The sequence below is a fragment of the Hydra viridissima genome, unplaced genomic scaffold, assembly GCF_058129835.1.
Source record: "Hydra viridissima isolate aposymbiotic clone 2 unplaced genomic scaffold, HvirCarnegie_v1 scaffold_9, whole genome shotgun sequence".
In the NCBI taxonomy this organism is placed as follows: Eukaryota; Metazoa; Cnidaria; class Hydrozoa; order Anthoathecata; family Hydridae; genus Hydra; species Hydra viridissima.
In genome coordinates, this window is record NW_028324308.1 from 4,153,791 (window position 1) to 4,297,969 (window position 144,179).

Here is a 144,179-nt window from a genome sequence, read left to right on the forward strand (position 1 = left end):
TTGCCTTGTCATTATTTTCTAATGTTTCAGTTAGCAATGTTGATGCAAGTTGAATATAGTTATTTAGCTATCAGCAGAGTTTATAAAAGACGGAAAAATTCTCAACTACACTTTTCTTTCGCAGCCATCGGCGTCCGCCTCCCCAAAATACGGAAATCTTGAAAATCGTTTTATAACATTAATTGCCAAATTTTGAGTATTTTAACAAAATTATGACTTTGTCAGAGATTGGTTTTTATTAAAAGTTATCGAATAAAATATTTTGGTACTTTTTTCTATTACGTAAACTTAAATAAAAATTGATTTAATCATCGAAACAAAAGTCAATTTTACTGAGTGTTCAAAGACAAGAATTAAAGTTTGGGTTATGTTTTATATTCCATTTTAAAACAAGTAACATAAAATAGAATCTTTTTTTATATATGATTAACGTAATAAAGAGAATTTAACTTTGTCAAGCAAATCCAAATTTTGTCTAACTACTAAAATCGCGTTTAATGTTTCATCCGAAAGCCGATTTCTCAAATGGGTGTAGACCATTGCAAAGCTACTAAAATCTCGTTCAACTTTGACCTGAGAAAATGCAGCACCAAAAACAACTTGAGAAATATTGTAAAGTTCCTTCCAGTTAGGATCATCACGTTTTAAGTGCCAATATTCAAGAATATTAAAATTCTCATTCACACCAATACGTGGCTCACTATATACAATATTTGTTATTTGCTGATGAATTCTTGTGTTTTGTATAAAATCTATGCTTTGACGTTGACCTCCTCCTGAAAGAAGAGATACCAATTATTTGTTTATCAAACAACAAGTATTGTCTAATCGAACTGATTATCGAATCATTAAAAGTTTCAAAGTTTTTCAAACACTTAAAAGATAAAAACTTTTATTTAAAATTTGACTTTTTGACCTTAAATCAATAAAAGGTTAAACTACTTTTGTTTGGTTTGTGAAGAAAAAAAAAAAAAAAAAAAAAAGGAAGAAACGAATAATACTCTACGATGACGAAAATCATTAATATCAAGTTATTGAGTAGTATTGAACTTTTATTGACACACAGTGTGGAAATTCTTGATTTTTTAATGTAATTGAATAAAATTTGTTTAATGAACCGCTTGATATCAAATACTGGTTAAATATCAGTTACTGAATGATAGTAAAATCTCTACCTGAAAGTTGAGTCAAACGTTCTTCATCTTCATCTCGTAAGTTTTCAGGCTGTCGAGCAATTTCAGCAAGTTGTCTTTGTGAGTTTGCAAAGTGATGAATCTTCAGTAAATGATCTACTCCACGGCTTCTCAATAAGTCGTTGAAAACTTCATGACAAGCACTATTCCATGCAAAACGAGGATCCAGTAAGAGAGCAGCGATGAAAGCAACACATTCAAAAACCTTTGTGAACGTAAATTTAAAGCTTCTAGAAGTTTAGATGTTAAATTATTTTGTCCATCGGCAATCTTTTCTAAATTCATCACCATTCTCATCCATCGTAAAAAGAAGTCCGACATGGTATAGTCTGATCTTTGAAAATCCTTCATTGCATAAAATATCGGCTCGAATGTTCTTGCATATTCCTCAATAAATTTCCAGGTTTCATCATTTAATCTTAGCTCGCGGTTATTTCGATTAGTCCCGATTTGTTCATATATCGCGAGTTTTTCAAACATGTCTGATACCATGATGTAAGTACTACTCCATCTCGGAGCAATATCTTTGCGTGGTCTCTTGAGATCAGCAAAAATTGCATCATATTTAGGCGCTTGTGTATTTCTTATAAATTTTCTTATTTCAGCAAGAGTGGCTTCAAACGGCTCTGTTACGTCTTTTGCAGCTAATTGGCAAACATGCGCTCCACAAAACATTTTGGTACAGATTGCACCAATATTATTTTCTAACACATTTACTTTTCTCTCTTGTTCTTGAGTATGTGATAGCCTTTCGATCCCATCGTCTGTATCTTCAGAATTTCTTACAAGTTCTTCTTCAAAATTGACTCGGTCAAGCAGATCGAAATCTTCAAAATCAAACTGTTGTGCTTCCTCAACAAATTCATTACAATTGATTTTGCATTTCTCTGATAGCATCAGAAGCTTTGATCATGTTTTTACCTTGATCCGAACAAGTTGAGTAAATATCATCTGCCCCTTTCCCTACTTTCGCAATCAGAGTAATTAGCTGATCAGCTAAAACCACTCCAAGTTGCCGTCCGTGCTGTGTGAGCATTCCCAAAGTTCGATCGTGCAACATTCCCAAAGTTCAATCGTGCAATCTTTTGTATACCGAATACTTGCAGAAAAAACGTTTGTATTGAAACGAGACGCTGAGTCAAACATTAATGACGGATATACATTTTCTATATCCTTTGCAATAATTTCATAAATTTGGTCAGCAGCTTTAAGAATAAATTCTTTTGCTTTTTGACGATTCCATCTCACACCAAAAGCTTGAAGAGCCTTTCTAATCATCTCATTCTTCCCCATGTCATCAGCGACTGTCATAGGCAAATTTCTCATCAGAATCGATTTTATGAAGTCTCTTACTGTATCGTTGATATCGAAGTCAAATTTAACTTTTTTACGCGAAACGAAAATAGCATTTTCTTCACCGCTACCCTCATAATGATTACTATTTCGAACTCTTCTCCTTTCCGAAATTCCTAGTTCTATAGCAATATCCTTGTGTTTTGAATGCAAATGGTTTTTGAGATGAGAAACATTTCCGGCTGGCTTTTGTTCTGCGCACACTTTGCATTTCCATCTGTTATTTTCAGTCAAAAAATATTCTTTTACTCGTGTGTTTTGCATTCTTATCTTAATCAATCTCTCAGAAAAAAAGGTTAACTAAAAAAAAATAAAAAATACTATTGCTTATTACTCGAACCTTAATGAATAAGAAATTCGAACAATCAAAATTCCATCGTTTAGAGACGCTTTTCAAAAAAACTTTATCGTACCGGTAAAGTGCGAGATTTTGACTCCCACTTTTTTTTTACTTAGTAAAAATCTCATACTAAGTTTTTACTGTATTTTTATGTACAAATTTATTTTGCAACCACATATTTTGCCAATACTTTTAAACGTTGCAACGTGTGGGGAAACCTATAGGGTAAATAATTAGTAAGAAAGCGACAAGGTAAACAGTTTATATATTTATAGTTGTTTAAAATAATTGCATTGAGTTTTCAATTGTGTTTTGTAGTGGTGCGATACTAGCTTAGTTTGGATGTACTTTTGTATGGTGCAGTTTTCAACTAAAAAAAAATTCAAAATTTTTAAAGAATCTTTTTTTAAATTTTTGTTTAGAGGAAAGTTATTTGGTGTAAAGAAGAGCAACACCACATAATTAAGTTTTTGAATGATGCTTATGATATTTCCAATGAGGCAAATGCATTATCTGGCCGCATAGGCATCAATTCAACCACAGAAAATATTCAAAAAATTTTTGTTAAAGAATGGTAAAGTACAATGCCACTTTTGTTTCAAGATGTAATAACTTTCAAAAAGCTGAAAAAAAGAACCTTCAAGTGAAACCATTGTTACAAATCGTTTCAGTTTAAAAAGTTAACATAAAAAAAGTTATGATTGATTTGACTCGATTGCCATTAGTAATATATTATTTTCAAAAATTTTGAATTTTTTTAAGTTAAAAACTGCACCACACGACAAAAGTTCAAGCCAAATTAAGCTAGTATCACACAATTGGTAACATAAAATGAATATAAGTAGTATAAACAACTATAAATATATAAACTGTTTACCTTATCGCCAGATTTACCTAAATGACACAACTCATTATTATCAACTATGAATAACTTTGTTTTTCTTCGAAAATTCTATTTATCAACACCATTTACTAATAGCTGTCTTTGGATTATTTTGTCTTTTAAAAAAATACAAACGTTAACTAATTCAGTATGCGGCGTTTAATTTTTAATAATAAAATGCATTTAAAAATCTAAAAGAGAAAATTTTAGTTTTATTCGTACGAAATGGAATCGCTTCTTTATTGCTTTTTAAGAAACCACAATCTTTAAAGCGATTAAAAGTAATGACAAAATACAACGCGGTCGCAAATTACATGTTGCCGCAAAATACATGTTGCCGCTAAATGCACGTTAGCCACAAAATACGTGTTTGCTGCAAAATATTCTAACTAGGGGATAAATACCTGATGATGACCGTAAGTTTTATGAGATTTTTACTACTTACTATTTTACTAAAACGTAGTAGTAAAAATTTTATTGCAAACTGGAAATTTCAACAAGTAAAAAAAATCTCCTTAATATAATATTTGATTCGACGATTGCGCATTTTCCATTTTCAAAAAAAAAAAAAAAGAAAAAATCAATCTTCATAAAAATTTTGATTATTGGAAAAAATTCAATTAAAACCGATATTAATTTCTAAAATTTAAAAATGACCATTTAAGAATATTGGGTTTGTCAAGAATTTTTAACAATATCTAATGAGTAAAATTAAGAATTTAATGTTATGGTTGAAAAATGACAGTTTTAATTCAACCGATGAACGACTTGTTCAAAAGTTCAAACTTTGATCCCATCAAAAAACTAACAATTTACTTTCTATTAAGTTTCGTCGAAAAGATTTTTTAGCCTATGGCATGGATTTAATATTTCCAACTTTTAACTCTTGTTTTAAATATATAACTTCAAATTTTGTTAATAGCTATAAAAAAACAAAAAACCACTCTGACAAAATCATAATTTTTTAATAGTCAAAGTTTGGCAATAAATTTCATATAAAACACAATTTTGATGTCAATTTTACAATATTTGAATCCAATTAGTCTTTAAATTGGTTGTTAATTTAAAAACAAACGTTTTTAAATTAACAAGCAATTTAAAGATTTAATTTTTTTAAATGAAAATTTTGTCCCTTTGTTTTCAACTTCAGGCGGCGGGAGGCAAAAATTTCGCTTCCAGTTTAGCGGCTGCAGCCAACTGGGAGGTCGAAGCCACTGGAGGCGGTCTCCAAATCATCTTACTTTCAAAAAATTTTCTTACGGCTGCCGCCAGTGGCATCCGCCTCCCGATTGGCGGCGGCCTCCAAAACATTCTGCCTCTATAAAAAAATTCTAGCGGCAGCAGTTAATTGGGAGGCCGAAGCCACAGGAGGCGGCCACCAAATCAACTTACTTCCGAAATATCTTCTGACGGTGGCCGCCAGTGGCTTCCGTCTCCCGATTGGCGGCGGCCTTCAAAACATTCTGTCTCCAAAAATAAGTTCTGGCTGCTGCTGCCAATCGGGAGGCGAAAGCCACTGAAGGCGATCTCCAAATCAACTTGCCTCCAAAATATCTTCTGACGGCGGTCCCCAGTGGCTTTCGCCTCCCGATTGGCGGTGGCATCCAAAAAATTCTGCCTCCAAAACAAAGTTCTAACGGCGGCCTCCAATTGGGAGGCGGAAGCATCTGGAGGTGGAAGCCAGAACATTCTGCAAGCAAAAAAAGCTTTGGGAAGCGGCCGCCAATAGCTGCGGAAGAAACGCGGAGGCGAGAAGATTTTTGCCGTTTATCATCTCTGGTGCAAAAGTCATTAAAAGTCATTTTCTAGTAGGTCATTATCGTCATCTAAGGATGATGACACTTGTTCAACTCTTGCCCTTTTCTTGTTATTCTTGGTGTTACTGTTATTCTTTGATGTGGTAGGAGTTGTGTTATTCACCAGATCTTGCGGTGTTATCGCTTTGCCAGGTGTGATCTTTTTCCCTCTGGTGCGATTTGTTTTCCCATCCTGTCCACAATGTTTCACTAATAGACCTTCTATATCTTCATTGAATACTTCCTTAACAGTACTACCGGTACCTCCTCCAATGTCTTTGTTAACCTGTGGCAAACGCTTCATGACCATTTCTTTATCGAAGGGAAATATTCCACTAGCCTTGAAGTCAGATCTCAAATTATCGCTTTTCAATTGACGTTGCAGTAGAGCGAGAAGACCGAGGTACTGATTTTTTGGTATTGATTCTTTGATGCGCGTTTCTATCTTTAGCGGACGGAAAACAGCAACGTCCAGTGGTTGAAGCAAATGGGAAGCGTATATTCCGAACTGTCGACTAGCCTTTCTCACGCTTATTCTTCCAGTTAAACATTCTTTTATAGCATTAGACAACGTGTCTTGACTGTATGAAAATCCATATGCTCTTGAACCACGCTTTCGCTTATATTTCCTCGGCATTTTCACCGGCTAACAATTCAAATGGTTCAATAAATGTATCAGAAGTGTCAAAAAATGCCAAAATAAACTCAATGTAGTCTACGAAGTAACTGTGCTATATTCACAAAAACTGTTGATATACCAAAATTGTTGATATAATAGTCGATATATATTGTTGGTATCTCTAACAAAATTAAAACGTTATCTTTGTTAAATTTTAGGAATTTAAAAAAAATCAACAATTACCAAATTTACCCCGGCGACCAAAGTTACCCCGGTTCAATGATACATTATATATACTAGATGTCTAACTTCGATCCGAAATGTGAAGCCGTGAGAGCCATTTCTATTTCGGGCAAAAACGTGCATTTTTAACTTTTATTTCGCACGTCGGATATAGTTTTTGCCCTTATTACAAATGGCGGATTCAATTTGTAAACAAAAAAAGCGGCTTCACTTTTCGTCCAATAGAATCCCGCAAGTTAGACATCTAGTATATATAATATATCATTGAACCGGGGTAACTTTGGTCGCCGGGGTAACTTTGGTCGCCGGGGTAACTTTGGTCGCCGGGGGGACTTTGTTGACCGGTGTCAATTGTTGATTTTTTTTAAATTCCTAAAATTTAACAAAGATAACGTTTTAATTTTGTTAGAGATACCAACAATATATATCGACTATTATATCAACAATTTTGGTATATCAACAGTTTTTGTGAATATAGCACAGTTACTTCGTAGACTACATTGAGTTTATTTTGGCATTTTTTGGTACGGTTGATGGTACCATTTTGAATACTTTTTTAACGGGCAAACTTTTTTAACGCCGTAAGGCGTTAAAAAAGTTTTAAAGATTTTGCGCATGCGCAGATTTCACATTCAATAAACTTTTTTAACGACTAACTTTTTTAACGCAACACCACCATCTATGCCTAACTTTTACCGGAAATCTTGCATGATTGAACCACTTTGAACAACCACACGGGGAAGTGTTTGAGTCTCTTTTAGTATCTATGATTTTTATATCACTGTAGGTGAAATCACTCAAATGCTGACCTGATTTTGGAAATTTGTATAGAAGTTTCACACAATCATCTTGTTGCCAAGTGTTTGTTTAAGAGTTTTGACCAACTTTTTCATCCTATTATTTAAAAGGCCAGTTTTAATTTGGACATCAATGAGATCTTTGGTTGACAGTTTCATAAATGTGTATGGCACCTTGAAACCACTAAGACCTTAAGAAAAATTCATTAAATTTAATGAAGAATATCAAACGAGTAGAAAATGTGTGTTGCAAATGTATGAAATAATTAAGGCAATCTAGGTTAAAAACCATTCCAAACTCCAACAAAAAGTAAAATTTATCACATTCTATCAAATCTGCTCTCCTTAAAATTTAAAATAACCAGTGAAAATATATAAGGGTAATATACTAAAACGTTGTACTTACCTGGAGTATATGGAAGTGGATGTCCATCTGCTGCTATGGTAAGGCAATTTGTACCTTGAAGAGATGGTTCTTTGTTGGCAATAACAGAAGTTGCAATTTGTTCTGCTCCTTTTGCACCTTTTTTTTGCCAAAGATTTCTACGGAGTTTTAATTGAGATCACTGATCAGGTAATCTTCCACCTAAAGAACAAATGCAAGTGCTGCGTCTAACACTAGATTTTTTTCTCTCAACTTTGCGCAAGTAAGCAAGTCAAACAGTTACACGCATGACCACTTGTTTCAGCTCTTAAATGGAAGGTCTTGAGGTCAAACAAAGCGGGCACTTGTTTGCCTTCTTTTCTTCACAGTACAGTTCTGCATGACTCACATATTCCTAATGGTATCTTAGAATCACAGGTTTGTATTATACAATTGGCAAATTCTTTCTGTCCAGGAAAGGCAACTGCCAAAAACCTTTTTTTGAGACACAAAAAGGAAACACTTTCGGTTTTCTAAATGGCTTTTTGCTGTTTTGGCATTTTGATGATTCTGATTTGGCATTTTGATGATCTATTCACCGATGTTAAAAAAAAACTTTGTTGCACAACCATCCTTTTGGCCTTAATACATTTTTATTACACAATAAACAGCTGTAGGCAAAAGATAAACTTTTTTGGTCTGAAAGTTTAAATGGATGAAAGAAACATACTTGAAAGAAAGTCATTGCTTGCAGTTTTGTTACAAATTGAGCAAAACTTAAACGCAGATTACGACACTGAGGGTCCTGAGCTTACTTATTTTTTGCAAACGTTTTAAGGGTTTTAACTTTAAAAACGTGTGTAATTTTGCAGCGGGTGAAAAACTTCCTTAATTCTATATTTCAATTTTAGGTATGGTGGAAGGCTTGATCCTATGTACCATTCACTGCCAAAACCCAACACCTTTAAAGTTCATTCATGTGATACTTTTCTGTATGGAAAATTAATTTTTTGTTGTGGGTTTGTGAGGAGGATATGTAAGAGAAAAAAATGAAGTGATAACCAAAAGAAATTGAAATAACCTTCTTTCTCTACATTTTAGAAAATATCGCTTTAGAATCTTTATACTTTTGATCAGTTTTTCATAAAATATTAATATAAAACCAGATATTTTAATTTTCGCACTTCACTAACGCTTTCATATCTGCGTATGCAGTTTAAAACAACTTGCCCCAAACGCTTAAACAAACAATAGGTTTTAAATTTAAGGAAAAGTCTTGTTAAATTTAGTTTTAACAGCAGCATTAGATTTAGCCCTTTAGATTGAAAATGGTAGCTGTTGCAGAAAAATCTATTTAATAATACTTGTTGGTATGACCCTGCAGAACTCGTGTCACCCTCACTGTGACTATTACACAATAGTAGTTAATAATATTTCATATTGGAATTGACAAAAAATGAAAACAATTAGCATTGAAGCTACCATAAATTTTTAAATATCTAAGTGATTTGGCTGAAATTTTATACAGAAGTTGGCATAGCCAAGGACTACATTCTCACCAATTTTCAATGATTTTTAAATCTAGCGGTTTTGATTTTGGAACCGCTTTTCTTCACTTAACAAAGAGAGCAATTTTTCACTCATTACAAATATTCAAATTCGATTTTTCTCCGGTAATGAAAAATTTGCCACAAAACAACACTGTGAATATCTTACCACTTTTTTGTCTTTTATAACTGTTTTTTTAATAATTGCAATAATTCAATGACCACCTAAACTTCATCTAGATTAAGGTTTGCAACAAAGCATCGATGAAATTTAGTTGCAAATAGAAATTCGTCGTTTCTAAATCAGTTCTGCATGATGAAAATATAAGCATATAAGCTATCTTAGTGATTTGCTTAGCGACATTTTATTTAACTACTTTATGCCGGAGGCAATTCATTTAAAAAGACGATGCAAATTACAGTTCTCGCGTAGCCCAGCATGTTTTAATCGAGTTCAAAATAATCAAAGTTAAAATGCAATGTTATATAATATACGCACGGTGGCTAATTATGCGAACATAGTAGCTGAAAAATATTTACAAGTTTTTAAACAACAGCGGTTAATTCAACGGTTGAATTTTTACTAAGTCACTTCAGTTGTTGCTAGGTAACAAAAACACATTTGATCTTTACTCATTAGCAATAGAGAGTCGCCATGATGATACCAACATAAATTTGATACCAAGAAAGCATCTAAAAAATGTGTATTCTCACGGCAATAAATAATGGGAAAAATTTTTTTTTTTAAATCAAAGCTTAACTTTTGTAGCGTTACCAAAAAATGTGTTTCTCAACTAAAATATTTCGGAACATTTGGAAAGTTGCAGTTTTAAAAACTTAACTTACCTTGGCCAGGTACTTCTACAGATAGGCAACCTGCAGGCGACCACATGTACACTTTATTAGTACCACTACAAAAAGCCAAACGAATTTCTCTAGGATCCCAAGACAACGCTACAACATTTGAATTTAAATTGTAATGACAAATTTTGGGGAGTTTAGAAGTTTCATATTTACATTTATACCTTAGAATCTACTATTAAGACAGTTTATAAACATACCTTTAATCGGATGAGATTGTACAACGAGAGCACAGAGTTTTAATTTCACTAAGTCCCATATCCAAAGAACATTCGGTTGATTATCTAAAGTTCTTAAAATCTAAAACACTTTTCTGTAATATCAACATAAAGATTAAATAATTGAACGAAATACACTAACCGTTCTTTGTAGCTATGAACTTGTTGTCATGGCTAAACAAAACTGTACTGACACCAAGTTTTGGATTGGGTTTTTCTGGATCTGCTCGAACAGAAGGTACGTTGAATGGGACTTCTTGAATAGTATCTAGTGTAAATAAAGTTCCTTTAAAGCGTAAATTTCTTATGCCTAAATTTCTTAAGTTTACAAGATGATTCATCATTTAAAATTTCAATTAACTTTTTAAAATTAGTGCTAGTTTCATGATCTAAGAAAACCAAAACGTGAAAAACAGGTAAAGTTGAGGTACAGATGTACATGATGAATATGCTAACTACATGTTACCTAGCTACAACTATTTGCAAAGACAGTAAACATCTATGTCTGGAGACTTTTTTAAGAACAGAACTACTAGCAGCAATAGTAGTGAGGGTATGAAGCTTAACTTATATAAATTGAAAAAAAATTTTCTCCTTTATTTATTAATAATAAATTGATAAGAAATTACATTGACTGGGTCCAAAGTGATGACCAGGTGTTGTTTCCCATGGTAACGTAACAGTTTTTCGCTCAACTTCCTGGTAAACAATCTGGGAAAGAAAAGAATTAAAAAAATGGAAAGTAATGGAAAATAATGGAAATAGAAATATTTTTAAATATTTCTATTACTCTGGAAATATTAAAAAATAATGGAAATATTAAAAAATAATGGAAATATTAAAAAATTAGTAATAAAAATTATCATATTTCAAGATCATAGCTAGCAGCAAAAACAAGTGATCGAAATAAATTTAAAGTTACTTTAACTTAGCCAGGAGCCTTCCTAACATCCATGTTCTATGAACATTTTAAACTGACAAATTCATAGAATTTGAAAAAAAAAAAAAAACAAACCACATTTCCATTATTGATTTTAGATACATGCTTTAACTCTGTAATTGGCTTCCATGTAATGTTATTCAATAAACGCACCTAACAAGAAATTTAAAAATTGTTAACTCCATTACCAATAAAAAAATCAATAGGTGTTACAATTTACATTATCCGGTTTGCTTCTGCATTCAATTTCTATTTCAGATAACAGTAGTTTTCTAAAATATATTTCTAACTTTTATAAACACACGTTAACATACCTAACTTTGTACAAATGTTTCAATACTCTATCAATATCTATCAAGATTTAAATTGAATAATATATCAATTTCTATCAATATTTAAATTGAAAGGTAAATAAGTTTTCTTACTTAAACAGAGGAGTGATAGATGAATGTAAGTTCTTCTAAAAAGGAACCGTTAAAATACAGATTTTCCTCAAACCAAATCAAATCTTATAAAAAACTCACTGATTGATCATAGCTTCCAATAGCTAAAAATTGATTTGATGGTGTCCATGCAACACATTTAACTCCCAATGCACCATCATATGCAGAATAAGATGTAATCAAACGTCCATCCAAGGAGTAGACAACAACTTTGTACTAAAAAAAATTATTTTCCAGAAAACATTTTCTTTTAACATGTAATGTAATTCTGCAGTAAAAAGCAGTCTGAAGTCCAAAAAAGTACTTAATACCTCTATTTTTGTGTCCCAAGCAGCAATCATGCAGCTGTTAGGTGACCAAGAAATATCAAACAAGTCTTTTGTATCTGTTTCAAAATGCTAAAAAGAATCATTTTTATGACCTGTAACCAAAAGAAATCAATGAATAAAAATATTTTGAGAATTTCTCGAATAGTGATAGTAAAAGTCTAATTGGAAGCAAACTTTTTAGCATTTTTTAAAAGAAGCTTGGTTTTGTTCATTTTACCATTGAGTTTATAAAAAAAATTTCATAAAACTCAATTGGACATCTTTACATACTTGCTACTACTCTATTAAAGACCAATCCATTTAGCATATTTGATCAAGGAAACAAAGACAAAACTTATATCAACTGCAAACTTATAGTTTATTACTGAAAACTTTTTGCTTGGATTTTATCTAGTGAATAAAATTCATAAAATATACTGTATTTGATAAACATGTTTTCTTCTCCATCAATTTAAAAAACAAAACTAACTTGAATCATTTCCCATGTATCGCAAACAAATATACTGATAAAATCTTTAAAATTGCGTCGCTCAGCTACAGCCAGATATTTTCCATCTTTTGAAAACTCTAAGCCTTCAAAAAAAAAAAAAAAGAAAGTGTTTTAACATTGTAGATAAATGATAAAATTATTGTATCATACACCAACTTCAAAAAGAAAGTTTACATCATCAATGTGATGTTATTTTTGACAAGAATGAATTTAGCATCTGTAAAGTTCCTGATAACCTGAAGCTATTTTATAGTAATTATTCTATTCAAAAAATAAGAAAATCTTGTCAAAAAATGATACCCTTTATATCCTGCAAATTATAAAATTTTACTTTACTTACACTGGTAAAAAAAATAATTTCACTTTTGTTGATGTGTTTGTATGTATTATGTGGAGTATCAAAAAATTTTTGATTCCAAATGAAATAAAAACTATTTCAAAAAAAAAAAAAATTAGAAACAAATTTCTGTTTGAATAAGAAAAACAGGTTTTAAAAACTTTAAATTCTTTTAACAAGTTTTCTTGTTAAATTTATAAAAATTATCTATGTAGATTGAGATTGTAAGTTGAATAGACTTTATACTTTAGTGATTAATCTTTTAAATCATTCTGAATGATGATAGCAATTATGTTTGTATGTGTCTACTAAGTAGATATAGTAATAGCAACAATGTCTTAGCTAACTCTAAAAGATGTTAAGATAGTAAAGTAAAAGAGAAATATATCAAGTTTTGACTTATAAAGAGAAAACTGATGGTCTCTTAGTTTTAAAAATTCTTACCAATACATTTATGGAAATGCTAAAATCTTTGTAAATTAACCAATATATTTTGTTTCTGGTCTGCTTAAGCACAAACCTTTTAATAGCAAACTTTATGCTGGCCACACTTTGACTTAGAAATCTCAACTGATGATAAACTGCTTACATGAACAAACACTAATAGTAACTGCAAAAATATTTTTAAAGTTTGACATGATGCATGAATATAGATGCATTTTTTTTACTTTCCAAAATGTCAAAAACTTTTAAAATATTTCCTCATACAGCATATTTCCACATACAGTATATTAGGAAAATATAATGTAACTGAACCAAAAGTTTTTTATTGTAATCATTAAGTAAAATTGATTTAGCAAAATGAAATGAAATGGACCTAAGGATTAGTTAGACTGGTTACAAAGTCACTTAGTGCATTAAATGGAACGCAGGTTTTGATTTATTACAAAATATTGGATTTTTAAGCATGGTTAAATTAATTGACCTTTAATTTAAAAATGAAAGCTATGGAAGCAGCGAAAAGCAATAAGTAAAGATCACCAACTCTATTTTAATACAAATTGATCATTGATATAAAGGAAAATAAAGTGATAGTAAAAAGTAAAACAATTATTTTTGATCTCCAAAACTCTACTGCACACAACCTCCATTAGTTGTCTGTTAACAACATGTCTCCTAACTTAACAAATAATACCTTTATTGGCATGTTTAGGGTACTTGATGTAAGAAACAGATTTGCTAATTAATGACCATACTGATATACGAAGCTACAAAAAAGTACATAGTACAAACAATATAGCACAACAGCATTATTATCAAACATAATGAAAAGATATTAGAAACATAAATAGTTGAAGTATAATAATATAGAATAGAATAAAGCTATTTAAAAAATTACTTTGTCAATGATCAAAACAGGAAAAAAAAAATGATAGGACTTTCCCTTTTTTCTCTCTTTTTTGCAATCTTTATTGGTAATTTTTCTCAGAGTAAAAATTAAATTTCTTAATCAAAACAGAAAAAAATAAAGAAATTTTTTCTCTGTCTTTTTAATAATACATTTCCAGTGTTTCAGTTTTACATAAAGGAAATCATATGGAAAGATGAAAGTACCTTGAAATCTGAAGTTGATAGAATGTGTCTACCATCAGGTGCCCATTGAGCAGCTACAAGTCCCATTGAACCATGATCAATCTTACAAGTCCAACTCGGGTTCTCCAAAGACCAAACCTTTTTTAAAAGTTATAGGGAGTAAACAAAAAATTAGCAAGCATTCAATAAACTTTTTTTAATCAAAATTATTTTCATTAATACACAATAAAAATTTATTTATTTTTTCAATTTTACTTAAACTATATCAATCTATGAAAAAAATCAAATGAACCAAAGGACAAACCTGAATATACCCCCTCTTGAAAAGAGCACACAGCACATATATAGAATCTGAAGCCCACTAAATATAGGTATAACTATAACACATTTCTGTTCCACTAAGTAAATAAAACTTTATATATATGTATGCATGTATGTATGTATGTATGTATGTATGTATGTATGTATGTATGTATGTATGTATGTATGTATGTATGTATGTATGTATGTATGTATGTATGTATGTATGTATGTATGTATGTATATATGTATGTATGTATGTATGTATGTATGTATGTATGTATGTATGTATGTATGTATGTATGTATGTATGTATGTATGTATGTATGTATGTATGTATGTATGTATGAATGAATGTATATGTATGCATACTTCAACATAGTTGATATTATCAAGACATGTGAAAAGTGCTTTAATCTGAAGTGATTTTACATCACGAATAACAAGTCGATATAGTGCTGCATTTGCCTGAAAAATATAACAAAAATTATTTTTAATAGAATGAAAATGCATAAAAATGAGCATCAACTAAAAATGCCTTCATCAGTTTTCAATTGAAAACCAATTAAGAAAATAACAAGAAAAACATCAGTTTTATAACTACCTAGCAACCTAGACACAAAATAATTCTTTTCTTACAATAAAGTTGTTGTCTGGAGAGAACTTGCATAAATAGCTTGATTGATTAAAACTATCTGAAAAGTTCATTACCGCATTTTATATAGTGTGCTATAAAAATACAAGTAGGATATACTTTTTTTAAAAATTCTATTGACAACATTTTAAAGCAAGTTTTATTTCAAATAAACAACAGTTAAGCATGTTTCTAATCTTAAATTTTAACAATTATAAGTAAAAGTGAGGTGAAATGTGCAATATTGAAATGAAACAATATGGCATAGTTTAATGCATGCAAAAAATAAATTTGAACTGGAAAATGTACTTTGAAAAAACTACAAATATATTAAGAATTACATAAAGAAACACAATACTTATGATAAAAGATCATCATTTTTTAATACTACTTTAGCGAAGATGTTAATACTTGTAAACAATTTTGTAAGAATTATTAATCTTGATTAAGAAAAGAGATTAACATGCTTAACAAAAAAAACTTTTTCATTTACATGCATATTAACATTAATTCATATATCACAATTTATTCGGAAGAACAACAGAATCCCAAAAACTAGGCACATCAAAATCTCTGCATAAACCATCTACTTCTGCTTTCAACTTTTCTGAAATTGGGGTGCATGCTTTATCTAAAATATCTTTGTTTATATGACGGCTGGTGAATGGTGTACCTCTTTGAGAATCATGTTTTAAAACTGAACTAGCGTCTGGCAAAAGATCTGTTGAGATACCAGCATATTTTAATAATTTTAAAACCACAGTATCTGTGTCTGACAGTAAATCCTCATAAGCAAATGATTTTATTTCAATTTTTTGAAGAAGACGTTTAAATGCAGCAGCACCAGATATCCAGATAAGACTTAATCTTGAAAAAGACGTTAAATTTTGAACAAAAAAATTGGGATAAACAGGAAAACCTGATAAAATTGAGTTATGACCTATGCCACTGAGCAATTTTGTTGCAGATACAGACATCACATAATTGCTAGCATGTAGCTTTTCATAAGACCTTACAAAAGATATTGGTTGTCTGTACATGTAAACATGTTTTATACTTGGTACAGAAGCAGCCATCAAATCAGTAATATACACAGCCACACTTTGACACTTAATAAAAACTAATTTAGATTGACGAGTGTTAGCATGTTTAAGAGTGCACATTATTGCACTTAAGCACAATTTCTTTAGATTCTGATTATTAACTCGACCATGGCGTGACAATTCTGCAAGATCAAAAAACGCATTGGTTTCAGATATTGACAAAGCTTGCGGAATGGCTTCAAATATCTGTGCCAATATTGTAGAACCGCAACGTCCATGATTAGCTACATGGAGGATGGGGATTTTAGGCAAAGAAATCTCTGAGGCAATCTTGTGGAAAGACTCTATAGGAACAATGATAAATTGCTTAGCAAGTAAGAACTGCGTGTGATAAGCAAATGCACTATATTTTGAGTTGAAAACATCTAAACCACCACAATCAACAAAAACAGCAACATCTTCAGTTACAGAGTATAATGAAACACTATCAGATAGAATTAAACTTGGATGAAAGTACCCTTTTATTATTCCACAAAAATCAGTTTGGGATGAAAACTCCCATGATGAAGGTTCTTTGTAACGAAACCAAATTTTGTAAACAATAGCACTTGAAGCATAATCTACTTTTCCTTTCTTATAAAGAAAATAATTCATTAACCAAAACCAAATTCTCAAGAATGAATAAAATGTACTTTTGCATAAAGCCAGCAAATCAATCATTTGTTTGTGATATATTTCTAAATAAAGCAAACAAGGTTTATTTTAACTCAGTTTCGCCCTACATTTTCAAGTATTTTCCCCTTATTTACATTTTTTTCCATTAGTCAGAAAGCAATTGAATAATTTTAACACTCTGTCCATACCACTTTGCATAATACCCTCAAGCAATTACTTTAACAAAAACACTCCACATCAACATCTCCTTTCTTTAAACTTACAATTAAATTCAAAGGTTTGTATATACATAAAAAATTATAAATGAAGAATTGTAAATTGTTTTAACTAAATACCAACTAAGCTCCATATAACATCTAACATCCAAAAAGTAAGTTATTTAAACAACTTGAAACTTGTTACTTTTGGTTTTATAAACAGTTTAGTTATTAAGGGACATTTCATAAACAATAAATAAATTTTGACACCCATTCATGATGATTTTAGCTGGGGATCATTCAAAAATAGAGTAAGCAAATAATTTAAGAAACACAAACTTATAATGCATATATGTAACTTATAATATATAATTATAAAAAATACACAGTAAACTTTAAACAAATTCTTATTAACATCCATAGTTTAATGCATATAATTGAAAATAATTTTGGGGTAGTTCCATGTAAAAGTGGGTCAAGAATTGAAATGTTTTAGTCACCTTCTCAGATTTCTTCCAAATTTGAACCAGTGGTACCTATCAACAAAACAAAAAAAAAAAAGTAAAGTTTGAGCTCACAAATTCAAACGGTTCAAAAGTTATGACATTTTGAAATTCAGTCTGAAACGTTCCTTTTTTTACGAAGTCCGGCATTATGGGTTTTGTAGTTGTACTTTTAATTGAATAATTTAAGATCAAGTGGAAGAACGTGGCTCAAAATTGGTACTTAACCATTATTGAGGGTGCTGAATTCAAAAATGTATAAATGTATATAGAGAAATTTAAATTTTTTGATAGTTATTTTTTTATTTTAAAATGGCCAGTCAAATTTTTTGTTCTGTTACCATGGGTTGCGCTTTCATTAATTCCCAGAGTTGTCCAAGTCACATGGATTCGTTTGTTTTTTTTTCAAATGAATTAGGTGATCCTAGGCTATTTTTATAAAAAAAAAGATGGTTTTGGTTTCTTAAAGCATAATAAAGAAATATCATTTTGAAATTTAGACAAAAAATTTCTTTATTTGGCCGCTATTCTCTATTATAGATTTTATAGCGATACTTTTTGTGTGAATAATTTAAGTTCTAGTAGAGAAATATGACTGAAAATTGGTACCTGACCATTTTTAAAGGTGTTGAATACAAAGATGAACAGAAATTAACCCAATTCCTAATATTTTAGAATAATTTTTGAATTTTAAAATGTCAACAGTCCTTTTTTTTTTTCCCTTATAACCATAATTTGCATTTCACTTATTTCTGCAGTTGCCTTACTCTCATTGTGAAATAAAATGTTATGAAAAAGTTTAGGTCTCTGAAAGAAAATAAAAAACTATATTGCTTTGCATAACTTGCATATTTATGATCAATATTTTCAAAAGTATACATGGAAATATAATTTACTATACAACATATTGAAAAAATAATTTCTTTTTTTGTTATTCTAATAATTAGGTATTATTTCAAAATATTGGTTGCATGCTAAAATTTTAGGTTGCATGCTCAAATATTGTGTTAAAAAATAAGAAACCAAAATGAAAACTTTTTTGAAAAATGTTAAAAACCTGCTTTATTGAAAAAAGCTCAAAAATAAAAATGAAAAGGAATAACCAAATAACCAGCAAGCACATAACGCGCGCAACGTTGAAACAACATTATTTCAACGTTGTTTCAACGTTGCGCGCTTGCTGGGTATTATTAAAATTGAAGTTTATATCATTTAAATAATGACCTTGCGTTGCGAAGTTAAATTTTTATCTGGTGAAAATAATAATTATGTAGTCAAAAGCAGTGAAGGTCAGCTTAAAGTTACTTCTATTTCATATGCTTGTATGTTTTGCAAGCCAAATAAAGAAATTTTTTGTCTAAATTTCAAAATGATATTTCTTTATTATGCTTTAAGAAACCAAAACCACCTTTTTTTTTAAAAAGATAGCCTAGGATCACCTAATTCAATTGAAAAAAAACCGAATCTATGTGACTTGGACAATCCATGAGTCTGCCTTGTCGCCATATCTTTGCTCTTCGCTAGTTGTAAGGAATGAATCTGTTTGATGCTGAGCTATGTACAGAAAAATGGACCAGGGAGTATTATCGAGTTTTTAGTACACCTGCCGGAAAAGAAGAGTCTTGTGTAAAGCTTCATGCAGCTCCAGAAAAAAAATACTTTCTCAGCATGAAAAGTTCAAACTTTCTCTTCAAGCAACTTCATTTCTAGCAACTTTAGTATCAGAATCTACTGGATATACGTTTGAACAGCGATTGAATCTTCTTCAGGCATTGAAAATAGGTTGAGAACATGGAAAGGTCATCGTTGTAAATAAACTTGTTAAGAAAGACTCTAGGATGCCTGATATATTCTTAACTCCGGATTTTTCCATTGCAGGAGTACAAGAGGGTGCATCAACATCATTAAGTGTTAAAGAATCATTTCACAGTTAACAATCTGTTGTGGATAGCACAAAACCACACCAAGAAGAATGTTTAGTTGTGGAAAATGAAGGAGGTATTACAGTTAAATATAAATTTAGAAATTGTTATCTGCTATTGAAGATAAAACACGTAAAGTATGAGTCATGTAAGAATAAGAAGATTAAAAATTATAGAATCTTATACATTTATTTAAGTTTCTGGCGTAAAGAAGATTCATTTGCCTCAATGTGTTGTCCAATGTGGGTGCCCAAAAGGTGCAACACTTACAACTATAGGTCTGCCTAAAAAACGTTACCGACAGTCTTCTAATGTCCCAGTTCCTTTTGTGAAACTTGATCCTGTTATATATAAGGAAATGCTGGTTCTGGCTCATGAACACTTTTCCATAGTTAAGGATGCTAACGTTGATGCGATGAGTTAACTTTTCTTCAAAAAATATGTTATCTTGAGGGATGAGGTACCCCTAAAGATCTAATTCTTATCATTCAAAAAATTTCTTGCCTTTTTCAAACCTCAGCGATAGGTCGTGTTTTGTAGTGACCGATGGCAAGTGTGTGAATTCCGTCATCTAAGATAATTCTTTTGTCGTCGTTAGCGCTGAGTGCGACTTTGTTAATTTCTTCAGTGTAAACGTCGTGAAGATGAGATCGGAAAACGTTCATGGTTGCAAGTTGTTCATTTCCGTTCATTAAGCAGTCTTTAAAATGTTGATGCCTTATTTTCTTTTCAACGACTTTCTTTTTGACCCCTTTGCATTTTTTGTGTTCATCTTTAGTGATTTTGTAAGAGTAGAGCTTTGGTCTAAGTCCAACAAACTCTTTAATTTGTTTACCAGCAGCCTCATCTTTGAACTTGCCAATAACCTTTTTATTTAAGCCTACTTTGAAACCAACGTTTTCAATGGCAGGATGGTCTTTTGGAAACTCGCTTGTGTCAAATTTGGCTTCAACATCATCAGCAATGTCTTTGTAAAAATCTTCTGTTTCAATTTCAAAAAAGAGCGAGTCAGTGTCGGTCATGAGCAGCTTGGCTTTATCGTCATATTTAGGCTTGATGTAGTCGTAATAGAATTCATACATGAGAGTTTTGCTGATGTCGAGGATGCACATTCCTAAAAAAACGGGTTTGTCATAAGTGACTTGTGTTTTCTTCATATGAATCGCAGCTAGGTTTTCATCAAAAATGACGTGTCGTTCATACCGAGTTTCTTTAGTTAATTTTAAGACTTCTTTTCTTGTAGTGACAAGTTTAATAACAACATGTTTTTCGATGTTTTCCATAGTTTTCCCAAAGACGGCATTGTTCATGAGTTTAAAAAATTCTTTTTCAGATTCGTTTCGACCTGGTTCTGCTCTCTTTTGGGTGTTGCCATCGATGTACGATTTCATCCAAGGTTCTTCTCTAAAGGTGATTCCTCGATGAATTTTGGTGATGACTAATCCCATTCGTTCATAGAGTTTAAGATTTGTGCGATGGACGACGTATTTTTCTTTGTTGTTTAAATTTGGAACGAGTTTGGCTACTTTTCCAATGGTTAATCTTTCAGGAGCCAAAGGGTAGTCGTTGTGTAAATCGTGAAGCTCTTCAGGGTAATCTAAATCGACTTCAAGTATGCATGGCATGCTGCGCCAATTGTTGAGTTCATCTTCAGTCATCCATTTGAATCCTCCAACAGGAAGAGGTTGACTCATAGCCCATCCGTAAAGATTGTTAGCGTCTAAATACATGAGGAATTTTGAGGGTTTTGAAGGATCATATTTGTCCATGTATTTGTTGTTAGCATTTCCAAGTCGGTTGGAGATCATGCTAATTCCGCCGCGTATTCCTTTTTTAACCATGTTGAGCATATAAGGATTGCTTAAAAGTTCAATTTCAGCTTTAGTACTTTTATAACAGGCTTCCATACCGAGTCCAGGACAGGTGTAAAACTGAGCAGGATCAAGATTGTAATTTAGCATGCAAGCGTTTCTGAAATTTTCAATAGCGTCTTCTAGAATTAAGACATCAGACACGTTATAAATTTCTAGGTAATCTCTAAATGTTTTGCATCCAAATACTTTCCAAACGTTTTTCGCATGCGTGTATTCTTCATCAGTGATGTCTTTATCGTCTAGTCTGGAATAAAAGTCTTCTTTTGGAGGCAATTGCGTTTCAGTTAATTTTTCAATCGAGTCCATCCATTCGTAAGGGAAAATACCTTTTTTTCTTATCAAGTCGAACTTTTCCTTTTCAGGATAATATTCCCTAGCGTTTATGCATTGTTCATCGGTTAGATTTTTATTGAGTTTGTCTAAAGTGTCAGACATGAACCTATAGCTGTCAAGAAACCTCATTTCTCTTAATACTTCTTTTGGTTCGCCTTTCTTATCGACAGTGTCTCTCAGTTTGATTTTTTTAGAGAAGCAAATATATTTCTCATCATTGTTTGGTATGCAATTGAGCTTTCCACCTAATTTTTTAATAAACAAATGACTGTCATAGGCAGACAAGCAATGTATAAATACGGGAATAAATTTTGGAATTCGATATTTTTTATTGCAAGCATCATGAGCAGCACCACGGTACTTTCCAGTCAAATGACAGTGATCCCACACTTTGTCACCATTAAGATCTTTTTTGCAAATGTGACATTTGGTTTCAGCTTCAAACTTCTTTTTATCCACATCAGTCATTATTGGCTTATTCTTCCATTCTTTTTGCAGTGAATCAATCTTATCGAAAATCTTTTTAGAGTCTTCTTCAAGACTGGTGATAAACTTTTGAGCCACATCATCCTCTTCGCTTTCTGCTGTGTACTTGACTGGTTTTTCTTTATAAATGGTTTCGTCAAAGCATTTGATATGGTAGCTGAACGAGCATGGAACATGCTTTTGATATTGTTTGGTGTATGACTGTTTTAAGTCAGGGGTGCAAGTGTTGATGGGTTTGATGAAACTTTCAAAGTCAGCAGTTACCACAAACGGAACTCTCATGGTCTTGTTATAGTTTTTAAACTGAACAGTTGTTCCTTTTTCAGGAAGATCGATTCTCATTGGAGCGTTATCATAGCAGTATTCTTGATGGATTTGAAGCTTTTCTTCTTGGTTGAAACCTTGCATACAATTTCTGCAAAAGTATTGTTTATGTTGATGTTTTGTTGTTGAGGAGCCGGCAAACCGACTGAAATTTTTAATAAGACAATAATGGCTGTTGTCTTTGTTTGAAATGAGCAGCAAATCAACACAGTGTTTTCGATCATGAAATTTGGATATTTGCATAGGTTGAGGCTTATTCATTTCATAGTGAAAGACGTTCACGCTGATGTCAGGATTATTCACTTCAAACTTTTCGATTTGAGTTGTCTTTACAGGAAATTCCATTCCATTCCAATTAAGCTCTTTAGATTTTTCAATCAACTCATTATCAATTCTTTCGTTGTTTTTATTTTTCATGTTAAGAGCTCTGGTGACGCACCACTTGAAGCATTCATTGTCGTTGTTTACCATGTTGATGATGGCTTTTTTACTTTCCAACTCGGGAGACAGCTTCATGTAGGAAGAGCCTCTGAAAGGTTCATAATCAGCAAAGTTAATATCCATTCTTAAAATCTTTGACAAGACGCAATTGGATCCCATCTTGTTGTAATTAGCACTACTTTCCAAGATTTTTTCTTCCATTTCAGTCATGAGCGCTCTCACATCATCACCCTCCAATAATCTTTTTGTGTTGGATAAAAAGTTAGCTGTCTGAGTAGTTTCCTCACCAGTCAAGATGCTTACGCGAGTCATTTCACAGACTAAAGAAATTCTTACCCTTGTGTTTCTTTCTCCTTCCATGGTTTGAATAGCAGACTCCCTTACCAAGTTTAAAAAAGGAACAATGTCTTGGTATCGAGAAGAAGGTGTGTAAGAAAATAGTCTAGCAGCACGCTCTGCAGAATGTTCAGTCATTTTAAACTTTACTGTAAATGGTTTTGGCGCGAGAGGTTTATACACTGTTTTTAATACAAGTGATTTGATAGACTGTATCTTTTCATCGATTTGTTTCACTGATTCGCTTACCTTCTTCTTGACTACTTCAGGAACGTAGGGATCTATCCATTCTTTAATATCATTATACTTATTTGCAACATATGACGTCACACTTTTTACAGCTGCCGTCAGACTTGAAAATAAACCAGGTCTTGGTGCTGGAACCGGTCTAGGTATAATGACCTCTGTTGAATCGATAACTGGTGTGTTAAGAATAGAGGGTTCATCTCTTGTCATCCTATTTTGCAAGAGAGCAGAAGGTTCGAATGAAATCAAGTCGTCAGACCTTGGCCTTGGAGCAGGCACAGGTCTTTCAGAACCAACAGCAAACCTTACTTTTGTCGGTTTTACAGAAACTTTTACAGCTGGTTGAACAAACCTAACCACGGTAGGTCTTTCATTAACAGGCAACGGTCTTGCCTCAGTCGTTTGTCTACGAGGAGCAGGACCATACCCAATGATAGGTCTTGTGTTTTTTATTGCCTCAACAAGCTCTTCCCTAGTCATTCTGGTGTAGTCTTTTATAGCTCTTTCTTTAGCATCCCTTCTTAATGATGCCATTGATACTTTTCGATCTTTCACAGTTTTACTTTCCATTTTTATTACGGAAAGATTTTTCTTTATGTCACTTTCAATTTTTCGCTCTTTGGCGAAAGTTTTTGCTTTTTGCTTTTTAGCATCAGTTTTATCACCCATTTTATTAATGGAAAGAAAATTTTTTTCGATGCATTCAAGTTTTCGCTCTTTAGCAATTAATTCTGGTTTTGAAGAATAGATACTCATTTTTATTATACTAAGATTTTCTTTAAGTCAATTCAATTTTTTTAAATCTTGGCACACTTTCAGCATATTTTCTTCTTCGAAAAGTTTTTACCGTTTTTTTAATTCCCCGCGAAAAGAATTAAAAAATTATTTGGAAAGACGTGAATACATATTTTTAATCTCTCTAATATGTTCAGTGATTTTACGACAATTATTACGTCCGCTAGCATTTAGTTTCCAATTTGTTCCGATCAGGAATTTATTACGCAGATAAATGTCTTCTTTTATATTTCTGATCACTTCTTCAAAAGGTGCTACTTCAATTTTTTCTTCAAAAGGTGCTACTTCTACCATTTCTTTGAAAATGATTCGATGTTCCTTTGGAAGTTTTCTTACATTTTTTAGAAATTTAAGCAAACTTTTTGATTTAGCCGTATCAGAAGTTGACTCAAAGCTATCATCAAGGGCATTTAAAAGATCATCCTTTTGCATGCTTTCCATCTTTTTATTTATGCCAAGAATTTTATTTAAGTCAATTTTTTAACATGTTAAAAGTTAAAAAATCAATTTTGCTGCTTTTTACGTTTTTCAAGCTTTTCAGAATTTAAAAATTCAATCTTGATTCCATCATCCACCTTTCCATCTCGACGCTCTAAATATCTCCATCCACGTCCAGTCCCTGCCATCGCTTTGTAAAGAGACTTGTATTCTACCACCTCACCCGTTTCAATGTTGGTTATTCTCACAGTGATGGGTTTTTTCTTAACTAAACTCAACAGGTTTTTTTTCTTTTGGAGGAGAAAAAATCAACAGGTTTTTTTTCTTTTGGAGGAGGCTTTACTTTTTTTTCTTTTGCTCTTTCTAAAATCTCATCTTTACTGATCAAATTATTTTCAACCGCAAGCATCATCAACGTTATTAAATCATCTGCTGTTTTACTAACGCCGTTTTCATTCAACAAATTTTTCAAATACGATGTTGTATATCTCATTTTATTATACCAAGATTTTTTTTAAGTCAATTCAATTTTTCCTGAAAAGACATCTTAATAAACTTAATAAACAGCAGTCATGTTGGTTCCATCTGAAACAAATTTAAGCAGTTTGTCAGAAATAACCACTGCAAAAATAACGGTATTTGCAATAGTTGAAGTTCGAAATTTAAGGTTTACCACTAATTCAGCTGTTTCCGACGTCATTCTTTCTTTTTGCTTGCTAATATCCACAAAGAACAACGGATATAATTTTATATATTCAAGCAAGCTTAACCCAGATTGACAAACAAGTTCATTTGTGCCGTAATATTTTTCATCAAAAGAGAACGCATCTGAATAAGCCATAACCACTCTCTTTTCTCCAAAATTCAAGTCGTAATTGTAATTTGGATACTTTATTCCATTAACAGTCACGTAAAAATTGCTAACATCACAATGGTCGAATAGTGACGGATTAACTGTTTGACTGGAATTTCTGTTTGTCTGAAGTACGAACAAGATAAATCTTGGAATGCTTTTGTCAGTGACTCTTCCAAGCGACCAGGTAAATTCTGTTTGACCGGCTGGAATAAGCTGTCTTTCACATTTGTTTGATTTATAAGCCACTTGAATGGGAATTTTTTGAGCCATTAAATTCATGAATTCAGTCTTTTTCGAAATATCTAATTCAACGCGAGGCATATAAAGTCTGAATTTTTTAATGTTGATCATTCCTGCACTAACGCTCTCCGCTCTATAAATCGCATCATCACATTCTTTCTTTGTAAAGGTGATGGTATGCCTAAACCCATAAACAACTTTGTCATAGGTTTCGCAAAATCCAAAAATGTGCTTCAACGGAATTTTAAACGAAAAAGCTCCAACGGATGTAGTGTCTGCAAACATGTGGTCTCGTCTAACATTGAATCCTGAATTTCCAACAAGATTTGACGTATCCATATACCACATCTGTTTTAATCCATCATCAAACTGAAATCCATAAGGATATTTCATCAATCCAAGTATGGTTGTGGCTGGATCTGGATACATCACTCGTTCCACTAGCTCTCCCGACAAGTCATAAGTCACATCATTAAACAAATACAACAAAGCGTTGTTCACCAGTGCAATGTTGTCTTTAGCATCGTAAAAGGTTCCATCGCTCTTTTTCAACACTCCTTCAATAAGAATGTAAGCCTCTGATGGTACTGTTTGAATCGATTGACAGTCAATCTCAAAAGTAATCGTGCCTGAAGAATTTAAATCGAGATTGGTTGGAAGATACTCAAAAAAATCAACTTTTTCAATACCAATATCATACTCTGGGTTCTCAGTAACTCTTAATCGCTCAGTACTTATCATTTTTTATATAATAAAAAATTATTTAATTCATTTAAATGTCTCTCATTGCAAGACATTGCAAGTTTATAACAAGTCATCGCAACAGAATGCTATCTTCATACTATTTTCATACCCTGCCCTATTTTCACCAGGTCTTGAATTCGAATCGCGTTCTTTTTAGACATTTTCTTACTTTGAATAGATGAACCAGTCTTTAATTTCTCAATGGTCTTTTTACCTTTGTCAATAGCCACGTCTTTAGCAGCGGAGATGGCTGAAAGGGCTAACTCTGTCCCAGCAGATTTTGCAGCTGTAATCGCTTCTTGTCCAATTTTGCTTGTTGCAGCATTTTTAAGCAAATTCACTGTTGCTTTTGTAACACTTGACGCAGCTGCTCTTTTTATGAAATTTTTAATCATGTCTACAATACCACCTCCACCAACAACGTTCTTTTTCACATATCTTCTTTTGTTCACAATGAGCATTTTTTTTAAATAAAACAATCTTTTTAAATAATTTTATCAATAGTCCTCATTAACGATTTATATTCCTCTTTATTAATCTCCCCTTGTCTCAACAGCTATCACAAATAGCAACAGCCATATTTCTTGACTCTTTATTCCCAGCATGCCATGCAGCAATATTCAATTCAAGCTTTTCCACCAACGCATTAGGATCACCTGGAAGAATAATAACACCACGACCTTTTATACCCTTTTCAATACGCATCATTTTTTCCCAAATAGGAGCAATAAGTTGTTGATACTTTGGTCTTCTTGATGATTTCGGTTTATGCGGTTGCGAATCAGATCTTATAGCATCACTGTCCATTAAAATTTTTTCATAATTTTGCAAATCTTCATCGGTATAGCTCTTTGGTATTGTTAATTCAGTCATCAGTTCCCAAAGACCTTTTGTTCCATTATACTTTTCTTCACCGACAATGATATCATTTCCATCTATTTCAACCTCCATTTTTCCAATGTACATTTTATCTCCAACTTTGTTCACTTCGAAAGGTCTTTTCTTTTTTTGATCGACTGACAGGCTTTTAATCATCTTTTCATTGCTTTCAATCAGAGGCTTGTAAAGCTTTCTCAAATCAGTCTGAAGATTAGCATCTGAAATGTTGCCGTTTCTTCTGTCATTAATTTCTTTCACAATTTCATCCCTTTTATTCATGTCTTGTATTTTAAAGAAAAACATCTTTTTAAAATACGTGGAAAAAAACATAAATTGGTTCTACGACTACGTTGATCCTTTCTTAAAATACGTGGAAAAAAACATAAATTGGTTTTACGACTACGTTGATCCTTTCTTAAAAAGGTTATTGAACGTTTGAATCGCATCTTCTCTTCCTTTTTGAATCAAGTTTTCTTTAGTAACTTCATCTATTCCCTTTTTTGTTTTAGTTCTTATTTCCTCTGTTAAGGATTTAAACTTTTGAAGCTCGTTTAAAATCAATTCATACTCTGAATCGCTTATTTTTCCGTCTATCAACGCTTTGGAAATGTGTTCGCTGATCGTGTTTAATTTAGACTCGGCCAACACTTCGATCTTTTCATGTTTTTCCGCTTTCAATGTCAGTTTTTTGTTAACCTGTCCTCCTACAATGGATAAAAACCCCATTCCAATAGCTACACCTTCACACGCAATTGCTGCAGGACTAGCAATAATGGTTGACAAAAGCCCAATTCCAGTCACACCTAAAGCAATGCATAAGGCTTGCATCGTATTATCCACATTAGAAATGATTCTGAAAGCGCGATGGTACTTTTTGCTTAGATGAACTCGCTTTGCTTTTTCACTCACTATCTCTTTCTGAATCTCGCTTATTTTCTGAAGCCTATAAACATGCCCTCCTTCATCTGCAGGAGCTGATGGAAGAACTGGATAAAGTTTATCATTCAATATTTCCATTTTTTATTAATAAAAAATTATTTTAAATCAGTGTAATTAATCTTACAAAGTTTTTCTCCTTTTTTAACAATCACGTCCTGTTTGCTGTTACTATTCACGTCCATAATAACATCATCTACAGACTCTGAAATAATAACTTCGTTTTTTCTATAATTCAATTGATCAGTAATTTTATTCATTAATGTTATCACTGCAATACCTTTCTCCAAATTCAGCCCAATGGATAAAGCTATCATTGTATGTGAGAGAGCAGCAAATTTAATGTCTTTCTGGGCAAAAATCTCATATTGTTCGTTAACGTTGAAATAAGGTGGATGATCTAACGTTTTCGTAGACACAATAATGTTGTTCGGTCTTCTTTCCTCCAACTCTCTAACCCTCTCTTCCAAAATTTTTAATTGCAAATCCAAACTGTGGACTTCTGCTGAGGTAACATTTCTAAAAAACTTGTGAGGAGCATGCATTTTACATATTAAAAATAAATTTTTAGATCATTTTTGCAAACTTAACAATTCATTATTATCTACCCATGAATTAAATGAGTCTGGATATCCCAACCATTTGACTAACGACTTGCTCTTGGTTTTGCGAATGATTTTTTCAATTCTGAATATGTCTTGATGCGTCTTTTGCATCTCCTGCTCGTAAAAGGTGCCTTGAATTTCTTCACCGTTAGCGTCAGAGATTTTATACGTGGGCGGATTCGTATACTGAACTTTTGACACTGTAAAAACCTCCTCAGTCCATCTCGGCGTATAGCCCTTTTCAAAATGAGACTTCTTTTTTACAATCTGCACTTTGTCACCTATTAAGAATTTTGGATCTTTTCTTTCTTTCTGTTTACCATTCAAACTCCACCAGACCTTATATTTATTCTTTTCATCGCTGGCTTCAACTGGTGTCATTTTGATAGAAGAGTGCTTTGTGTTGTTGTAATTTTTCACCATCTCATCCAATACGTCAATGTATTTATTGGTGTTGTTAGCTGAAAAATATTTAAACATTTTCTCTTTCATTGTTCTATTCCATCGCTCGACAACAGAACTTTTTTCCTCGTTTTCAGTAGAATACAATTGAACACCCAACGCTCTCACATGTCTGTTGTAAAACTCTTTTCCTTTGTCTACCCACAGTTTAATGCATTTTCTTTCTGTGAAAATCTTTTTCAACGCTTCAGCCACTTCAAGACCTGTTTTGCTTTTTAACGGAACAATCCATCCATACTTTGAAAACACGTCGATCACCATGAGCAAATATTTTACACCGTTGTTGAATTTTGAAAACGATTGCATGTCAACCAAATCAGCAGCCCATATATCATCAATGTCATTCACAAACACTTTTCTTCTTTTAAAATGATGAATCACCGGTTTATGAAGCTCCTCTGCAAGCTGATCCGTCCATTTCAAATCACTCACACCAAATCCTTTTGTTTCTGAAGATGATCCTTTGAGCGTATGTGATGAAACAAACTTGCATTTGGTTATCCCACAAGAGTCGCATATTCCTTTCAACATATGTCTGTTGTTTTTTGTGATCTCGTTTTTCAAGTGAATGGTTTCAGTCTCTCTTCTACACTTAACGCAGTACATTTTAACATATATAAAACTTTTTTTATATAAAAATGGAAGTGATGAATTTGTCGTGTAAAATTGGGAAAACCAAAAGAAACAACAGCGCGCTTTTACCAAGAAGTATACGAGGAATCATCGTTGGAAAGTCCGGTTGCGGAAAAACAACGTTACTCTTAAATTTACTTTTAAGACCTGGATGGCTAGACTACAACCGCTTACAAGTCTTTGGCAAATCTCTTTTCCAACCAGAATATAAAATATTAAAAAACTCATTCGAAAATAAACTTCCTAATAAGGATATTGTTGATTTGTTAACGGATGATGTACAAGACGAAATGGAAAAATTGAATTTAAACCCTGAAGATGTTATTGAGGAAATTTCAAAAAAATATTCCGACAATGATGATATGGAGTGTCAATTCTTTGAAACGGCTGATGATGTGCCTGAACCTGAATCCTTAGACTCGACCAAAAACAATTTGATGATCTTTGACGATTTGCAATTGACCAATCAAAACAAGTGCGAAAAATATTACATCCGAGGAAGACACTCCAACGTTGACTGCTTTTACCTCGCTCAAAACTATTTCGAGATTCCAAGACATACCATCAGAGAAAATGCTAACTTTATTTGTCTCTTTAAACAAGACCAAAAAAGCGTTAATCACATTTATCAAGATCACGTTTCCTGCGATATGAAAATAGAAGAATTTAAAGCCTTTTGCAATCATTGCTGGAATGAACCTCACGGATTTGCCGTCATTGATCTCTCTTCTAAAAAGAACGAGGGAAAGTACCGAAGTGGGTTTGACAATTTTTTATTTTTCTAAAACAATTTAAAAAATAATTCTTATTTAAAAAAATGACAGGTATAATAATCGATGTAGATGGAAAATCAAGTGTTATCACCACTGATTTTTTGGATAAAATCGTTTTTGACGAAGGAAAAAGTTATGAAATGGCTTTTCTCGGTCTTGAGACTTACAACAGCATTCCAAATGTAAGCAGTAAAAACAATTCTTCCAAATACAGCATGAACAATGGAGCTAATTGGGAAAACATTATCATTCCATCAGGAAGCTATGACATTAAAGACATCAATGAGTATTTGCAAAAGTCTATTTTAAACACAATAAAAACAGCTCAACGTGGAAGTTATATTATTGCAAATAAAATTAATTACTCTCCAAACAACCTTCAAATTGGAATCAATCTTAATACTTTAAAATCAACCATTAAACTTGGTTTGAATTATTTGATTGACTTTAACGTGGAGAATAGCATCTCTTCAGTTTTAGGGTTTACTAAAAGAAAATTAAATTCCAATTCCGAATACGAGTCGGATCATATCGTTAGAATTTCAAGCATTAACACCATCAGAATCGTTAACAACGTTATCGGATCATCCTATATTAATGGAACCCAATTAAATTGCATTTACTCCTTTTATCCAAATGTTAGTCCTGGCTATAAAATCATCGAGAGACCAATGCATTTGATTTATCTTCCTGTTAAACTGTTTGAAATTTCAACAATGGTTACTCGCATCATTGATCAGAATGGAGATTTGGTTGATTTTCGTGGAGAGGATATTACAATACGATATCATATTCGAGAAGTGAAATAAATAATTTTTAATACATAAAAAATGAGCAATTATCAAAACATCAAAATTAACATCTCGCAGAGTCAATCTGATAAAATTAAAAAAGCCATGCATGATAAAACCGATACTAGCATTAAGCTTTCTCATCAAGACTTGAACGGTAAACATGTTCTCGCTATCACTAATTCGCAATTGAACAAAATTAGAAAAGCGTATGAAGCTGGTAAAGGAGTCACTCTTAAATTGAGCAAAAGACAAATTGCATACAACTCGAAAATAGAAGGTGGTTTCATCGGAGCTCTTTTACCGTTACTAGGTATGATAGGCAGCACTCTTGCCACAAAGGTTGTTCCTGCTCTCGCCACTGGATTGTTAGCAGGTGTAGGCTCTTCTGCTGGCTCTGCTATGGTTGATAAAATTGCTGGGCGAGGTCTTTTTTACATGAGCAAAAATGGAAAAGGAATGAAAATAAAAACTTTAGGTGGAGAAGGATTGTTTATCACCCCATGGACTAAAAATGTTCACGGTGATGGACTCTTCATTAAAACTGGAAAAGGTTATCAATCTGTTGGAGCTGGTTTATTACTCGGACCTAACTCACTCTTTAATAGTATACCCTTTTTAGGTGCTATTCAATGAAAATCGCTTGTTAAAAAATTCGGATAAACTTTTTAAGAAATTAAAAAAATGATCGACTTTCAATGGATTGACGTAGAAGGAATTGTTTTACCTAATGAAGCTTTAACTAACTTTCAATTGATAAAGGCTGCTAAACAGTTAAAATTAAAAAACTTTCAAGGCGTGTTTGTCAGGGATGAGTTACCAAAAAAGCCAAGAAAAAAAGAATGTGGTATTGTGAATACAGGAGATTCAAGCACTGGTGGGTTTCATTGGGTGTGCTGGTATAAAGACGCTGACAAAAAATACAGCTTCGACTCTTATGCTCAACCTCCTCTTATTGAGCTCATTGATTATTTAAAAAGTCCGGTTTATTATAACAGCGAGAGAGTTCAGTTTGGTGATACGTCTTATTGTGGCCACTTGTGTCTTTACGTCTTGAAAAAATTACAGGAAGGGGATGACTTTCAAGAAGTTATCAATACCTTGTGGTGACTGCTTAATGACTAAACAAGAAAAACTCACCACCATGAACGTTTTCCGATCTCATCTTCACGACGTTTACACTGAAGAAATTAACAAAGTCGCACTCAGCGCTAACGACGACAAAAGAATTATCTTAGATGACGGAATTCACACACTTGCCATCGGTCACTACAAAACACGACCTATCGCTGAGGTTTGAAAAAGGCAAGAAATTTTTTGAATGATAAGAATTAGATCTTTAGGGGTACCTCATCCCTCAAGATAACATATTTTTTGAAGAAAAGTTAACTCATCGCATCAACGTTAGCATCCTTAACTATGGAAAAGTGTTCATGAGCCAGAACCGGCATTTCCTTATATATCCTGTTAAAAGACATGCTAGTATGTTAAAAATGATTTTATTACATGTTATAAACATCTGTATACTGCTTTGTATAATTTTACATTTAATAGCATTAAGTTGCAAACAAAAGCAAATGGGTATAAAGTTAACTAGGGTAGAGCTTATTTGTGAAATCATTTTTTAAATTTGCATTAATAATTTAATAAAGTTTAACTTCAGTTTTTCTTTAAGTAGTTAATTCTATGGAATTAGTAATAAATATCAGTTTGTTCTCTTACAGTGATGCTTAGTTAGGTTTTAAAAGCTGATAATGTACAGAAAGCTCTTTCTGGCACTCTAATTGCTGGCAGTGCTATAGAAAAAAGATCAGATTGCGTTTCATCCTCAATTCTTGATGAATATGCATTAGAATTTCTTTCATCAATTCAATTATATTTTACCTCAGAATACTGTCCATAAAGTAATCAATGCTAAAAAAAATCAACACATTTGGCCTTGCGCTGTAGGCTAGAAAAGCACACACAAGGGAATTAAAACTGGTAGTGCAATTGCATGCGATTCATGCCTCTTGTGGTCACACAGAAAATGTGTAGGCCAGAAGGAAGATTCTCTTTTAAAAGCAAGATATTGGTATTGTCGTTCCTGTTATGCAAGGTATTAGCTATTTTAGCGTACTTTTTATGCAGCATGTATTATATAGATTATATGGATTAGATACAAGCGTTGATAGTATTATCTAGATTGAATAGATTTTATAGATAGTATATATTTATAGATCGGTTAGACTTTAAGGACAGTATTTAGTTATAATTGTATAGCTGCATACTTTGACATTCTGTTAGTTTTTTTTTTGTATGTTGAATTAAACAGTCATTAAATAAAAAGATGATCGAACCATAATTGTTAGTAAATAAAAAATAAAAAACAGTTTTTAAAGTAATGACGTTCTTTTTATAGTCAGTGACTCGTTTTTATTAGATTTTTTCAATCCTTGAATGTGTTTTTGTTTTTTTCTTTAAGCAAAAGACATGAAATGCAAAGTCTTATGGTTTATTTTCTCCTGGTGCATTTCGTTAAATAAGTTACATAACTTTGAAACTTATGTAATTTATGAACTAAAAACCAAGGCAATGTTGCAAGTAAAGTTATTTGCAATAAGCTAATTAAAGTATGAATAAATTCTTATAACAGACGTTTTTAGTAAGATGATTAGTTAAATGGTCAGTATAAAAAAAATTAAGTAGTCAGCATTTTAAATAATGTGTATATACATCTACTAATTTAGGGGTAGGCGAATCGAATGTACATACATCGATTGATTTAGGGATAGGTGCAGTGGTAGGGATAGGTGAGTTTTTTTGTTTAAGCAGGCATTCTTGTGGGTAATGATCACCGTATACTGATCATATGACTATAAAACAGATCATTTATTCAAAATAATGCTGACCATTTAATTAAACATACTTACCATTTAAATGCAAGCCCAAAACCGTCATTATTATTAGCTTCAGTTTAAGAAAAATTTTCAAACAGAAGAAACATATTCTAGGTTTTATTGTTTTAACCCAAGCTGTATTTCAAATGTGCCTTTTTTACTTTTAAATAATGTTCCAATTTTATATTGATTTTAAAATCAGTATAAAATCTGAGCATCATTGCTAAAAATAAAAATCATTTTGTTAATCAAATAAAGAAAACTTAATTTACAGAAAACTGTGAACTAAATCTATATGTTATACATAAGAACATTTACGGAAATAGCATCACGCACTTAGCTAAGGCCCTGACATCGCCTTGTAAATGAAAAACCTATAATTCTTTAAAAGTTTAAAAATATAATTTTTTAAAAGTTTTCAAAGGCTTTAATTTTTAACATTTTACAAATATATATTACACACTAAAAAAGTTCATTCTGCAAAGTTTATCACTTAAACTTTGTAAAAAAAATATTTGTAAAAATATTTATTAAGATTGCCTTCTCTGCTTACATTTATTTACACTGTAGATTACGCGTTTTATTGATTAATAAAGTCGTTTTGACATGTGACATTTTTAGCTAATAAAACGGACTTTCGGTAGGATAAGATTGTTTTTTTTGCTACCAACTTTCGGTAGGCCATCCACGGCGCAAGAATAACCTAATTAACTCCATCCGGTAATGATAACCATTCTTCCATTCTTATTCGATTTTATATATCACCGCAAAGCTTTTTAATTTCGGAAAAGAAACCTTAGAGCAAGCTAAATTAAAGTTAGCTGATATATTCTCAATATTTAGTGAAACTGATTTTAACTATAAGAAGTTTTAGGCTATTTAGCTAATTATATACTAAAAAATCATATTTTCTCAGTAAAAAAAAAATCTAACGCGCAAAAGTATATGGCAAATGTCATAATCAACTGTCGTGACTTTTGATTTCTAAAAATTTACTAACACATCTGTCTATAAAACCAGTAATAGTCTGTGGCCAGTTACATATTCAGAGCAAAAAAACACTTTATTTGAAATAGACCGGTCTCGCGTTTTAAATTTACCGTCTTTAAAACTTAACGCAGTAAAACTTAAACGTTGTAATTTCACTGACATTATTAAGTTATTTTTCATCTTTATTATCTTATGGGTTTCTAATTGAAAGTTTTATGCATTTTGTTTTGATGTCTCCAAGATCTACAAAACTGAACAAAAATAAAAACTTTCATAAAATTAGGAAGTGTTTAAATGATAAAAAGCTACTTGGAGATATAAACGAGGGAAAAAAGAAAACTTGAGACAGAACCGAAAAAACTTCGGACAAGCTTGTGAGAAAAAAATCTTTGTTGTTTCTTCATAACAAAAACTTGCTGAAACTACAGAAACTACTTTTGTTTCTTGTGGTTGTTGTAAAGTATACTCAAGTGAAACTTTTTTTCTTAAACTTTTTGTTTATGCGTATTTCAATCATTTTCTTCCAAAATTTGATGGACTCAAAATGAAAGTCTTGTCACAGCCTATAAAGAGGGCATTTGGATCATCAATACGGCTAATTTTTGAGGAAATCACATATTTGAAATCGATTTATAATAATGTCCCTTAATAAAGCGATATCGTGCTGCACCAAGCTTTTTAATCTTCTCTAAGATTGTGTACTGCTAACTTTGTTCATTTAACATCAAGAATTCAAAAAAAAAAAGGGTTTCTGACCTTCCTTCCGTTCTCTTTCTCTTCTTTCCATTTCTGGTTTAGTATACTTAAATGAAGGAGAGAAAGAATACGGTATCAAGTGTTCTCCAAATATTCAAAACTAAGATTAGAAAACCTGAAAATTACAGTTAAAAGATATCCATAAGGTAGAACTGCTTTGTTGAAAAGGTCTTTTCCCCTATAAACAATAAAACAAACAACAACAGCAGCTTCAAGTGGCCTTTCATAGAAAGCATACAATTGAAGAGACTAGCATAGAGAATTGCGACTTCTGATGAATGGTCAAACATCAACCATCTGGTCAAATATGAATGGTCAAATATCAAATATCAACAACAAATGGTCAAATATCAACCAATTCTAATAGGACATACCAACAGATGAGAAGATCTTATGAACAGATAAATCTAAAAGCCATATTCTTGAGGATGGTATTAGATATTCTGAAAATCTGCACAAAAGTCACAGCGCAAGATGGTAGCCTTTTGCTACGAATCTAGGGAAAAAGCGGACAGCCCGGACCGCGGGTAACACCGGACACTTAACGTATAGCTGAAACTAAAGAAGTTATTTAAGCACCACAAAAACATTCGTTTAAAAAAGCTGTTGCATGTGCTGTTATAATGCACCAAGCAATCGGTTGGGAGTGCGAAAATACTGCTTAGTACCAGCAGAACTATGTATCACCACATTTGATTTACTTATTACTGTATCTAATTTTTATAGTACCTTTAACTTTTTATTAATTTTTGATCAAACTTAATTTAGAATACTTATTTTAAAAAAGTTTTTTTTTTGTTGTTGTTGTTGTTGTTGTTGTTTAAATACTTTTACTTAAACAGTTATTTGTAAATGGAGGTATGATCGGGTGGAACGGACACTTATTTGGAGGGTACTTCCGGACAACTTATCACATAATGAAAGTTTACGAACTTTTCACATTATGAAAATTTACAACTTTTCAAATAAAGAAGTTAAATAAAGATTTTATATGTGTATGCCTGAGATTATATTCATCTTGAATGTTGTGTTTCGTCTTCTTTTTTTTTTTTTTATTTATTTAGTTAACTTAGAGAGCGGCATTCACTTATGAACAACAAAATTTCAAGCTCACTGTTTTTCAATTTGTTTTCGATTTGTTAATGGCTAATATAATTCTAAATGATTGCGGTTTGAAAATGGATGCATACCCAAATAGTATGCCAAACTTGTATAGCAGAGAACTGACTGGGGATTTTTTGAAAGAAAGAAAAATAAGGTCAAAAACTGTCAAAAGCATAATTCTTACAATTTTGGACAGATTACGTTACATTTGACAAAGATTAAATTTAATGTTTCGCATATTCATGACTTTTATAGTCCCGCAACCCTGAATCTATAATAATCCCATTATCCTGAAGGGTTAGGCACACAATAATTATATTGAAATTATTTGTACCACAGATTATAATCACTGGAATGTCTGTGCGGCATTATGTAATTTAATTTATGAAAGAAATACGTCCCAATTGGCAAAAAAAGGAATTGAAATTATGTATAAAGATTGTGGGCGGAGCTTCCTTCCAACTTTGAATGTTGTTGATTTTCTTATATAACTTACTTTCTTATTTTATAATATTATATTTCTTTATTTACTTATTTTAAGTTTTGTGCTTTTGTTAAGTAACCTATCATTGTTTTTTTTTTTTTTTAATTCAATAGAAAACTGTTTCTACTTTCATTAAAATGTTTTTTTTCACTTTATTTTCCGTTTGCATTCGGGTAATATCTCTATACTCAATGGTTGTGCGAGAAGAGCGGCTGAGGGAATACAATTTTTGAAAAAGAATTATTTAAATAAGTAAACAATGGCATTTTTTGAGAAAATGTTAGAAAAGCTTCGTAAAGCAGGTCCAACTTGCTGAATAATGGAAGCAAGTGCTATCCTTGCTCGATGCTTTCAAAAGCAGTTTCATTAAGGTCAACTTAATGAAACTGCTTTTGAAAGCATCGAGCAAGGTTAGCACTTGCTTCCAGGAGGAAGTATCATTTCCTCTGTTACGAATGGCTCTTCAATAAAAATTCCTTTCTCATAGTCGAATATTTCCTTACTGACCAATATTTTTATTTCAATTGTCCTAAGAAGCATGGCTTAATATGCTGCATGAAAGTTTGCTGATGCCAAAATCCGATAAAAAAAAATTGAGTAATATTATAACCTAACTAAAAATCAGTATTTTGAGTAACATTTCTTGATGACTAACTCATTTATTGCAAAAATATTTAGAAACTGGAAGATTCATAACCTAAAACTTATCAAAAATAATATTTTCAAACATTTTAGAAAACAGCCAAGAGCATAAACCATTATAAATTTCGAATCAAAATCGAAATTGTAGTAATCGAAATCGAAAATGTAGTAAAAATGTCGTTTTTAGTTCATTCATTTCCTAAGAATGAACTAAATTAGCAGTGTTGTTAATAATTTATTATTTACTGAAACAACGGTTTTATACCGAAATACCCTTAGATATTTATCCCCTATTCCTTATACCTTATACCTTATCTTAGCGAGTTTTAAATTTCGACATCAAGTCCCTGAAGGAGGGAGGGATTCGAAAATATATTTTTAGTCTATCTAATTAACCAATTTTTAAAAAATTTATTGAAAATGAGAACGAAAAAATATTAAACTAAAACATAATTTTATTAAAAATTTTTATAAAATAATTTAGGAAAATAAAATTATAAAAAATGACAATTAACAAAAATAGACGTAACGACAAAAAAACAACAGCAAAATTAAAGTTTTAAAAAATTTCAAAATATTTACGTTGAAATAAATAACTCAACGAACTTCAAGAACAGTAAGATCAAGTCTTTAAAACACGAAAAAAAGCTTGAGAGCTTCGCTTTGTTGTTTGAAAAATATTTGTAAGCAATAACACACAGATGCATCGGACCCTTAAAAACTAAATTTATGCAGGGTAAATTTCTAAAGCTTAAAACTTTAAAAAAAATTAAAAAAGAGTTTAACTGGCAAGAACTTCCCTCAAATTTAAAAAAAAATTGCTTCCATAAGTGAGAAAAAGTCTCTTTCAAAATGTCAATGTCCCTTTCAAGTTATATATATATATATATATATATATATATATATATATATATATATATATATATATATATACATATATATATATAGATATATGTATATATATATACATATATATATATATACATATATATATATATTGTAAACTACATACAATTAAAATCAACTCGATTTTTGAAGCCAGACAAAAATTTGACTTTTCAATTAACAAACGTATTCAGCTGCATATCTGCATATACAATATTGATTGATAAATGATTCTTCGGCTCTCGGTTCTTTAACAAGAAAAAACTTAACCGACGGAACAATGAAACCGTATTTAGAATGAAACGAACAGTGGTAAAAATAGTAACAGTGATTAAAGTAAGAAAAATCCTACTTAAATTCCAGTTGGTATCGATTAATTTACTTAATTAACATAGAAAGTAGGGCATTGACTAATAAACTCAACAGTGAAGTATTCAACATACTAAAAAAAAGGTCACTAAACCCGCCAATATAAAAAAAACTAGTAATATGGTCAATTGCAATCGTAAAAACAAGTTTAAGACGTTATTTCTTTAAAATTGGAAACTTTTAATTCAATTATTGCACATAATTTTATCAAATACTTATCAGAATCCTTTAAAAACTTTGAGACACTGAAATGTATTATTGTACGACCCAAACTTGTCCCCAGGCAATTAACTACCAGAAAAGTTTAAGTTAAACGAAAGCTCTAAAAAAAGTCAAAACTCTTTAAATATTTATTATCAACAGGCTTTCTGTAAAGTGGGGCTGTTGTTCTAAATTATGTATTTTAGATCGACAGCTTCTCTTTACAGAAAACATGTTGGTAATAAATATTTAACGAGATTTGATTCTTGACATTGAGTTTTGACTTTTTGACATTGGGTTATAAATTTTGACATCAAAGAACATTTTAAAACTGCCAATATTTAGTTATTGCTTAGAGTTTGTAATGATTTACCTAAGTACATTACCCAACAGGTTGCAGAGCTTGCGGCTTATTAAGTTTCAGGGGAAAAGCTATTTTAAAAAATTCGAGCGAACTTTTTAAAATAGCTTTTTTTAAAGCACCTTTTTTTGATAAAATGATTTAATGAAAGTAAATATTGTTTATCATTTTACTAAAATAAAATAAAAGTATATTGAATGTTTTGTTATTTTTAAACCGTAAAATTCTTTTAGTAAAAACCTTATGAATATTACTTCAACTTTATTTTTATTCAAACACAGTATCAAAATTTAACAACTACAACTAAAAATCCCTTCAGAAAAATATATTTAACAATAGTTATGAGATCTCTAATGCTTCAGTTTAATAAACACGATTGTATCACTTCACGCCTTGTTGCACAGCTTCTAAAAAAAATAGTTTGTAATAGATAATACTAAAATGTATTAAGATGATATGTAGTAAATAAAAGCCTTGCTTAACAAGTTCACTGAACTTTAATTTAATGACAAATTTTAATAGGAAAAAATGACATTCGAGATAATTAATTTTCACAACTTTAATTGATTGGGCTTTTTATGAAACCATTAAAAATAACACGATTGTTGTTTAAACACATGCCCATTATTATTTACTATCTTTTCAAGTTTTAACTTTTAACCAGCGCAAAAATAAAATTCGAAGAATACTCATGACTATTTTTAAACAAATACCACAGATGTAGTACAAAAGTTCTTTAAATATTTTATAGTGACAAAAGTTTTTTACAGACTGGTTTAAACACAAAGTATCATTTATACAATGCAATCCTAGAGAAGTTGTTGTGGACGCTTCTTCTAAGAACTCTATGGCACTTGTCATTTACTGATAGAGAAGTTGTTGTGGACGCTTCTTCTAAGAACTCCAAGGCACTTGTCATTTACTGATTAGTAGTTTTTATTTCATCTTCTATACTTAACACAAATCTGTTAATGCTAATGGCAAATAAAAATAATACATTTTAGTAAGTTATTTAATATTTAAAAGTAGGATTTTATATTGCGTGTTTTCTTTTTGGTATTTACAAAGAAAGTATAGACGAAATGGATATCGCAGACACATATTTTTTTTTTGTTTCAACGTTTTCAAATATAAATGAAATAAAAAGATTCACAGATTCTGGAAAAGAAACAAAAAATGTAATAAAAAAAACTAAACCATAAAAATATTGTTTACAATTTTATTTATTAGATTTTCATTATCGATTGTAATAGCGCTTTTTTGGAATCTAGAAATAAATTAATGAATAGATAAAATCTAAAAGTGAAGAAATTTTACTTTTTACTTAAAGATAAGCAAATAATTAGTTAATGTTAAACCTTCTTTTCACCCAAACGAAACCTGTCGTGACCAGAGGTAGAAAATTTGCCCAAGGCAAATTTTCTACCTCTGGTCACGACAGGTTTCGTTTGGGTGAAATGGGGTAAATGTTATGATATTTAAACCTTCGTTTAAATATGATAACATTTACCCCCTGATTCGTTACTAAATTATTTACGCAATTTTGTCTTCGTTTAAAAATGTGTGCGTAATTAAGAATTTGTGATGAATTATAGTAATTGTTTAATGAGTTTTAGTAATTAAACTTTAAATTAAATTAAAAAAAAAAAAAAAAATGGATAAAAATGTTGATAAATGTAGTAAATATTTCATGTTCATAAACATTTCGCGTTAAAGGGCGTTTTTAATTTTGTAGTTTAAAAAAAAACATTAATCTGCAGACTCTGTAGAGAGAAAAAGTAGTGAAGATCTTTTATAGTTTCTTAAGCTTAAAAAAAAAAACTGCTTGTAAAACTCAATGGGTTTAAGAACGGTCAAAACAATAAACTTGTTGCGTCGATTTGGATTCTGACTGTTTTTTTATAGTTTTTTAAAACAGGTTTCTTTGGTTACAAGGTCTAAATCGTTATTGTTAACTCAATTAGACTATTCAAATTACAAGAACCAGGAAATGCAATTATCTTCAATTGACTTTGTTCAAAAATGATTTACTATTTTTTTTATCATTATTTATCAGAATCTTGTGTTGATTTTCTGTTATTTTATTACATTAATAGAATTTTCGTCAAAACAGCTTTTTTATTTACTTAAAACATGTTAACTGTGGTAATTTTAAAAGATCGTTTAAGTTGCTGAAAATGAATAAAAAAAAGTTAAAACGGTAGATTGTATTTGTAAGCTAAAAACAAAAAAAAAATCACTTTGAGCTTGTTCAAAAACAGTAGTAATAATTAACAAAATTTTTTACCGATTTATTTGTCTCGTTATATGGTTCGCTATTGATATTCAAGAAGACTTTCATGTAACATTTCACGAAATAACTTATTTTGTTATTACTTTAAATTTTTTTTTTTTTTTCTTTTTTTTTTTTTTTTTTTTTTGTATATCATACTTCACATCGTAATCATGAATGCCAAAGGCAATTTTTATTTCAGAGGAATTAAAATAGATGAAGCCCTGCAATTCTACCTTAAGAGTAGTTTGAGAGCCGATCTAATAATTTAAGACTTCTTCTGTTCGTAAAATATTTTCTGGAGTTGAACTTAAGATTCTCAAGAATGGCTCTTTCCTGTTTAGAACAAAGGTAGGAGTAAATAATTACTTTAGTAGGGAAGCTTATATAGGGCCATCGAAATATTTTACACTGTGCAAAGTAAAAGCAAATACAATCTTGTTGTTGTTGTTTTTTCAAATTTAATCTTAACTAAAAAATGTTTCTGACAAAATAATGTTTAACTAACATTAAACTTGAAACTATAATTTATTTATGACGTTTGAAACCTTGGTTGGTATTTTATTCTTGGTTACGCTCTTAGTTACGAAGTCGATTAACTTAATTAAAAGGAAGTTTACTTTGAAAGTGCAAAATAATTCCATTATCCACAATTCACTTGTCCATATTAACTTTAATTTCTGCCAATGGCATATAAGATTTGGTTACCGTTGCAAAAATTGAAACTTTTATCTTTTTTTTTGCCAAAATTAAATATTCAAAATTTAACTTAAATGAACTAAAATTATAACTTTTTAATCACATAATTATATTAATTGAACTGTTTTTATTTGATTTTAACAATATCTTTATCTGGCAGCTTTAGCAAATAGAACTTTTAGGCTTTGGAAAGTCGAGTGGGAAGCATCGGGACGTAAATGACAATAATTTAAAATCTTTTTTAGCAAGTAACGTGATAAAATATAATTTAACAATGGTATTTTTTTAAATGTAATATATATTAAATACAATTACTTATAACATAATAATACTATAATACATTCTAATGTTTGCAAAGTGAATTAATTGTCACCCACAGTTTATCATCCGAAAGAAAGTTTTCATGCGTCATACCCCCGTAATTCATAAAAACTTTTAATATGGCCACCATAATTAAGAAAAAAATATACATACGCGGAGCATCATTTAAATCAAACCGAAAGTAGCCTTTTTCTGTTTGTTTAACATTAAACAGTGCTTATGTTCTGAATAATATAATACTTATTGAATAGTATGCCAGTAGAAAAGAAGAAATACTCTCGAGTAAGTGGAGAAGATGAGTATTTAGTATCAAATGAAATGAAATCCACTTACCCTGATGACTACGAAAGCGGTAAAACTGGTTTGTCAGAAAAAAGCAATCAGTGTTTGAAAACGATTTCGAATAACCAAAAGATCTTTTTAGTTTGTTTGATTGTTTTGACAATAGTGGTTGGTCTTGCTATCGCAGTTGTATTTAACAGAGAAGGTACAGGCATTTATCTATTCTAATCATTCATCCATCCACCCATCCATACATACAATACGTATGTGCATACATACATACCTACATACATGCATACATACATACATACATACATACATACATACATACATACATACATACATACATACATACATACATACATACATACATACATACATACATACATACATACATACATACATACATGCATGCATGCATGCATGCATACATACATCCATACATCCATATATGCATACATCCATACATACACACATAAACACATAAACACATAAATACATAAACACAAAAACACAAACACACACACACAAACACACAAACACTTGTAGTGTATGTGTGTGTATACATATGTGTGTATACATGCATGCATGCATGTATGCATGTATGTATGTATGTATGTATGTATGTATGTATGTATGTATGTATGTATGTATGTATGTATGTATGTATGTATGTATGTATGTACTGCTCTTGTGTATCTTATCAGTCAAATCATCTATATTTATTTATTTTTATTTATTTATGGATTTCAATTTTTTAAAACCATTTGTGCTTTTGATAAATATTCAAAATGCTTTGATAATTTACTGATAAAGCTTAGATATGTATTTAACATAAATTAAATTTAAATTTCAGGAAAGTTGGGAAGAAGGCTATCTAGAGGAGATTCACGGAAACTTTTATTGGATGATATTCTTGGTGGAAAATTTTCATATGAATCTTACTCTACTTTATGGATTTCGGGTATTAACAATTTGTTTATATTGTTCACATTATATTTTTTGAAAAATACTCTAGAAGAATCATTAGTTTCTTAAAAAGATGGAAGATTTTCTAATAAAACTATGAAATAGATGAGAAATTGTGTAGTAAAATAGTTTAAATCACAATTATAAAATTGTTATAAAAATTAAAATGTTAATGATAATGAACAGGTTTTAAATACTGTGGTAATAAATCATGATATTTTGTTATGATTGTGCTAGGTAAGAGTTTTATGATTGATAGCCAGGGCTTTGTTATTGTTGATGATATGATTATCATTAATGTTATTATGACCATTGATCATTGATAGTTATAAAATATATATACATTAAAATAATCCTCATGGCAATAAAGAATTTTATAAAATTTTTATCTTTTCTTAAATATTGATTTGAGAGGTAGTTGTTTGGAGTGTTTCAGGCAGAGACAGATAGCAAGAGACTTAAAGAGTATCATTATTTTAGTATTTATTTTGCTATTTAACTTTTTTGTAAATTTATGTAGACAATGAGTATATTCACGAGCAATCAGATGGCATCAGTTTATATGACATGAATGGCCCTAGTCTACATCCAATTATAACAGGAAAAGAAGCTGTGGGTTTTTTATAATGATGTCTTCATGAATAATTATGTTATTGATATAGTTATGTCATAATGTAAATATGTTAATGTATAATTATTTACCACAAAGTATTCCCTAAGCTTTTCCATAAATAAAAGATGAAATTTACGTTTTTGCATGTTTTTTTTTTGGTTTTTTTTTAATACTTGAAAAAAATTTTCAAACATTAAGGTATAAATTTTTTTTTGTGTGTATTTAAAATTATTGCCATATTTTGAAGATGTCTGTCTTTAGCAAGAAAGTTCAATCGATCGTGTGAAGAAGTTTTCTGCTGATAGAAAATATTTCCTTTTTTCAAACAAATCTGTTCATGTAAGTTTTTATCTACTTAAATGTGTAATTTTGTCTATTTAATCTACTATTTTATCTATTCATGTCAGTTTTTGTTACAGTTATACTTCATGTTTTTTAATATTACTATTTAAATTACTTGCAAAGTTAGTATAGGAAATTTTAAGGTAATGAAAAATAAAGTATTTTTCAATTTAATCTATTTTTCATAATCTTAAAAGCTGTATACATGTAATGCATGTAATATGGATTATTTATTTTAGCTTTACAGGCATTCATTCTATGCTGATTACTATGTCAAAGACATGAAATTAGGGTGAGTATTTTCCTTGATTGAATCAAACTAAAAGTATCATTTCACAACATGTTCTGGTTAGTAGGCTTGTCTAGACTTTAACAAAACAAAGAGATAATATTTTATTTAAGTATAGAATTAAGCATCTGTAAAATAATTACTATTTTAATTCATGAACTTATAATTTACATCTTTAAAGATGGTATTTTTTAAATTGTGATTTCAATGATTCTTTTTTTAATTTGGATGATATTTTTATTGTTTATTTAGAGTTATAAGAAAAATTAAACCACCAACGAATGAAGGTGACCAAATTCGTTATGCAGGCTGGTCCACTAATGGAAGTGCCTTGGTAAGCTTATTCAAAGAATACAACAGAAATCTTGATTCTGAATTATAAAAAAAATTAACTTATAGCAAAACCATTCAAATTTAATTTTGCTTTATATTTTTCTTGTCAGGTGTTTGTATATAAATGCAACATTTACTTTATACCAACTATGGAAACCGCTGAAATGCAATATTATCAAATCACCAAAGATGGTGAAGCAAATACAATATTCAATGGTGTTCCTGATTGGGTGTATGAAGGTAAGGTACTTCAAGTAGTTTATGTTTTTTTTTCCACCACCATGTGAGTTGAAAAAAAAACAAAAAAACATCTGTTACTTATTTTACTAAAATATTGGTTGTGTAAATATATAACATTGCTGTTAGAGTAAATACAGAGATGTTGAGTATTTTCATGTTATTACTTAAAATTTTAGACCCTACGATTTTAAAATCAAAATAGTATGGAAGTTTTAAGTAAACAAATCACTTACTTAGTTAAAGATCTTTCTCTTTTCTTCAATGTTTGTAAATAAGATCTTCATCCTGTATTTGTTTGCTCATTTTTAAAAGACAGATGTTTTTTTTATTACTTAACAAAATGATAACTTTAATTATTTATATGCTATTGTTATGTTTATTAAATTAGTAACAAACTTTTCCCTTCTGTCTTTTTTTTTTTTTTTAATTGTACTCTGCATAAAGTTATTAAAATGGAATCTTCATGTTCTCCATCATAGTGATTATTTAAAGTGTTTTGTATTAAAATGTTATTTTATTAAAAATTTTGTCAGTGTAACAAATTCTTATCACTTTAAAAAACTAGGTTTTTTTAAAATACCATTTGGTGTAGATTTTTAGAATGCTAAAGCTCCCTAATATCATCAAAAACTAATTTCTAAGTAATACTCCAAATTAACTTGGACAAATACAGTAATCAACTACTGGGCTTTTTATCCATTTTGAAGTGAATCATAAAGCCTAATCACTGTAATGTCATTAAAACATTATCAATCAAAGTTGCAAACCATTGAAAATTAATAACAAGTAAAAATATTATTGTTAAAAGTATTAAACAGAAGTAAAAGGTTTTTTGTTTGTGTAAAAAAATAGTTTGGAAAATAAAAAAAGTGTATTTGCTATAAGCCTTTCAACCAAACAGAAGTAACAGGCTTTTGGTTTGTGTAAAAAAGTAGTTTGGAAATAGAATATAAGTGTATTTGGTAGAAACCTTTCAACATTTTATCTCAGTTCAAAAATAAAAATTTTTTTAGAGGAGATTCTTTCATCTACACATGCACTTGACTTTTCTTCTGATGGTCGATATTTAGCTTATGTGAATTTTAATGCAACTAGCGTTCCTTACTACAAATTTCCGCGCTATGGATCTCTAGATGAGTCTTACACTACAATAGAGAAGATTGCATATCCTAAGGTGACAATATTAAATACAGATTATTTTGAAAAAATTAGTTAATTTTTTATATCAGTCAATGCACTATGACAATTCTTATCTAATGAATTAATTTATTATTTTAGGCTGGCTACCCAAATCCAACAATCAAAATCGTAATTGTAGACTTGCAGTCAGTTGTGAAATACATTTTAGCAGAAAAAGTTGTTCTTACACCGCCAATAGAAATAACTAGTGGGTTAGTAAAATTATGCACATAGTTTTTTTTCTTTTCAAACTAGTAAACATGATTTTTACAAGTTAATTACAAACATTATAATGAATAGTAAATTAATACTAATGTAAAGATTTACCAATTTTTAAAAATCATTTATGATTTTGTTCTACAAGCTTCTCCTGCATAGTATAAAATGGTTCTAACTTATGGTTCAAAGTTGATATAGTTTTAGATTCATAAGACCTTTTCTGTTGTTTTAAAAGAGAAATATATCTTAAAAAATTATAGTTCAAAAGAAAGTTTATGTGCATATAAAACAGTATATCTAGAACAAATTCCTTCTTGAATTCTTGTTTTATTTGCATATATCCTGTCCAATATTTACTTTAATTTTGGAAAAAATTTCATTACAAGTATTTACTCTGATGCATCATTTAGCATCTTCTTCCCATTATCTTTTACTACCTTATCTTTCCTTGTTTAAAGCTTTTTGTAAAATTTTCATATATTTTTTAAAAATTTAGAAGGTGAAAAGTTTTTTAATATTTTTTTCATAGAAAAATAAGAAACACTTTTTTCTTCAATACCAACTGTTTTTTAGGGATTTCTATTACACTGTGATGAAATGGAATAGAAATAAAAATCTTTTTGTACAGTGGATGAATCGTCAGCAGACTAATACAATATGCATGCTTTATGAACCTGGTGTTTCTGATGGGATAATTGTAAGTTCAATATATTTTATAGCAGCATTATAGCTGGCAGAAGTGTTTTCCTGTTTAACTGATACAAAATTTTAGTTCCCTATTTATCATTTAGATAGAAAGACACAAAGTAAAAAATGGTTGGGTTGATGATGATGTGTGTAACATTTTTACACATTTAAAGTTTATTTATTCCTTTTTTGTAAATTCTATTATAACTTTTGTATATCATGTTTCATCACCAGGGGTTTTAAAAATTCTAACTCAGTATAAAATTTTTAAATATTAGTATGTAAAGCCATACTTCTCCAAAGATGGTTCATATTATCTCACCATGCTTCCAAAAGATGTTGGAAATGAAGGAATGTACCGCCATATTGCAAAAGTTTCAACACTTGTAAGAGATTTTTTGCTCAAAGATTTCTTGAAAAAAGTTTTACTGAAGTCTAATGTAGCTTTCATGCCTTTATATTATGTTTAGGGTTTTGGAGTGGAGTATTTAACTGATGGCCCTTTCACAGTGCAAGATTTGAACTGCTACAATCAAGAAGAAGAAACCATGTAAGTGTTGTAAATCATGTAAATGTTCAAAAAAGGCTGATGCATATATTCATATCAGTTTCAAAATTATTATTTGATTAATTACTCTTTTATTTAATAATAATAATAATAATAATAATAATAATAATAATAATAATAATAATAATAATAATAATAATAATAATAATAATAATAATAATAATAACAATCATAATAAAAAATAGATTAAAGAAGGATAATTTTGATAGATATTAATAGATCTGTATTACAAATTCATTTTTTCCATGACCTCTTTTTTTTCTTCTTCTTTCAAAGCTTTTAGTGTTTTAAACACAAACATTTTTATGTTTTTGCATGTGTATGTTTTGCTGTTGATATTGTTATTGGTTTGTTTTATTTATGTTGTTGTTGTTCCTATATCAAATCATAAAATTTTTGTTATACTTCTAAGAAAATTTTTTTTTTTTTTTATGAGATTTAAACATTTTATTTGATTGATTTTTTTTCTAGCTACTTTCGTAGTACAGAAAGTTCATCTAGGTATCGACAAGTGTATAGCTATAATCTTAAAACTAACAAAAAAAGTTGTATCAGCTGTGGGGTTATTAAAGGTATATTTTATTAAATTATTAATCTTGTTTAATTTTTTGTGCAAGACAAAAATATAGTTTCTAAGTTCTGTTTTGTTTTAGATAAAGAAACAGGAGCGAATTGCACTTACTATTACCCACAATTCAGTAAACAATGTTCATGGGCAACATTGATGTGCCAGGGTCCATTTGTGCCATCTACTATAATGTACAATTTAAAAACAAATTATCAAATACTTCTTACCAATAATATCAACACAAGAAATGCTTTGAAAGAGAAAGACATGCCAACTGTTCATTATTATTCTATTAATTCTGATGGATATGATATTCCAGTGAGAGAAACCCGTCCTTATGGTTTTGATGAAAAAAAAAAATATGCTGTTTTGTTTGATGTGTAAGTGAATTGAATCTTGATAAAAAGTTAAAACTGTAAAAATTGTGTGATTTTTTTTTTATATATATATATATAACTAAGTTTAATTTTTTTCATTTAGGTATGGTGGCCCAAACACCCAAAAAGTAAGTAAATAATAATTTAGTATAATAATTTATCACTGTGGAATCTAGTGTTCTTAGAGGCTGATACACAATTTCTTTCCAATAAAAAAATATGAAAAATAAAAATTAGATGTTCTCATAATTTTACATTCTGTTTAGAAAGCGTTTTCAACACTGAAAGTTTTTGATTTATACTTTAATTTGTGTAGGTTGATGATAAATTTACTATAGAATTTTCAACAATATTTCCCACTTATGATATAATTTTGGTGAATTTTGATGCGAGAGGATCAGGTTATAGAGGATATAAGTATGTTTTATTGTTTTAGAGTTTCATTTATGATACAGTTTTTCATTTAGACATTATGAAGTCTTAGTGGTTTGCTTCTAACATTTTCAAATAGAAATTAAAAATAAAAGTTAACCATTCAGCTATTCTCTAAAATGTCGCAAATGAATTGTATCATAAATGAAACCTTTTCATCTTTTGCTTTTACTTTAAAAAAATTTGTTGATTGGTTTAGGTATTGGACATGTTCCAGTTACATTTTGATGAATTTTTGAATTCAAATTATGATGTCATAACAATAGCATTTGATGCGCGAGGTTCTGGGTACTATGGTTACGAGTAAGTGGATAGCAATAAACCAAAGTAGCTTTTCCAAATAATTTAAATACTTAAATTTAAATGTTTTTTAAAATTTGATTAAAAATTCTAAACTTTTTTTCTTTTCAAGACTAAATTTTAATATATTCTTATCTAATAAAATAGATTTTCTTGTATAAAATTTATAACATTAAAATGAAAAAATAATGTATCATTTAAAATTCTACAAAAATAATTACTAAGGATAGAAAAAATATATCAACTATGAAAAAGTAATCATTAAGAATTCATTCTGAGCCTAGTTACCATGCACTTTAACATTTTATAAACAAATTATTGTCTTCAGTATTGTTTTATCTTTTTAAACTGCACAATAATGTAACTAATATAATGTAACAACTTCCATTAAAAATAATTTTTTGTGGATTGTTTTTTTTTTTGTTTTTTTTTGATTAAATGAGTTTTCATCTTAAAAACAATTTAAATAGAAAAATAAATTAAATTTAAATTAGTTTTAAAACTTTGAAAAAGCTATTTTGTTTTCTTGTCACCTGACTTCCTTAGCCAGTTATTTAAAAATCTTTTACATCTGAGATGTATGCTGATTAAGTAATAGTGACTTGTTTTATGCATATTTATAGAGCGTAATTGCAGGAAAAAAAATCTACTTTTAAATGGAAGTTTGTATAGCTTATTTTTGATGCCATACATACATACATACATACATACATACATACATACATACATACATACATACATACATACATACATACATACATACATACATACATACATACATACATACATACATGCATGCATGCATGCATGCATGCATGCATGCATACATACATACATACATACATACATACATACATACATACATACATACATACATACATACATACATACATATAGTTATATGGACCAATTATGTTATTCTAAAGCTTGTGGGAAATAACTGTCTTTAGGTTTCTTCATGCTGTTTACAAAAGGCTTGGCTATTATGAAACTATTGATGCAGTTAATGTTGCAAAGTAAGAAATTTTTTATAAATACCTTAACAATTTGGCTATCATACCCTTCAGGAGGAGTTAAAATTGTTCAATTGTGATATTTCTTTGCACTAAGGTTATAGGGAATTTTTGTAGAATTCAAAGGTATTTTGAGCCAACAGACTGGTACCAAATCTTTTAGTGGGAATAAGGATTTTAAGTAGGAAAAATATACCTGTTATATGATTTTTAGTCCTTGAAGAGTAAAATAGGTATCCCATTATGACAATAGAAATGTAAGAATTAGAATTAAGGCTTTGTTTTAGTTTTGTATATTGTTTATACTAATGTTATATTTCATTTTGTTTTTATTAGTTCTTTGAGAAAAACTTTTTCAATTTTTTGATAGGTATTTACAAAAGCAGTCATATGTTGATCCAAACAGAATTGCAATATGGGGATGGGTTAGTTTGCTATTCTCTTTTCTTTTTTTTAACATGTTGAATTCTTTTTAATTGTAATGACTTTGTTCATTTTTAGTCATATGGTGGGTTTTATGCTGCAACAGTGTTGGCAGATTCCCATGGTATTATTAACACTGCTGTTTCTGTTGCACCTGTTACTGATTGGAGATATTATGGTGGGGTTTGATTTTTCAATTTGTATTTCATACTGCTTTTCACCTCAAAATCACATTTTTAAAAGATTTATGTGATGAAAATGTTTTTTGAGAAAAGTTTATTGCCATTAAAAAAGCAAAACATTAGAATTGGAATAGCATTCATTAAAAAGTATACTAAAAAGCTAGATACCCAAGTAAAAAATCAGAAAAAATAATTACTTTATAAGATAAATTATAAATGAATAAAATATATTTCTTTTTAATGTTTGAAATTTTAAAACTCGTGATCTCTTTTAAGGAAGTTTTCTATTAAATTTTATACTTGGAACTTTTTCCCTTAAGTTAAGAAATATGTTAGGAAACTTAGGTAAATAGATTTAATATAACAGTTTGTTAAATAGTATGATTGAAATTTTTATTGTTTTGCTTTGTTCTTTACACAGAGAAAAGTTCATTATATTTAAATAGCTTGAAAATAAAATAAATACTTTGAAAATCTTAAACACCTTTTTAGATACTGTTTATAGTGAAAGATATATGGGACTTCCTACAGTTGAAGATAATTTGAAAGGATATGAGGTTTTTTTATGCTTTATTTATATTAAAGGATAGTGATTTTTAATGAAGAGTTAGCTGTCATTATATATTTCAATATAACTGCCATTCTTCGTTTCTTATTTATGCAGCAATATAGATGTTATTATTCACTTCAGTATTTCCCAGGAAATATCAGTTTATATTTTGCCTTTTTTTGGATTGATGATAGTTAACTTTTTGGCTTGATGTTAATAAACTCATGAAGTAGTTACTTTCAACTATTTCTCATGAAATAGTTGAAAGTAAGATTTGGATTTCCACTAATATTAGGATGTTTCGTTAATGTCAAAAGCCTCTCGATTTAAAGACAAAAATTTCCTACTTATACATGGGACTGCAGATGGTAAGTGCAAAATTATAGTTACCTAATAAGTTTGTATAAGTTGGTAAATTTATTATTTATCATACTTCTATATATTAACGCAATACATTTTTTTTTTTAAGTAAAAATTGTTTTTAGAACATCTCACTAAAATATTGGGGGTACAAATAAGTTGTTAGGTTTTTATTTAACTTTGAAGCTTAATTCAGAGAAATTGGTATTTTATTCAAACTATTGTCCATCATTAACTACGACTTTCTCTTGTCTTTCAGGCAGCAAAAGAATTCAGATTAAAAAATATCTAAGTTTTTGAGTCAATTCAGTAATCAACCTTATTTTTGAATTCTTTGTAAGAAGTGAACTGCTCTTCAGCCAGGCTATGAGTCATCAACCAGAACAAGTGGTAGTTGGAAAGAGTAATTCCGGTGAATATGGCAGGTAGGGTAGAACATCCAATTGAAGTGGCTCCAAAATGTCCTTGAAGATTTTTGCAATATGTGGCTGAGCATTATCCTGCTGAAAAATCATTTTGTCATGTCTTTTAGCAAAATAGCGGTGTTTTAATCTCAACGCTTAATTTGCATAAGTTGTTGTTGATAATGTTCCTCAGTGATGGTTTTGTTTGGAGTATCTCTTAGTAGATCACTCTGAACTGATCCTACCAGATGTGCAGCATTAGTGTCTTGCCATGAATGATTGGTTTTTCCTTTGAAGTTATCTAGCTGAGCTTACCTCACTGTTTATGAGTTGTTATAGTGGGTCCACTTTTTGTCCCTTGTCATAATTTGATTAAAAAAACTTCTGATTTTGCTTTTTGAGCCAAAAAATTTGTAATTTTATTGTGTTTACATGTGAAAAAATGAGATTCTACATTCTTGAGTTGAATTAACATGGAAGCTAATTTCCTTATTTTTGCACCATACTCAGGACTTTGAGACAGTTTAAAATCAGTTGTTGAGTTACTCCCAAGGTTTCACCTAGCTCCTTTTAAGTTTGGCATAAACATTGGTCCAATAATGCCTCTAACTCAGCATCTGCAAACTTTACTAGCCTCCCCTTTGCGTTCTTTTTTGCTAATGTCTAACTTGCCACTTTTAAAATGCTATTACTCATGTGTTGTTTTTTTTTGAAGAAAAATGCTCTCCATGTGCTTCACACAGCAATTGATATCCATGCACTGCACTTTTCTTCAAATGAAAACAGAAAAAGCAGTGCATCCCAGAAACTGTGTTTTGCTGACATAAAGATTAACATGATTACAGCACAAAGAAAGTATGTTATTTACACTTGAGCAACATGACTCATACTGACAGGAAATGATGGCACTTCAACATAAATATAGTTACAAGATGGTCTGATGCAATTTAATGATAGTTATGCCATCTTTTGTAAATCCCTCAAAACCTATTTATACCTCCAATGTCTTATTTTACAAATTTATAATAAATACTTATGTTATATAAATGTATATTTTAAATGCAATCTTTTTTAAAACTTTGGGTTTGGATACTAATAGAAGCATACTTTTTAGATAATGTACATTTTCAAAATTCAGCACAGCTTGCAGGTGCACTTATTAAAGAGAAAGTTAAATTCAGAACACAGGTAATGTATTTCTTTTCCCTTTTGAAGTATTATTTTTTTCTAAAAATAATTAAAATAATATTTAAAACCTAAAAATAGTTAAAATATTTTCTGACTAACCTATTAATATTATAAAAATAGTTTTTTTCACTTAACATAAAAATGGTTTATAATGAGCATGGTTTTTTTTTCTAATTAAATAATAATAATTTTGTAATTAACATAAGATAAATTTTTATTAGAGTAAATTTATTTTTGTTAAGTGGTAAAAGTTTAAGCATTTTTAGTTGACTTGTTCATTAAAATCATTTAAACTGTGCTAACCTAACTGGTGTGCTAACCTAACTGGTGTGCCTGACAGATAGTCAGGTTTTAGGTGTTGTTTTAGCTGGTTCTGTAAATCTCTTGTTGGCTTTTTTAAAATTTTCTGAATTTAAAAACCAGAAGTCATATACACAAAACTTATGGGGCGTTTTGATCTTACATGCTTAACACTGGTCACCAATCAAGATTATACTTCCATTTTGTGTTCGGCTTTTTTAGGCTCATGGTGGAATAAATCCTAAATATCACTTTAAGTATTAATCAGCATTATTTAAATTTTTTTAACCAATTTCTGGGAATTTCTTTTTGGCAGTTCAACCTCTTCTTGGTTGTCATGTTGGTTAAATGTCTATTATCATTGAAATCACCTTATTGAACTCTTCTCATTGAAGTAGTTCGAATTATCACCAATAAAACTTTAAAATGAATTGAGAAAAAAATAGTTTTCTAAAGAATCTAACTAATTTATGTTAATTTTATAATTTGTGAACTTTAAACTTAAACTTAAAACATTAAAACATAAACTTTAAAATTAAACTTTTGAATTCAGAAATAAAAAGCGATGATTAAACTCTAAAATTTAAAAACTTTAAACCCATTAAAAAAAGTACAAAGTTAAACGAACTTGTTTTGATCGATTATTTTTTTGAGTTTTATGATTTTTTTTAATTTTACGTTTAATCACCGGCTTTAGTTTTTTACTGAAAAAGACCACAACATTGATAGCGGTGACTATGTTTATCAGCTGATTTCAGAATATTTACTGAGCACGTTAAAAACATAAAGGTAGGATTTTATAGCGTCATCTCTTTCTATAGTTACTGAGCTTTTTATTTTTTAACTGCCATTTTTGTTTGCAACCAACACCATCTCGTTCCAAGTTATAATCTCAGGAAACACTGCTTAAAACATGATTATATTTATAGACAAAGAATCCTCTTCTTTTTCTCTAATTGCTTTCTGAAATCTTTAAATTCCAACAGAATTATTCAACATTGATATATATTTAATCATATTCTCCTTAACTTCCTCTTCTTTAATTTTTAATAATTAATTAGAAAATCACTCTGATGTTATCAAAAACGTCCAGGAAGCTGTTTTTTTTAAAAACCAAGATGCAAGTTTGTTGAATTATGGGGGATGTTGAGTATTAATGCTACGGAGACGCATTTAAAACTGTTTTCTTAAGGCATTGTTAATTTTTTTTTTCTGTGAAATTTGTTTGCTCATTAAAGTTGATTGGATATTTATAATTATATTTGTATTGAAAAGTTTATTGTTTTCCTTTTAGTTTTATACAGATAAAGATCACAGCATCAATCCTCGCTCTCATTTATATATTACATTGGCCACTTTCTTGGAAGACAAACTTCGATTGAAAGCGCTTTAAAAGACAGACAAGAAACGAGTGGGATTTTTATATTGAAGATCTTTATGATCTTCTCTTTAAGCACGAGTTCATTGCCTCAGACCTGGTCTTTAATACTCCGTTAGTTGCAGTTCTTACAGGATTGGTCGAAGTTTTCATATGAGTTCGTTATACTTAATCTCTTTCTTTTAAAGAAATCACAATCGCTTATATGTTTTTGCTGCTCTCATTATCAAATACTATAATGCAAGATTGTTCGCTGCAAGAACAGACTGCTATCTATCAGAATAATGACGTACTTAGCAAATTAACGAGAGTATTAAAAAATTACAATTTTCGGACTGAACTGAGGCATTAAAGTCGTGCGTTACAAATTGTAAATATTTTTTTAGAGCTGTAATAATTTTTTTTTTTTTCTAAATCAAGTTATTTGTAAAAAAAAAAAAAAGATCAAATTGCGTTTATATTAAATTTCTTTTTTGCAAACTTGTCAATTATATTTATAGCAATATTTTGTTCACACAAATCTTCTAATAATTCAAACTAAATTAAGTTACCTGTTTTAGAACCTGTGCGATTAGTTTGGTCTTTTAAACAGTTATTTATTTTGTAATGCTTAATACTCTCTATTTTTAATTTATTTTTATTTAAAAATATTTTTGCTTAACTTTATATGACTTTTTTGATAATTTTATGAAATGTATTTCTTTTCAAACATGTATATTTTGATGATTTTATGAAATTATTCTTCAAAAAATGTTTCTGTTTTAACTCAATCAAACTTTTATATGTATCATAGCCCTAAAAGATTAGAAATGAGTGGAAAATAGATTAGCATTTAGCTTTAATTATGATTGCTTATACATATTATGATGATTAGTTATACATACTTGAAAATTTGACATAGCCGTACCACTCCTTCCTCGGATTAGTTTCAGGAAGTGCTCCAGAAATTTTTCAAGATGTTAAGTCCCAGATTGGCTGAGATAAGTTTTTCTTTTTTATTTTCAATCTATTAGATTAAGAGTAAAAAGTAGATAGAATCTAATACATTTCGTTATTTTTGTTGTTGTTTTTGTCATTTGATTATTTTTCTGCTAATATTGGGGTACAAGGAGGAGAAGTTTTAATAATATCGCCTTATAAAAGTTAATGAAAAATGATAAAAAATGTAGAAGATATTTGCTTTTGCATTACATTACTGTTTGTATCTACTGTCAAAATTAAGTTTCCCTATTATCGGAAAAAGGGAACTAAATGAGATTAACATGCAACAGCGATTCTTTAAATGACTGCAGGTACAATAAGTACTATTCCAGCTGCATGTAGATGAAGTGTCATGTCTGCAAAAGCACAGGAATTGCTATCTTCAGTTGTCAGAATAGAAAATGTTCGGACTGTGGATTTAAACCAGATTTAGACAGCTAGCTCAGCACTATCATGCGACCCATGTCTAGAAGTTCAATAAGTAATGTTTGTAAAGAAATTGATGCTAAAGTTTGCTGTCAAAATTAAGTTTAGGCATGAGTACAGCTGCATGCGGCTTGACTCTCATTACTAGATGTTTGGCACCTAAATTATGTTGTTCAGAAATTAGTCCTCCAAAGTGCAAGTGAGACATACTTCCTCGTAAATTCTAATGTTTGAATAAAAATAAAACGCTTTTATTAAAAATTATAAATATTTCTTTGTCCATTTACAATATCTATATATGTTAGGCTAAATACTCCATTAAAAAAAACTCGAATATATATTTTCTCGTATTTAATTTGTAATAACTTCTAATAAACTTCTTTTTTGTTTCGAATCCTTTCTTAGGAAGTTAGACCAGAGTTGATACTTATATACACTAATGTTCAGTTGCAATTTTACAAAGCTGTTCCTTTACATTGGGCGTATTGACAGCTTTAGTGAGCTCTCTTGAGTTGACCGCCTTTCTGCAAATGCACTTTTTCTTTTAATCATAATATTGTAAACTACTTGTTTGAAGGCCTTTAAAAATTGCTTGTTAGAAAAACTGTATATCACCGGATTGATCATGTTATTCATCGATGGTAAGATGAGGATAAAAAAGGAGTACAAAAAATTGAAAAGATTTGGGTGAGAATTCTCCAGATTCGGAAAATATTTTTTGTTGATCATGATGATGATACTGATTATGCAAGAGGGGAGCCAACACACCACAAATGCAAGATAAACAATCCCAACTGATTTTGTTGCCTTTACTTCGCGATTAAACTTCTTTCTTCGTTTTTCTTTTATATTTTGCTCCTTTGTGATGGAAGATTTGTGGATACTTGATGCAGGAGTTGTAGCTTCTATGGCATTAATATGCTGCTTGGCGATATGTAGAATTTTCAAATAAGTGCATGTCATTACAAACAGTGATGTAATATACACACCAAAAAAAGAAGTGGCGTAATACGCCGCGTTTTCGTTTTTACAAAAATTATTTTCTAATTTGATTGACAAAGCTTTAGTATCATCCCATTTAAATAACCCGACGGCGCTCCAGAACAACCCAAACAGCCATATTATAGCGATCAAAACTTTGGCACGCTTTGTCGTCAGTAACTCGGGATAACGGAAAGGCAACGTGACTGCAATAAACCTAAACGTGACGTAAAGACCACTTTTACATAAGCAACAAAAAAAAGTTTTCTAACGACAAAAAAAAAAGGTTTCACATAAAAGAAATTTTAATCTTAAAATTTCAATCGTTTTTTTTTTTTAATTTTTTAATTTTTTTTAATGTGTTAAAATAAATGTAAAATTTCTAAACAAATTTTAGGAGCTCACCTGTCGATGGCTATGAGAAGTAAGTTTAATATACTAGCTACATTTCCGATTGTATCGGTCAATAAATATATGTAACATGCACCAAGAGTATGACAAAACTTCCACTCATGATTAACCATCGATAGTTTCCATGGAATTAAAGTAACAGAAAGCAGCAAATCTGAAAATGCTAATAAAATGGGAAAAAATAAATATAAATATTTTCCTCAAATTATAAAAGTATAAATAAATTAGATTAGGCATTTGTAAATTAGATTAAGTATTTGCTTTTAACGTTTTCAATTTATTGAAAAAAATTTTCACTGGTCTCGATTATTAGTTTTATATGAAAATGAAACATTTGTGTAGACACCATTCCCAGTATTACCCGCTCAGCTTGTTTTTATAACCTTGATTTTCGTGGTAGACGAAATAATAAGGAGACTTTTTTGTGACATTCTTTATGTCACAAAAAGAATAATACTCTTATTGAACACCTGAATCTGAAGCCTTCCTTTTAAAAAATGATTGGCGTATTTTACCAAAAAAATCTTTTAATTAGTTGATACAGGAGAAGAATGTCAACATTCAGCCTTAAATGATGATGACGATCCCCTTTATGATCTAAATGAAGAACTTAAAGTTTTTTCAAAAAGTGCATCTGACATTCGAAAAATTTGCTGAAGATCTTGCTTCAATCTATTTCACTTATCACGAAACTTCATACAAGTTGAGCTGATTCAAAAATTCTATGAACAAGATAAATATAAACCTTGTTGTAATTATCCAAAATCCATTCTCAGATTTTTGCATGCATCTCCATAATGATATCACGGAGATAATTCTCCTGTAAGACACCAATTAAAGATATTGTTATAAGATAACCTGTCTTGACCATCAATCTAATCAAACTAATCAAAGATGTTATGCAAAAAGAAGATTGAACTTTTCAAGAAATGAAAAAATTGTAAAGAATTTGTTTATTTTAATCAAATTCATTATCATTATTTCATCTTCTTGAACAGTGATTCACCAAAGATACAAAAATTTTGAAATGCAATTGAATTTTTTGAATAATGACACTTATTTTTTATCCACTTATTTGGTGAAGAGCTAGACTACACAAATATACGAGAAAAAAGGTAAAATGTAAAGGTGTTGTGATGTGTTAAGATGTAAAATCTGAGGCAATTCGTTATCATTAAGAATTTTTATGATAACAAAAAAAAAAAAAAAATCTATTTCCTCTTCTATTGTACCCACTTATTTGTTAAATTCAATTCTCTAAGTCGAATTAAATTCTAATATGTATTGAAAACTTCCGTTAGCGCAAACAACTTTTATCAATCCCTCGGAGGTAAAAGCGGAGTCCGCAAATCATTTTAAATCATTTCATTAGTTAAGAGTAAAAGCTATTGGTTTTTATTGCCATTTTACCTTTCTTGCGTCTCCTCAAGCATCAATATTAAGTTGAAAGTTGTTAAATCTAAGTAAATTGAGACGAGTAGCCAAAATAAAAGTTTTAAATTAGAAGTTTTTCTGTACATTTTATATTTTTTGTTTAAGCATGATGAATTTCAAAATATCGTTTCTAACTTATTTTAGTAAGTGAGTAACTGTATACTTATTTTAGTAAGTGTATACTTGTAATTACCAAATAGTTATTTTTCTTTCCAAATATTCATTAACAAAGATCAGTAACACAAAAAAGAAGCAATTAATTTTGCATATTTAAAAAAAAAGATTTACCTAGACTGGCAACAAAGAGCATGGTCGTTCTCCTCCTTAACAAACTGGACATTAAAATTGCAGCAATAACAATGGTGTTCCCAAGCAAACTTGCTAGTAATGTAATTATCATCACTAACGAGCAAATAATAGCTCTTAGTGAGATGATCACCATCTCGCATTTTTTTTCTTTTTCTTGATGAGTTAAAGATGTTGTATTAAAAAGGTTGATAGAAACAGTGCTGTTTATTGTGAATCTATCCACTGAATTTGCTTGGATTTCACTGCTTAGAAGTAAAAAATCCTCAAGTGAAAAATTTTGCTGCATAAACATTATTTCATTGAAACTCATCTTCTGTTGAAATTAAACGTAGTAAGCTATTTTTTTTTTTCTAAAAATAAAGAATGCGTTGTATACCAAAAGCGTAATAAAGCGGTAATTTGTATTGATGATAACTGCCAGAACCATCAGTAAATTTTCTCTAAGTCAAATTAAGTTATTAAATATTTAAACTCAAAAGAGAGAAAGTAAACGGTTGATATTCAAATCTTAAAAATATATTTAAAAACTTTCAATGGCTATGGAAGTAAAAAACTAAATCCACTACGAATAAATTTCAATTAAAAGATCTTTTATAAAATTTCAACATTTTTTTCCACCAATATCCTAGAGTAAGCTGGATATCCAGGTTACTTCTGATATTGTTTGCTCTACCGCAATATTCCTTATCATATCTCTTCGTAATAAAAAAAAATATTATGATTTCTTTTTAAATATTATATGAAAAACATTACTCATAACACCTTCACATAAAAAGCGTTTCGATGTATGGAGTTATCCTTAAGAAAAATTACGCCCATGTTGTCATTTAAGGAAAGGATGAATGTAAAAACTAAACCACGCCAAAGAAACCAGACCTCCCACGCGTTAATTAAACATTTAAATGATTGCATATGGCACACTTACACATCTTTTCCTTAAGATGCTTACAATAGCAAAAGTTGAAGATATCTTATACCGATATCCATAATTATAATTAACACGAGTACTGGTGACGAAACATATCTCTGGAGATCTGGAGATTGAAATAATGTACATATATTTCTTTGAATCAAAAATAATAATACTAAAAATAACATTAAAAACATTTTCATAATTGAAATCAAAATTAATGCTTCTTTCTTCAGAACTGCTATTTTTAAAATGCCATTTTCATTTACATCGGCTTTCGATACGCGTGAGGAACGTGAAGATGACGTATTATGTGCGAGAGGATTTGGCTCTTAACATCCATGCAAAGGTCTTATTTGATTTTCCACATTTTTTTCATTATCTCGGTGTTAATTCTGATTCACGGACGTTAAATATCCGCTTATTTAAATAATATTACGATATAAAAGGATGCGAATTTTCACGTGGACCTCTGTCCAACCGAACAAAATACTCAATCAGAAACTTTCAAAACTTTCAAAAAAAATCATTTTTAATACTTGATGTTTTTACGTACTAAAATTCCTTTGATCAAATAAAGTTCATTATTACGTTATGCAGTACTAATATATGAGAATACTGCTTAGAATATAAATTAAATTAGTTTCCAGTTTTAAATAAATGATGATGATAAAAATTTAAGATAAACAAACAATTTTGGAAGCCCATGAGACTTTTTTTTAAAAAGTTGTTCATTTGCAATTTTTAAATTACAATTTGAAGTCTCTAAAATTTTCTCAGCGCCTCTTAATCTTTAAAAAAAAAATGCAGAGAGATACCAATGTAATGTTTGAAATCATTCTTCGCTTAATAACGGAATATTTCTTCTGATTTGTTAAAATTTGGGATTCAGGTACAAGAAAAAACATTTATAAATTCTATATAAACATTTTAAAGGCTTTAAAAAAAGGTACCGAATTAACAAATTTTTTTAGAACAGCTGAAAAATCTGTTTATAATCTTTACTTCTTATTATAGCAACATTCTAAGAGAGATGTCTGCAATCGGGTGAAAGAAATTGATTTAATAAAGAAATGACGTAAAACTTGCTTACGCAATGCACTTCTGGATCTCTTTTTTGAAAACAAAAGAGTTCAAATCAATTTAAAAGAAAGCCGGCTGATGAGAAAAGATCATCGCGTTATCTATTTTATAATCGATATGATAACATCGAAAGGCATTGAAAGCTGCGATTTCCTAAAATTGTTGATATAATCAATTTAAAAGCAGACTTGCTTGATATTTTGCAATGGATAAGCTTTTCCGAAATACTTTCCGCGTTGAACTGTTCAGTTAGTTCATTATTTTCCCGCTTAAAACACGAAATTAAATTTTTACATGTAAAAGTTTGAAACTCACGAACTTAAAGTTACATATATAAAGATATATATATATATATATATATATATATATATATATATATATATATATATATATATATATATATATATATATATATATATATATATATATATATATATATATATATATATATATATAAAAATCATTACTAAATATTTTTTCTGGCATAAAAATCGATGTTTCCGAGTGTCATAGAGAGATTTTAAAAAGTTTAAGAACCAGAAAAAAATTTATCATCTAATTTATTGAAGTACAGAATTAGTGAAGTACAGATCATAAGCCGTAGACGTAAATTGGGATTATTTTAAACATCCAAACTAAAAGTTTTACAGAGGATAAGATTTTAAAAAACCAATAAAATTTCAGACAGTAAGTAAACTTTAAAAACCAGAACACTAAGGATGAACCAAAAATTAATTCCATCGCCATGTGTTTTAAAAGAAATCCTTTAATGAGTTAAATAATGAAGATTTTATTGTTGTTTACTTACCTTATTTATTTTACCTTAAATTATTGTTTTTAAGAAAACATCTTCTATAGAAAAAGATACCAGTTTATGAGAAAATCATGACACACCCCATTCATATCAAGAAGTAATTAATCGTATAAATAAGGAACTTTTACATTTAAGAGGATTGAGATTTTGACTGCTTTAATGGTAAAGAAATGATACAAATAATTACATGATTTATATCAGAAGTTCAAATAGTAGCTGTTTCAAATAAAATGCAAGAAAAATTAAACTGTGCACATGATTGTATTAATACGGTTACCTTAATCCTGGTTACAGGTTTAAATAAACTAAAGAAAAATTTTAATCCACTAAAATGTTTGATAAAAACACTTAGGTCCAGTAAATAATAAAACATTCTAAAACAAAAAATCTCAAGCAAATTTTTTAGCTATGAAGATGTTAATTATTCAGTTATATATACAAAAAATTGTGCCGTACGTGTTTTAGTTCGGCCTGTCTGTAGGAAATATCTTGCGGCTTCTTATACCTGTTATTGCAACCATTATAATAATAAAATGATAACAACAATAATATTTTGGGCTGTGTTTACAGGGACTGCGGTGCTGTGAACACCATTACCTTTTGATTACTTAACAGGCACAAAATTGAGTTGCATTTACAAAAGTTATATAAAGAGTTTTAAATTACTTTAAAAGATGATTAAGTTACGTCATTAGCACTCCAGGAGTCATATGTTATAAAACAGTTTTCGATCGAAATACAACCTGATGCAAGCGTGTTGGCGCGATAAGTTACTAAAATGTCTAAGTTGTAGAGTTTTTATAAAATAAGAACTTGAAAACTAATCAAAATCTATAATCGCTTTTTATAAAAAATACATATTCTTAACATGTGAAGCAACTTACTACGCTAACAAACGTCGGACTGTGTTACGATCGCAAACTGTTTTATGAGATTGGCCGTTGGTCCGGCGTTTCACTTACCCTGTCTTTTGCTGATAGTTATCCTCTACTGATAGTGATGCATGCACGCTATATGTAATATATTTTAGATTTTTAAACGTTTGATTTAATGTTAATGAGGGGATTCAATACGTGCTAAAAACGTAATAAAAATAATATAATAAAAAGATTATGCAATCTGCAGGACTGAAACGATTCGCAATATCAATAAAATAACAAAATATTAGAATACACAAGTCAATCTATATTTCTACTTCTTTTAACTTGTTGATCCTTGTTATCTTTTAGCAAACAATAGTACCTTGATGTTTTTTATGATTCTGTATATTTTTTAAACTCTGTAAATGTGTTAATATAAACGAGGTTCAGTAATAAGATTCTTCTCTTCCTTTTGCTACAACCATTGTTTTATTTATTAAAAGTGTGTTGTTTTTAAAATATTCTTTAACAGAGATGTAAAAAACAAACAAGTAATTTTTGATGTTCTTTCTTAAAGTCAACCACGGTTTTAGGTAAGGTTTTAATGGGTTTCTTCTTCTTAATCAAACATAATGGAGCCTTATCTTCAACATGAATCTTAATAGTTGATAAAGCCAACTTTTTATAAAACAAATACTCTGGTTAAAAAGCTAAGTACACAACCACTCAATCAGGTATTTAAACTTTTTTCTTAATCAAAGAACTAAGAAGTTGAATCATTGAGAACTGAGAACTGAACTCTCGTTTTAAGATTTAGTTAAGTAAAAACCTGAATGTGACAACAAGAAGAGAGTTGCCAAAAAATTTGGTAGTGCTTTAGAAAAATACTTCAGCTTTAAAAATATTGTTGAATTTGAGCATTAGCTAAAGTAAATCGAATGACTTCTTATTTTTTGATCATTGAGCTTGATAAAATCGATAATATTAATCGAAATATTTTTGTTTATTTGATGCTTTTCTTTTTAACAAAAAATATGAAATTTTAATTGGCCAAAGTAGTAATGCAACATACTGTATTTCTGTAAAATGGGATGCTAAGCTTGCTTGTGACATATGAGACCTTCCTCAAATTTTCATTTTTTTACACATTTATTTCATTCATTTTGAATCAAAACATTTCCATTTTGAGCTTTGATGAGAACATAAACTTTATTTACCAACTCTTTGTTTTCAAAAAAAAAAATATTGGTTTCCAAAGCAAAGATATTAACGAAACAATTTCCTGTTCGCCTGTTAAGTTGGTAATTTTTTTCGTTTTTGTCTGCTCATAAGTAGTTTAGACATGATAAATAAACTCAAATAAAACAAAATTAACAGTCTTTTTTTAAATGAAGTTAAAATGATCAGAGTATAAAAATCAATATTTAATAATCTTTCAGTGTTTATAAGAATGATACAAAATAAACCATTTCAAATAGTGAATCATTAATAAAACGCAATTGCCAAAATATTGTAACGAACACAAAAAACAACATCAAAATTAAGTAAATCACGTATTAAAAAAAGATCCTCAAATAACAAACTCTTTAAGTGACTGTAATGAGGTGGCGAACAATGGCTTCAATAAATATCGTGCTTCAACTAATATAATTGTAACTTTTCTTTCTATAGTTATTTATGACATCAATCAAGTAATGGCAAAGCCTGCTAACACTCATTTGTCCATACTAATAGTAGAGACTCCATACTAATAAAAGAGACTAGTAGTAATAGAGAGAGAGTCGCACAGTAGCAGAAATTGCTTCTGCAATATACCTTTTTGCTCCAATTCTTAGGCGCCCATACCCTCACATGTCACGCTCTTTCTTCGATAAGTATTCAGTTTATTAACATAAAATGTTTCCATTTTTCTTCCTCGTGGTGTGTCTTCCAGTAATTTTTTCTATGTAATTTTTAATATGCTGGTAATATGATATAAAAAAACAGTATGCCAGTAAACTGTAATCTATTTTTTGCAAGCAAGAGTGTAAAGCATCTGTCTTTACAATTTTTCAGGTAATGGCGTTTCAAACGGCATTTTAACTTTTTTTACCACTATAGTAGAAAAACAATCCAAGAGGAGAAGAAAAGAAAAAAGGATAGAAGGAGAGAAGAGAAGAAGGGGAGAATAAATTTAAAACACTATTATACTAATTAATTTAAAACACTATTCTAATTGGTTGGTATATTAACAGAATATACAGACTATCAGTAAGAAATGTATTTTAGTTGAAAAAAAATTTTAAAAATACAAATTACTTCGTCTAAAGCAAGTTATATAAAAAAAAAAAAACTTTTTTCTTTGATCTTAGAAATTCTTCTCCAAAAATTGCATTCTAGTAACAGCAGACGTTATTTCTCTATACACAAACACTCAAATGGAATTTACGCAATCAGATTTTTTATGGAACAAGCACTACTTGAGAAAAGTCCTAAAAACTGTTCACCAATTCAATGATATCATCCTGGAAATCATCTTAACCCACAGCACATTTCAATTTTCAAACAAGTTCTTTCATCAAGTTTCAAAATACTTACGCCAACCCTATTTATGGGAAAAACTGGATGTTGCAATAAGAAACAAGGTCCCAAATTCAATATCCTTTTACAAAAGTTTCATCGACGACATGTTTTTTACTTTCCATGGTTCCCTGGAGGAGTTAGACGAAGTCTTTCAATTCATGAATATCATGCCATCAAATTCACCTTTAATCAATCCGTCTCCTCCATTATTTTCATTCCTCACCGTATGTAAGAACAACAAAGGAGTTTACAACACAACAATCAATCAAAAACCGACAGACACAATGAACCTTCTTCACAATGACTTAAATATATATATATATATATATATATATATATATATATATATATATATATATATATATATATATAATATATATATATATATATATATATATATATATATATATATATATATATATATATATATATATATATATATATATATATATATATATATATATATATATATAAACACACACAATATTTATTATTTTACGATATGAACAAATGAACATAGGCAAAAGACCTCCACTCGAGCGCTCGCTGAAATTTTTTTGAACTCAATTCAGGTCGAAGCGCAGGCGCATTCAGCCATTAACAATAAAAAAATTTGATGTTGTGTCATCTGCTGAAAATTATATAAACAACAGCGAGACGAAGTTGAAAAGCAACACATTTTGCTTGCTACATGTGCTATAAATAGTTTGTTTTTATAAAACCGATGTTTTTACATAAGTGTTTAATATTTAAGAATATAAGGATAAAAAAAAACGAAAATGCTATAACAAAATTAGAAACCATGGGAATGGCAGCTTTACTATTCTTTCGTTATTATATCTACAAAATAAGTGACAAGATGTCAGTAAGATAGGGCATTAGACATGTTTATATATGTCATGTTTATGAGACACTTTATACACATAATTTTAAAGTTTATTAATTAGACAAATATCATTGAATGATAATTATGTATAGTGTAGGGTTTTACCAAGGTAGTATGCACCAAAAATATGTGTGTAAATATTTATACAAACCGAGTTCAAACTTGAAAAAAAAAAGTAAGCTGTATGAATACATAGTTACAAAGTCGAATGGTAACTATATGTAGCTTTTTATGGTTTTATTTCTGGTCTACACCAGAACGAAACTCCAAATTTATTTCAAAATTAATTTTTATTATTATTATTATTTTTAAATCAAATTTAAAATAAGTTGAACAAAAAAAAAAGGTTTTATAAAGTCATTAAAATTACAGTATAATGCAATATTTACTTAAAATTCCATATTGCATTACACTGTAGTTATTAGTTACTCCATAATTAGCATCATTTAAAAAGTAGTTAAACTTTTTTGTTTTTTATTTTTTTTAAAAATCCTTTCATCAAACTGAGTTTTTTGTTTACTTAAGCACATATTTTATAAAGCAACAAGAACAATCAAAAAATATTTAATTAGCTGTTTAAAGTTGTAGTGCCTAAAAATTATATTTTACCTTAAGAGGATTTAGATTTTGTTAACAGGCAGGAATCAAATAGTGTTTTAATAAAAAGATTTAACATCATAACTTTATATAAACATTACAAAAAGCACTTAGTTTTATCTTTTGCATGTGTGTTTGTTTACTTTAATGATTATATTGTTTTTTTTCATCATAGTTTGATTTCCTCATGTTTTCTGTAGGTATTTTGGTATTATTATAATACAAAACTACAGTTAGTTGTTCTATGATTTTTATACTTTTAATATATTGTTTTAAGTTCAAAGTACAAAAAATTGTAGCTATATTTATAAGAATAAGTAACTAGTATACCCACTTAATTTACCAGATACCATGTAATTATATTAATGCAATCTAGTTAATTGTTGCATTCCATAAATATAAACCTAATAACTTTTAACAGCTACACACATGAAAACTAATTTTTCTTTAAAAAGAAAATAAGAAGTGTGTTTACTCCAAAACTATTCTAATGAAAAAATATTTTTTTAGATTAACTGTTACTAAAAGTGATGGGTGAACCACCACCATTTGATCCTTGTGAGTGTATCTTTAGCCCAGCTGCTGCTATGCAACGTTTAATTTCATTGTTGCGGAGTTCACAGAGTTATTGCACTGATGAGCAATGTTTTGGGACACCACCAGGACCCACTGGTAACAATGAGACAGGCATTCCTCTGATGTTTATGGCAATAGCTTGGATAATTCTTGCATTGGTTTTATATTTGCTGCGGCCAAAAAGTTTGCATGAAGATAGGGGAAAGCCTCCACCATTGAATGATGATAACAATGATAGAAATGCACCACCCCCATCAGTTATGTAAAAATGGCATGCCACTACAATCTTAAAAATTGGCAGACTTTGTTTTTTTTGTAAAACTGGCAGATTTCATTTCTTTTTTAAATTGGCAGGCTTCATTTCTTTATAAAAATGGCATGATCTTCAAAGTTTACAGTTTTCATTATAGTATTTCTTTCTTTTCTCTTTTTATTTTCATGTTGTAAATAGCTTGGCTCTTATAGTATTTATAGGGATGATCTTACATCAAATTGTGATGCTTATATTTTTAATTATTTATCTAAAAATTTAATGTATAATTTTTGTCATTTTATACCATGTGGTATTGACATTTATAGTTACACTATAAATGTTAAATTTGTTAAACAAATGTGTCTGTTCAGAAAGTGAGGAAAATGTTCAAAATGACATCATGTCAATTTTTTTGATTCAAAAGAAATAATTCTCTATCACATTTGTTGGTTGCATTATTTCACATAATGATGATGGGGCTAAATTATTGGCAACAGTAATGAAAACAAGATATTGGTGTAGTTATCAAAAGTTAACAAAATGTGGCTAAAAGTATAAATAAAACATGTAATATTGTGTGCATATTTTGATTTCGAATGTATTTATATAATATTTCTATAATTTGCATTTAATAGTTTTGTATATCTCTTGTTATGTTTGTGTTATTATGTTGAGTTTTATAACCATAACCTTTGTAAAACCAATTAAAGAGATGCTGAATCACTGTTTTTCTTTTTCAATTCCATGCATGAAGAAATATTTTAACGAAATGATGGATTGCAATGCATGTTTTATTAATATACTACTAAGAATCTGATGCTAGTTGATATTTTATATGTTCTGGAAACCTTAGTGAGTTCTTATAATGAAAAGTATATTTGTCTACTAGTTGAAACTGATATGACAGCTTTGTCATAATACTTAATTGTCATTCGAATAGAGAAATTCTCTGGGAATTAAGACAAATTTATAGTTTAATTAATTCCCATAGAAATTTTCTGGAGATTTAATGAAGTTTTAAGTAAAAATTTTAAACTGTTTTACACAAAGATTTACAATTTAAATAGAAAAATAAGAAACTTTATTTAACCAAGTTAATGCATTGAATACAAGTTGTCTTAATCTGTTTCATATATCACTCCTAAATTAAATTTTGACTAAAAAATTACAATTTAAGATTATAATTTAAAAAAAGTAAAAAATGCTTTTTATCAAAAGGGTTTTAATTTGCAATAACAATTTAAAAAATTTTTTTAATTGTTTTTGTGTCTCTAACTGGAACTACAGTTGGAAATGGTAACGATAGTGGAAATTTAATCTGGACCTCAAACTTGTGGTAGTTGGAGAGATGCCAGTCTCCCAAGTGAAAAAATCTCAAATGAACTGAAACTGCACCTGCATCCAACTTTTTATACTTCTTCATTCAAATCCAAATAAGAGGAGTCGGCTACATCATAGTTCCAAAAATATCTACTATAATTCTAAAATAACGCCACGTGTGTTAATCTAGTTTTAAAACACAGTCCAATTTATACAGAATTAAGTTGAATTAGTTCTGTTAACACAATTTATCTGAAAACCGATTTTTTTTTTTTTTTTCTCGATATTTTAAATCGATTTTCAATATCGGTATTTGATACATCGAAAACTTTCTTCTGAAATCTGCATCTTTACTTAAGCCGATTTTAACAGACCTTTTTTTTTTAATTTAACAACCGATTCGACTAATTTATTTATTTAAGGAACAAATGGTTCTGCTGAACTGGGAAGAGCTGGCCTATTACAAAACTCCCGGGTCGCCTGGGTGATATTTGCAAAGGTTTCCTGTTTATTTTTATACAAAGTTGTACATTTAAATGAACTAAACTACAAGTTGGACTCAAATCAAAATGGAGCATGTTAATGAAGATTATTTCCAGAGCTCTAAATAAGAATTAGCATCTTTCAAGGTGTTGTAAATAACGTCTTCAAAATGCAATAAGCGTGTGTGTAGGTGTTAAAGTATGTAAAGTGTTAAATGTGTGTGGGGTGTTAATGTGCGTAGTTGTTAATGCATGAAAGACTAAATGTATTTAACGTGTCAAAAGAACGCGGTTGTAAAACTGTATAAAAAGGGAGTGTAGTTTGTAAATTGCATGATTAGCAGTCAGATGGAAAAAATATTATCAAGTTCATAAAGAAAACAGTGACTCTTTAGTGTCTCAGGGGAAGTCTAAATAATTCCCCACAAAGGAAATTAAAGACTAATTCTATAAACTACCTCAGAATAAATTTAAAATGTTCGTTATACAACAGCTAAAAAGATTATAGAGTGCACTAAAGTCTGAAAAAAAAAATGGCGAAGGAGAAAGTGGTGTAGAACAGCATTTTTGAAGTTTTTCGGGTCTTCAAAACAATGCAAGTACAGGCCTGGTCTGGAGAACTACAGCACAATAGTTCTATAGTTTCCTGCTAAGCCCATTTGCTTAATTTCCATGTTCTTGGAGAAATTATCTTGATATTTCAAGAAGAATACAAGAATGTATTTCAAGAAGTAAAACCCTTTCCCCAAGCTACCAGGATTTTGAACGCCGCTTCAAAAGATAGTAAAACAAAATATGGCAGAAAATTACGTTTACGAACTTATTTATGAAAGTGATTTCTTAAATTCTACGCATTGAAAAGCAATTATTGAATTGTCACACTAATATATTCCTAAATTAAATGCATACAGTTTATACGATATATTGAGACTAATTTCAACCTTCAATCTGTTTACCTAAATACTTATTTTTAACTTCAATTCAAATCAACATCAACATCATCATTAAATTTGTGCGCAATCGCAATTAAACATACACCTTTTTCAAGAATTGGAAGAATCGGTTCTTTTCTCTTATTTGGAAATATTTTTGCGTTGCTTGGTCAAGACTGAGAAGTGAAAGAAATTGCATAAGCCCCAAGATTGGGATTAGTAAAATTGTTTTCGAAAAGATGTCCAGAGTAAATTAAAGACTTTTGGAGATAAAGAAATTAAAGACTCACGCAGATGAAAAATTTACTATGCCCCAATCTCGCACAAGATCGTTAAACAGCCCTTCCTCAGTCAATATTATCTAATACTTCAGAGTCATGAAAGTTATCCCTAACACTTTCACATTCTTTAAAATTGAAGTCTCTGATCAAACTTCTGATTAAGTTAAGATTCTCCTAAAGGTATTTCTAGCCTTATTCTCTATGTTCTAGCTTTGAGTCAATAATCGCTTTAATATTGACATTTCTACTTGGAATAAGTTGCTGCATAATGCAATTCTAGCCTTAGTCTTAACTGTGTCAATGCTCGTTTGAAAATTCATATTTCGGAATAGATTTAAATTCTCTTTAGGATACTTCTTGCCTTACTCTCTTAGTTTTAACCTAGTGTCAATATTCGTTTTAATATTGACAGCTCTTGCTCAGTATGTTTCTAGCCTGAGTCTCTTAGTTCTAGCCTAGTGTCAATATTCGTTTTAATATCAACCTATCTAAATGTATTTCTTGCCTAAATCTCTTAGTTTTAGCCTAGTGTTAATATTCGTCATTTTATATAGAAATCTCATTTGATTAAGTATCTGCTCGGGTTATTTTTTAGCCTTATTCTCTTAGCTCTATCTGAGTATCAATGTTCGTTTCAACTAATGATACATAAAACATCTAAGCTTGTATGCTTATTGTAAACGCTGAATTAACCAATCTAGAGGACAAAAACTCAATTTCCCAGAAAATAAAATTCGAATTGCGGCACGACTCTCGCATCGAACCTGAGACGATTTACGAATGTTTTTTTCGCATTCAACCAAGGACATATTAATAGATGGACGTTCAACGCATTGTTTCATAAAAGAGATAAGCGTGTTACATAAAATGAGTATGACTTTGCTATTAATCAAGAAGATTATTCTCTTTTACTTGAAAATATTGATAACGAAATTGAAATAGTTTTGGATGATTTTATTGAGATAGATCTTGAAGAGTTAGCGGACTTGTTATCAGAGGATTTTGAATTAGAGCTCATGCCACCAGCAATTCCTACAGAGAAGCTGATTGCAGAAGAAGAAACTAAAATGCTGAAAAAAACAGAAAAATGCTTAATAACTAAATTTAGGTTGAATCGTATTTCATGTACATAAACTAAAACAGTAAAAAGCGCAACTTTTTCATAGCGTAATAAAAAGTAATTAAAAAGTCCTTTTGTTTTCGGAATATTTTTAAACAAAAGAACTTGCATAATTAAGAATTTCACTAAATTTTAAATTTTATTTTAAAGAAAAGTTTTAAATTGAAAATATTTGTAAAATGGAAATAAGTGTCTTTTATTTAAAAAACTGTAAAATGCCAAGACTTCAAGCATCTCGTATTATTGTTCCAGATAATGAGTTAGGTTCATTTTCTTTTTAAGATACAATCTTAAATCTTTTTAAGATACAATACCACATTAGATCGTCTTTTATCAGACCTAATGGCTAAGGTCAAGTGTGGCTGGCCTAGACCGGTGTGCTTGTATTAAACTAAGGCTTTTCTTTTTTTTTCTCGCCCGCTCTTCAAAAGAGAGGCAAACTTCCTTAAACGAGTCATATTAACTTATCTAGTTTGAATAAATTAAAAAAAAAAGAAAAAAAAAAAGATTAAATTTAAGAAAATGATAATAACGAAGTTTTATCTTTGAAGTACTCAAAGAACGTGATTTAAAAACATATTTTAGGTCTTTAGAATTGTTGCATAATTATGTGCTTTTCCATTAAATACGCAAAGTTGCGCTTTTCACTGTTTTAGTTTACGTACATAAAATACGATTCAACCCTAAATATACCTGTCCAAAATGTCACAATAAATATCTTAGGGAATCAAATTTTAAAAAGTATGAAAAGAAATGTTACATTCGCACTAAAGGTGTGCTTATACTCACATGTTGTGGAACTTAACGTCTAAACTGATGCTAATTTATATTTGCAAATACTCCCAGATTATGAAAATATTGTAATAATTCTTAATTTTGATTTTAGAAATTATTCAAAACTGTAAATTGTTGTAATGTACTATTGAACTTCCATATAGAAGAATGCAAGTTGTCTTTATTACATTTATTACATATACTGGTGTAAGAAAATGTACACAGTTAAAAAGTGGCTAGTTAAAGGTAATAGATGATTGACTTTCGTTACTCTTCAACCTGGATTCCATTAGAGGCAAGTTAGTACGGTAGATGGTACTAAAATCACAACAGACTTCTGACCATATTAACGAACAATCTTTATGTCTAATAACTTTAAAGTTTTCAACTGTATTGCCTTCTTTTGTTTCAATTATTCCAACATCCTCATTTGATGTGCTTCGGAAATTTTTAAAATCAGAAGATTTATTTCTGATTAGAAAAAAAGATAGTAGAAGTCATTATCACATTAAAGAAGTTTATGCATGAAATGTTGTAGAATATGATATTAGCAGATTGAAGATTTAGTAGATCTGGAAGAGATTTGTTAATATTAATGGATAGTAGCACTTCACGATTTAAAACAATTAATCTCCACATGCCATTTGATTGGCGAGAACTATTGATTTTAACTATTACAAAATAATTTTTGTTATTTTCATTGTAACAGTCAAAACCATGCTTTGATGCAAATGCTTTTAACTGTTGATGAATACTTATCACATGTACTTTTTTATTTCTTCCAACTCTTGTGAGTGTGTTACATACATAACAGGTTTCTGTGTGTTCAGAAAAAGTGAAGAATTTATCATTCCTCTCAGCTTCAAAGCCTTTTTTTGAATTTAAATCTAGCCTGCATATGACCATGTAACATGATTTGCATAAATATTCAGGATGAACTTTTTGATTGCCTGAGGTTATATCCAGCTTGTAAAAACTAAGAGTTGCTTGTTTAAAGATAACAACAGGTTTTAACTGACAGTGACTATCCTGTTTTATTATGCAGCCACACTTTCCGCATAAATGTTCTAAATATTCCAAATGAAGACTCATTATTTATCCAGTAATGAGATAATAGATTGGAATATAAGATTACTTCTTTTGATATATCTAGAAAAGGTTAAATATAAGGTTGTACATCACTTGTAGAAGGCTCAAGAATATGCAACGAAAGGTATGGCTTATTATTTTTATTATCGTATTGTTACTATTAGTAACAACAATAACAATAAAAATAATAAGATCATTATAAGTTAAAGAAGCTTTACATGGCTGACTGTTTAAAAATGCTCATTAAAAATACATACTTAGTATTTCTTTCCAACTTCTGAAATCAATAGTTTTTTATGAACTTTAAGATGCTTTTAGTTATAATACCTTTAGACAAAATGCGATTTAGGTATCGAAAATAAGAAAATTTATAACTAGGACGTTCGGGAAAAAAAAAAAAAAAAAAAAAAAAACAAATTCAAGAGAAAAAAAAAAGCGAGGCAAATAAGTTCGACATTTCCGACAAAAATAAGAAATACTCTCTGATTTGAACCTTAAAGTGGGGAGCATAATCTGAGAGTGGGGTGAAAAGAACACTGAAAATCTCTTATTCGACCTTTAAACTATGTCATAGCAATTTTAATTTAACAAGGAAAATTTGTTTCACTTTACTCTATCCATTCTGGTAAACCAAACATAGGCTTTTTGCAAAAGCCTAGTTTTAGATGTCAAAGTTTAAACACAGTTAAATTTTTATTAAGCAAAGTTCATAGCTCAAATCAACCTTTTTCAGATTTGCGAACTATTCTTGATTAATTTTTTTGTCTTTTATAACCATAAGCTTCAGTAAATGCATAATTATAATGGGGTTTACTGAGGGAGGTTTTTTGACGGAAATTTGACGGGTAGAAGTCGGAATATCTGTATCATGAATTTAAAAAATTTGCGGTAACACGCATAGTTTTTGGCTAATTGGCGGCACCTCTGATCTATAACAATGCGTTGAACGTCCATCTATTAATACGTCCTTGATTCAACTAAGCTACGCAAACTTATTTTCTCGCGTGTTTTTAGTAATAAGCAACATGCCTATTTGATTTAGGCGAGTACTATACTTGCGGTGAAATGGAATGTATTTGAATTTCTATACCGACCATATAAACGTCGAAAAACTATATATAAACTATATATAGTTAAAGGGTTTTAACTGAGTTACGTATTGTTAGCGATTAGGAGGCGACTCGTTAGGGAGAAAGGGAAAAAGAAAAACATTTGTGCTTTGTTCCAATTATTAGTGTAGTGGTAAAGGTGACCTTCTCATCAGGGTCATGATTTTGTTACTATGGTGTTTTGAAGAGACTATAGCGCCAAGTCTTATGACCTACACCATCATTTAGGTCCACTACTATGCCAAAACGAGCACGTGCTCAAATTTGTAAAGCACTAATAGTTAAACATGTTGCTAATCTTAAACTTAAAAAATTATAAGTAATAATGGGGTAAAACGTGCAATAATGAAATGAAACTGGAAAATGTGCTTTGAAAAAACTACAAATATATTAAGAATTACATAAAGAAACAGAATACTTATGATAAAAGATCATTTTTTAATACCACTTTAACAAAGATGTTAACACCTGTAAATAATTTTGTAAGAATTCTTGATTAAGAAAAGAAAAACATGCTTAGCAAAAAAAACTTTTTTTTTTACATGCATATTAATATTAATTCATATCACAATTTATTCGGAAGAACAACAGAATCCCAAAAACTAGACACATCAAAATCTCTGCATAAACCATCTACTTCTGCTTTCAACTTTTCTGAAATTGGGGTGCACGCTTTATCTAAAATATCTTTGTTTATATGACGGCTGGTGAATGGTGTACCTCTTTGAGAATCATGTTTTAAAACTGAACTAGTGTCTGGCAAAAGATCTGTTGAGATGCCAGCATATTTTAATAATTTTAAAACCACAGTATCTGTGTCTGTCAGTAAATCCTCATAAGTAAATGACTTTATTTCAATTTTTTGTAGAAGACGTTTAAATGCAGCAGTACCAGTTATCCAGATAAGACTTAATCTTGAAAAAGACGTTAAATTTTGAACAAAAAAATTGGGATAAACAGGAAAACCTGATAAAATTGAGTTATGACCTATGCCACTGAGCAATTTTGTTGCAGATACAGACATCACATAATTGCTAGCATGTAGCTTTTCATAAGACCTTACAAAAGATATTGGTTGTCTGTACATGTAAACATGTTTTATACTTGGTACAGAAGCAGCCATCAAATCAGTAATATACACAGCCACACTTTGGCACTTAATAAAAACTAATTTAGATTGACGAGTGTTAGCATGTTTAAGAGTGCACAGTATTGCACTTAAGCACAATTTCTTTAGAGTCTGATTATTAACTTGACCATGGCGTGACAATTCTGCAAGATCAAAAAACGCATTGGTTTCAGATATTGACAAAGCTTGTGGAATGGCTTCAAATATCTGTGCCAATATTGTAGAACCGCAACGTCCATGATTAGCTACATGGAGGATGGGGATTTTAGGCAAAGAAATCTCTGAGGCAATCTTGTGGAAAGACTCTATAGGAACAATGATAAATTGCTCAGCAAGTAAGAACTGCGTGTGATAAGCAAATGCACTGTATTTTGAGTTGAAAACATCTAAACCACCACAATCAACAAAAACAGCAACATCTTCAGTTACAGAGTATAATGAAACACTATCAGATAGAATTAAACTTGGATGAAAGTACCCTTTTATTATTCCACAAAAATCAGTTTGGGATGAAAACTCCCATGATGAAGGTTCTTTGTAACGAAACCAAATTTTGTAAACGATAGCACTTGATGCATAATCTACTTTTTCTTTCTTATAAAGAAAATAATTCATTAACCAAAACCAAATTCGCAAGAATGAATAAAATGTGCTTTTGCACATAGCCAGCAAATTTATCATCATTTGTTTGTGATATATTTCTAAATAAAGCAAACAAGGTTTATTTTAACTCAGTTTCGCCCTACATTTTCAAGTATTTTCCCCTTATTTACATTTTTTTCCTTAGTCAGAAAGCAATTAAATAAATTTAACATTCTGCCCATACTATTTTGCATAATACCCTCAAGCAATTACTTTAATAAAAACACTCCACATCAACATCTCCTTTCTTTAAACTTACAATTAAATTCAAAGGTTTGTATATACATAAAAAATTATAAATGAAGAATTGTAAATTGTTTTAACTAAATACCAACTAAGTTCCATATAACATCTAACATCCAAAAAGTAAGTTATTTAAACAATTTGAAACTTGTTACCTTTGGTTTTATAAACAGTTTAGTTATTAAGGGACATTTCATAAACAATAAATAAATTTTGACATAAACATACATTCATGATGTTTTAGCTGGGGATCATTCAAAAATAGAACAAGCAAATAATTTAAGAAACACAAACTTATAATGTATTGTAATTATAAAAAATACACAGTAAACTACAAACATATTCTAATTAACATGCTTAGCTTAATGCATATATTTGAAATTGATTTTGATTAAAAACAAGAAACTTTCAACTACAAAAAAAAATAAATAAAAAATGAAAATTTATTAAATTAATTTAGCTCTTAACTTAAAGCTCTCAAAACTTAAATATGATAAAGTTCAATGCATGGTTTAAATTCATAAATCTTAGTCTATAAACCTTGAGTCATTCAAAGCTATTTAACCAGAGAATGCCTTTTTAAACTTTTCTCTGTCTTCTTTATCCTTATTTTTTTCGTCGATTGCAATTTTTTTTAATTCAACTTCAATTGTATTTATTAATGAACTATCAAGTCTTTGCACTGCTTCATAATCACGACGTGATTCATGGAAATTGAAGACAGCATGGTAAGCTTGAGCTCTCCTAAAAAGAGCCTTGACATTATTTTTATCTTTCTCAATAACTGTGGTTAGGTGTTCAATTGCTTTATAAAATTCCTTTTTGGCTATCATGCATTGAGAGAAGTTTAACAGTAAAGGAACTTTCATGTCATCTAATCTAATCCAGTCTTCTGAACCTGGTTTTTCTCTTAAAACCAATTTTTCTAAACAACCAAGAGCTTGAGAATATTTATTGCTTGCACTATCATATTCGCCATTACGAAAAAGTTTGTTTCCATCGTCCTTCCAAATAGGTATTTGTTCAAGCAGTTGTTCTGCTGTTAAAGACCAAATATCTTGTTCATATTGTCCCGGTAGATCTACCTTAAGCAATTCAATTTGGAACTTCAGAGGTTTTGGATCTTTATAGTATTCATCCAAATCAGAATATCCTAATCCCTGAGAAAGAGCAGCAAATCCACATTGATGCCCAGAGTCATGATCGTGATCATGATTATGAGTTTTTTTCTTCTTCATATCTCTTAAACTTTTAGAAACCACTGGGTAAGTAGATACATGTTTTATATCGCAATGAAACTCAGCAATTTCATTAATTCTCATTGTTTTGATTAAAGCTTCCCAAATTTCCAACTTGAACTTCTTACCAAGCAACAATTCAAATGGTGCATTGTCAGCTCTTGAGTCATCTAAAATCTTTTGTTCACCATCATCACTGACAATTAATGCTCGATAATGAAATAAAACTTTTGCCCCATCGGGAAAGAGAGGAATATTGCCATGACCAGCAGCAAGAATAACCTTATTTACTCCATCCGGTAATGATAACCATTCTTCCATTCTTATTCGATTTTATATATCACCGCAAAGCTTTTTAATTTCGGAAAAGAAGCCTTAAAGCAAGCTAAATTAAAGTTAGCTGATATATTCCTAATATCTAGTGAAACTGATTTTAACTATAAGAAGTTTTAGGCTATTTAGCTAATTATATACTAAAAAATCATTTTTTCTCAGTAAAAAAAAAATCTAACGCGCAAAAGTATATGGCAAATGTCATAATCAACTGTCGTGACTTTTGATTTCTAAAAATTTATAAACACATCTGTCTATAAAACCAGTAATAGTCTGTGGCCAGTTACATATTCATAGCAAAAAAACACTTTATTTGAAATAGACCGGTCTGGCGTTTTAAATTTACCGTCTTAAAAATTTACTGCGCAGTAAAACTTAAACGTAATTTCACTGACATCATTAAGATATTTTTCATCTTTATTCTATATAGTGCTCAAACTGTTTTATAATACCTTGTAAGACAGTCAATCGTAGCATATTTGTATGATTTAGAGAAGAGCTCAACAATTAGCATTACAAATATATAGGTTTATAAAAGCTCAAATGTAAATTTTTAAACTGTTTATTTCAATTTGTTGTTATCCATTACCAACAAACTTTTGTTTCTTGTGGTTGTTTGGGGTAATAGATTGAGAAGAATAGCTAAACGTAATTAACGGACTTTCATAAGGGGTAGGTACTTCAGAGAAAGCTGTTGCCTTAGCAAGAAAATGGCAAGAAACATTAACTAACAAAGCTTTTTATTTGCTTTCTTTTTATACATACAATACACAAGCATATTTACGGTAGATATATACCCATAAATAAAGATTAATTAATGAAGTCGTTTTGTCTTGTTTTTCGGAATACTAGAGATTTACAAAAGAATCTTTTGTATGGTTATAAATATCAACGAGTGAATAAAACTTTCGTATAAAAATAAATAAGAACAACGACAAAAATTTCACACACATTTTTGTAAAGTATACTCAAATGAAACTCTTTTTCTTAAACTTTTTGTTTATGCGTATTTCAATCATTTTCTTCCAAAATTTGATGGAGCCAAAATGAAAGTCTTGTCACAGCCTATAAAGAGGGCATTTGGATCATCAATACGGCTAATTTTTGAGGAAATCACGTATTTGAAATCGATTTATAATAATGTCCCTTAATAAAGCGATATCGTGCTGCACCAAGCTTTTTAATCTTCTCTAAGATTGCGTACTGCCCACTCTGTTCATTTAACATCAAGAATTCAAAAAAAAGAGGGTTTCTGACCTTCCTTCCGTTCTCTTTCTCTCCTTTCCATTTCTGGTTTAGTATACTTAAATGAAAGAGAGAAAGAATATGGCACCAAGTGTTCTCCAAATATTCAAAACTAAGATTAGAAAACCTGAAAATTACAGTTAAAAGATATCCATAAGGTAGAACTGCTTTGTTGAAAAGGTCTTTTCCCCTATAAACAATAAAACAAACAACAACAGCAGCTTCAAGTGGCCTTTCATAGAAAGCATACAATTGAAGAGACTAGCATAGAGAATTGCGACTTCTGATGAATGGTCAAACATCAACCATCTGGTCAAATATGAATGGTCAAATATCAAATATCAACAACAAATGGTCAAATATCAACCAATTCTAATAGGACATACCAACAGATGAGAAGATCTTATGAACAGATAAATCTAAAAGCCATATTCTTGAGGATGGTATTAGATATTCTGAAAATCTGCACAAAAGTCACAGCGCAAGATGGTAGCCTTTTGCTACGAATCTAGGGAAAAAGCGGACAGCCCGGACCACGGGTAACACCGGACACTTAACGTATAGCTGAAACTAAAGAAGTTATTTAAGCACCACAAAAACATTCGTTTAAAAAATCTGTGGCATGTGCTGTTATAATGCACCAAAGTAATCGGTTGGGAGTGCGAAAATACTGTTTATTACCATCAGAACTATGTATCACCACATTTGATTTACTTATTACTGTATCTAATTTTTATTATACCTGTTATACTTCAATGAAACTTATTATAGGGCAGGACGTCTATGCTGCTTTCCAAATCAACAAATTAAAGCATCTGTTCTTCCGATAAAAACATGTAATAACATATAAATGCACTAACTTTTGTATCAGGTATCTGAAAAAGATTGAATTTAAACTTTATATATTTAGACATGCAGTCAAAACACGCGATAGGGGGGCGTCCATAAACTTCATACGCAAAAAAAATCACGAATTTCGGTCCCCCTCTCTCTCTCTCCCCCCCCCCCCTTTTGTATGTATTTATTCACTATTAACGACCCCCTCTGCGTGCGTTATTTGTTAAAAAAAAAAGACTCTCCCTACCCTACCGCACCCCCTACGAAAAAAAGTTTTTAGAACATTACATACAAAAAAGATCAATTTTCTATACTTAACTAAAAAACGGACAGCTATTGACAAAAGGAAAGAAAAATGATTTAGAAAGGATATCTGCTACAAGTATTTTCTATTTAGCCTTTTACAATTCCACAAATGGTGACTTTAATAAATTGAATATGGTTTTGAAAATAGGAATGAACTCTGCTTCCACTCTTTCAATGATAATCTCCTCACTTACATCAATCTCCATTTCAATCTTTATTTTTTGTTTTTTGTTTGCTTTCTTGTGTTGTTTTATTGCAGCCTCGTTCGGCCAGGAATTATTGCATTTGTCTCAAATTCCGTTCGGAAGCTTTTTTTTCAACGAAGGACAATACAAATCAAATGGCATAATTTTGTACCGTAAGCCATCTGTAGCTATATCTTGTAGAAAAAGGTGATGCGTCAGAGTTTCAAAGTTTGAATTGCTTGATACGTTTTTAAAATATCGAGACGGTTCCATTGCTTCGAAACCATTCTCGCAGTACTTGTAGATGGCCGGAAATGGAATGAAATGTTGGAAGATGGTCTTAAGCCAGTTAGTTTCAAATGTTGAACATCTCAACTTGCTCTTGCATTTCATAATTTGTAGACATTTTGCCGGCAATTTTTGCCAGCAAAATGCCTACAAATTATATTGGCTTTTTCGCTTTTCCATTATAAATTAAATTTTTGTTAAACATTAAGTCTTGTTGTTTACTATTTCAGTTAACTTTCATGTTTATGTGAAACACGAATGTAAACCTCATTCATCAAAATTTTTCGCTCTTTATTCAGATATACAAACAAGTGAAGCAATTCCTTTAAAATGATCACTTTGTTTACTTACAGCTTTACTTTGTAAATTTGAGGCATTAGCATCTAAGCACTTTGACTGCCATTTTTGTTGACCGGCAATTTTCAGAAATCTGGCCAAAAATGACAATTTGATTTTATCACATTATATTGTTAAAAACTTAAATTCCAGTGCCGAAGGTTAATAAAGGTTATTAAAATTCTGGTAGTGAAAGACCAAAAAATACCCCCAAGCATGTTAAATGGAGCTAAAGTTGGCATTATCAATGCCAACTGTCAACGTGTCAGGAGCTACATATTCACTGGAATTATAGTCTATCATTAGTTGCATTAAAAGAGCTGCATTAAAATAATGTGAGGTGCAAGATTTAAGAAAAAAAAGACAACAATCAAAAAAGACGTACACAAGATGACACATCAACCTTTCATGTAATTAAATGTTAAAGCGAAAATAATTAAGTTAAAATCAACAACTAAGAAAAGACGTATACACGGAGGCTTATTCAACCTGTCATATAAATGATAAAGCGAAAAAAGTTAAGTTAAAAACAACGACCGGAGAAGACGTATACTCGAGGATTCATCAGCCTGTCACGTAAGTTGATGAAAAAACGGAAATCAGAAAAAAATTTTTTTTTTTCTCGATGTTTTAAATCGATTTTCAATATCGGTATTTGATACATCGAAAACTTTCTTCTGAAATCTGCATCTTTACTTAAGCCGACTTTAACAGACCTTTTTTTTTAATTTAACAACCGATTCGACTAATTTATTTATTTAAGGAACAAATGGTTCTGCTGAACCGGGGAGAGCTGGCCTATTACAAAACTCGTGGGTCGGGATATTTGCTGAGGTTTCTTGTTTATTTTTATACAAAGTTGTACATTTAAATGAACTAAACTACAAGTTGGACTCAAATCAAAATGGAGCAACTTAATGAAGATAATTTCCAGAGCTCTAAATAAGAATTAGCATCTTTCAAGGTGTCGTGAATAGTGTCTTCAAAATGTGTGTGGAGGTATTATAGTATTTAAAGTGTTAAATGTGTATGGGGTGTTAATGTACGTAGTTGTTAATACATGTAGGTCTTAATGTATTCAATGTGTCAAAATGACGCGGTTGTAAAACTGTATAAAAAGGGAGTGTAACTACTATAAAAAGCGGGTTCTGGCTCATTGATACTTTTCCTATACTTAAGGGTTCTGACTCATTTCCATTTTCTATAGAAAAAATGACATATCGGTTTCTGGCTCATTGATACTTTTCCTATACTTAAGGGTTCTGACTCATTTCCATTTTCTATAGAAAAATGACATATCGGTTTCTAGCTCATTGATACTTTTCCATACTTAAGGAATGCAAGATGGCGTCGTGTTTTTTTAATGTAAAGTCTGAATATTTTTTCCCGTTCTAAAATTATTTCTTTGCGCATTTTCATAATGAGATGACATTATGAAAAAAGGTTGTGAATGTCTTAGTTAATTTATTCTTTGTAGTTGTTCTTCAAGTATGGAAAAAGATGTTTATATTTTTCTCTTCGTGTTTCTCTTATTAATTGATTATGTTCTTTTTGTCGTTGTTCCTCAAATCCATGTTGTAGTAAGAGTTTAGTATTGTGATGAATGGGTAAGGTATTTAATTTTTTAATTTTATTAAGATAATTTTCATCAATTTTGTTTTTGTGATTATCATAGTGGAATTGTATAGCAATTCTGTGTAATTCTGGATCAAAAGTGGGTTTAATTATTTCCTGTAGTTCACTGTAACAGAATTCCTCATATTCTTCTTGTTCTATAATACTCATTTTTTATAACAAGAAAAAATTTATTTAAGTCATTTTAAAAAAGTTTTCACTGTATATTTTACAAAATTAAATTTAAAAAAGGGATGCTTGAGAATGGAGAGTTTGGTCCGAGAAGCAAACCAGCGCCGATAGATTCATATCCTCTTCCGCTTTTAACGTAAACTCCGTCTTTGAATGATCCTCCTTTAGGCCAGGGTGTTAAAAATAATCCGTTTCCTCTGTGCGTTCCCATTTTCATTCCATTTCCATTCTTTTTCAAATAAACGATACCTCTTCCTGCAATTTTATCAACCATAGCAGAACCTGCAGAAGATCCTACACCTGCTAACAATCCGGTGGCAAGAGCTGGAACTACTCTTGTTGCAAGTGTACTACCCAACATACCCAATAAAGGTAGAAGAGCTCCAATAAATCCTCCTTTCACATTTGCGTTATGTTCCAATTGGGTTTTGCTCATTTTAATGGTGACTCCAACTCCTCGATGGAGAGCGTCCAAAAGTTTTCGATGTTGATTTTGTGTTACAAGTAAAACGTCGTTTCCGTTAAAATCATCTTTTGAAATACGGATGCTCACAGGTTTACCTGCTATCATTGATTTTTTTATTTTTTCAATCTGTCCCTGAGACACATTTAATTTAACACTAACATATTTGCTCATTTTTAAATGTGGGAAAAAATATTTATTTCACTTCTCGAATGTGATAACGGATCGTAATGTCCTCTCCACGAAAATCAACCAAATTTCCATTTTGGTCAACAACGCGAGTGATCATTGTGGAGATTTCTGGGACTTTGACAGGGAGGTAAACCAAATGAGTGGGTCTTTCGATGATTTTAAACCCAGGACCAACGGCTGGATAAAAAGAGTAGATGCAATTGAGTTGTGAGCCGTTGATGTAAGCCGATCCGATGACGTTGTTGAGGATTCTAATCGTATTGATGCTTGAAATTCTAACAACATCGTCAGACTCATATTCGGAATTAGGATCCAATTGTCTTTTTGTGAATCCTAAAAGTGAAGCGATGCTGTTATCCACGTTCAAATCCATCAAATAGTTCAATCCAAGTGTGATGGTTGATTTTAAAGTGTTTAAATTGGATCCGATTTTTATGTTATCGGGAGAGTAGCTGATTTTATTTGTTGTGACGAAGCTTGCGCTTTGAGATGCATAATTTTTTATTGTGTTTGAGACAGTCTTTTGTAAATAATTGTTAATGTCAATGATGTCATAGCTCCCGTCTGGAATGGCGACATTTTCCCAATTGATTCCGTTGTTCATGCTATACCGGAAAGAATTGTTTTTGCTGGTGATGTTTGGAAAGCTGTTGTACGTCTCAAGCCCTAGAAAAGCCATTTCATAAGTTTTTCCTTTTTCAAAAACGATTTTGTCTAAAAATTCTGTTATGATTACGTTGGAATTTCCATCCACGTCGATGATTATGCCTGACATTTTATTATGTAACATTTTTTTTAAATCCTTCGGATTCAGGCGTATTTAAATGGCTTCTTTTGGAAAATAAAAAGTGTCAAATCCGCTTCGATATTTTCCATTGTCCTTTTTTGACGAAAAATCAATCACCGCAAATCCGTGAGGTTCAGACCAACAATGTCTGCAAAACTTTTCAAACTCTTTTTTTCCCATATCGCTCGAAACGTGGTCTTGATAAATGTGGTTAATGTTTTTTAAGTCTTGGGGAAAGAGACAGATAAAATTGGTGTTTTCTCTGATCGTTTGTCTTGGGAGCATGAAATAATTTTGAGCGAGGTAAAAGCAGTCGACGTTAGAGTGTCTTCCTCGGATGTAATATTTTTCACACTTGTTTTGTTTGGTTAGTTGTAAATCGTCAAAGATCATTAAATTGTTTTTGGATGAATCAAGATCTTCAGGATTAGGCACATCGTCAGCCGTTTCAAAAAATTCACACTCCATACCCTCGGTTTCGGAAAATTTTTTTGAAAGGTCGTTGATAACGCATTCAGGGTCTAGTTTCAATTTTTCAATTTCGGTTTGTACCTTGAACAAGTCGAGAATTATTTTTTTTGGCAATTTTTTTTCGAACGAACTTTTTAGTATTTTGTACTCGGGTTGGAAAAGAGATTTTCCAAAAACTTGCAAATGGTTATAATCCAACCATCCAGGTCTAAGCAATAAATTGAGAAGCAACGTTGTTTTTCCACATCCAGATTTTCCAACGATGATTCCTCGAATGCTTCTCGGTAAAAGCTTGTTGTTGTTTCTTTTGATTTTTCCAATATTCCATGACAAATCAGACACTTCCATTTTTAGTTTAAAAATATTTTTTTAAAATAAAATGTATTGTGTTAAATGCAAAAGGAAAACAGAAAAGAATCATTTGAGAAACGAAATCACAAAAAACAACAAGCATATAGTCAAAGGGACTTGCAACGTTTGCGGAACGACCAAATGTAAGTTTGTTTCTTCGTATGCGCTCAAAGGATCATCTTCGCATACGACAAAAGGAGGAGACTTGGTGGAATCGATTAACAATTTTTCAAAAAAAATAAAGCTTCCATGGGCAAAATTTCCAGGAGAAATGCACATTCCAGGAATGAATTTTGCAGGACCTGGCACAAACTTGGACAAAAGGCTCACATCCACCGATATGTATCAAGAGTGGAGCAAACCGGTAGACCGAGTGGACAATGCAGCATACCATCACGATTTAGCTTATAAATATTTAAACGACGTTCAAAGCAGAAATTTGGCAGATCAAATGATGCTTGAAGAAATGAACTCCATTCCAAACCCAACTCAAAAAGAGATAAACGAAAGAAAACTGATCACTCCCATCATCAAAGCCAAAGCTAAATTCGGATTAGGTTTAAAAAAAAAGCACCGGAGAACCTGAAATGGACGGATCAACTTGCAAACGAGCTTCATAAACCAGTCATTCATCATTTTAAAAGAAGAAAAGTGTTTGTGAACGACATGGATGAAATATGGGCTGCAGATTTGGTTGACACGCAATCGTTTTCAAAATTCAACAACGGCGTAAAATATTTGCTCATGGTGATCGACGTGTTTTCAAAGTATGGATGGATCGTTCCGTTAAAGAGTAAAACTGGAGTTGATGTAGCTAACGCTCTAAGCAAAATATTTGAGGAGAGAAGGTGTACAAAGATGTGGGTGGATAAAGGTAAAGAGTTTTATAACAAGCATGTACAAGCTCTAGGTGTGCAATTATACTCCACTGAAAACGAGGAAAAAAGTTCTGTTGTTGAACGATGGAACAGAACGATGAAAGAGAGAATGTTTAAATATTTTTCAGCCAACAACACCAATAAATACATTGACGTATTAGATGAAATGGTGAAAAATTACAACAACACAAAGCACTCTTCCATCAAAATGACTCCAGTGGAAGCTAGCGATAAAAAGAATAAATATAGGGTTTGGATGAACCTGAATGGAAAGACGCAAACAGAAAGAGCAGGACCAAAATTCTTAATGGGTGACAAAGTGAGGATCGTAAAAAAGAAGTCTCATTTTGAAAAGGGGTATACACCGAGATGGACTGAAGAGGTTTTTACCGTGTTAAATGTTCAGCATACGAATCCACCCACGTATAAAATCGCTGATGCTAACGGTGAAGAAATTAAAGGTACATTTTATGAACAAGAAATGCAAAAGACCAATCAAGACATATTTAGAATTGAAAAAGTCATTCGAAAGCAAAAGAACAGATCTTTAGTCAAATGGTTTGGATATCCAGATTCATTCAACTCTTGGGTAGATCATAAAGAATTGATTTCTCTGAAAAAATGAGTTAAATAATTTTCTTTCTATATAAAAGAAATGAATTTTATTACAATTGAAAATTTTGATGAGAGCAAATTATCAGTTGGAGAAATTTACGCAGCAACAAAACCAGTAGTCTATCAAAAAGTGCCAGTAAAATATTCTTATCCAACTGGAGATGGTCCTCTTGTATTACGAACACCTACATTATTTTCGTATGGTGTGTGTGAAAATAAAGATCCGGTAACACAAAAATTGACTGGATATTCCATGGCCTTTGTTTGCTTTGATGCTAAAAAGGGTAAAACTGAAGAAGAAGCAAAGTTTATTAGCACAATGGAAAAGATTACTTTGTTTATTAGAGGTGAAGTAGATAAATTGTCATCCAAACTTAAAAAAGGAGGAAGAAGAAAGCAAATTAACTCTAACGAATTGAGTATTTTAAAATATAAACCTGACCATGCTGATGCAGCTCCAGTGTTTTATGCTAAAATGTATATAACTAAAAATGAAGACGAAATACTCATTACTTCTATATTTCATAGAAAGAAAACAGCTCTTGATATAAAAAATGGAGTCAAAGGTGAACGTAATAATAAAAATTTGGTCATATCTTCTGGACATGATTTTATCAACCAAAGATGTTATGCTATTGGAGGACTTAGAATTGAGGGGGTATATATTGGTCCTTCGATTGTGTCTATTCAAGTTAAACTGTCCGAAGCCATCATCGTAAAAAATGCATCTTTACCTCATAGCCTCATGATGTGTGAAAACTTGGATTTGGGAGAAATGGATTCTGACGAGGAAATGTAAAAAGCACAAAAAACTGAAAATAAAACGACTTAAACATTTTATTTTCATATTAAAAAATGCATGCCCCATACAAGTTGTTTAAAAACAGCGCCTCAGCAGAGATTCACAATTTTAATTTCCATCTGAGTCATTTAGAGGATAGAATCAAAGAGTTGGAACGAAAAAATACAAAAAACATTATTGTAACAAAGAAAAAGTTGGATTATCCTACCTATTTCAACATCAACAGACAGCACGAGATTTTTGCTCAACAAGACATTAAATTTCCTCCTGTATCTCACAAGCAGATATCGTTGTCCATAGGTTTACAATTAGACAAAGGAATTGCTGTCGTCACTTTGATGAATAAAATAAGCAATCAATTGAATTATTTCAAAAACGATGCTATTTTTTCCGAGTCTGTGGATGACATAGTCATGACCATACACAATTACAGCAACCAGGAAGTCACCGTTAAAAAAGGTGAAAAGCTTTGTAAAATAAACTACATCGATTCGAATTAAAAAAAATGTGTCTTTATTAAAAAGATGGAAATAATAAAAAACACTGAAAAAATTTATCCAGTTCTTCCAACAGCCCCATCAGATGGAGGACATTTATATCGACTTCAAAAAATAAGCGAGATCCAAAAAGAAATAGAGGATGAAAAAGTGAAACGAATGGCTTTGAGTAAAAAATACCATCGAGCGGCAAAAAGAATTCGTTTCACCGACGACGGATTGCAAACGGTATGCATTGGTTTAGGGGTTGCAGGGATTGCACTTTTATCAACCGTCGTTGCCACTCCAGTTTCGATTGCGTGTGAAGGGGTTGCTGTTGTATTGGGAGCTTTATCCATTTTCGGAAATCATCAGAACAAAAAAATGATGCTAAAGGCTGAAAAGCACGAAAAATTGAAAGTTCTTTCCGAGTCAAAATTGAATACGATTAGTGACCACATTTCAAAATCTCTCATGGATGGATTTGTAAGTGATTCCGAGTACGAACTCATTCTCAGCGAGCTTCAAAAATTCAAAACTATGACTGAAGAAATCCGAACCAAGACAAAAAGCGTCATTGACGAATTGACTAAAGAGTCGTTGATCCAAAAAGGAAGAGAAGACGCGATAAAAGCATTCAACAACTTGTTCAAGAAATCGTAGATTTCCATGGATTCAAAGAATCTAAGAAAAATTAAAGAATCCAAAAAGAAATCGTAAACGCAATCGAGTTTTTGTTTTAAGTTTTTTTCTCCGTATTCTAAAAATGTCTTTTTTTAGAATACAAGATCCTGAAAAGCGAGATGAGATTTTGAGAGAATATAGAGCTAATAGAGAAAAGCTTTACAATGAAAGTCTCAACGCCAACATTTCAGATGCAAATTATCAGACTGATTTGAGCAAGTTTTTTAAACCTCTGATTGAGAGCAATGAAAATATAAAAAACGAACTAAAAAGCATCGCATACAGAGAGGTTGAAAACACTCCACTGGCTTTGACTTATCCAGAAAATGAGACGTCTTTTGAAAGTTCAAAAAGTGATAAAACTTTTGGAAAAATGAATGTTGGAAATACTGCTTTGGAATATTTATCCAAATATGCAGCCAAAAAATTTTATGCAGACAGAGTGTTTGGAATTCACTCAAAAGAACGCGGAAAAATGTTTATTGGAAACAAAGAAATTTTTATCGATAATAACGACATCATTATTGATGGAGAAAAGTACGAGGGGACGACAGGTATTTGGGAATTGATCACAAGATCCAAGCCTGATAAAACAAAGGTAACAGACGAGGACATGAAAAATTATGAAAAAATACTCGTTGAAACGCATGCAATGGAGAAGGAAGGGAGACCAACCCTGCCAAAAGCTTCGAGAAGTGAAAAGTGGGGAACGATTGTTTCAAAAATTTGGGAAAAAAATTACACAAAAATGAGTGGAAGAAAAGGTCGAGGAGTGATCATTCTTCCGAGCGATCCAAATGTGCTTACGCAAAGGCTTAACTTGAGCATCGCTGCAGGACATGCTGGAAATATAGCATCGAGAAACGAAGCCGTTGCCATTTGTGACGAGCTTTTGAGACAGGGTGAAATTAACAAAGAAGAATACAGAGCGATTCAAAAATACATCGAGTCGTGAGAACGGATTTAAAAATTTCACAAGTGAAATTCCATTGATCCGCAAACGGATCTAAAAAAATATTTTCTCATTTTAAAAAAATGCTCATTGTAAACAACAGAAGATATTTTAAAAAGAACGTCGTTGGAGGTGGGGGAATCATGGACGCGATTAAAAATTTTTTGAGGAGAATGGCAGCCAAAAATGCTTCACGATCGTCTCTTCATTTATTGAGAAAAGCAGCAGCAAGCGAAATTGGAAGAGAAGCAATCACAGCCGCCAAATCAGCTGGAAAAGAATTAGCCTCTTCAGCTATATCCACTGCTAAAGACGTTGCCATCGACAAAGGAAAAAAAGCGCTTGAAAAAGTTTACGCCAAGACAGGAACAGTGAATCCAAACCAATTACTCACCACGATTGTAAACGAAGCGGCAAAGACTGATCCGTATATTAATCCAATGGAAGAGCTGCATAAAAAAATGTTTGGTTCTTCCATTCAAGTGAAAAAGAAAATGACGAAAAAGAACGCGACTAGAATCCAAGATCTCGTTAAAATGGGGAGCGGGCTTTTGATTGCTTGATTTTTTTAACGAATCAAAAATGACATAAATTTTTTTTTCTCATTTTAAAAATGATAAACACCGATAGATTAAGAGTTGATGAAATGCCAGAGTATGACACTGGAATTGAAAAAGTTGATTTTTTCGAGTACCTCCCAACAAACCTCGATTTAAATTCTTCAGGATCGATCGTTTTTGAAATTGATTGTCAATCTGTGCAAACAGTTCCGTCTGATGCTTACATCCTCGTCCAAGGGGTTCTCAAAAAAGCGGATGGAACTGCATACACAGCAACAGACAACATTGCTCTGATAAACAACGCCATCATGTATTTATTCAGCGATGCCACCTATGATTTATCAGGACAACAAGTGGAAAGAGTCATGTATCCAGGTCAAGGAACAACCATGCTTGGATTGTTGAAATACCCTTTTGGTTTTCAGCTTGCAGATGGTTTGAAGCAAATGTGGTATAAAGACACTTCAAACGCCACCGGAAATTCAGGATTTGTTGTAAGACGAGACCACTTGTTTGCAGACACGACATCCATTGGTGCATTTTCGTTCAAGATACCATTAAAGCACATTTTTGGTTTTTGCGAAACTTACGACAAAGTCGTTTATGGATTCAGACACACCATTACCTTTACAAAAAAAGAATACGACGACGCCATTTACAGAGCTGAGACTGTTGCCGCAGGAATGATCGACATTAAAAAATTCAGACTTTTTATGCCTAGAATTGAGTTGAATGTTTCGAAGAAAGCCGAATTCTTGAAATTAATGGCGAGTAAAATTTCCGTCCCAGTGGCCTATAAGTCAAACAAAGTCGAAAGACAAGCCATTCCTGCCGGTCTAACAGAATTCACTTGGACCCTTGGAAGAATCACGGACAAAAGCGTTCCGAGATATATCGTGTTTGGGCTTCAGACAAACAAGAATTCCAGTCAAATCGTAAATCCAGCCATTTTCAACCATTGTGATGTCAGCAATTTTTTCGTAACCGTCAATGGAATAAAATATCCAAATTACAATTACGATTTGAATTTTGGAGAAAAGAAAATTACCATGGCTCATTCTGACGCGTTCTCTTTTGACGATAAATATTATGGTACAAACGAACTTGTTTGTCAATCTAGTTTGTCTCTGCTTGAATATAAAAATTTGTTTCCGTTGTTTTTTGTAGACATTAGCAAGCAAAAAGAAAGAGTTGTTTCTGAAACGGCAGAATTGGTGGTCAACCTCAAATTTCGAACAGCAGTACCAGAAAACACCGTTATTTTTGCAGTGATCATTTCCGACAAATTGCTTAATTTCGTTTCCAACGGAACCAGCATGAACGTTGTTTATTAGGTTTGAAATACCGTCATGAGATTCTTAACAAAAATGATTTTAAAAAATATTTTTCTTTTTAAAAATAAAACATGAGATATACAAAAAATTATCTGAAAAATTTGCTTATGGAAAATGGAATCACATTAACCTCAAACAAATTGTTGCCTTTGATGATGATTGCGATTGATAATAATCTAATAAGTAAAGATTCGCTTTTGAAAGGTGTAAAAGAACATAGACCAGTGGGTCGACCAAAAAAAGAAATAAAAATGAAAAATGAGAAAACGGAAAAAAAACCGATCGATCCAAAATACGAGAGACTTGCTTCAATTCGAAATAAGCCTGTGTCTGTGAAAACAACCAATATGGAAACCGGGGAAGTGACTGAATACAAATCCCTTTACAAAGCAATGAAAAAGACAGGACATGGATGGAGATATTTGGAACGTCGAAATGGAAAAGTGGAAGATGGAATAAAGATTGAAATTTTAAATTCGGAAAGCTAGAAAAAAAAAGTCTATGAGAAATGTAAAAAAATTTTTTCAATTCTTTTTTCAGAGAATTGAAAAGAAATAAAAAATATTAGAAAAATGATTTTGGGTTAAATAAACTTCTTGCTATAATAAAAATGGAAAACAAAACGTTGAAAGAATTGCGAGAAATTGCTAAAGAGCAAAAAATAAAAGGGTATTCTAAAATGAGAAAGGGGGAACTTATAATGGCTTTGCAGCCTCCTAGAGTTGTCTCTGCTCCTGCTTCTTTTCTTAGGCGAACGACTGAGGCAAGACCTTTGCCTGTTAATGCTACCGTGGTGAGGTTTGTTAGACCAGCTGTAAAAGTTTCAATAAAGCCGACAAAAGTTTCAATAAAGCCAGCAAAAGTAAGGTTTGTTCCTTCTGCAGTGATAAAGCCTCCTATTGCTCCGAAACCAGAAATCATTCCACCAAGACCTGTTGTAAAGCCTCCTATTGCTCCGAAACCAATTCATTTGCAAAAACACCTCCTTGATGAACCGGTTTTAGATTTAACACCTGCCATAACACCAAAACCAGTCATTCCACCGAGACCTTCATTTTTTTCAAGTCTGAAGGAAGCTGCAAAAAGTGTGGCGTCGTATGTTAAAACTAAGTTTGATGATGTTAAAGATTGGATAGAACCCTACGTTCCTGAAGTAGTCAAGGAGAAGGTAAACGAATCAGCGGAACAAATCGATAAAAAGATACAGTCTATCAAATCACTTGTATTAAAAACAGTGTATAAGCAGCCCGTGCCAAAGCCTTATAAAATAAAATTCAAGTTGACTGAACACGCGTTGGATAGTACTGTTAGGTTATATTCTTACGAGCCTTCTTCTCAATATCAAGACATTGCATCCTTTTTTAATTTGGTAAGAGAGTCTGCCATTCAAACCATGGAAGGAGAAAGGAATACAAAAGTAAGAATTATTTTAACGTGCGAAATGAAATCTGTAAGCATCATGACTGGTGAAGAAGTGACTCGGGAAGCAAGCTTTTCATCCAGCTCGGAAATTATTCGAGCAGCTACAGATGTAAGAGAGTTAATGAGCGAAATGGAAGAAAAAGTCTTGGAAAGTAGTGTCAAATACAATGCTTTAGGTTCCAATAGCATCCTATCTAAGATTTTAAGAATGGATATAAACTTTATCGATTACACACCTCTCAGCGGTGGATCCTACATTGAGCTGACTGACGATCTAAAAGACAAAAAGGCAATCATCAACATGAAAAACAACGACAACCAATGCTTTAAATGGTCAGTTACCAGAGCGTTGAATCTGAAAAATAAAAACAACGAAAGAATTGATGAAGACTTGATTGAAAAGTCAAAAGAGCTGAATTGGGAAGGAATGGAGTTTCCTGTGAATTACCATAATATTGACAAGTTTGAAAAAAATAATCCAGACATTAGCATCAACGTTTTTGAGTATGAAAATGAAAAACCCAACCCTTTGAAAGTATCTGGCTTTCTCGATCGAAAGCATAATGTTGATTTGCTGTATATTAAAAACGAAGACACAGAACATTACTGTCTCATTAGTAGTTTCAGTCGATTTGCCGGCTCCTCAGCATCAAAAGGTAAAAGAAAACAACATTTTTGCAGAAGATGTCTTCAATGTTATGATCAAGAAGAAAAGCTTCAAAAACATCGAGAAGATTGTTATAAAAACGCGCCAATGAGAATTGAACTTCCTAAAAAGGGTGCAACTCTTCAGTTTAAAGGCATCGGAAAGTCAATGAGGGTTCCATTTATCGTATATGCTGACTTTGAAAGCTTTATCAAGCCGATAGGCACGTGCGCTCCCAACCCAAACCAGTTTTACACAAAAAAGTTTCAAAGACACATTCCATGTTCCTTTTCCTATTACATAAAATGTTTTGATGAAACCGTTTTAGAGCACGATCCAGCCATTTCCGTATCGTTTAGCGAGAACAACGATGTTGCTCAATTTTTTGTTGAAAATTTGGAAAGCGCAATAAAAGAACTTTTTGGAAAAATCGAGAAAAAAAAGATGGTTTTGACAAAAGAGGACGAAAATAATTTCAAATCCGCAACAGTTTGCCACATTTGCAATAAAAATCTCAAAGACGACAAAGTACGTGATCACTGTCATTTTACTGGAAAATATCGAGGAGCGGCTCACGACGATTGCAATAAAAATATTCAAGTTCCAAAATTCATCCCGATCGTTTTTCATAATTTGTCTGGTTACGACACTCATTTGTTTATCAAAAAATTAGGTGGAAAACTCAATTGTATACCCAACAATGAAGAAAAATATATCAGCTTCTCGAAAAAAATCAAAGTGGGAGTACATTGGAAAAGATGGAAAACCAAAATACAAAAAAATTGAATTGAGGTTCATCGACAGCTTTAAATTCCTTTCCTCCAGTTTGGATACTTTGTCTAAAAATTTAAAGCCAGAGCAGTTTAAAAGCCTTGCATTACATTTTGAAGGTGAAAAATTTAATTTGCTTTGTAAAAAAGGTGTATACCCTTACGATTGGGTGGACGGATTCGATAAATTTCAAGAAACGCAATTACCACCAAAAGAAGCGTTTTTCTCAAAACTTAGACACGAGGGAATAAGCGACGAAGAATACTCGCATGCGCAAAAGGTTTGGAGTACGTTTCAATGCAAAACGTTCAGAGATTATCACGATTTGTACAACGTGTCGGATGTGTTGATACTGGCAGATGTCTTTGAAACTTTTAGAGACACTTGTATGGAACATTACAGTCTTGATCCTGCTTGGTATTACACCTCCCCTGGTTTGGCTTGGGATGCTATGCTAAAGATAACTGAAGTTGTAATAGAGCTTATAACCGATATTGATATGCTCAACATGTTTCGAAAAGGAATACGCGGTGGAATCTGCATGATCTCCAATCGACATGGAACTGCTAACAACAAATACATAAGTGATGATTATAAAACTTCAGAACCTTCGAAATTTCTTCAGTATTTAGACGCCAATAATCTTTATGGATATGCTATGAGCAAACCTCTTCCAGTTAGAGGATTTAGATGGATGACTGAGGATGAACTTTTAAATTGGAAATCCATGCCTTGCATTCTCGAAGTTGATTTAGATTATCCTGAAAGTCTTCACGATTTACACAATGATTACCCTTTAGCTCCTGAAAGAATGCTCGTTGGAAAAGTGGAAAAGTTAGTTCCCAATTTAAACAACAAAGAAAAATATGTCATTCACCATGAAAACCTAAAACTCTATGAACGAATGGGGTTGATCACTACTAAAATTCATCGAGGTATCACCTTTGAAGAAGAACCTTTCATGAAAAAGTACATTGATCTCAACACCACTGAAAGAGCAAAAGCTACAAGCGAATCTGATAAAGAATTTTTCAAACTCATGAACAACTCTGTCTTTGGGAAAACCATGGAGAATATTCTAAAACGCGTTGATGTTAGACTCATTACCACGAGAAAAGAAGCTATAAAATTATCTAAAAAAATTAAATATAAACGAAACACCATTTTTGATGAAAACTTAATCGCGGTTCACATGGAAAAAACAAATGTCTTTTACGACAAACCTGTTTTCTTAGGAATGAGCATCCTCGATATCAGCAAAACCCACATGTATGAATTCCATTATGACTACATGAAACCTAAATACGGGGATAAGCTGAAATTACTAATGACTGATACAGACTCGCTCTTTTACGAAATTGAAACGGAAGATTTTTATCAAGACATTAATGACGATGTTAAAACCAAATTTGACACGAGCAACTTTCCTAAAGACCATCCCGCCATTGGAAATTTCGGGTTTCTAGTTGGTGAAAACAATAAGATTATCAGAATGTTCAAAGAAGTGGCTGGTGGTAGGATAATTATTGAGTTTGTTGGTCTGAGACCTAAACTCTACTCTTACAAGATCCTTGAAAAAGAAGAAGACAAAAAATGCAAAGGAATTCAGAAATGTGTAGTTGAAAAGCACATCACTCACCAAGATTACTACGACTGCTTAATGAAAAAGAAAGATAAACTTGTCACCATGAACGTTATACGATCTCGCAAGCATGACATTTTCACTGAAGAAATTAACAAAGTCGCACTCAGCGCTAACGATGACAAAAGAGTCATTTTGGAAGATGGAATACACACGTTGGCTTATGGTCACTACAAATTAAAAAAGGTAAGTGATAAAGGCGAGTAACAAAAATGAAGGATTTAAAAAATAACAAAATAAAAAAAATGAGAAACAAAAAAATAAATGTGGAGGGAATTGTTTTACCAAACGAGGCTTTATCCACTATTCAGTTGATGGAAGCAGCAAAAAAACTAAAAATAAAAAACTTTCGAGGAGTTTTTGTCAGAGACGCGTTGCCAAAAAAACCGAGAAAAAAAGAATGTGGAATTGTCAACACGGGGGATTCGAGAACAGATGGGTTTCATTGGGTGTGTTGGTTCAAAGACGGTGACAAAAAATACAGCTTTGACTCTTACGCTCAACCCCCTCTCGTCGAGCTCGTTGACTATTTGAAAAGCCCTGTATTTTACAACAGTGAAAGGGTTCAATTTGGAAACACGTCTTATTGTGGACACTTGTGTCTTTACGTCTTGAAAAAATGCGAAGAGGGAGACAGCTTTCAAGACGTTGTCAACACCCTTTGGTGATCTGAAGGATTTAAAAATTTCACTTGTGAAATTCCATGAATCCGAAGGATTTAAAAAAATTTTACCTTATTAAAAAATGATTGACAAATTCAACAGAAACGAATTCAGTGTTTATTTTGATAATCTTGCATCAGACTCAACCAGCAACGTTTATATTAAAACGGACGGATCGAGCACCATCACTGCAGATTTGGATTACAACTCTCATAAAATCATCAACTTGGGTGAACCCACCAACGCACACGACGCCGCCACAAAATATTACGTAGACAATCACGTGACAGGTGGTACTGGAACTGTAGTTGGAACTGCAGATTTGGATTTGAACTTTCACAAGGCAATCAATTTGAACGAACCGACCAATCTTCATGACGCCGCCACAAAAAATTATGTCGATGTGAGTTCGAGCCTGTGTGTTAAAACTGACGGATCCAGCACGATCACTGGAATCATCGACATGAACTCACACAAACTGATCAATGTAACTGATCCTACCGCTTTAAAAGACGCTGCAACAAAAGGGTATGTAGATACCAAAGTCTCTTACAACACTATTTCATACACCGATATCAACATGACTTCTCACAAATTGACTAATTTAGCTGAACCTACATCAGCTTCGGATTCAGCTACGAAAAATTACGTCAACACACATGCGTCAGGTGGAACGACTGTAGGTGCAGCAGATTTGGATTTGAATTCGCACAAATTAATTAACGTGCTCGATCCAACCAACGCACAAGATGGATCGACAAAAAATTACGTGGACTTGTTGTTGCAAAAATCGAGTTTGACCAGTGTCGTTCCAAGCTCTAGCTTTACCAGTTTGGGGTTCAAGTCTCAGACGGTAGCAGCGTTAACGACTTCTCCTGTGTTTGCGTTTTCTGGAAAATCTGGTGTGCTGAGAAGATTGTGGCTGGCTTTATACAGCACCTCTGGCACAAATATTCCAGGTCAAGTTTTCATTCGAATCTTCACTGACGGAGAAATCAATGTAGGGAATTATGTAGAAACAACGGAAGGAATTGGAGTGGATCAAACAGGACTTGCTACCGATTTGCTTTTTTCACCATTGGGAGGAGCTTTTTACGCCAATTCTTTGCAGGGATGCAACATGTTTAACATCACTTCCTTGGGAGGATATTTCACATTGGACATGCCTTTCAGAAACGACGTCTCCATTCAACTCGTCAACAGAAATGCTACTGCCATCACGTATTGGATTCAACCGTTCATTTCCACACTTGCTTCCATTCCTGCAACCATCCCTCTTTTCAAGCTGTAATGCAGAACGTTTCGATATTTGAATACCACTTACGGCAGCGAATACGTTTTGATGAACACCAACGGAAAAGGAAATGGTGTGTCGTTGAAATACATCAGGATGCACATCATTGGCGCCTCTGGAAACTGGTGGGAATCTAGAGTCCGAATGTACGATGGGAATTTACCTCCTGGAAACGGAACTGTTCTCACTCCTTGGACACCGTACAACACCAACAATTACACGTATTTTCCAGGATATGACGGTGACAGCACATGCTTCTTTTCCTCTTCTGGATTAGAAGATTTTTACTTATCCTCATGGAACGGATCAAATGTGACTTCATTCAACAACAAATCGACTGGACTTTTGTATCAATCCACTTCATCCATCGGTTCCACCACCACCATTTCTTTTTACAGAAATTTCGGAGAAGCTGACTCCATGCCTAGTGTCGAAGCTGGTAGAAGGCTCGTTGTCACGCTCAACTCTGGTGATGCTCAAGTCGGTCAATCTGGAAGCTTTTACCTTCTTCTAGGACAAGTCTATTATTACGCTTAATGCACAGATGAAAGAAAATTTTGAAAATGACTTAAATAAATTTCTTGCTATAATAAAAATGATGAGGATGAGTATGTCAGAAAATCAGCGTGATGAAAGCTATGATGAAAGCGAAGAAGAAGATGTGAATGAATTAGACGAAGCTAACATATTTAGTTGGTCTAGTTCAGAAGATGATAGTTCAGAAGAATCAGAAGATATCGATCCTGAAGATTTGCCTTACAATGAATCTGCGATGAATAATACTGAAGATATCGATCCTGAAGATTTGCCTTACAATGAATCTGCGATGAATAATACTGAAGATTTTTATAACAATGAGATGAGTAATGAAGATCAAGAGGAATATGCTAATATTTATGGAAACTTTGCACTAGCAAGTTTACTAAGGTTTCGCCGAGGATTAAATTATGAAACGAGAGCAAACAGAATCCGTGATGAGAGAGAAAGAAACCAAGAACATGATATTATTGAACGACGTTGAAGAATTGAAAGACCTCCGTCTGAAATAATTATAACAGAACCCACTGAACCTGGTGGGAAAATTAAAGTTAAACTTATTATAAGGAGACCTTCTCTACTTGAAATTACATTAGAAGAAAAATTAACTCTTAAAAAACAAAAACGATATGAAATAATTGAAAGAGGACCAACAGTAATACTTAATGGACGTAGACAATAGTTTGAAGAACAACTACAAAGAATAAATTAACTAAGACATTCACAACCTTTTTTCATAATGTCATCTCATTATGAAAATGCGCAAAGAAATAATTTTAGAACGGGAAAAAATATTCAGACTATATTAAAAAAACACGACGCCATCTTGCATTCCTTAAGTATGGAAAAGTATCAATGAGCTAGAAACCGATATGTCATTTTTCTATAGAAAATGGAAATGAGTCAGAACCCTTAAGTATAGGAAAAGTATCAATGAGCCAGAAACCGATATGTCATTTTTTCTATAGAAAATGGAAATGAGTCAGAACCCTTAAGTATAGGAAAAGTATCAATGAGCCAGAACCCGCTTTTTATAGTAGTAGTGTAGTTTGTAAATTGCATGACTCGCAGTCAGATAGAAAAAATATTATCAAGTTTTAAATAATTCCCTAAAAGGAAATAAATGAGTAATTCTCTAAACTGTCTCAGAATAAATTAAAAATCTTCGTCATACAACAGCTAAAAAGATTATAGAGTGCACTAAAGTCTGAAAAAAGATGGCGAAGGAGAAAGTGGTGTAGAACAGCATTTTTGAAGTTTTTCGGGTCTTCAAAATAATGCAAGTACAGGCTCTGGTCTGGAGAACTACAGCACAATAGTTCTAGGGTTTCCTGCGAAGCCCATTTGCTTAATTTCCATGTTCTTGGAGAAATTATCTTGATATTTCAAGAAGAGTACAAGAATGTATTTCAAGAAGTAAAACCCTTCCCCAAGGCTACCAGGATTTTGAACGCCGCTTCAAAAGATAGTAAAACAAAATATGGCAGAAAATTACGTTTACGAACTTATTTATGAAAGTGATTTCTTAAATTTTACGCATTGAAAAGCAACTATTGAATTATCACACTAATTTATTAGTAAACTAAATGCATAATAACTCATTTCCTCATTTGAATTAGACTGCCTATTCGCAAAGTAAAAATTTTGGGTTTCATTTTTTTTCTACACTGCTTCAAGCATTAACAAATACTTATAGAATATAACATGTAGCACGCTAATCATTACATAGAGTTTATACGATACATTGAGACTGATTTTAGCCTTCAATCTGTTTAACTAAATACTTATTTTTAACTTTAATTCAAACCAACATCAACATCATCATTAAATTTATGCGCAATCGCAATTAAACATACACCTTTTTTAAGAATGGACCTTTCCCATAAATCAGCAAAAGCGCAATGCATTGTGGTAGTTGTATTCATTTAAGTCAAAACAAATGTTGAAAAGCGTAATAAATTTTGTTGTATTCCCATAAAATGAATACAACTACCACAATGCATTGCGCTTTTGCCGATTTATGGCAAAGGTCCATTTGAAGGATTGGTTCTTCAGATTTTCCGTTTTTATAGATTTTGCTTAAGTTAAAGAAATATTCAATTACTAAAGGAATTTTCAGTTTAAATGCTGTTTAAAAATAAATTTTTAAATAACCTGTAAATATTTAAAGTGTAAAAATTGAAAAATATATAAATAAATACTTCTGAAAACTTTTAGGTTGTTTTACTTTATTACAACTATTTTATACCTATACCAAAATGAAGCCAGAAACGGCTTTTAAAGCATTTCAACGCATTTTATTGTACTTCATGAAACACGTTTAAACAGTGGATTATTTAAAAGCAAAGTCCAAACTCATCTCTTCATAGATACATAGATAATGTTTTATTAAAATTTCTCGAATTCAGCCCTGAATAAATTAACTCAAATGTTTAAAGTTCAGAGTGTGATTTTTTGGAAATAAAACTTTGATTTGAAGAATTAAGTTTGAATACTAACCCACCAGTTACTTTGTAAATGACTCTTTTAAAAGCCTCTAAAAATAGTTTGTTGGAAAAGCTGTAAATAAAAGGATTCACCATGGTGTTGATTATTGGAAGGATGTCCACAAAAAAGTAATATAAAAAGTTAAACAAACCCTGTTTATCACGTTTAAGTTCTGGGAAGTAATTCGGATTGTCTAAAATTATAGCGCTAATAACACATGAAGGGAACCAGCAAACTACAAAAGCCAAATACACAAACACAAGAGATTTTGTCGCTTTAAGTTCTTTGCTAAACTTGGTCTTTTTTGGTTTCTCACTGTTTAACGCTAAACATTGATTGTGTTTAGGTTTGCTAGCTTCAATAGCGTTGATATGTTTTATTGCCACGTGTAAAATCTTTAGATATATGCATGTCATTACCAAAAGTGAGGGTACGTACACGCCAAAAAAAGAGGTCAAGTAATATACGTAGTTTTCATTTTTGCACCTTTCGGAGTCTAAATTTACCCCATTTTTTCCGTCCCATTTAACTAAACCAAGAAGACTCCAGCACACAGCGAGCGTCCATACAACTCCTATCGACAGTTTCCCTCTAAACTCATTTACGATTTCGGAGTAGCGAAAAGGAATTATAATAGCCACAAACCTAAATATCAATTAAGGTCGAATTTTACATGTAACTATCGAATTCCTCTAAAATTCTACATGTAACTGTCGAATTTTAGAGGAATAAAACAAATGGAATGTGAGAAATTAGATCAATAATATTTAAAAGTTATTAATAATCACCTATCAATTGCTATTAAAAGCAAGCTGAGAATACTTGCAACGTTCCCGATAACATCAGTTATAATGTAGAAATAACAAGTGCCAAGACCGTAGCAAGTTCTTTTCGTTAATACAGCTGAGATTTTAAACGGTATTTGTGTGACTGATAAAGTCAGGTCTGATAGTGCTAAAAAAAAAATTAGTTCTGACATTGCTAAAAACTATTTAAATACATCAAAAGAAATTGAAAGGCAATGCGTTTCATCGCATGCATGTGATAATATATTTCATAGAGCTACATAGATGTGATGCACTGGATATGGCTTTTTACAATTATTACCCGGTCAGATATTGCAAAAGTCATATCCATTGTATTACTCTTTAAACGTTCGATACTCCGATGGTTCGATAGCTCAAAAATATCCAGTCCGAGAGTCCATAGTCTGATCAATCAATAGTTCCAAAAAAAAAGTATTAGAACCCTCTTCAAAAAATATTTTTACACTCGTTTTAAAAAAAGTCACACTTTTTGCTGGTTTTTTCATAATTAAAAGAAAGGCTTTAGGTTTTGCACTGAGTACAGTTTCTTTCATAAAAAGCTAAACTAATAAAGTGCAAGAAAAGCAAGGCATCTTATTTTTTGAACATAAAAATATTAGCATCGTAAGCAAATAAAGATTGTTACTGGTAATATTGAATATAAGTAAAAAAAATAAACATGTAATATAAGCGTTACTGTAGTGGCACTAAATTTTGGTACGTAAGGTTCGGTACAATACATAAGGTACGGTAAGTATGATGGTGGAAAAAAATTTCTCATTAGCCACATCAAAACACTGAGACTCGTCTGTCCTTTTAGACGCCCCTCCTTTCGAGTTTGCTGCTAAACAAATCCAGAAGCCTCAATTTAAAAAATTACCTTATTCAAAAATTGGGAAGACGGAAATATAAAATTTAAACAGTCCGATTATCGAAGTCCGATAGTTTTGTTTTTTTGTTTTTTTTTACAATAGCTATAAAATAGAAGTCTAATGTTATCACTCCAATAGTCGAAGTCTGATATATATTTTTCCAACAGTCCGTTACTTTTTTCTTACATATTATCGGAATACCGAACATTGGAACTACTATCGGAAGTTAACCACCTCTTCTCTCTTTATTATACTATTCTTGAATATTATTTATCACTTTAAGTATATTTATGTTAATACTGGCGTTTAGTTTTTCGGTTTTTAAAGAACAATAACGAATAATAACCAACTTTTGTATCAATGTTTTAAGATAAATCAAATCTTCTGAAGCTTGTTTAAATAGAGCTCTTTATGCTTTTAAAACAGTAAAGCTTTGGGTAAGAAAAACTTATATTCATACATAAGTTTGTAATTTAAACTTGTTATAAAAATAAGCTTAACGGGTTTAAATCAAGTAGTAGTTCTGCGCAATTTTTTTAAGGGTTTAAAAAAAAAAAGAAATGCGAGGAATCGCCTATTTTTTCTAGAATCTTATAACTTCGAATAATTAAGAATTTGTAAAGTTTTTTTAATTCGATTTATTTCAATGGCTAATCAAGAAGCTTGGATTTTATTCGTTAAATAAACTGCATTTTATTTGTTTAAGATCGAAAAACCAAACGTTCATGTTTAAATGTATTACCACTGGATTTACATTTGTATGAATATAATGCCACTGTATTTTCTCTTTATTTCCATTTAATAATTAGAAGCAACATTTCTAAATCGAAAGAGCTTCTCAGCGTAGAGCTGGCGAATACAACTTATTTAATTTCAAGAAAAATTTAGGCCTTCAAAACATTTACTAACTAGATACCGTTTAAAATTATCAGAGAAAACAAACAACAAAAAGAAAATATCATACCTAAACTCACAATAAAGTACGTGGCCGTTCTGCTTTTCAATTGACTTGACATTAAAGCAGCAATTACTACAAGTGTGTTCCCAACGAAACTCGAAAGTAGTATAACCAGCATTAGTAACGTGTATAAAATGGCAAGTGTTGAAGGTTTTGAAATCGCGCATGACGCTTTTGAGTTTTTGTTAGTGATACTCGAAGCATCGAGAACGGTTTGAGTAAAAATCATTTCGGTAAAAAATCGGCTGGCATTATGCTGCATTTTTTAGAATAACTGGCTTCTTCATAAAACCTTTTTTCTCGAGTAATTTTTCGATATCTTATAAATTTGTTTGTCTCCAAAATTTTTCACCTAAAAGCAAAATGTCTCAATCTCAAAATATCTGAAAATTTTCTTTAAAATGATTGCAACAATAACACACGATGTTGTTTGTTTTTGGATTATTTGTCCGTCTGGAGTACGGGCGAGTTAAGTCATTTTGTAAAAGTATATAAAGTAATGTAGTTTAATTGATTTTATAAAAGGTTGTTTTGAATATTATAATAATAATAATAAAAAGAATGAACAAAAAAGTCTACAAAGTAAAAAGAAGAAAAGATAACTTCGAAAGAAGTCAATTTGATAAAAGGTTTGCCTTTAAAATGAAAATTTTATTTATTAATGAACTTAATACAAATTGTCCCCCAGCTTTTTACTTTAATAATTTAAAAATTCACTTCCAAAGTGTTTTAACTTCATATATCGATGTATCGATATATCGATACTCGTTATCAAGTAAAGAACTTTAAGCATTTTTTCTAAACGCGAGAATTTTATTTTGCGCTTTTTTTTTTTTTTTTTAGCGTAGCCATTTAATAGAATTCTGAGAAATGCTTTAAGACAAAAGAAGTTGGGTTGATTTGCTGAAAAAAATTATTTCACCAAAATTTTTTTTAGAACAGAATTTAAAAATTGCATTATTATTTAAGTAGGAACCATACAGAGAAAACTGAAAAATTACATTTAACATACTTTATTAAAACTTTCAAAAACTTTTAACTTTGAAACAGCCTCTGTTTTATGACAAGTGATAAAATAGTATTTACTTTTACGTTAAAAATTATTATAATATTGTAATATTTGCATGAATTTTATTTATTTACATTCATTTCCAAAGTATTTTCTCGACATGCGTTTTTTATTTTCAAAAAGTTACATTTCGAAATATTAATAGAACGACGTCTTTAACGACTGAACTTATGATTATTTTCTCTTTTGAGTAGTATTATTTTAAACAGTGTTAAATAAATGCGTTAAAATAGATTAATGCTTCTCAGATTGGGTTATTCTTCAAATATTGCAAGGTTCAATATAGCCCACTTTTTTAAAATTTAATTTAAATTTTTTGAAATAATTTTTATGGCTTAAAAACATGGTTTGTTTTTCCAATTGCAACATGTACGTAATGCTTGTTGATATTATCTTTATTTGTCTTTTAAATAAAATAAACCATACATTAAGGATAAAAAGATAAATGGTTAAAATTAAACGTACTCTTACAGTATAAAATATCTTTTTTTTTTTTTTTATCCCTTACGTTAATATATAATAATGATATTTTAAATATTTATCAATTAATGCATAAATTTGTAAGCTGTTTAATCTTATTATTTGAGCAGCAAACAAAAGCAAAGATTAAACAACTCGGAGTTTTTACCACCAAATTCAAGGGAATTTATGTAATTTGTAAAGTATGGAAAAATATTTCTAGTTAAAAAACAAAAAATTGAGCATAAATATTTTTATTTGTTGTTTAAAACACAGCTATTAGACTATGTATCTTAAAAGTAACAAAATGGTTACTCAAACCCAAGAGCATGTAACTAGGTGCACCGATCAGAAATGTCAATCAATAAACTTTGTGTTTGTAGTTTGTATAGAAAATTCTATAGGGGCTTATTTTTAAATTCGTTCTTTATGACAATAGTCTACAAATTGATCCACTTAACTCCGAAATTTATATCGGACGTATTTATAATAAAAAGCCATTTTCAACTCCTTGCGGTACATAACAGTACTAAAAATATTATTCTTGTTCATATTCGTTTTATATCAGTCTATATTTTTCTATAAAAGTTTAGAACGCTTTGCCAACTGCTCAAAAAAATTGAATTATTAAAGAAGAATCTAGACGCATTAAATGCACCTGTGACGTTTGTGGGGAAAAAAAAGACATTTTAAAATTTTTTTTAAAGCTTAATCATACTTATACCTTTTACGTTATTACAACTCTAAGAATGTCTCGATTAAGTCGAATATCTCGATTACAAACTCATATACATGAGTTCGAAATTGAGATATTCGACCTAAGCCATTAGAACTTCTATTTTTCCAGTGCATGCTCGTTTTTTGTCTCAGCTGGCATAAAATAAGTTTCTCTTCAGCTAATTTTGAGTTATTGTCTTTTTTTTTTTTTTTTCTTTTTGATCGTGTTTTATTGTCGTACTTTTTTTAACGAATTTTCAACTTTTTGATTTTCATGACAATTAAAACGTAAAAACGTAAAAGTTAAGAAAAACTTTTTAAATACCAGGAAAAAAACTCACTTTAAAAACAATGACTTCTCACCAAAATAATTGAAGAAGAAAGATCAATATGAAGAGTTTCGTAAAGTTCACCGAAGAAACAACGTTAACAAACTTAAAAACAATGAAGCCAAACACAATCTGCAATATGAAAAGCAACACGTCGATAATAAGCAAACATTGTGCAAGAATTGTTGAAGATTTGATTTAAATGAGAAATAAAAAGCTATTTTAAAATAGAAGATCCGCAGTTACCACACAAACTTTACAAATTTGTCTTTGAGATGTTTGAAGAAGGTTAAATGACTCCATTTCTTATAACTTTATGATGTTTCCGCCTCAAGCATCAATTTGCTTTCATCACCTTTCATTGAACAAAACTTCTCTTTAAAAAATGCATAATGAAAGCTATTTCAAACTGGTGCATTAAGTTTTACTGTCTCAGATTTACTGTGGCAGAGGTTTCCATTGGTTTTTGAGAATTCCGATTGCATAGAAACAATTAAGTTTGAAATTCACAAAGCCAATAATTCATAAAATTTAGCGGATAGCGTTATATTTATGGTAGGAATAGTTATCAAGTTGATGAATTGCATATTGAGAGTGCAATGAAGGCGGCAAATGAGTTACTTTGAGATTTCAATACTAAATGCTATGTATAATTTATATATTTTTAAATCAATTTTTTTCATGACGCTTTTAAACACCATTTTTTTCTTGACCATTTTTTTATTGCAGTTATAATTATTATATTTTTTTATTACTTTTTACTATTATTTTTTATTAGTTAGTATTGAAAAAAAGGGCAAAAAAACAAAAAAAGAGTGTAATAAAATAATTATGAAAAATATATAACGACAAAGGTAAATAAAATTCATGTTGTCTAGTAAAAAAAGAATTATTCGTTCAAAAACCAAATTTTTATTTTGTTGCGTTCTTTTTTAAATCCAATTTTTCAATTTTACCACGTTTACTGCCGGCTGTGGCGCGGCGTTCAAGGATGTTACTGCTGGCCGCCGGCTGTACATTCGGCAGTCAACCTGTTAAAAACATGTTTAAAAGAAAAATCTGAAACAGGTCTCTTATCAGCAGATTAAACTGTATTAGTTTTGATAAACTCTTCTAAATTGAATGACTATTTTTATGCTCCGGCAAAGAATCATAGAGCAAAAGAGGAAGAACTTACGCTACAAAAACAGAATATGTTTTAAATATAAAATGTAACGCTCTTACCAATAACTAAATATAAATAAAAAAACAAATAAAATGTAACGCTCTTACCAATAATTATCCAACTCTACACTAATATAAGAAAATCTACCGTTCGACTTCAAACTGTGAAAATGAAGTTTTACACTTTCAAATATTAAGTTTAACCTCATTTTGAATATGCCTAAATGTGAAGAAATTTTATCACATTTCAAAAAACCGGGTTATATTTCTTTTTCTTTTTTTTTTTTTTTATTAAATTAAGCTTTTACATTTTTATTTTAATTTCTCATTCTAAATTCTTTTAGTTTTACATAAGATCTTTTGCGTTTCAGTTGCTTTGTTGCTATTTGTTTTATAAATATTTTATTCGACGCTGGAAAACTTCTTGTGGAGGCATTAGCGTGTTTTTAACGGAACTTTTAAACATCCCTCGTAAAAAAAATATTAATTCAACACCAATAAAATATAATAACAATGTTATTAATAAGAGTATAATAATAATAATGATATTAATAATAAAATGATGATAATGATGTTAATAATAACTATATATTAGCAATTATATTAGTAGTAAAAATAACAACAAAAATAATATTAACATTAATACTAAAAACTCTAAACAAATTAACTTTTTAGAAAATTTCTTCTTTTTTTTCTACTTTAAAAGCATTAAATTTAATAACAGAATTAAAAAGTGTAACGTGGCTCCTGCCTCTTAACTGTGATAATATTCTATATACAAAAAAATAAAAAAATCATTAAAAAGTTATTAAACTGATAAGCAATCTTAATAATACAAAGATTAATAAATTAAATGTGATGCATTTAATATAATAAGCAGCTTTTGATTTAAAGCTAAAATGATGAACGTAAAATGATGCGTAGAGTAGCTTATCAACGATAGCAAAGAGGTTTTCATGAAATAAGTTTCTAAATTTTAAGAAAAAAAAAATTTTTTTTTTAAATCATTTTCAGTGTAAAAAATGACATTCATCAAGCTCCATGATTTTCAAATATATTTTGTGCAGAATAAAAAAGAGCATAATTTCATTATTTTTTCACCAAAAATAAAGAGTTGGATTTTTACCTTCTTTATAAAAATCTTTTTGATGTTATTTTTCTGATTTTTCCAACTCGAGAACGTAAAGTCTTTAAAGCTCGTTTTATGAAGTCAAAATTTTCTTGAGACAAATTATTGCAAAGCTCATTTTTGCTTGTCACCTCAACGCCCTTTTTTTAAGAAAACAGCTTAAAACTCCTTAATCGGGAATACTGTTAGGCACATTAGACGCGCTATCAGCTTTCGAGAGAAACTTATTGCGTTTTTCATCAAAGTACAAAACTGTGCCCTTTGCGTAATATGTTGTTGCTATGTCGGACCAGAGGAGATATTTATGATGCTCATCTATGAAAAGAATGGGTTTGTTCTTAATATATATTTCTAAATAAACATTAGGTAGTGTGGTGTTTGCATAGGATATATAAACTTTCTTAAAATATTCAAAACACTTTTTGCTCGCAGTAGAATCTTCCCCTTCTTCTTGAGTTCAATATTTGCCTCTTCTCCAAAGGTTTGCACAATGTATGTTTGGAAGTTATTAAATTTTTAAGTGGGTTGTCTAGCCGATACTGCGCAATTGTGGTCGATGCTGCCCGATTGTGGTCGAACATAGCTATTGGCGCTTAACATTTTTCTTGTCCATTATTTTGGCTACCCAAACACTACCCTAATTTTTTGGCGTTTGTTCCCAACACTTTAAATTATTTTTGCAAGAGTTTTTTTATTAACTTTTCTGCTTTAAAACATTTAAACGTTGAACTGTTTGCTATTGGAACGGCTTTCTAAACAAAATTTGTAAATTCTCTTTCTACGTGCCTCTTCTTTTGAAGACATTTTCGAATAAGTTTGATAAAATATAACTAAAAACTTAATGAGCCATTATTTTAGGAGAAATAAATTTGCTGCAATAAATTATCAAGCAATAATGATGCATTAGTTAGTGAGCATTAGAATATAGTTTTATAGTTGAATAGTTTTTTTTTTGTTCTAAAGCGTACACAAAACTTAAGCGGTAAAAAGTTATGCGTTGAAGAAATAAAAACAATAAAATGGCAACAAAAAAATAAATAAATAACTTAAAAGATGGTTAAAGCTGGTAAAACAATTTTGAAAAAAGTGCTATTATTTTGTTTTCAGTTGAAGAAAAGTGCAGCTGATGGACATTGATTGTTGTGTGAAGCATGTTGGGTAATATGATCCATCAATAAAAACATGTGAGTACTGGTTCTGGCGATTTAAAATCGGCAATTTTTGACACCAGCGAAAAGAAACGCAATGAGGGGAGCCAGTAAAGTTTGAAGACACTGATTTTGACGCGTTATTGGACCAATATTCATTCCAAACTCTAGAAAAACTTGCTGAAATCTTCGAAATAACTCAACAAGCAATTTCAAATTGTCTCAAGATCATGGGTATGATATAAGAGCAAGGGAATCGGGTTCCGTTTGAACTCAACCCAAGAAACTATATAGGCAAATCGGATTTGTTTTTGCACCGAATTGTAATAAAATCATCATTGGGGAATATTCCCAACAACAACTGATGCAGTTGAGCCGAGTATTGAAGCTCAAACACTCCTATGCGCTAAATGAAGAAAAAGTAAACTTTTAGCAGGATAAGAGGAATTTCCTACCTATCTTGCCGTTATCACCGGATATTGTTCCTAACGACTACCATCTGTTCCGGTTGATGATTTGTGGCCTAGCCAAACAGAACTTCACTTCTTCAAAGAAGCCAAAAATTTGGTTGCTTCAAAAGACGAGAAGTTTTTCCAATCTTTGTGCTGCCTAAATGATGGGGAAAAGTCGTAGCTAACGATGGACATTAGTTTGAATAAAATATACTGTATCAATTTCTATAAATTAAGCTTCAAAGTTATATAAAAAAAAAAAAAAAACCTAAAGCTTATTTGTACCCACAATAACAAAAAAAAACATTAAAATTTATTTTACATGTTTTAAGATTTTTAGCCAAATAACACTTCATAGATATAAAGATGAGGGGGCTGATGAGAGGAAGTGCTGATCTTTTCATGTTTATGGAGTTGTGAAGATAATTTTAGAAATTCAATTAAGAGTCTTTACCTTTTCCCGCTCATGAGTTTAAAAAATGTTCGTGACGTTAATTTAGTCGCATTTATTAGTATCTTTGTTTTAAAATTGTCGCGTTTGATTTTCAGATTGTCGTATTTGATTTTCGTATGGCGCAAAAGAAACGAAGTGATTTGAGTAATTTCTTAATTTAATGCAGTTAAATCTGGTTATTTTTAGATAGTAAAGATAACACATTGAAATTAAAAAGAAACAACGAACAAAAATCATCGAACTTCATTTTGAAAATCATCGGTCTATTGCAATCACTCAACACGCTTAATCGCAGATTTTTTAATGTAAGAACTGGACCATCAGATTCAACAATAAATCGATTAACTGCACATTTTCGACTAAATCTATGATTTCCCTCGAACTGGAAGACCAAAAAATGCTCTTAATGAAGGAAATGTGGTGATACGTTGTGTGTTGTTAATGCATAGTAACAATTTTTTCAGCATGACTTTGTTAAAAGATATTAAATTCTTGTTAAACAGGCTTAAACTAGATTATATACATTTTTTATTTTAGATCATTGAATAAGTAGAAAAATCAAGCGAGTCAAGAGAGTATCGAGTCATATACAAGTACTTTTTTGGATAATAAATCTGAAGGCAAAATGTTCACGGTGGATCATTTTGAATACGAGAAAATCCACAAAATGGTATTTATGGAATAATTGGACGTATTGAGAAAGAATCTGGTTACAAAAGAGCCCCTGGAAATAGTCGGATTGAAAAAATAATGGAAAATTCCGCTTTTTGAAAGTGATGCTCGACCATAATGATGGAATCTCGCAACGCAGTCAAGCAGTTCGAAAATTTGAGTGCGCCCAATCGTATATATCCAAAATGTTGAAAGGACATTTTTGAAGCGAAGAAAGAAGCATTAAACAAAAAGTGTCTGTCCAAACAAAATGTGATCGTTTTTTTTAGAAATTCATATGGAAAATTGTTTATCTTGGACGACAAATCTTATTACACTCTGTCACATAGCACAATTAGTAAGCAATTTTTATTTTAATTTTAAGCAATATTTCTCAAACCCTTCCAACAAAAAGACGTGCATTAAGTTTAAACATGAGTTGCTTCTTTATATCTGCATGTTTGAGAAAGGGATAAGCACACCGGTATTCAGAGAAAATAGTTATGCAGTGAATCAGGAAATCTATTTAAACGAGTGCATTAAGAAGAAAATTATTCCTCTTATCGAAAAGCATGATTCCGATGTCGAATATATATTTTTGCTTGATTTCGCAGCATTAAATTATGCCAAAACAGTTGTTTACTATTTGGATGACAAGAATGTCAATTAACGAAATCAACTTGATTAACTAGTAATAACTAAAAAATGGGACTTGTGATCGAAATTTCAGTTTCGACAACATTATACTTTATTGGTTTCGAACGAAATTTCGATTAAAATTAATCATAGGACAACCGACAATTTCAAGCAACGATTCGAATACAATTTTACTGTGAGAAAATTCCCGCCAAAAATTTATTACTTAATTTAACCAAACCGTTATAGCCCTTTTTTTGAAGCATTCTGAACCGAAAACTTATTCCGAATAAAAGTAATATCAATTGTAATACTCGACTGTTGAAATTTCTACATTCGATTAAATTGAACACTGATTTATTTAGCAAAGCAACGCACATATTTACTATCTTATTTATGCAAATATAAATATACATAAAAGTACGCAATTTTACTTGATAGTAAAAAATTTCTATAATTAACTAATTCTTTAGTATTTCGTCGTTGTCGCAAGCAAAACGCGTAAGTCCAAGAAACTAAATTTTACAATTGTTTATTTTGTCGATATCATGTAATCAGCTGTAAATCTTTGTGAATTCAATAATTTTGTAACAATACTTGAAATATAATTAAGCATTTTTTATTTTTTATTTTTTATTTAGACTTTATTTAGTAAATTTTAGACATAAGTGATAAAATAAAATAAATTTCGAAAATTTTTGACTTAAGTGGTTTGCTAGCGACAACGACGATTTGTGGGTTGACTTAAAACAAAAATTAAAATGACTTATACAAATATTGTCATAAAGTTGTGGGTTTTTAACTTTGGGTGACTTATTAATGAAAAAATTTAGTAAAAATGAATTAAAGAGCCACAATTTGATCTTAATCATGAAGAGCCAATATTCTAGTTCTTTTTTAAACAATGTTGTGTGTCCTCAAAATAATCTTGTGAATGTTCTTCATTAGTTGAACTGCTTTCAATTCTTTTGCACTTATCATTTTTTTAGTTCAGCATTCTTTGCATGCTGGAGCAGTTAATTGGCCTGCTTATTGAGCTGTTTTAAATTCTACACCCGTTGTTACGCATCAAACAAAGAACCTTATGTTTAAGGGAAAAAACTGAGCGCTGAAAATCTGGAAATCTAAGAAAATATATTTTAACGTGGATCATTACATAGTTGCAATTTCTAAAACTTAATATTTACAATCTTTTAAGCGTTTTAATCTTTTTAAACCTTTTGAAGAATTTGAACAATTAAAAACAACTCTATGTTGAACATATATGCCAACAGCTATGAGGTTTATGTTGCACTTCAGGAATGAATGAGCAAGTGCATTACAAAAGAAATTCTTCTAAGAAAGAGAAAAACTATTTTCATTTATAAAAACTGTTTCATCTAAATTTTGAAATTCTGCAATGAATTCACTTAGAAATTCATGCACACTATCTGGCTAGCTCTTACCAGAAAATAAAGAAATTATAAAAACGTCAAGACAACCAAAATATCTCAATATCGTTCAAAACTGAATCCCTGTGGATTTGAAGAGTGGTAAACCATCCACATTTATGAGTAAAAGAATTTTATCGTTATTATTAAAATACTCTGGATTTTCTAGCATGCATTTTTCAATACCCTCTTATATACCAAGATGTATGAAGGTTCCTCCATGTTTCATGGGTTGTTTTAGGTGTTTTTAGCAAAGTTCTTGAATCTTTAGGCAATGATGGGTGCCCATTCTTTTTTAATATTTTTAGCAAACGATTTAAAAATACACGAGAGCAGTTATTTCTACTGATGAATTGACTTAGTTCCATTTGAAAAGCATTTGTATCTGGAATGTCGTCATCAGAGGTATCTGATGAAGACAACACAGCTTCTTCATATCCAAAGTCATTGCTGTCATTAAAGACAAACTGTTCAATGCTATCACTGCTTTGACATAAATCATTTCTTGCAGAACATTGATTTGCCTCAAACTCAACATTTTCAGCGGAAACATCTGCATCAAATTCAACATTGTCACTCCCAATACCGTGGCCTTTTTTTCTGTTACGATATTTTCTCATATAAGCTCTCATGTAAAGTGTCTAAATATTAAATATTCTTGAAAAAGTGAGTTATATTATTATCATATATGGGTATTAGCATAAAAAAACCTTTTTTAATGATAAATTTTTTTTGCTAAATATCAGGCAACCAAAAAAGTTCGTGCAGTTTTGCAGATCCATAAATAAATACACATAAAAATAGTTTCAAATAAAGTTTATTCTGAAAAATAGTCTCCTTCAGCAAGAATAACTTTCTCCCATCGTGAAACAAGCTGGTATATTCCATTCTTATAAAAGTCTTGAGTTTGTTAGCTAAAAAATTGAATTAACTCATTTTCGAGATCTTCTCTATTTCAAAACTGCCAATTCCTCATATGATTATCCAGGGCCAAAAACAGGTGATAGTCGCTTGGCGCAAGGTCTGGTGAATACGGAGGGTGAGGTAGAATCTCCCATTGTAAATGTACTAGAGTTTCCCGCGTGATTTTTTCGGTGTGCAGTCTGGCGTTGTCCTGGTCGAATACAACACCTTTTCTGTTTGCCAAAGCTGCTTGTTTTTGGTGAAGAGCAACCAAAACTCTGTCCAATTGGGCTGAGTATATCTCAGCAGTAATAGTTTGTCCACTTGGTAGCAACTCATAGTGAACGATACCTGCTGTAGTCCACCATACACACAGTAAAACCTTTTGTTGGTGAATGCTTGGTTTAGGAGTCATCGGTACTGGATCATTACTGGCTAGCCAATGATATGTTCGTTTTTTGTTGCAGTACATAATCCATTTTTTGTCGCACGTCAACATCCGGTCAAAAAATGGCACTAAATTGTGGCGGGAAAGCAATGAAGAACAAATGGTTAAGCGCTGTAGCTTGTTTGTTTCACTCAACTCATAAGGTACCCATTTGCTCAACTTCCAACGTTTTCCAAGTTGGTGCAAATGTAAACGAATAGTTTCATCACTCACATTAAATCTTAAGGCAAGGTCCTGACATGTTTGACTGGAGTCCTGCTCGATTGCCAGCTTGATATCCTCGTTGTTTACGATGGATGGTCTTCCAGATCTTTGTTCATCTTCAAGGTTTTCATTTCCAGAAGAAAATTTATTAAACCACTTTTGACCCGTCCGTTCTGCTATGATACCTTCCCCAAAAGCAGCGCATATCTTACAACAAGCTTCTGCAGCTTTCGTTCCAAGTTTGAACTCATAAAGTAAACAGGCGCGAATTATCGCATCAGAGACAGCCATACTCCACTTAAGACTTTTAAATTTAAAACTCATTAATAAAACTTATGAAACACACTAATTGATTCTCCTTAAAACAAGCTTTAATTTATATGCAAAATCATCCCCCCACCACAACCAGTTTTCTTAATACATTCTTAGAAATAGGCAATTAGGATAAACCGCACGAACTTTTTTGGTTCCCTCATACTTTCAAATCAATTTAATAATAGTAATATAATAAAAATACAGTTTTAGGTTATAAATCTAATGTGAATATTAAAAGTTGTAGAGATTAAAACTTTTATATATACATATACATATATATATATATATATATATATATATATATATATATATATATATATATATATATATATATATATATATATATATATATATATATATATATATATATATATATATATATATATATATATATAATATATAGGCAAATGCGGGTTCTGAGCCATTGATACTTTTCCATACTTAAGGATGCAAACGTTTTTCAAGAAGAAGTATAAAAATAATCATGTTATTTGTGTACCCTTCAAGATGCCTTCAAGATGTTTTAAGATGTTAATTCAATTTTCTTGTTTTGTAGTGACCGATGGCTAAGGTAGTGTGAGTGCCATCATTCAATAGGATCCTTTTGTCGTCATTAGCGCTGAGTGCGACTTTGTTAATTTCTTCGATGTAGACGTCATGAAGATGGGATCTGAAAACGTTCATGGTGGCAAGCTTTTCTTGTTTACCCTGCAAGCAGTCATAGTAGTCTTGATGAGTGAGGTGATTTTTAACAATACACTTCTTAACACCTTTGCATTTTTTATGTTCTTGATCATCTATTTCTTCAGGGATGTAGTAAGAGTAGAGTTTGGGTCGAAGACCGACAAACTGCGTGATTTGTTTACCAGCAGCCTCATCTTTGAACTTGCCAATAATCTTTTTATTTTTGCCTACTTTGAAGCCAACGTTTTGAATGGCAGGATGGTCTTTTGGAAATTCGCTCGTGTCAAATTTTTCAAGCACATCATCAGCAATGTCTTTATAGAAATCAGGAGTTTCAATTTCATAAATGAGCGAGTCGGTATCGGTCATGAGTAATTTTAATCGATCACCGTATTTAGGTTTCATGTAGTCATAGTGGTGTTCAAACATGAGAGTCTTGCTCAAATCGAGGATGCTCATTCCTAAGTAAACAGGTTTGTCGTAAGTGACTTGTGTTTTCTTTATGTGAATAGCAGTAAGGTTTTCATCAAAAATGGTGTACCGATCATAACGAGGATTTTTGGTTAATTTTAAGACTTCTTTTCTTGTGGTGACAAGTTTAATATCAACATGCTTTAGAATATTCTCCATGGTTTTTCCAAAGACGGAGTTGTTCATCAATTTAAAAAATTCTTTTTCAAAGTCGTTTTTAGCTTTTGTTCTTTTAGTGGTGTTGCCATCGATGTATGATTTCATGAAAGGTTCTTCTTCAAAGCTGATTCCTCGATGAATTTTGGTGATGACTAAACCCAATCGTTCATAGAGTTTTAAGTTTTCGTGATGAATGACGTATTTTTCCTTGTTGTTTAAATTGGGAACGAGCTTGGGTACTTTTCCAATGGTTAATCTTTCAGGTGCTAAAGGGTAATCGTTGTGTAAATCGTGAAGCTCTTCAGGATAGCTCAAATCGACTTCGAGAAAGCATGGAATGTTGCGCCAATGCTGAAGATCAGTCATCCATCTGAATTTTCTAACGGGAAGAGCTTTGCTCATAGCCCATCCGTATAAATTGTTGGCGTCTAAGTACTGAATGAATGTAGATGGTTTTGAAGGATCATAGTCTGGCATATATTTGTTATTGCCAGTTCCAAACCGTTTTGAGATCATGCAGATTCCACCGCGTATTCCTTTTTGGATCATTTTGAGCATGTCAATATCGGTTATCAAGTCCAGCTCAATTTTAGTTTCCTTTAACATAGCGTCCCAAGCCAAACCAGGAGAGGTGTAATACCAAAGAGGGTCGAGATCGTAATATTCCATGCAAGTGTCTCTAAAATTTTCAAAGACATCGGCAAGATTCAGCACGTCAGACTTGTTGTATAGCTCGTGATAGTCTTTAAAGGTTTTGCATTCAAATACTTTCCAAACGTTTAGAGCATGCGCATAGTCTTCATCGCTGATGCGTTTATCATCTAGTCTAGAATAAAAGGCTTCTTTGGGTGGCAATTGCGTTTCGGAAAACTTTTCAATCGAGTCCACCCATTCATAGGGGTAAACTCCTTTTCTTAGTAGCAAATTTCTTTGTTCTCCGCTGTAGAATGAATTGAGATGTTTGCACATGATGTCTCCTTTTTTAAATCTTCTATGAGCGCAGTCTTTAAAATTGTCTTTGCACTTGCATTTTTTACCTTTCTTATCAAGACATTCCTTTTTGCATGTCTTAGGGTCTAATTCAGAGCACTCCTCACACAAATCTTTAACAAGGTTGCCAGTCAAATCTGCTAACGAGCTTTGCATGAACCTATAGCTGTCAACGAACCTTAAATCTCTATACACTTTTTTCGGTTTACCTTTCTTATCAATCGAATCTCTCACTTTGATGCTTTTTGAGAAGCTGATGTATTTTTCTTCGCTGTTAGGTATGCAATTGAGTTTTCCGTTTTTTCCGCCTAATCTCTTGATGAACAAATGGCTGTCATAGCCAGACAAGTTATGAAAGACAACGGGAATAAATTTTGGAATTCGATATTTTTTATTGCAAGCATTGTGAGCAGCACCACGATATTTTCCAGTCAAATGACAGTGGTCCCATACTTTATCACCGTTAAGATCCTTTTTGCAAATGTGACATTCGGTTGCAGCTTCAAACTTCTTTTCATCCTCATCAGTCCTAGGTTTCTTGTTTTCCCATTGTTGTTTAAGTGAATAACTATCACAGCAAATCTTTATAAAGTCAGCTTCAATACTGGTAACAAACTTTTTACCTACGTCATCCTTATCGCTTTTTGCTGTGTACTCGACAGATTTAATTTTTAAACCATTAGGTCCTACGATGTAATACCAGAAGGAGCTTGGAACATGCTTTTGGTATTTTTTGGTATGAGACTCTTTACTACCATGTTGCTTAATGTCCTCGAAGGGTTGGATGAAACTTTCAAAGTCGGCATAGACACAGTACGGAACTCTCATGGTGTTGTTGTAGTTTTTAAACTCAAGGGTTGACCCTTCTTTAGGAAGATCAATTCTCATTGGAGCGTTCTCATAACAGTATTCTTTGTGAATTTGAAGCTTTTCTTCTAGGTCATAACCATGCATGCAATTTCTGCAAAAATGAAGTTTTCTTTTTCCTTTTGTTGTTGAGGAGCCAGCAAACCGACTGAAATTGTTAATGAGACAGTAATGGCTGTTGTCTTTGTTTGAAATATACAACAAATCAACACAGTGCTTTCGATCATGAAATTTGGATATTCGCATAGGTTGAGGTTTATTCATTTCATAGTGAAAGATGTTCACGCTAATATCCAAATTATTTTTCTCAAACTTTTCGACATCAGTCACCTTTACAGGAAATTCCATTTCTTTAAAATTGAGCTCTTTCGATTTTTCAATCAAGTCTTCATCTATTCTTGAATTATGCATAGCTTTCATGTTAAGAGCTCTGATAACACACCACTTGAAACATTCATTGTCGTTGTTTTCCATGTTGATGATGGCTTTTTTGTTTTTCAACTTGAGAGGCAGCTCCATGTAGGAAGAGCCCTTGAAAGGTTCATAATCAACAAAGCTGATATCCATTCTTAAAATCTTAGACAAGACGCAATTGGATCCCATCTTGTTGTAATTAGCGCTACGTTCCAAGACTTTTTCTTCCATTTCGGTCATTAACGTTCGCACATCATCACCCTCTAATAATCTTTGCGCATTAGATGAAAAGTTAGCCGTCTGAGTAGTCTCTTCACCTGTTAAGATGCTTACGCGAATCATTTCACAGACTAAAACAATTCTTACCTTTGTGTTTCTTTCTCCTTCCATGGTTTGAATAGCAGACTCTCTCACCAAGTTTTGAAATGAAACAATGTCTTGTTGCCGAGAAGACGGCTCGTAAGAAAATACTCTGGTTGAACGCTCTGCTGAATGCTTAGACATATTAAACTTTATGGTGTAAGGAGCACCTGTAGACACTGAAGCAGGAACCGGACTTGTAGACACTGGAGCTGGAACAGGAGCATCAAATACGATGCCTTTGAGAGACTTTATTCTTTTTTCCACTCCGCTTTTTACGCTGCTCACTGTTTTCTTCACCGTAGTTGGAACGTATGGATCAATGGCAGTAAGCACTTGGTTAAAACCGTTGGAGACAGATGTCACAATTCTTGAAAACCATCTCGGTGCAGGAACAGGTTTCGGAGCAATGACGTTTGTTGAATCGACAACAGGTGTGTCAAGGATGGACGTCACTCGATTTTGCAAATGAGTCGGTTTTGGGGCAATAGGAGGTTTTACCACAGGTCTTGGTGTAGGAGGAATGAACGATGGTTTTGGAGCAATGACTGGTTTTATCACTGCGGAAGGAACAAACCTTACTTTTGTCGGCTTTATTGAAACTTTTGTCGGTTTTACAGAAACTTTTACAGGTGGTTGAACAAACCTAACCACGCTTTCATTAACAGGCAAAGGTCTCGCCTCAGTCGTTCGTCTACGTGAACCACTTCCAATGATGGTAATATTTAAAGCTTCAATGAGATCAGCCTTTCTCATTCTTGAGACACCTTTGATATCATCACGACCTTTAGCCATCTCTCTTAATTCTTTTACAGTCATTTTATTTCGATCTTTTCGATCATTAACAGACTTTTGACCAATGACAGGTTTTGTTGTTCTTATTGCTTCAACGAGCTGTTCCCCTGTCATTTTGGTATAGCCTTTGATGTACCTTTCTTTAACATCTCTTCGCAATGATGCCATTGAGACTTTTGATTTATTTTCCATTTTTATTAACGGAAGAAAAAATTTTTCGGTGTTTTTATCTTTCGCGATAAATTTTTCTGAAGATTGGCGGCTCATTTTATTTCCGCCGTTACTTTCCTTAAGTCAATTCAATTTTTTTAAAAAACCTCGGCAAACTGATGACAACTTGAAAAGTCTTCCGCAAAAAAAATTACGATGGTAACCATGACAACCGTTTTCAATTCTTAAAAAAGAGTTAAAAAAAATATATGATGGTAACTATTAGTCCCTCAAATTCTGTTGATCGTATTCCCATTCTTCAAAACCAGAATCAAAATCAACCAAAAGAGGATTTCCATCTCTATCAAAACCGAGTGTGTAAGAATCACCATACTCATCAATTAAATCATATTCGTCAACAAACACATATCGATTTCCAAGAACATCAATTAGATAACCTGATTCATCAATACTAATCATCTTTTTTAAATGCTGAGAAAATTTTTTATGCCAATTCAATTTTTTTTCAGCAAACATCTTTCGATTCTCCGAAGAGAATTAAAAGAAAAATCAGCGATCACATCAAGCAGCAGGAACGCCAAATCGACCCAGTCTCCAAGAAGACGAAGAGAATTTTTCCCATTCTTCTGCAATAATATCATTTTGCGACTTATTTTCTCTTTCAAGCATTCTTCTCATTTCTTCATCTGATTCATTGGAAATCCTGTTCATCAAATCAATGTCTTCTGCTGTGAAACTGGCAAGATAGTGATTGCCATCTCTGTACTCAATACTAATTTCTTCTTCGCCGAACATTGGATCTCCAGTTAAACTGTGAACATTAATAACAACTTGATCCCCTGATTCGTTCAAGACGATTGCATATGGTATATCATGTATGTATTCAATTGCAAGTTTTAGTGTTTCATAAAATGTAAGATAGCGACGACCATATTTATCCATTATATATTCAATACGTCCATCGTCGAAGCAGACGTACCTTTCACCATTTTCGTCAAACTCAACATCATCTTCATGCCCTTCAAAATCAGTGATGGTGTTGACATAACCATGGAGCATTTCCGCATACTGATTACCCAAGTCGTCAACGCGAACGACATATTGATGACCATACTCATCCGTTTGAATCAAAACCCTTTTTCCGAAAGAGTCAAGCTCATAAGGGAGGCTGAATCCATATCGACTTTCCCAAAGTTGCTCACCAGAGGGACCTGTCACGTATTGCCCATTTAATGCATCCATTTTTTCTTGCTGCGTTTTTTCTTTCACTCGAATTCAATTTTTTTTTTCAGCAAACTTTTTCAGCAAACTTTTTTTCTTCATGTTCATCATCAAATGAAAAGTCATCGCTGCAAATCTCGAGTTCATTTTTCAACTCTTCAAAAAGAATTAAAAAAACTCAACGAGGGTAAAGAATTTCAAACTTGATTCCATTGTCTACCTTTCCATTTCGATAAGCAAAATATTCACATTTATGTCCAGTTCCTTTCACCGCTTTGTAAATAGACTTGTATTCAGTCACCTCACCCGTTTCAACGTTGGTCAATCTCACAGTGATTGGATTTTTTCTTGCTGAACGAAGCCATTCCCATTTCGGATCATCATTCTTTTTTCTTGGCTCATGAATTCTTGGTCGACCTACTGGCTTGTACTCTTTCACACTTTCTAAAATCTCTTCTTTACTAATCAAGTTATTTTCAACCGCAAGCATCATCAGACCAAATAAATTGTTTGAGGTTTTGGTGACTCCATTTTCCCTCAGCAAATTTTTCAAATACGATGATGTATATCTCATTTTATTAAGGGAAGAAATTTTTTTTTTTAAAAGAGAATTCTCTTTTAAAAGCTTTCCACGGTTCTTAAAGATCTTAAAAATTCAATCTTGATTCCATTGTCTACCTTTCCATCTCGACGCCATAAATATCTCCATCCATGACCAGTTGCTTTCTCCGCTTTGTAAAGAGACTTGTATTCAGTCACCTCACCCGTTTCAACGTTGGTCATTCTCACAGTGATTTTCTTAACTGGATCAACATTCTTTTCTTTCGGTTCACGACGTTTTCTTGGTCGACCTACTGGCTTGTATTCTTCAGCTCTTTCTAAAATATCATCTTTACTGATCAAGTTATTTTCAATCGCAAGCATTAAGAACGTTGGCATATTTTTAGCTGTTTTAGTAACGCCGTTTTCAACTAACAAGTTTTTCAAAAACTTTTTTGTGTAATACATTTTATTTACGCCGTGATTTTTTTTAAGTCAATTCAATTTTTTAACTTTTACCGTGTTAAAAAATCATTTCCATGGATCTTGCTCAATAAACAGCAGTCATGTGAGTCCCGTCTGAAACAAAATTAAGCATTTTATCAGAGATCACCACAGCAAAGATGACAGTATTTGCAACAGTTGAAGTTCGAAATTTAAGGTTAATCACCAATACAGCTGTTTCTGTAGCCACTCTTTCTTTTTGCTTGCTGATATCAACGAAGAACAATGGATAGAGCTTTATATAATGAAACAAGCTCAGCCCTGATTGACAAACAAGTTCGTTTGTTCCATAATATTTTTCATCAAAAGAAAATGTATCTGCATAAGCCATTGTCACTTTCTTCTCTCCAAAGTTCAAGTCATAATTAAAATTTGGATACTTTATTCCATTCACAGTCACGTAAAAATTGCTAATATCGCAATGATCGAATAGTGACGGATTAACAGTTTGACTGGAACCTCTGTTCGTTTGAAGACCGAACAAAATATACAAAGGAACGCTTTTGTCGGTGATTCTTCCAAGCGACCAGGTAAACTCTGTTTGACCAGCAGGAATAAGCTGTCTTTCGCATTTGTTTGCTTTATAAGCCACTTGAATGGGTATCTTTTGAGCAATTAAACTCATAAATTCAGCATTTCTTGAAACACTCAATTCAACGCGAGGCATATAAAGCCTGAATTTTTTATGGTCAATCATTCCTATACTAGCGCTCTCCGCTCTGTAAATAGCATCATCGCATTCTTTCTTTGTAAAGGTGATGGTGTGCCTGAACCCATAAACAACTTTGTCATATGTTTCGCAAAAACCAAAAATGTGCTTTAAAGGGATCCTGAACGAAAAAGCTCCAACGGATGTAGTGTCAACAAACAAATGGTCTCGTCTAACTTTAAATCCGTCATTTTCAACAAGATTTGATGTGTCCATGAACCACATTTGCTTCATACCATCTGTCATCTGAAATCCGTGAGGGTACTTCACTATTCCAAGAATGGTAGTAGCATGACCTGGATAAATCACTCTTTCCACTTGCTCTCCAGACAAGTCATAAGTCACGTCGTTAAACAAATACATCAAAGCATTATTCACCAACGCAATCTTGTCTGTGGCTTCGTAAAAGGTTCCATCACTCTTTTTTAACACTCCTTCAATAAGAATGTAAGCCTCTGATGGCAGTGTTTTAATGGATTGACAGTCAATTTCAAAAGTGATCGTTCCTGAAGAATTTAAATCAAGATTGGTTGGAAGGTACTCAAAAAAATCCAATTTCTCAATGCCAGTGTCATACTCTGGTTTATCAGTCAGTCTTAATCGATCGGTAGTTAACATTTTCATAGAAAATAAATTTTTTTTATATCATTTTACATATCATCAGGCTATCTTCATGCCTCTTCCCATTTTCACCAGATCTTGAATTCGAATCGCATTCTTTTTTGACATTTTCCTAGTTTGAATGGATGAACCAGTCTTTAATTTCTCAATTTTCTTTTTGCCTTTATCAACAGCAGCATCTCTAGCAGCAGAAATGGCTGAAAGGGCTAACTCAGTACCAGCAGAATTTGCAGCTGTAATAGCTTCTTGTCCAATTTTGCTTGTTGCAGCATTTTTAAGCATACTCATTGTTGCTTTTGACATACTTGAAGCAGCTGCTCTTTTGATGAAATTTTTAATCAAGTCTAGAAAACCACCTCCACCAACAACGTTCTTTTTTACATATCTTCTTTTGTTCACAATGAGCATTTTCTTTTTAGATCCTTTCATGTTAAATCCTTTGATGATTAAATTTTATCAATCGTCCTCATTAATGATTTGTATTCCTCTTTATTAATCTCCTTTTGTCTCAACAACTCATCGCAAATGCTCACAGCCTCATTTCTCGATCCCGTATTTCCAGCATGCCAAGCAGCAATACTCAATTCAAGCTTTTCCACCAACGCATTCGGATCGCTAGGAAGAATGATCACTCCACGACCTTTTTTACCTTTTTCAATGCGCATCATTTTTTCCCAAATAGGAGCAATAAGTTTCTGATACTTTGGTCTTCTTGAAGCTTTCGGCTTATTCGGCTTCGTATCAGATCGTATAGCATCACTGTCCATTAAAATTTTTTCATAATTTTCCAAGTCTTCATCCGTATACTCGCTTGGTATTTCAAACTTGGTCATGAGCTCCCAAAGACCTTTTGTTCTTTCATACCTTTCATCACCAACAATCATGTCGTCTCCATCCATTTCAACCTCCATTTTACCAATGAACGTTTTATCCCCAACTTTATTCACTTCAAAAGGCATTTTGGATACAAACTTTCCTTTGGTAGCAATGCTGGTGACTCCAGATCCGTTGATCATCTTTTCGTTGCTTTGGATGAGAGGCTTAAACAACTTGCTTGCATCCATCTGAAAATTTGCATCTAAAATGTTGTCGTTGATGCTGTTCTGATAAATCCTCTTTCTTCTCTCATTAATCTCTCTCACAATTTCATCTCTTTTATCCGGGTCTTGTATTTTAAAGATAAACATCTTTTTAAAATACGATAGAAAAAAATCATAAGTTGGTTTCTTCATTCATGTTCTTTGGTTCCATGGAAAAAATTAATTTTTTTAGATTCTTTGAATCTGTGGAAAATCTACGATTTTTTAAACATATTTTTGAACGCTTGAATGGCGTCTTCTCGACCTTTTTGAATCAAGTTTTCTTTCATCACTTCATCAATACCCTTTTTAGTTTTGGTTCGTATCTCCTCCATCATTTCTTTAAACTTTTGAAGCTCACCAAGAATCAACTGAAACTCTGAATCGCTTATTCTTCCATCTACCAACGCTTTGTAAATATGCTCACTGATCGTGTTCAATTTGGACTCTGCCAACACTTTGATCTTCTCATGCTTTTCCGCTTTCAAGGCCATCCTTTTGTTCACTTGGCCTCCAACAATCGATATAAAACCCAATCCAATAGCCACACCTTCAAAAGCAATCGCTATAGGACTAGCAATAATCGTGGACAAAAGTCCTATTCCAGTCACACCCAATGCTATGCATAATCCTTGCATCGTATTGTCCACATTCGAAATGATCCTGAAAACGCGATGGTACTTTTTGCTCAAAGCCATTCTTTTCACTTTTTCAGTTTCTATTTCTTTCTGAATCTCACCAATCTTCTGAAGACGATGCCCTTCATCTGCAGGAGCTGATGGAAGAACTGGATAAATTTTTTCATTCAATATCTCCATTTTTTCATTAAGAAAGATTATTTTAAATCAATGTATGTAATCGTGCAGAGCTTTTCACCCTTTTTAACAATCACGTCCTCTTTGCTGTTGCTGTTCACATCCATAATAACGTTCTCTACAGACTCTGAAATGATAACTTCGTTCTTTCTGTAATTCAATTGCTCAGTGATTTTGTTCATCAAAGTGACAACAGCAACACCTTTCTCAAATTTCAGTCCAATGGATAAAGCTATCGTTGTATGTGATAGAGCAGCAAATTTAATGTCTTTCTGAGCAAAAATCTCATACTGTTCGTTCATGTTGTAATAAGGTGGATGATCTAACGTTTTCGTATAAACAACAATGTTACTCGGTCTTCTCTCTTCCAACTCTCTGATCCTCTCTTCCAAATGCTTCAATTGCAATTCTAAACTGTGAACTTCAGCTGAGGCAACATTTCTAAAAAACTTGTGAGGAGCATGCATTTTCAAGATGAAGAAAATAATTTTAGATCATTTTTGGATCTTGCAAACGGATCAATTCATCATTGTCCACCCATGAGTTGAACGAGTCAGGATATCCCAACCATTTCACCAATGATCTGGTCTTGGTCTTGCGAACAATTTTTTCTATTCTGAATATGCTCTGATGCGTCTTTTGCATCTCCTGCTCGTAAAAAGTTCCTTGAATTTCTTCACCGTTTGCATCAGCAATTTTATACGTAGGAGGATCCGTGTACTGAACTTTTGACACGGTAAAAACCTCTTCAGTCCATCTCGGCGTATACCCCTTTTCAAAATGAGACTTCTTTTTGGTAATCCTCACTTGATCACCCATTGAAAATTTCGGTTTTGCTGGTAATGCTTGATCCTTTCCATACAGATTCCACCAGACTCTACCTTTATTCTTTTTATCGCTGGCTTCCACTGGAGTCATCTTGATGGAGGAGTGCTTTGTATTGTTGTAATTTTTCACCATCTCATCTAATACGTCAATGTATTTATTGGTATTGTTGGCTGAAAAATATTTAAACATCCTCTCCTTCATCGTTCTGTTCCATCGCTCAACGACACAGCTTTTTTCCTCGTTTTCAGTAGAGTACAATTGAACACCTAGCGCTCTCACGTGCTTGTTGTAAAATTCTTTTCCTTTGTCTACCCACAATTTGACGCATTTTCTTTCTTGGAATATCTTTTTCAACGCTTCAGACACTTCAAAGCCTGTTTTGCTTTTTAACGGAACCATCCATCCATACTTTGAAAACACGTCAATCACCATGAGCAAATATTTGACGCCCTTGTTGAATTTTGAAAACGATTGCATGTCCACCAAATCTGCAGCCCATATCTCATCGATGTCGTTCACAATCACCCTTCTTCTTTTAAAATGGCGAATGACTGGCTTATGAAGCTCCTCTGCAAGCTGATCCGTCCATTTCAAATCACTAACACCCAATCCGAATTTGGCTTTGGCTTTGATGATGGGAGCGATAAGCTTTCTTTCGTTCATTTCCCTTTGGGTTGGGTTAGGAATCGAATTCATTTCTTCAAGCATCATCTGATCAGCCACATTCCTGCTTTTAACGTCGTTTAAATATTTGTAAGCCAAATCGTGGTGATACGCCGCATTGTCCACTCTGTCTACCGGTTTGCTCCACTCTTGATACATGTCTGTGGATGTGAGCCTTTTTTCTAAATTGGTACCAGGTCCTGCCAGGAAGGTGCATCTCTCCCGGAAATTTTGCCCACGGAAGCTTGATTTTCTTTGACAACGTGTTGATCGATTCCACCAAGTCACCTCCTTTTGTTGTTTCAGCAACATCTTTTGCAAAAAACTTGCATTTGGTCGTTCCGCAAGAGTCGCAGGTTCCTTTGAGCATAGGTCTGTTGTTTTTTGTCATCTCCTTTTTCAAGTGAATGGTCTCTGTTTTCCTTTTGCATTTAACGCAGTACATTTTAACATATATAAATAAGTTTTTTTAACATAAAAATGGAAATCATTCCTTTGGAAATTAACAATGATGAAAACAAAAGGAATAACAACAAGCTTTTACCAAGAAACATTCGAGGAATCATCGTCGGGAAATCCGGTTGCGGAAAAACAACCTTGCTTCTCAATTTACTGCTTAGACCAGGATGGCTCGATTATAACCACTTGCAAGTCTTTGACAAATCCCTTTTCCAACCCGAATACAAAATACTCAAAAAAGCCTTTGAAAAGAAACTGCCAAAAGAAGTCATTCTCCAATTGCTTAATAAAAACATGATGAAAAAATTGAATTTAAACCCTAAAGATGTGATTGATGAACTTTCAAAAAATTATTCTGAAAACGAGTGTATAGAGTGTCATTTTTTCGAAAATGAAGAAGACGTTCCTAACCCTTCCGAACTTGATCGAACAAAAAACAATCTGATGATCTTCGACGATTTAAGAGGAGAAAAACAAAGCATGTGTGAAAAATACTACACGCATGGAAGACACTCTAACGCAGACTGCTTTTATCTCGCTCAAAATTTTTTCGATCTTGACGGACATGCCATTAGAACCAATGCCAATTTTATTTGTCTATTCCCTCAAGACGATGGAACTGTTGGTGAAATTTATAAAAGACACGCCTCATGTAATATGGACATAAAAGAATTTAGAAAGTTTTGTAGAGATTGCTGGTCTAAACCTCGTGGATTTGTCGTCATTGATCTATCCTCTGAAAAAGATAATGGAAAATACAGAAGAGGTCTGGATGAATTTGCCTTTTTCTAACTTAAAAATCACTTGTGATTTCCACGGATCCAAAAGGATCTAAAAAAATTTCGTCCATTTTTAAAAAATGTCAGGTACTATAATCGATGTAGATGATAAATCAAGTGTTATCACGACTAATTTTTTAGACAAAATCGTCTTTGAAAAAGGAAAAAGCTACGAAATGGCTTTTCTCGGACTTGAGACCTATAACAGTATTCCAAACATAAACAGCAAAAATAATTCAATCAAATACAGCATGAAAAATGGTGCTCATTGGGAAACCGTTATCATCCCTGACGGAAGCTACGAAATTAAAGACATCAATGAGTTTATGCAAAGGTCAATTTCATCCACCATACAAAAGGCTCAACGTGGAAGTTATATTATTGCGAATAAAATTAGCTACTCATCAAGCAACCTTCAAATTGCAGTGAATGTCAACACCTTAAAATCAACCATTAAACTTGGAGCGAATTATATAATCGACTTTAACGTGGATAACAGCATTGCTTCAGTTTTAGGGTTTACTAAAAGAAAATTAAACTCCAATTCAGAACACGAGTCAGATCATATCGCTAAAATTTTAAGCATCAATACCATTAGAATTGTTAATAACGTCATCGGATCATCCTACGTTAATGGTAAGCAATTAAACTGCATCTACTCCTTTTACCCGCAAGTTGACTCTGGTTACAAAATCATCGAAAGACCTATGCATTTGATTTATCTTCCTGTTCAAGTTCCTGAAATTTCAACAATGGTTACTCGCATCATTGATAACAATGGAGATTTGGTTGATTTTCGTGGAGAGGATGTTACAATCCGTTATCACATTCGAGAAGTGAAATAAATAAATTTCTTAACTCTATAAAATGTATCAAAACATTAAACTCAACATCTCGCAAGGACAAGCTGACAAAATTAAAAAAGCGATGCATGATAAAACTGCAACCAGCATAAAACTCACTCATCAAGACTTAAACGGTGAACATGTTCTTGCTGTCACTAACGCGCAACTCGACAAAATTAGAAAAGCATACATCAGTGGAAAAGGTGTCACGCTTAAACTCAGCAAAACTCAACTCATGCATAACGCAAAAGTAGAAGGAGGATTCATCGGTGCCATTTTACCTTTACTTGGATCAATTGCCTCTCGTGCAGCTCCAGTACTTGCAAAAGGTTTATTGGGCGGGATTGCTTCATCTGCCGGTTCAGCTATGGTTGATTCTATCGCTGGACGAGGTGTTAATCGTACAAGCTCAACTAAAAAACCAAAAACATTTTACTTGAGCAAAGATGGAAAAGGTATAAAAATAACAAAACTTGGCTCTGGCTTATACCTCAACCATTGGAACGGAAACACACAAGGGGATGGACTCTTTGTTAAAACTGGAAAAGGACTCTTTGTCAAAACTGGAAAAGGACATGAAATAACAGGAGGTTTCATCGGTGCTCTACTTCCATTGCTCGGTACGCTTGTTAGCACTCTTGTTTCCGGTTCTGGTTTACTCCTCGGTCCCAATTCACCCTTTAATAGCATACCCATTCTCGGATCCATTCTCTAACTTAAACTTGAAAAGAAGATAAAAAAATGATTAACGTCGAAGGAATTGTTTTACCCAACGAGGCTTTAACCAACTTTCAATTGATAAAGGCTGCAAAACAGTTAAAACTAAAAAACTTTCGAGGCGTTTTTGAAAGAGATACATTGCCGAAAAAACCGAGAAGAAAAGAATGTGGTATTGTTAACACGGGCGAATCAAACATAGGAGGATTTCATTGGGTATGCTGGTATAAAGACGGTGACAAGAAATTCAGTTTCGATTCTTATGCTCAGCCTCCTCTCGTCGAGCTGGTTCACTATCTGAAGAGTCCTGTTTATTACAACAGCGAGCAAGTTCAGTTTGGTCATACTTCTTATTGTGGTCATTTGTGCCTTTACGTCTTGAAAAAACTAGATGAAGGTCTTGACTTTCAAAGCATTATCAACACCTTGTGGTGACTGCCACCATGAACGTTTTCAGATCCCATCTTCATGACGTCTACACCGAAGAAATTAACAAAGTCGCACTCAGCGCTAATGACGACAAAAGGATCCTATTGAATGATGGCACTCACACTACCTTAGCCATCGGTCACTACAAAACAAGAAAATTGAATTAACATCTTAAAACATCTTGAAGGCATCTTGAAGGGTACACAAATAACATGATTATTTTTATACTTCTTCTTGAAAAACGTTTGCATCCTTAAGTATGGAAAAGTATCAATGGCTCAGAACCCGCATTAGCCTATATATTATATATATATATATATATATATATATATATATATATATATATATATATATATATATATATATATATATATATATATACAAACAGATTGGGAAAAACATTTTAACTTAATATTTTTGTTTTTAACCCTTTGCAGTCCAACATCGAGTCGGACTCGACAGTCTCAGCATTAGTATCAGGTCCAACGTCGAGTTAAGCTCGACAGAGCAGCGTGCGGCATTTATACGCCTTATCAATAATCATTTATACGCCTTATCAGTAATTCGATGTGCTTAGCTATAATAAAGAAGTAACCATTAGTAAAAAAAGTACAAATTTGAACAATCAAATATTCAATATTAGTATCTGACTTTTTTTCTCTCTTCCAAAAAAATAATTTGGACCAAAGTGTTGGAATTCCTAAGAAAGTTTGGACCGTAATGGGTTAAATTATTTTTTAAATTATGAAGGTAATGGTGAAAAAAAAAAAATCACAATAAAAAGTACTTCCCTGAATAATTTTTGAAAATGATGAGAAGGTTTCTTCCTATACCTAAATGTTTCTTATTCAATATCCTCTTATCATATGTTCTCTCCATAGTTTTTTTTATATAAAAGATATTAAAAATATATGTAAAACAAAAAATCTAATAATAAAAGACAAATAACAGTTATAAATGGGTTTTTAAAGAAGATTACTGAGTAAGCTTTTGTTAGAAAAAAGTTTTCATAACTGAGTTGCGCGATACTAATTTAGACGATATAAAGCGATCCAAATCATAACACAAGTATCGTTAAAAAATGTCAAAAACGTAGTATATAGAACTTCCGGAAGAAATCGGTTACGGAAAAATTCAGAATTCCTTATACCTAAGATGCGATTGTCTTTAAGGTGTCTTATAAATGTCTCAGTTTTATCTCAGATGTCTCAAAACATCTGAGACACTAAATAGACGTCTCATAGACGTCTTGGTGCCCACTGGGTTGGGATGATTAATGGTGTCTGTTGTTGTAGTATTTATATACTGTACATGCATGTAAACCTTACTGCAACTTCACTAGCTAATGTTTTTCTAATTAAATATTATGTAATTAAATATAATTAAATAATTAAATTCAATTAAATAATTAAATATAATTAAATAATTAAATACAATTAAATAATTAAATAAATTAAACAATTAAATATAATTAAATAATTAAGTATAATTAAATAATTAAGTATAATTAAATAATTAAATATAATTAAATAATTAAACATTGCAAAATGTCTTTTGATGAACAAGGTATGGTAAAGAAAATAAAATAAAGCATTACGAAAACTGACAACATTTCTCTTGTTCAATTGAAACATTTCAATAAAACTATTTAAAAGAATTAGATAATAAAAAAGCTTGAATCTTAGAAATTTTTTATTTTCTTTCAAGATTTAATTCATTTTCAATGTGAAAAAAAAGAGCTGTGAAAAAAAAACGTAGAAAAACTTTGTTTTTAAATAATAAATGGTGAATCAATCAATTATTCATTTTCTTATTATAATTGAGATAATCAAAAAAATTTTAATATTGAGTGCAATATAAAAACATTATTTTAAGGATTAAAATATTTTTTAAAAGTCGCAAAATGCGTTAAGTCAATTGACTTCTATCGTGAAATTACATTCTGCATGAGCAAGCCTTTTAATTTTGAAAGCCTTAGTATATAAGTTGGCATGAACCACCAATATATAACAGATACAAAACCTATTATCATACGTTATATACAAAAAAATTAAATAAAAAATAGATAAAGAGCCTGGTATAAAATAGAAAGGATTGTCTCTGCATTTTTTGCCCGTGCAGGCCTTTCTCTTTCTCTCTTATATAATTTAGCATCTTAGCTTTTTTTAATTACATCTATTATTTAGTCCCTCAACGTAGCTGCTTCAAAAATAAAACATAGCACAAAAGTTAAAAGCAGGATAGAATTCCATAAACAAATATCTCAATTATACAAACTAAAAGACCACCAATAACTAAAGAAATAAGACCAGCGATTTCCGACAACAAACGTGTCCAACTGTTTAAAGGTATATCACGTTTTTCAATGTAAGTATTTCCACTTTTATGCTTCATTGAGAGTACAAACTCATTTCTATTAACTGAGGGATCATTCTCGGAGAAAACCGAAATTTCATAATCTGTTCTTGTGCAAGGAAGTAAACAACTGTGAGCGAAAGAGACATTTCTTTTTTTAAAGCAATCGATAGTTTTAGCAATTGTGTTGTTCCGCTTGTAACGTGTGCTTAATTTTTTAGGAACGTATTTTCGGCAATAGTCAAACGTATCCCCACATTGCATCATGGTACTTATGCAATCGTGTGAATCAAAGCAATTACCGACGGTATATTTACCAGGAAAGATATCGTCTTTTTTTTTATCAACGCAGTTAGAATAAAGTGCAGGCAAGTGTTTGGTTACAATTTTAGTGAAAGATATTTGATATTTACGTCCTATCATTGCACTGAATGACCTGTCTTGAAATGTACCATCGATTTGAGGTTCGTGAATAATAATTTCTATAGTTTGAAATTTACTAAAAGAACGATGTAATACTTTTCCTGTTAGTTCAATTAGGTTATGAACGTTGTGGTATGTTCCGTTTCCATTCCAAGAGACACACTCACCACGCTCGTTACTCACGGTTTTAAAAAACTGCTTTTGAAAGTCGCTAGGTGAACAAGATCGTGATTCGGGGCAGGAAAACTCAAACGACTGATCGTTGGTCCAATACGCATACTTGCTTGATGGATCATCAGCACTGCTTGTTTCCATAGCAACTTCTTTTTCACTATTGCGTTGGCATAAACCTTGCATGTTACGAGAATAGCCATCGCCTAATACATCAATGCCACAGTATGAGAACTTACTTTGCCGTTGGATGCATATTGTAACAGATGGAAAGACGTTTTTCACGGTTACTATTGTGGAGATTTTCTGAGTGCTATCGTAGCTTAAATAATCTTGAATCAAACCATAAATAGGAAACGCTACCAAAGCAATGCAAAGCAAAAGAATGAGGAGCCAAAAAATTTTGACCAGACAACGACCTCGAGCAATTCTAGTTAAAATATGAGCAGAAAGATTATTTGAATGTCTTTTTCTTTTGGATTTCTTGCAAGGTGATTTTTGAAATTCACAAGAGTGTGAAACTACACCGTTTTCTAAAAAGAAAGGCAAAATTAGAAATACACAATAAGATGCGGTAAAAATCCAGAACTTTCAAATTGATAATAAAGACAGGAGTCAATGTCACATACTCTCAACAGTGTATTTGCTGTTAATAAAACCCTTCTCTTCCATCTCCGTTGCGTTTCCCATAGTTTTTATTTTTGAGTCGAAGAAAACCAGTTATATGAAAAAGAATCGCTATGAATTTATTGTAAATGTACGAGTGGTTTTTAAAGAAATTCGTTTTCAATGTTCATTTACATTATCTTTATATTTGTGCGCGATTTTTAAAACAATAAATTAATTTATTTCAATAGAAGTACATTAGCTACTTAACTATTTTCATATCCAAAACCAAGTTCTTAATTATTTATTAACTTTTAAGGCGTCGTATGACAGTTTCAAGGGAAGCAGATTACAAAAACGAAACGCTATCTTGTTGTTTTGGTCTAAGTATATTTGTTAACGATGCTCTGTTTCTAAATTCTATAGATTATCTTAATAGTTGGAGAATTAGCAATTAGTTTCTAACTTCTTAAAAACATTACGAAAGATTAAATAAATGTTATTATATGATTTATGCTACACCATAGACTGTTATTAAGGAATTGATAGCCGTTTTTTTGCTGAAACATGATTGACAACTTTAATTTCTCATTACAGGGTGTTTATGGTGGCGACCTAGCACAACTTTGATGCTATCTTTCTTTCAATAGCAAACTTTGTTTAGGATAGGCGACAACGACACTGGAAGGCGTGTTTTACGGAACAAAAAAAAAACAAATCATTTTAGAGAGAACTGGTAACTACAACATTTTCTTTCCATCATAATAATGACAAAAGTATTTATCCGTATAACGTCTTTTTTATTTGAAAATAAATAAATTTATGTTTTACAATAAAATAATAAAAAAAAAATATTCGTTGGCTATTTGAAATGAAATCTTTTAACATACCGTGGCATAGACTCACCTATACACAATATATTATAAAACGAATTTAAAGAAACTTTAGTTAATAGGATTTTGCAAAACATGTGTGAAATACAGTTATAACCTTAAATACACTATGGAACAACTTGGGTCAACACAGTGAGCGCTTTATCGCCAAAATCGCTGACCAATCGATTTCCAAGGAGTCTTTATATAGCTGAAAGACATGAAAACTAGAATAAACATATTTTTAGATGTCGTTTTTATTTCTTCAAGTTTAAAAATTTTTAAATCTGGCAAACATGATTAACTGAAAAAAAACCTTAAATCTAAAAAGCATTTATCAATTTTATGCGCAAAAATACGTTTATCGTGAAACAGCCGATAACTGCTCAAGAATTGCTTACCGTTGATCTTACTGTTTGTTATTTTATGATCATTCATTTGTTACAACTACAGTAAATATTTATATACGTTTATAATATGCAAGATTACTATCAATATTTAAAAAAATTGATAGTAATTTTGCATATTATAAACGTACAATATTTTCCTTTCTGCCAAAGCCTACAATCTTCACCAAAGTATATTTTCTCAATCCATATTTAATATTCCTGGTGGATCAGACTTGGAAAATATTGTTCTAGTACCAGATTTTCTGAGGAAATCTCTGGACATTATTTTCTGAGAAAATGTCTTTTCTGTACACGGATCTTTGCTCCAGTTCTCATAGCTTTGGTCTGTACAGACTTGGTCCATAAGAAGAATGAGACCCATAATTTTTTTCATTTCCAATAAATATATACTCATTATATCTTGTATTATATCTCTCCATTTAGGAAAGTTTTTATAGGTTCTTAATTGAGTCTGTCCTGTTTGATTCTTTTACAAAAGGTGTAAAAAAAATCCTCTCCTATAAGTAAATAAACTACATCCATTCTATTGCATCTGGAACATTTTCTGTGTTTATTACTGAGTGACCCAAAAATTCTTCCAGAATAGTAAGACTGTTTTCTAACGAAAATTCTTCTTCATCTTCGTCAGAACTGCTGGAAACTCTTCGTCCCCTAAATGTTCGCGGTCGCGCAATTTCATCATCATTAGAATCATCATCTGTAAGATTCTCAATGTCACTCACTATGAGTGAGTGAGTGAGTGAGTGAGTGAGTGAGTGAGTGAGTGAGTGAGTGAGTGAGTGAGTGAGTGAGTGAGTGTGTGTGTGTGTGTGTGTGTGTGTGTGTGTGTGTGTGTGTGTGTGTGTGTGTGTGTGTGTGTGTGTGTGTGTGTGTGTGTGTGTGTGTGTGTGTGTGTGTGTGTGTGTGTGTGTGTGTAAGAGAGAGAGATCCAAATATTAAAAATAAAACAATAAGCTATTTCAAAAATATACAGAAAAACAAGGTAATTTGAGAAGAAATAGAATTTTTTTTTTAATAGAAGTTTTAGATAATATATCCAAGATCAAGATTTTACATAATATATACAAGATCAAAAGTAGAGAACGTTATGACAAAAGTATTATCTTTCCAGTACTAAACTACCGACAGTGATAATATCCAAAGACCAGTGCCAACTAGCCATAAACTCAGTACTAGTACGTCTAAAAAAATACATATACGGAATACCCAATTTTTGCCGTTCCCCGCAGCAGATTAGTTATTCGTAAAATCCGAGTTTTGCCGTTCCAACTACCTAACGCTACTATGCCAAACACGTGTTAAGTCGTTTCCCGCACAGAATGTGTTAACATTCACTTAAAAAGAGAGAAGCATTGTTTTAAAAGAATAAATATTTGATAAGAACATAGGTTAATTGTTAAATATCACAACGGGGCATTTTTTTGTCATCTAGTACTTTTATTTGTGAATTCACTCATCTCAGGTTTTATATAATTCAATATGCCTCAGAGGTTTAATTCTTAATTAAAAATTGAACCTCCGAAGTTCGTCACAATATTTACACACATCTTAAAAAATAAATCATAAAGCCTTTGTTACGGATACAAAATTTAAGGTTCGTTGATAGAAACATCCATAGAAAAAAAACGGTCCGTAATAACATAAATATTATAGAAGTTTTGGTGTTTTAATGTATTTGAAAACTGTTCATACACTGAAACACTTAAATGTGATGGAATATTAATTCTCTAAAACATTAAAATGTGATCGAATAATAGTTAACGATCATAAAATTAGAATGTAGAGAAGACGGACTGAGGGGGACCAATTCTAGGATAACAATACACCGGTGCTATTTTACTACGAAAGATCTGCAGGAGTTGTGAGGAACCGGATGCTGTAATTTTTTAAGAATTGTAACAAAACTGGCCCTCGTTATACCATTAGAGTAATCTGGCTGATACTGTAAGAACGTTTGAGATTCCTTCATTCACTAGATGCTAACTGTGCAAGTTTACTCAGAGTAACCAGACTCTTTTTTTATAACATTATTGCAAACAGTTGAAGAAGTAGATATCTTCATTATTCCAAAAAAAAGGGGTGTCACAACGAGTTTTAATTTTTAGAGCACCGTTCAAAAAATGTTAAAAGGAGCAAAAGGTCTGCTGAAACTTTTACCCGTTTCAAAAAATATGCAATCTATATTATCAATGATCAATTTTTCATCTTTTTTAAAAGTGTCTGCGTTTTCAGAGAAATAAATACATTAAAAAATGATTATGTCAATAGTAACTAACAGCTTAGAGTTTAGAAAAAGTTGAACAAGACAAATTACTACAAGTTCTAATGCCAATTTACCTGATCAATGATGATATATATCCACCATGAGCATCTAAAAATGAAATTTTGGAATTACCAATCAGTGCAATTCCAGAATTCTAACTGTACAGTTAAAAATTTAAAACATAAGATAATTTGAGGTTTTATATTCAAGATAACTTGATAATTATCTCATATATATATATATATATATATATATATATATATATATATATATATATATATATATATATATATATATATATATATATATATATATATAGACTTAAATGCAATTTTAAATAAACTATTTGTTTAATGCCAAACAACTTGTGGTGTTAAAATACATTTAAAACAAAAATAAAGACTTCTATGATAAAAATACTTTAACACCAATCAAAGTAGTATGATCCAAAACTTATGTATGAGAAACTTATTGCGTATTTATTTGTAAATTGTCATTTTTGTATTAAAGTCAGTCATTAAATGTTACTTCAGTAATTATTAGAAATTGTATTCAAATAAAAAAGTATTAGAAATAAACTGTATCAATATTATTCTAATGTTCATTTTAGAAATTATAAAATCTTTACTGCAGATTTTAAAACTTCTATAGAATCATTTAAACTTGTTGGATTAAGAAGACTATACTAACAAAATAAAAAAGTGAGAGATTAAGAATTGAACAAGAAGTACCTGCAGGCTTGATAGATGAATCTCTTCCAGACTCCTCTAATTCTTTAGCCTTAAAAAAAAGTAGCGAAAAAATCACTAATTCATAAAACCTAAAGAAAAATTTTCACAATTCTCTTTATCAATATTTTGCAATACTAAAAACTAAACAAGTAAATACTTGTAAGGATCTGTAATTCGTAAGGTTTTTTGCTCATCTCAGAATTTAAAAGCAGAACAACAAGAAAAATAAAGTAGTAATATCTTCACTGAAAACTAATTTCCACTGCTTAAATTAATCTTTCTTTTCAACATTCCCTTCTGAAAATCCTCTCTAAGCTTACCTCCTGACCTCCTGACACATTTGAAAACTCAACTAAAATAACAATATCTCATAGTAATATATTAAAGCTTCATCCTTCAAAAAAAGCTGCTCATTCTTTTTTTTTTAAATTAGTAAAAAAAAACTAGAGAAAACATTGAAATTATCTCACAATGTTAAACAATGTAAAAATTTAATGTATAATATAATGCTATAAAGTATTCAGTAACTGAGATTGGATTTTAGGTGTAAAAACAGTAAATAAAGATATAAAAAGTAAAATAGTAGGAAAGTTGTGGGTTATCTGACTATGTAAAAGTTACATGAAAAGCAAACAAAAGGTGCTGCAACAGTGTGACATTCAGAAAAAAAATACTCTAATAGTAAAACTAGTGTTTTACACATATTAGGGTAGGTCATCAATACATTTTTTTTTATAAATAACTTTGGATAGCAATATATTATTGTTCTAGCATTTAAATAACATTAAAAAAACGAAATTTTTCAAAATTTGTTTTCCTTTCTTTGCTGCCTTTTAATTGAAAATAAGCCATTTTCGATGTAATATATGCTATGTAAAGTTATGTGTTACACAAGGTTATTTGTCAATTTAAATGAATATAACTAAATGAATACAACTAAAATGCACCTAAATAAAAATACTGCAATCATATTGAGTTAGTAATCCTATATATTCCAATTTTTTTTTTAACCAAAATGTGGAATATACTTTCTAGGTAAAAGCTTTGCTCTTACATATCCATTTTTTTTTCATCTCTCCAAATGATACTGCTGCATACTGATGGATGCTGCTGCTTCTGTAACCAATTTAACGTATTTTTCTACACTTTGAGAATGGCATGGGAAATCATCTAGCGTCAATTTTTGCATATTTTGTACTGCATTTTTTATTAAATCATCACTCAAATTTTTCAACATAGGTGTTGGAGTCCTTGGAAGTTCTTCCCAAACATACAAGATTATGGTAATCAACTGATTCCAAGTTTAGTCGAGGAATTTTTAATTTCCTTACTACTGTAGAATTCACAACAGGAGATTGCTTTGCGAATTTAACTCTTCTGGATGAGAGTTCTCTAACTTCTATTTGATCATCAACCAACATTTATAGCAAGATATTTTGTGGATGACCAAAATATGCATTTCTCTGAATACATTTATCAGCTATAAGTTGATCATTTTCAGAAAGAAAACAGGAGAACTGAATTAGGTGCCACAAGTGTTTTGCCCCCATATAGCATTGGGGCTCCAACTTTATAAAGAGCCGCACTGGAACATAGACTCGAAGAATGCAATCAGTAAGTATCGCAATCTCCATAGATGGAAGAGTGCTTTCAACATACAAACAAAGGATTCCATTTGGTGTTTTCATCCATTAAGAATGAACCAATCGACCAGGTTTTTTTTTGAAAGGCTTTCTATCACCATACCTAATTCTATTGCCTTACACATGTTATAAAGATACTGTTGATCTTTGGAAATATTATTTACCACAACCTCATGCAAAGCATCCAGTAAGTTATACTGTCTTGCATCAAATTTTACAGTTGACAATTTGTGACACTTTGCTAGTGCTTTCCCAATGTTACCACTGAATACAGTGGGTTCAGAAGTGGTGCCATCTAAATGCAATACTAAAACCTCAATGGTAGTTCAAATGGAACATACACTCTAACCATTGAACTGGACGTCCTAAATGCAGTTCCATTAATCTTATTACACCTTTGTTCATGCCATTAATTATGTTAGTTCCATCAGCACCAATAGCTAACAATATCAAATGATGTTTAGTTTTTGTCGAAAAAAATCTATAATAGCATCTTTGATATTTGCAGTTGATGCAGTTGATGGAGAAACATAACCAAGAAAAATGAATTGAGGTTCTTATATTAGAGTGATATGTTCCTTAGTGATTAAGCCTTTACTGTTAGTCGTTAACGCACAAAGAGTTTTATCTTTTTGGAATTCAAAGATAGCTGATTTTGGGCCATTTCAAATATAGCTGATTTGACTAAACACATAGCTAATTTTGCTTCTTGTGATAAAGTACCTCTAAGTAGCTGTCTTTGGCATCTTAACTTTGCTTGGTCTATGACAGCTGTCATGTTTCTTTATTATTCCATAATCTGAAAGTGCCGCAGTTGCAATAGTAGCTCCAGCAGCATCAGATACACCAAATCTGTCAATTCTCTGACAACTGTTAGAAATTTTATCATTTTTCTACTTGATTCTCAATCTAATTCACAGGAGTCTGATAACTAATCATCATCAACATTACTCTGAATGTCATTAATTGACTTCTCATCACCAGACATAATATCTGCATCTACATCTGAATTGGTACAAACTGATGTTTTCATAGTACATTTCGTATGCAAAAAAGAAATCTTTTCTCTTTGTGGTTCTCTCAAATGCTTTAGTTAATCTAAAAGAAGTTTCCTTATCCAAAGGACCAATAAACATATTTCTTTCATTTCTTTGATCCAATAAAAATTCATGTTCAAGTACTGGCACCATTGCTTTTCTCGGGCAACAGCAGTTTCTTAAGTTAAGACAGCTACATGCTGCAATGTCAAACAAAGTTAAACTTTCCTGCTTAGCAATCAATACCAGTGAAGTCTTTGACTCACCTTTTCTTTAAAGAATCATCCTCAATACTGTTGTGCACAGATTCTACTTTCTGCTGTACTCTTCTCATTGTAACAGTTGGAATGCCAAATTTCAACCAAATGTCTATAACGTTGGTCAAAACTTGAGAAACTATTATGCTTGAGTTTAGTCCTAGGATGTTGTAACTGAACAAAAGAATAGTGTTGCATCACTTCCTTAACAGTTGGAAGTTTGGGAGAAGTTAGTTCACATTCTATCCCATATATGGGATAAGTCAGCTAAGCTCTTGTAATAGCCATATTTTGCAACAAAGATTGTAGTATTATTAATTTCTAAATGTAAATTTAGTTTTATAAACTCAATCTGTTCAACAGAACTCTAGAAATAGATTTAAATTTAATAAACCATATACAGATGAACTATTCAATTTCGTTAATTTTAAT

General features: G+C 31.4%; 11 protein-coding genes, 2 long non-coding RNA genes and 2 pseudogenes across 27 annotated transcripts in view; 5 read left to right on the forward strand and 10 right to left on the reverse strand.

Moving 5' to 3' along the window:
- Nucleotides 1-9,604: 9,604 nt before the first annotated feature.
- Nucleotides 9,605-15,352, reverse strand: LOC145185300 (WD repeat-containing protein WRAP73-like). The gene is made up of 14 exons (XM_090097952.1): nucleotides 15,226-15,352; nucleotides 14,959-15,054; nucleotides 14,591-14,647; nucleotides 14,308-14,424; nucleotides 13,889-13,961; nucleotides 12,396-12,499; nucleotides 11,909-11,995; nucleotides 11,679-11,813; nucleotides 11,230-11,307; nucleotides 10,844-10,925; nucleotides 10,357-10,482; nucleotides 10,197-10,280; nucleotides 9,982-10,089; nucleotides 9,605-9,828 (listed from the first exon to the last, which is right to left on the reverse strand). The coding sequence occupies exons 1-14, from the start codon at nucleotides 15,292-15,294 to the stop codon at nucleotides 9,719-9,721; spliced, it is 1,326 nt and encodes a 441-aa protein (XP_089954078.1). The 5' UTR covers nucleotides 15,295-15,352; the 3' UTR covers nucleotides 9,605-9,718.
- A 332-nt stretch (nucleotides 15,353-15,684) lies between these two features.
- Nucleotides 15,685-16,983, reverse strand: LOC149883644 (uncharacterized). Its single transcript, XM_090097953.1, has one exon. The coding sequence runs from the start codon at nucleotides 16,981-16,983 to the stop codon at nucleotides 15,739-15,741; it is 1,245 nt and encodes a 414-aa protein (XP_089954079.1). The 3' UTR covers nucleotides 15,685-15,738.
- A 1,874-nt stretch (nucleotides 16,984-18,857) lies between these two features.
- LOC149883645 (uncharacterized) lies at nucleotides 18,858-19,984 on the forward strand (annotated as a pseudogene).
- A 19-nt stretch (nucleotides 19,985-20,003) lies between these two features.
- Nucleotides 20,004-22,922, reverse strand: LOC149883646 (uncharacterized). Its single transcript, XM_090098613.1, has 4 exons — nucleotides 22,145-22,922; nucleotides 21,188-22,012; nucleotides 20,396-20,527; nucleotides 20,004-20,026 (listed from the first exon to the last, which is right to left on the reverse strand). The coding sequence occupies exons 1-4, from the start codon at nucleotides 22,920-22,922 to the stop codon at nucleotides 20,004-20,006; spliced, it is 1,758 nt and encodes a 585-aa protein (XP_089954739.1).
- Nucleotides 22,923-33,185: 10,263 nt separating this feature from the next.
- LOC149883647 (uncharacterized) lies at nucleotides 33,186-34,359 on the forward strand (annotated as a pseudogene).
- A 6,374-nt stretch (nucleotides 34,360-40,733) lies between these two features.
- Nucleotides 40,734-42,852, reverse strand: LOC149883648 (uncharacterized). The gene is made up of 2 exons (XR_016455836.1): nucleotides 42,711-42,852; nucleotides 40,734-40,830 (listed from the first exon to the last, which is right to left on the reverse strand). It is a non-coding gene; the product is annotated as an uncharacterized LOC149883648 (long non-coding RNA).
- LOC145185189 (prolyl endopeptidase FAP-like) lies at nucleotides 41,222-57,353 on the forward strand. Of its 8 annotated transcripts, none has more exons than XM_090098412.1 (26): nucleotides 41,222-41,426; nucleotides 42,898-43,046; nucleotides 43,967-44,202; nucleotides 44,854-44,961; nucleotides 45,487-45,578; nucleotides 45,841-45,918; nucleotides 46,161-46,213; nucleotides 46,463-46,544; nucleotides 46,654-46,783; nucleotides 47,797-47,957; nucleotides 48,062-48,174; nucleotides 48,755-48,878; nucleotides 48,973-49,014; nucleotides 49,147-49,254; nucleotides 49,339-49,418; nucleotides 49,908-50,008; nucleotides 50,090-50,384; nucleotides 50,485-50,509; nucleotides 51,013-51,116; nucleotides 52,064-52,129; nucleotides 52,497-52,551; nucleotides 52,628-52,727; nucleotides 53,224-53,288; nucleotides 53,577-53,649; nucleotides 55,160-55,233; nucleotides 56,828-57,353. In XM_090098412.1, the coding sequence occupies exons 2-26, from the start codon at nucleotides 43,021-43,023 to the stop codon at nucleotides 56,924-56,926; spliced, it is 2,490 nt and encodes an 829-aa protein (XP_089954538.1). In that variant the 5' UTR covers nucleotides 41,222-41,426; nucleotides 42,898-43,020; the 3' UTR covers nucleotides 56,927-57,353. The 8 variants fall into 8 exon arrangements, 5 of the variants coding, with proteins under 5 accessions (XP_089954538.1, XP_089954541.1, XP_089954540.1 ...); XR_016455833.1 differs by lacking the exons at nucleotides 41,222-41,426; nucleotides 51,013-51,116 and adding exons at nucleotides 50,698-50,798; nucleotides 56,231-56,725 and having other exon boundaries at nucleotides 42,507-43,046; XM_090098415.1 differs by lacking the exons at nucleotides 41,222-41,426; nucleotides 51,013-51,116 and adding exons at nucleotides 50,698-50,798; nucleotides 56,231-56,322 and having other exon boundaries at nucleotides 42,507-43,046.
- A 1,214-nt stretch (nucleotides 57,354-58,567) lies between these two features.
- On the reverse strand, nucleotides 58,568-65,287 carry LOC149883649 (D(1) dopamine receptor-like). Its single transcript, XM_090099135.1, has 4 exons — nucleotides 65,223-65,287; nucleotides 61,433-61,803; nucleotides 59,705-59,873; nucleotides 58,568-59,516 (listed from the first exon to the last, which is right to left on the reverse strand). The coding sequence occupies exons 2-4, from the start codon at nucleotides 61,761-61,763 to the stop codon at nucleotides 58,790-58,792; spliced, it is 1,227 nt and encodes a 408-aa protein (XP_089955261.1). The 5' UTR covers nucleotides 61,764-61,803; nucleotides 65,223-65,287; the 3' UTR covers nucleotides 58,568-58,789.
- Nucleotides 65,288-69,636: 4,349 nt separating this feature from the next.
- On the forward strand, nucleotides 69,637-70,811 carry LOC145186026 (small integral membrane protein 14-like). Its single transcript, XM_080062071.2, has one exon. It carries the CDS (start codon nucleotides 69,696-69,698, stop codon nucleotides 70,005-70,007), a length of 312 nt encoding a protein of 103 aa, XP_079918197.2. The 5' UTR covers nucleotides 69,637-69,695; the 3' UTR covers nucleotides 70,008-70,811.
- Nucleotides 70,812-77,518: 6,707 nt separating this feature from the next.
- On the reverse strand, nucleotides 77,519-78,914 carry LOC149883650 (uncharacterized). The gene has a single exon (XM_090098446.1). It carries the CDS (start codon nucleotides 78,912-78,914, stop codon nucleotides 77,667-77,669), a length of 1,248 nt encoding a protein of 415 aa, XP_089954572.1. The 3' UTR covers nucleotides 77,519-77,666.
- Nucleotides 77,519-82,803, reverse strand: LOC145185808 (AH receptor-interacting protein-like). The gene has a single exon (XM_090098447.1). The coding sequence runs from the start codon at nucleotides 80,672-80,674 to the stop codon at nucleotides 79,676-79,678; it is 999 nt and encodes a 332-aa protein (XP_089954573.1). The 5' UTR covers nucleotides 80,675-82,803; the 3' UTR covers nucleotides 77,519-79,675.
- Nucleotides 82,804-103,323: 20,520 nt separating this feature from the next.
- On the reverse strand, nucleotides 103,324-110,419 carry LOC145185889 (adenosine receptor A2b-like). 5 transcript variants are annotated; one of them, XM_090098883.1, is made up of 5 exons: nucleotides 110,398-110,419; nucleotides 110,198-110,309; nucleotides 106,358-106,703; nucleotides 104,504-104,669; nucleotides 103,324-104,360 (listed from the first exon to the last, which is right to left on the reverse strand). In XM_090098883.1, the coding sequence occupies exons 3-5, from the start codon at nucleotides 106,611-106,613 to the stop codon at nucleotides 103,661-103,663; spliced, it is 1,122 nt and encodes a 373-aa protein (XP_089955009.1). In that variant the 5' UTR covers nucleotides 106,614-106,703; nucleotides 110,198-110,309; nucleotides 110,398-110,419; the 3' UTR covers nucleotides 103,324-103,660. The 5 variants fall into 5 exon arrangements, with proteins under 5 accessions (XP_089955009.1, XP_079918054.2, XP_089955010.1 ...); XM_080061928.2 differs by lacking the exons at nucleotides 110,198-110,309; nucleotides 110,398-110,419 and adding exons at nucleotides 108,938-109,057; nucleotides 109,172-109,656; XM_090098884.1 differs by lacking the exons at nucleotides 110,198-110,309; nucleotides 110,398-110,419 and adding exons at nucleotides 108,960-109,057; nucleotides 109,172-109,633.
- Nucleotides 110,420-113,318: 2,899 nt separating this feature from the next.
- Nucleotides 113,319-115,013, forward strand: LOC149883651 (uncharacterized). Its single transcript, XR_016455893.1, has 2 exons — nucleotides 113,319-113,702; nucleotides 113,810-115,013. It is a non-coding gene; the product is annotated as an uncharacterized LOC149883651 (long non-coding RNA).
- A 19,565-nt stretch (nucleotides 115,014-134,578) lies between these two features.
- LOC149883652 (uncharacterized) lies at nucleotides 134,579-136,752 on the reverse strand. Its single transcript, XM_090097483.1, has 2 exons — nucleotides 136,558-136,752; nucleotides 134,579-136,461 (listed from the first exon to the last, which is right to left on the reverse strand). The coding sequence occupies exons 1-2, from the start codon at nucleotides 136,616-136,618 to the stop codon at nucleotides 135,209-135,211; spliced, it is 1,314 nt and encodes a 437-aa protein (XP_089953609.1). The 5' UTR covers nucleotides 136,619-136,752; the 3' UTR covers nucleotides 134,579-135,208.
- Nucleotides 136,753-137,255: 503 nt separating this feature from the next.
- The window catches only part of LOC149883653 (membrane-anchored junction protein-like), a 14,344-nt gene continuing 7,420 nt past the window's right edge, over nucleotides 137,256-144,179 (reverse strand). Inside the window, exons 5-8 of one of the 4 annotated variants that reach the window (XM_090097485.1) lie at nucleotides 141,131-141,162; nucleotides 140,811-140,859; nucleotides 140,154-140,187; nucleotides 137,256-137,617 (exon numbers count right to left, since the gene is read on the reverse strand). In XM_090097485.1, coding sequence (XP_089953611.1) covers nucleotides 137,569-137,617; nucleotides 140,154-140,187; nucleotides 140,811-140,859; nucleotides 141,131-141,162 — 164 coding nt within the window. In that variant the 3' untranslated portion in view covers nucleotides 137,256-137,568. Of the gene's footprint in view, nucleotides 139,151-140,153; nucleotides 140,188-140,810; nucleotides 140,860-141,130; nucleotides 141,163-144,179 lie in introns of all 4 variants that reach the window. The other 3 variants (XM_090097486.1, XR_016455535.1, XR_016455534.1) reach the window with 3 other exon arrangements.

Excerpts from the sequence above, each read along its gene's own strand:
- LOC145185189 (XM_090098412.1), top strand. The coding sequence starts at position 43,021 with ATGGCTCTTTCCTGTTTAGAACAAAG. Across the intron at positions 48,175-48,754 it reads CCAATAGAAATAACTAGTGG|GGATTTCTATTACACTGTGA; the intron begins GTTAGTAAAATT and ends ACTGTTTTTTAG. Across the intron at positions 49,419-49,907 it reads AATCAAGAAGAAGAAACCAT|CTACTTTCGTAGTACAGAAA; the intron begins GTAAGTGTTGTA and ends TTTTTTTTCTAG.
- LOC149883644 (XM_090097953.1), bottom strand. The coding sequence starts at position 16,983 with ATGATTGATTTGCTGGCTTTATGCAAAAGTACATTTTATTCATTCTTG.
- LOC149883652 (XM_090097483.1), bottom strand. The coding sequence starts at position 136,618 with ATGGGAAACGCAACGGAGATGGAAGAGAAGGGTTTTATTAACAGCAAA. Across the intron at positions 136,462-136,557 it reads CAGCAAATACACTGTTGAGA|AAAACGGTGTAGTTTCACAC; the intron begins GTATGTGACATT and ends CTTTCTTTTTAG.
- LOC149883646 (XM_090098613.1), bottom strand. The coding sequence starts at position 22,922 with ATGGAATTTCCTGTAAAGACAACTCAAATCGAAAAGTTTGAAGTGAAT. Across the intron at positions 20,528-21,187 it reads TGAACTCAACAATTGGCGCA|ACATTGCTGATGATGTTGAA; the intron begins GCATGCCATGCA and ends ATTTTTACAAAG. Across the intron at positions 20,027-20,395 it reads GTTCAAAGATGAGGCTGCTG|GGGTACCTCATCCCTCAAGA; the intron begins GTAAACAAATTA and ends TTAGATCTTTAG.
- LOC145185889 (XM_090098883.1), bottom strand. The coding sequence starts at position 106,613 with ATGCAGCATAATGCCAGCCGATTTTTTACCGAAATGATTTTTACTCAA. Across the intron at positions 104,670-106,357 it reads GTACTTTATTGTGAGTTTAG|CACTATCAGACCTGACTTTA; the intron begins GTATGATATTTT and ends TTTTTTTTTTAG. Across the intron at positions 104,361-104,503 it reads CTTTTAATAGCAATTGATAG|GTTTGTGGCTATTATAATTC; the intron begins GTGATTATTAAT and ends ATTGATATTTAG.
- LOC145186026 (XM_080062071.2), top strand. The coding sequence starts at position 69,696 with ATGGGTGAACCACCACCATTTGATCCTTGTGAGTGTATCTTTAGCCCA.
- LOC149883650 (XM_090098446.1), bottom strand. The coding sequence starts at position 78,914 with ATGATGATAAATTTGCTGGCTATGTGCAAAAGCACATTTTATTCATTC.
- LOC145185300 (XM_090097952.1), bottom strand. The coding sequence starts at position 15,294 with ATGAACTTTTCAGATAGTTTTAATCAATCAAGCTATTTATGCAAGTTC. Across the intron at positions 14,425-14,590 it reads TCAAGAGGGGGTATATTCAG|GTTTGGTCTTTGGAGAACCC; the intron begins GTTTGTCCTTTG and ends CTTTTAAAAAAG. Across the intron at positions 9,829-9,981 it reads TGTAGAAGTACCTGGCCAAG|ATGCTTTCTTGGTATCAAAT; the intron begins GTAAGTTAAGTT and ends CACATTTTTTAG.
- LOC149883649 (XM_090099135.1), bottom strand. The coding sequence starts at position 61,763 with ATGAGTTTCAATGAAATAATGTTTATGCAGCAAAATTTTTCACTTGAG. Across the intron at positions 59,874-61,432 it reads GCTCTTTGTTGCCAGTCTAG|CATTTTCAGATTTGCTGCTT; the intron begins GTAAATCTTTTT and ends CCATTTTATTAG. Across the intron at positions 59,517-59,704 it reads CTTCTCATAGCCATCGACAG|GTTTATTGCAGTCACGTTGC; the intron begins GTGAGCTCCTAA and ends CGTCACGTTTAG.
- LOC145185808 (XM_090098447.1), bottom strand. The coding sequence starts at position 80,674 with ATGGAAGAATGGTTATCATTACCGGATGGAGTAAATAAGGTTATTCTT.